We start from the raw sequence: 144,179 nt of genomic DNA, 5'->3' as shown, positions 1-144,179 counted from the left end.
TACAGTACCAGTCAAAAGTTTGGACACACCTACTCAAAGGGTTTTTCTTTATTTTGACTAGTTTATACATTGTAGAATAATAGTGAAGACATCAAAACTATGAAATAACACATACAAAATCATGCTTTTCCCTCTGCGGTCCAACTCATCCCAAACCATCTCAATTGGGTTGAGGTCGGGTGATAGTGGAGGCCAGGTCATCTGTTGCATAACTCCATCACTCTCCTTCTTGGTCAAATAGCCCTTACACAGCCTGGAGGTGTGTTTTGGGTCATTGTCCTGTTGAAAAACAAATGATAGTCCCACTACGCGCAAACCAGACCGCAGCAGAATGCTCTGGTAGCCATGCTGGTTATGTGTGCCTTGAATTCTAAATAAATCACTGATAGTGTCACCAGCAAAGCACCCCCACACCATCACACGTCCTCTTCCATGCTTCATGGTGGGAACCACACATGCGGAGATCATCCGTTCGCCTACTCTGCTTCACACAAAGACATGGCGGTTTGAACCAAAAATCTCAAATTTGGACTCAGACCAAAGGACAGATTTTCACCGGTTTAATGTCCATTGCTCGTGTTTCTTGGCCCAAGCAAGTATATTTTTGGTGTCCTTTAGTAGTGGTTGCTTTGCAGCAATTTGACCATGAAGGCCTGATTCACACAGTCTCCTCTGAACAGTTGATGTTGAGATGTGTCTGTTACATGAACTCTGAAGCATTTATTTGGGCTGCAATCTGAGGTGCAGTCAACTCTAATGAACTTATCCTCTATAGCAGAAGTAACTCTGGGTCTTCCTTTCCTGTGGTGGTCCTCATGAGAGCCAGTTTCATCATAGGGCTTGATGGCTTTTGCGACTGCACTTGAATAAACTGTCAAAGTTCTTGAAATGTTCCGCATTGACTGACCTACATGTCTTAAAGTAATGAACTGTAATTTTTCTTTATTTATTTGAGCTGTTCTTGCCATAATATGGACTTGGTCTTTCACCAAATATCTTCTGTATACCACTCCTACCTTGTCACAACACAACTGATTGGCTCAAACACAATAAGGAAAGAAATACCACAAATTCACTTTTAACAAGGCACACCTGTTAATTAAAATGCTTTCCAGGTGACTACCTCATGAAGCTGGTTGAGAGAATGCCAAGCGTGTGCAAAGCTGGCATCAAGGCAAAGGGTGGTGTAATGGGTGCGTGCTGGAGGCAGGGAAGTCAGGCACAGGAGAACGAACTTGGTATAAACGGAGTTGTTTAATAAGTGCTCACAAAACCAAAATCGACAAAATAATAAAAGTGGGTACAAAACCCGTCGCGCACCAGAACATAACTTGCACATCACATACAAACAATCACCGACAAGGACATGAGGGGAAACAGAAGGTTAAATACACAACATGTAATTGATGGGATTGGAACCAGGTGTGATGTAAGACAAGACAAAACCAATGGAAAATGAAAAATGGATCAGCGATGGCTAGAAGACCGGTGACGTCGACCGCCGAACACCGCCCGAACAAGGAGAGGGACCGGCTTCGGCGGAAGTTGTGACAGATGGCTACTTTGAAGAATCTCAAATATAAAATATATTTTGATTTGTTTAACACTTTTTTGGTTACTACTTGTTATTTCATCATTTTGATGTCTTCACTGTTATTCTACAATGTAGAAAATAGTAAAAATAAAGAAAAACCCTGACTAGGTTTGTCCAAACCTTTGACTGGTACTGTATAGTGAGCTCCAAAAGGGTATTTTCACCCATTTCGGGTGAACCTTTTAGAAATTACAACACTTTTTGCACATAGTCCCCCCCATTTTAGAGGACCAAAGGTATTGGGACAAATTCACTGTGTATTAAAGTAGTCAAAGGTTTAGTATTTGGACCCATATTCCTAGCACGCAATGATTACATCAAGCTTGTGAATCTACAAACTTGTTGGATGCATTTGGTGTTTGCTTTGGTTGTGTTTCAGATTATTTTGTGTCCAATAGAAATGAATGGTAAATAAGGTTTTGTGAACTTTTGGAGTCACTTTCATTGTAAATAAGAATATAATATGTTTCTAAACACTTATACATTCATGTGGATGCTACCATGATTACAGATAGTCCTGAATGAATCGTGTATAATGATGAGTGAGACAGTTACAGACGCACAAATATCATAAACCCCCCCCAAAATGCTATCCTCCCCTGTTATTGTAATGGTGGGAGGTTAGCATGTCTTGGGTGTATGATATTTGTGCGTCTGTAACTTTCTCACTCATCATTATTCACTATTTATTCAGGAACTATCCATAGTCATGGTAGCATCCACATTAATGTAGAAGTGTTTAGAAACATATTCTATTCTTAATTATAATAAAAGTGACTCCAAAATGACACAATACATTATTTACCATTCATTTCTATGCTGAATACACACATGCCCTTGCCATTTAGTTCTCCCCCCAGGGGTCAAGGTGCATTACAATGGACAAATCCCACTGCCTGGCTCTATTTGTTATTGCCTAATTGGGAGTGCGACCCCAGTGTTGATTGTGACAGCAACCACGTTCATTACGAACCCCATTAACATGGTCATTAACGCTGGGGAGGGAGGAGAAAGGTGGGGGGAGATGACGCCGAGAATGTTTGGAGACAGTTATCTGGCTGGAAATTGGGAATAACTCAACAGGTGTGTGTGTGTGTGTGTGTGTGTGTGTGTGTGTTTGTGTGTGTGTGTGTGTGTGTGTGTGTGTGTGTGCACCTGAGTGTCGACATACTATAGCTGGTGAGGGTGGCTATATCAGATTTGTGTGCGTGGAGAGACGTGATAGAGGAGGGGAGTGGGAGTCGTAGTAAGGCTAGTAATTCCATTGTTGAGGCACCCTTGTTTGTGTGCAAAACAGCCCACTGATAAGATCAGGCCCAGACCTTTCCAAATATTGACCGATATGACCAACTCATTAGAGATAGAGAGATATAGAGATTGTGAGAGAGGAAGAGAAGGGATAGAGAGAGGCTACGTCAATGTGTTTTGATAAATGCTTGACTGCCAGAAGCAGAGACAGAAAACACTTTCAGATATGAGCTACATAGAGAAAGGCTGCAACATAAAAATAAATATGACCTCAACTGAAAATGTGTCTATAGGCTATAAGTCTTGCCGCCCAAATGCTTGGAAAGTAGAGCTGTTGCAAACTTCAAAATGTTAACATTTTGACATTTCTATTTTGAGGTTTGTAAGTGCAGACAACATACATTTGTGGGAGGCAGCATTATGTTTAGAGCAAAGACTGATGCAGCAGCTACAGTAACTAACTGTAAATAGGTGAATTGTTTCGCTAAATTTATTTACAATTGTTTATCAACCACTACATACGCACGAACACACACATACACACACTTTCACACTCAACATATGCTGCTGCTACTCTGTCCTTTATTCTTACTCTTATTATTATCTATCCTGATGTCTAGTCACTTTACCCTGCCGTCATGTACATATCTACCTAAAATACCTCATACCCCTGCACATTGATCTGTTACTGGTACTCCCTGTATATAGCTTCATTCTCGTATTTTGTATTCCTTTTGTGTTACTATTATTAATTGTTTTACTCTGCATCGTAGGGAAGGGCTCCTAAGCAAGCATTTCACAGTAAAGCCCACACCCGTTGTGTTCGGTGCATGAGACAAATAAAAATGGATTTGATTCCTACACGTCTCCAAAATGACAAGGTGTCTCGAATTGTGTTCACATTTGACTGATTGTACGCAGTCCACATTTCAGGAGTAGCCCACTGGGCACAGATGTTAATTCAACATGTATTCCACGTTGGTTCAGCGTAATTTCATTGCAATGGTGTGGAAACAACATTGATTCAACCAGTGTGTTCTCAGTGGGAGGTTACTTTTCACTTGCCAACTGAATCATTTACAGATTTCTGTCAACAATAAATAAAGTCGTACAATATTATAAAAGTATTACAATAAACCTACAACAGTATTGTAATAAAAGTGTTTAATGTTTGGAGGGTAATGACAAACCTGGTAACCACCAAGGATGAGAAATCAACTCCCTGGTACCAGAGTAAAAGCCTTTTCCCACCGACTGGGTTGTTTTAAAAAAAAATCAGAGTTCTGATTTCGAAGTGCAAAACCATTCACACCAAGTCCGATGTGTTTTTCCCCAACTTTTTAAAAATGATTCGCGTAATGTCACAAATGCCTGCTTCTGTTGTAATTCTCTTGCTTTCGAGAAGGCAGTGGCACTGGCAATGAGTTGTTTAAAGTGGCTAGAGAGTAGGCTACGCCATAAAGAGAATGAAAACATATAGCTTAAGCTACTGAAAATATTCTAAGATGATTCAATTATGAAAGGAACAACCTTTTCTTCAGTTACATCCCATTTAATGAGAGAGGAAACACAAAACTGGCATCTGTCATCATTCCTAACCCTCACACATATGCTGATCATCATGATACTTTTTGTTATGCTCATTTCAGTTTTACCAGTCCTTCTTTCTATCTGATTAAAGAGATGGAGTCCCCCCCACCACCACCACACACACACATTAAAGGACCTGTCAATCGAAGCCACCAGAACATCTCAGACACATAAGCAAATCACATTTCTCCTTTCCCAAAATCGTATTTAAAGCCTACACAGTAACGGAAAACTGTAATTTTTAAGGTCATTTTTGGTATTATCAACACCAAAAAGCTCTGAAACGTGTTACTGCGGAATGCTGTAAATGATGGTGCATTGTGTGAAAATTGCTCTATTTCGAATGTTACTGTAATTCCACCTCATAGTACCGTATCTTTGGAGCTCCAGAAACCTTTTGACCACTAGTGGGTGCATGTTATTGTTGTTTCTGGCTCATTAACATATTTGAGGAATATCTTGTAAGAGGCTATTGCACCAATGAGTGTGAATGATGTACTAATTTAACTCCTATGTGGTTATAGTGCCCCATGAAATGTAAAGTGTATAGGGGACATATTGGTGTGGCAGCAAGTCTTAAACCTTAACTTGTTGAGCATTTTGCCTTGTCTTGGTCTGTTTTGTCCTGTAGTTGCTGCCAGTTTGGAAGCCTTTGTTAAAGCCTCTAGAAGTGCAAGTGATATAAAACACCAAATATTCATTTAAATTCTGTAATGTGTAAACACTTTACTTAGCATCCAACCTGCTTGCACCAATCCCTCATTCATTCATTAATTCCTATTACGGTAGCATGAACTTTTTTACAGTATAATACAGTCAATTTTACGGTATTGTACTGTGTCATTACACGGTACTTGCTTTGGTACTATTTATATTACAGTAGGTGTACTGTAGTATGAACTACAGCATTTCACCCGCCAGCGAGCTGCCTGGAAGATACTGTCAAATTCAAGACAACCCCTTTAGAGTGTAGGCCTACCTTCAAATCCTGGCTGTAGGCTATCAAAAAGCTGCATTAGGCCTAGGATGAAGCTAAAACAACGTAGGCCTAGCCTATCAAATGAACTGACAAGGAAAGTTTGAAGGGAGAGACAACTGTGCAATGGTAGTCTATGATGAAGATGCAACTGACAACCATTAGAAACAGAGAAACAACATGCAACCTGTCCAAAGCCTAAAGATCAGCCATTGAATCAATGGGTGGTTATGCTGACACCAAGGTTACTTTTGTTTTGTGATTTTCTATTTGTTTTTATTTCTATTCATTTTTTTTTATTTTTTTTTATTCAGTTTCGTTTCAGTTAGTTTTCATACTTGATTTTGCTTGTTTTTATTCATACCGAACAAATATATAAACGCAACATGCAACAATTTTAACAATTTTACTGAGTTACTGTTCATATAAAGACATCAGTCAATTGAAATAAATTAATTAGGCCCTGATCTATGGATTTCACATGACTGAGAATACAGATATGCATATGTTGGTCAGATACCTTTAAAACAAAAGTAGGGGTGTGGATCCAAAAACCAGTCAGTATCTGGTGTGACCACTATTTGCCACATGCAGCATCTCCTTCGAATCAAATTGATCAGGCTGTTGTTTGTGGCCTGTGGAATATTGTCCCACTCCTCTTCAATGGCTGTGTGAAGTTGCTGCATATTGGTGTACATGTCGATCCAGAGCATCCCAAACCTGCTCAATGGGTGACACGTCTGCTGAGTATGCAGGCCATGGAAGAACTGGGACATTTTCAGCTTCCAGGAATAGCGACATGGGGCCGTGCATTATCATGCTGAAACATGACACATGCAATTACATTTGTACACAAAATTTGAGAGAAATAAGCTTTTTGTGTGTATGGAACATTTTCGGGATCTTTTATTTCAGCTCATGAAACATGGGACCAGTACTTTACATGTTGCATTTATATTTTTGTTCAGTGTATTTTTGTTCAGTATAATTGACTCCCTAAATGAGGTGGGAGTTAGAGATCCACATAAAGTCTCCTCCCGGGCCTCTGGGGCCAGGCAGTAAGCTCTGGTGCACCAACGGCTGGGGATTTAGTGATGTTATCCATTTAGTGCTAAATAGCCAAACACAGGCATGCTGAGTGTCCCTCATTAACTGCCACCTCCAAAACCAGAACAGATGAGGCGAGATCGACTGCACTGTCTCTAGAAGATGGAATGATGGGGAAAGACAAGAGGGTAGGGAAAGAAAGAGCGGGACAGGGAGAGTAAGGGGAGTCATGGTGAAAGGAAAGATCTCTGCTCTATGCTGTAAAGGGTATAATAAATATTGAGTATAGTAATCATGTTATAGTCAAATTTTTACCAAACTCTGTATTCCAGTCTATCCAAATACGTAATTAAAGTTGTGACAGATATGTGAGTAACACATAGATTGATACTGTCACCCACAGAGCAGATAATATAGTCAGCAACATCTGCATCTGTTAGCTTAGGTAACCAGAGTTGGGCCCTAGCATAAAACTGAAAAAAAAACAAAAAAGACGTGACTCAAAAAAAGTCCAGATGTTAAAGAAACAGACAGCAACTCACTCCAGGTAGCCATGCTGCAAAGCACATTGTAAATTAGACCTACTTTGGTCTGAAGATTCCTGCATCAAAAGTCAAGAAAGGGAATCTGTAAGATGGGAAAAAAGGTTGTAAACAGACAAAGAAAATACTTTTATAAATTCAAAATACACATATATTAAATGTCAGACTTTTTCCAAACAGAGGGCTTAAGGTTGGACACACAACATCTTTATCTGCCCAGAATTGCTAAGAGATAGTGAATCAAATATGTCACACTTCATTGTCATGGCTCTCCCGAGCTACAAAAAAAATGTTTTTATCAGATCTGGGTGAAATATTTTTTATGTCGAATACCTATAAGTCTTTTAAGGTGTGCCTGGTTGAGCTATTGAAACAAAACAAGTATTAGAAAATATTTTTGATGATTTTGACATTTGTGGTTATTATACATGACAGTTTTGCCTCTGTCGTGCAAGGCAACCACAACTGCCCATCAACTTTAAGGCAATTAGTAGTACCCAAAATTGGGTCCTTTTGTAACACAACATCTCTACTCTTTGGTCTTCATCAGGAGACCTCTTTTTGTCTTTGTTTGTCAGTTGCTTAATTTCGGGGGATAATTTGAATTAACAATATTGTTTTGAAGTTTGATCATATACAATAACCAAATTAGTATGATTAGTGTCCTCACTCTGGAAATGTGTACAAAGTTAGGAGGAAGACACAAGAGGAACAAAATCTATTAAATGGCCGCTGGAGAAAGCGAGCCGTCCCGCCAGAGTTCGTATTCCCCCTCCCTGATGATAATTACGTTTAATGAGATATGGGGGTCGTCTGCAGTGTGCACTGAAGCAAATTATTCCCAGCATGGGGCCCTTGGGGGGGGGGGGCTTGTTTTTGTCCAGCACAGAGGGCCACTAGCTAGGGTCAACTGCGTTGGCCCTGTGGGGCTGCCACTCAACGACCCAGACCATGAATCTGTGACATGTCGTTTCTGTCTGCTTTTGTCTTCACACTCCCCACCTTGTTTGTCTGAGTGAGATAAGCCTTGAAGGTGCCTGTCTTGCTGCATTGTGTGGCCCCTGTTGTCAATGTTGTCAATCCATCAAGCCCATTACCCCACCCCTGGACCAACACCCCTCCTCTCCCCCTTTCTGCCTTCGCAGCTGATAATTCTGCCATCATTTTCTGGTCGTAGGGGGTGTCTCAGTCAATTTAGTTAAGCCATTAACCACTAATTGTCTCCTCCCACATTGTGGCTTGAACAAACAGCATAGCAGGGGGGAGAGAGAGGGTTCTCCAGGGCCTTTATAAGCCATGGGGCACAAGAGGAGCTTGATATCAAACACACCTGCCTAGACTGTACACACAGGACATCTATACTGGCTGAGACCCTCCGTTTTGGAAACTCTCTTCACTCTCTGTCGCAATACTTCTTCAACTCCATTCGGACAAGCTCCTTTTTTCTCTCTTCCTCTATCATTCTCTCTTTTTCTACCTAATTGCATGTTTTGTGGAGATGATGTCAACCAGGATTCTGTGGCTCCTGTCTCTCTGGCTGTGTATGCCCTTGGCCCAGGGCCGTATCTGGGCCTGGATGCTCAACATGCCCCACAGTCCCCCCAAGAAAGGACCCATGGCTCTCATGGACAGCACCCCTCCAGTCAACACCAAAGGATCCACGGTAAGACACAGATCGTCATTTTTGTGTGTTTGAAAGCATCTTGTTTGCTTAAACCGGTTTTGTCCCATTGAAGGAGTTCTGAAATGTTTCTGAATTTGCTAATTGCTGAAGTGGTAATCTCTTACTATTTTACCTGAGCTTGAATTGACACACGTGTATCTGCTTTTGTGGCATTTTCACATGGTCAATCTGGTCGAAGAGTGCAATTTGTTAAAAGTCAACGATACATTTTCTCTATCTGTTGTGCAGCTAAAAAACACACACATATCAAGATTCAGGAAGTAGCTCAGTCAAGCATAAAGGCTGGATGTATTCAGTAGTAGCTGAACCATTGTCAATACTCCAGAGTTGTAAATGGCACATTAGCATGTTAGTGACGATGCTACTCTATTCCAGTAGCTTTCTCTGTTTGTATTGTGCTGTAAGTGGTAGAAAAAATGAGGACCTTAGAGCACCAGTCTTCGACTGATAATAGCTCTCAATCACAGCAGCAGTAAATGGGCAGCAACACTGTGAATGGTTTATTTACTTAGACGGTTCTCAGTGTATCATCGTTGATCTTCCATGGTTTCCTTTCTTGGTTTTCAACTAGCTCAAATCCAGTTGAGCAAACCTAAATGTAGACTCAATGAAGTTGCGTGCATGAAGTAAACACGATATCAGGTCAATTTCCGTAACATCTAAGAGCGTTGAAGCCTGAGGCTAAACTTCTCCGCTGTTTTGCTCCCGTTACTAACACGTTTTATCAGCGTGAAGCGCACATGCATCGGGCTCATCTCAATAGCTGCGGTGCTGCTCACGGCAACGACGTCTCGCTCAGTCTTTATTAACACAACTTATTTTCACTTCATTTCCCATAAAACATGACAACTACCATTATTTGAATATTTGTTTCAAGAGAGTATATGTTATACCAGATGTGAACGCAATGCTTTTCTTATGGGTGTGTGTCATCATTATCACAGTTTCTAAGCTCTTGCTCTGTTTTTCAGGGTGTGTGTGACCATGACCGCGCCTGTGGTCGAAGCTTCTCCTGCGACCGTCACTTTGGCCTGTGTTTTCCTCTCCGTGGGGAGGGCCAGTACTGCAGGAGGGATGCCCAGTGTGTCCGAGGACTCAGCTGCATGTTTGGGAAGTGCCACCGTCGTATTTCTGAGGGACAAGAGGGTAGGCTAAGTGACAAGGGCATGGGACTCACTTGAACATTTGTGGTGGACACAGTACAGTTTATTGAAGTAAATGTACCTCATTTTTTGCTATATTGAGTGCAGGCACTAAGGGAGGGACCTGTTTACATTTAAAATAATAATAATAATAATACACGAGAGAAATGTTTCACGATGACCACAGGGTGACAGGATGTTTACTGACTAATTGATAAAGTAGTGATTTGTATAATTCATTAACTAATTAATTAATTTAATTATTATTCACTTTCATGAAATGATTCACTTTTGTCTCTGTCTTGTCTAGGTGCTAGGTGTAAAGTAGACAGGGACTGTGGCGAGTCTATGTGCTGTGCCCGTCGTCACGGTGAGCAGTTGTGTAAGCGGCGTCTGTTGCGAGATGAGAGCTGCTTCGTTCCCGAAGGCGGCCTAACGTTCAGCATCAACCAGATCTGTCCATGTGATGAAGGCCTGCTGTGTCGTGGCACTGTCGAGCCCAAATGGAGAGAGTGAGTATACAATCAAAGACTTAAGAATGACAGCAGAGCACAGGAGGCTGCTGGTACCTTAAATGGGGAGAACGGGCTTGTGGTAATGACTGGAGCGGAATGAGTGGAATGATATCAAATACATCAAACACATGGTTTCCAAGTGTTTGATGCCATTCCATTTGCTCCGTTCCAGACATTGTTATGAACTGTTCTCCCCTCAGTAGCCTCCTGTGCGGCAGAGGTCTATCTAAATCATGACAACATTTACATCATTTAGCGGACGCTCTTATCCAGAGCGACTTACAGTAGTGAATGCATACATTTCATACAATTCATACAATTTCATACATTTTTTTTTTTTTTCTGTGCTGGCCCCCCGTGGGAATCGAACCCACAACCCTGGTGTTGCAAACACCATGCTCTACCAACTGAGCTACAGGGAAGGCCATCAATAGTCATACAGTACTAATAAAACCCATGATCTATATCATTTATGGCATGATGTTAGACAGATTCTGACCACATTTTTCCTTGTTTCCCCAGGAAGGAGTTTGTCTACCACCCTGACACTACAAGTTGGACTTGTCAAGCCCCAAAGCCTTGATGAACACTTTGATCAATTAACCAGTTATTTATTATGTCAGTCTCGTGTGTATACCGATATGACTGTATATACTATAATGTAAATATCAACAAATAGGCTGTCTTCTTTTTTTCTTACATTTGTTGTCGTTTTGTATATTTTAACAAATGCACTGTTTAGCGAGGCCAATTACCATCATAGTTTTCTTGTCAAAGTAAATCGTTATTAAAATCGAGTTCATGTCGTCTGGTCATGTCAGACAATGTCATCTGATGAAATAAACGCTAAAATAAAAGCTGTTATTTTGTATGGGTGATTTGTTTTCTTTTTCTCTGTTTGTCACACTACACAGCTAACACTATCCCTATTAGTACACCATCAGAGTACACATATCCATTAAAGTTGACAAGACATAACCTTTCACAACCTGCTACAATGCCATTATGTAGAGTACATAAGCAGCCTATGATGATCCTTTGCTGTTTTTAATACTTACATCATAAGGGGCTCGTTTGGGAGGTTTATATTTCTATTATGTCCTTTGTAAAGTTTACTGCGTACAGCTTTGAGATATTAGTATGTTGTTAGTGGTACAGTTAAATGGATGACTGAGGATCATCAACACTGGTCTGACAACAGATAGGAACAGAAAGAGAGACTTTGCCGCTTTCTAGTGGAGAGCAAATGTAAGTAAAGTAATGGTCTAGGGCAGGGTTCTCCAGCCTTTTCTACTTAAAAAAAAAACATGTCCCGACCTACTATGTTTTTTTCTATCTTTCAAATAGGCATACTCTTTTCTTCTCATCTCCCCTGCAACTCTTCCCCAGGTCATTGGTGTGTTTATATATCAGTCTGCTAATACAGGACTAGTAAAGGCCCAGTGCACACTTTGTTTCGATTTTCTTTTTTTTAAAATTGTTTTATTCTGATTTTTCAGAGGATGCTGCAGCACCCTCAGCACCCCTACTTCCTGCGGCATACTGATTGATACAAATAATCATTATGTAATTCTGCCAGGTAGTCTTTCTGTCACTTAACAGGGTTGTGATAATGTCAATGTTAATTTGATTGGATAGTAGCTGGGAGCATACAGTGTCGGATACTTGTGAGATTTGTTAACAATAAAATATTGTATGTCACAGGCAGATAAATCACTGGAGGATGAGTCAGGCGCAGGAGACTGAGTTCCGTTTTAGCAAAACGTATTTAATGCTACCAAGGGGCAAAATCCACATATAAGGCAGGGTGCACAAAAGTCAAATGACGAGTGACAGCTCCACTTTGAAAGTCAGACGGGGCGCAGCCCGGCAACCCTAATGCCTGAACGAATACGTAGCAAAAGCAACTACGTTAAATCAATACAACCCCTACCACACGTAACATAGAACAATCCCGCACGAATCCTAACTAAACACAGACAAACTAAATACCCCCCAACTAATGACAAACAAGACACAGGTGCAACCAAAAAACAGACATGACTAACAGACACTGAAACATAGATCGGTGGCAGCTAGTAGGCCGGGGACAACGACCGCAGAGCACCGCCCGACCGGGGAGGGGCGCCACCTTCTGTGGACGTTGTGACAGTTTATTTATATTTATTACAATAAAATATTATTATTACAATAAATATATCATCGTTACAAATAAAAAAATATTGTTCTTAAGAGAAATATATCATTATTACGATAAAGAACACTTTATTAGGCTATAGCCTAACATTTCAATAGGCTATTGATCGGACAATCGGACTCATCCAAGTGGATGATATTAAGATTAGCCGGTAAATTCATAGGTCCGGGGCTAGCGCTAAAAGCCCAATGCCAATAGGGCCTATAACTAACTATTAAGTAGCCAAACAATATATATCATAACTGAACAAGACCTGCATGGTCATGATACAATCATGCAAATTCAGACATGTGAATTTGAGAGATTTTGCATGCCTCTTCATCACGGTACCGTTAGTCAAACATGTATAAAGGCAGGCCATAAATCCAGCAAAACAAAAATCAGTAAAGTCAGGGTGTGTTCATTAGCCACCTGAAAGGGGGAAATGCACCCAATCTTGGATTAGTGCAACAGTCAGTCAGGGAGAAAGGTGCGCTCAATGTCGGTCCCGGGTTTGTGATCTATTTGGTTTGCCAAATTGGTTTGAGCTTGTTAATTGTAGAAGTTGTAGACTAACGTACTGCTTGCTGTTCATTGACAGCCTCTGAACAGAAAGTGTGTTGTGACCATGCAACCTCCGGAGACACAACGTAGCATAACTGTCATCTGGATGTAGTGTTTTTCAATGGTTTATGTCTACCTGGAACCAAGAGGGTAATTCAAAGTGTTCTCCTATGGAGACAGCCGAAGAACCCTTTAAGGTTCTAGATAGGTTAGATGTATTAATCATACTTCTCTATGATCTCCCTATTAAATATATTCTTATTTTATTCAATGCACGCACTTTAGCCATGGCATTTGAATGTAGACTATACAGTGGCTTGTGAAAGTATTCACCCCCCTTGGCATTTTTCCTATTTTGTTGCCTTACAACCTGGAATTAAAATAGATTTTTTTGGGGGGGTTGTATCATTTGATTTATACAACATGCCAACCACTTTGAAGATGCAACATATTTTTTATTGTGAAATAAACAAGAAATAAGACAAAAAAAAAATATGAAAACTTGAGCGTGCATAACTACACCCCCAAAAAGTCAATACTTTGTAGAGTCACCTTTTGCAGCAATTACAGCTGCAAGTCTCTTGGGATATGTCTCTATAAGCTTGGCACATCTAGCCACTTGGATTTTAGTCCATTCTTCAAGGCAAAACTGCTCCTGCTCCTTCAAGTTGGATGGGTTCCACTGGTCTACCGCAATCTTTAAGTCATACCACAGATTCTCAATTGGATTGAGGTCTGGGCTTTGACTAGGCCATTCCAAGACATTTAAATGTTTCACTGTGGGGATGGTGTTCTTTGATGAGAGGTGTTGGGTTTGTGCCAGGCATAGAGTTTTCCTTGATGGCCAAAACATTTTAGTCTCCACGAACCAGAGTACCTTCTTCCATATGTTTGGGGAGACTCCCACATGCCTTTTGGCGAACACCAAACGTGTCTGCTTATTTTTTTCTTTAAGCAATGGCTTATTTCTGGCCACTATTCCGTAAAGCCAAGCTCTGTGGAGTGTACAGCTTAAAGTGGTCCTATGGACAGATACTCCAATGTCTACTGTGGAGCTTTGCAGCTCCTTCAGGGTTATCTTTGGTCTATTTGTTGACTCTCTGATTAATGCCCTCCTTGCCTGGTCTGTGAGTTTTGGTGGGTGGCCCTCTCTTGGCAGGTTTGTTGTGGTGCCATATTCTTTACATTTTTTAATAATGGATTTAAAGGTGCTCCGTGGAATGTTCAAAGATTTAGATTTTTTTTTTATAACCCAAACCTGATCTGTACTTCTCCACAACTTTGTCCCTGACCTGTTTGGAGAGCTCCTTGGTCTTCATGGTGCCACTTGCTTGGTGGTGCCCCTTGCTTAGCGGTGTTGCAGACTCTGGGGCCTTTCAGAACAGGTGTATATATACTGAGATCATGTGACACTTGGATTGCACGCAGGTGGACTTTATTTAACTAATTATGTGACTTCTGAAGGTAATTGGTTGCACCAGATCTTATTTAGGGGCTTCATAGCAAGGGGTGAATACATATGCACGCACCACTTTTCAATTTAAATATACTGCTCAAAAAAATAAAGGGAACACTTAAACAACACATCCTAGATTTGAATGAAAGAAATAATGTTATTAAATATTTTTTCTTTACATAGTTGAATGTGCTGACAACAAAATCACACAAAAAGAATCAATGGAAATCCAATTGATCAACCCATGGAGGTCTGGATTTGGAGTCACACTCAAAATTAAAGTGGAAAACCACACAACAGGCTGATCCAACTTTGATGTAATGTCCTTAAAACAAGTCAAAATGAGGCTCAGTAGTGTGTGTGGCCTCCACGTGCCTGTATGACCTCCCTACAACGCCTGGGCATGCTCCTGATGAGGTGGCGGATGGTCTCCTGAGGGATCTCCTCCCAGACCTGGACTAAAGCATCCGCCAACTCCTGGACAGTCTGTGGTGCAACGTGGCGTTGGTGGATGGAGCGAGACATGATGTCCTAGATGTGCTCAATTGGATTCAAGTCTGGGGAACGGGCGGGCCAGTCCATAGCATCAATGCCTTCCTCTTGCAGGAACTGCTGACACACTCCAGCCACATGAGGTCTAGCATTGTCTTGCATTAGGAGGAACCCAGGGCCAACCGCACCAGCATATGGTCTCACAAGGGGTCTGAGGATCTCATCTCGGTACCTAATGGCAGTCAGGCTACCTCTGGCGAGCACATGGAGGGCTGTGCGGCCCCCCAAAGAAATGCCACCCCACACCATGACTGACCCACCGCCAAACCGGTCATGCTGGAGGATGTTGCAGGCAGCAGAACGTTCTCCACGGCGTCTCCAGACTCTGTCACGTCTGTCACATGTGCTCAGTGTGAACCTGCTTTCATCTGTGAAGAGCACAGGGCACCAGTGGCGAATTTGCCAATCTTGGTGTTCTCTGGCAAATGCCAAATGTCCTGCACAGTGTTGGGCTGTAAGCACAACCCCCACCTGTGGACGTCGGGCCCTCATACCACCCTCATGGAGTCTGTTTCTGACCGTTTGAGCAGACACATGCACATTTGTGGCCTGCTGGAGGTCATTTTGCAGGGCTCTGGCAGTGCTTCTCCTGCTCCTCCGGTAGCGGTCCTGCTGCTGGGTTGTTGCCCTCCTACGGCCTCCTCCACGTCTCCTGATGTACTGGCCTGTCTCCTGGTAGCGCCTCCATGCTCTGGACACTACGCTGACAGACACAGCAAACCTTCTTGCCACAGCTCGCATTGATGTGCCATCCTGGATGAGCTGCACTACCTGAGCCACTTGTGTGGGTTGTAGACTCCGTCTCATGCTACCACTAGAGTGAAAGCATTCAGCATTCAAAAGTGACCAAAACATCAGCCAGGAAGCATAGGAACTGAGAAGTGGTCTGTGGTCCCCACCTGCAGAACCACTCCTTTATTGGGGGTGTCTTGCTAATTGCCTATAATTTCCACCTGTTGTCTATTCCATTTGCACAACAGCATGTGAAATGTATTGTCAATCAGTGTTGCTTCCTAAGTGGACAGTTTGATTTCACAGAAGTGTGATTGACTTGGAGTTACATTGTGTTGTTTAAGTGTTCCCTTTATTTTTTTGAGCAGTGTATATATTTTTTTAAACAAGTTATTTCTTTCGTTTCACTTCACCAATTTGGACTATTTTGTGTATGTCCATTACATGAAATCCAATCTGTTTAAATTATAGGTTGTAATGCAACAAAATAGGAAAAACGCCAAAGGGGATGAATACTTTTGCAAGGCACTGTAGCAGCAATTATTGTGTCCACCGATGATTGCAACTGATGGAGCACAAATGCTGTATTTTTCAATGGGGTTCAAGTCCGGGGTGTGGCTGGGCCACTCAAGGACATTCAGAGACTTATACCGAAGCCACTCCCGCGTTGTCTTGGCTGTGTGCGTAGGGTCATTGTCCTGTTGGAAGGTGAACCTTCGCCCCAGTCTGAGGTCCTGAGTGCTCTGGAGCACATTTTCATCAAGGATCTCTCTGTACTTTGCTACGTTCATATTTCCCTCAATCTTGACTAGTCTCCCAGTCCCTGCTGCTGAAAAACATCCCCACAGCATGATGCTGCCACCACCATGCTTCACCGTAGGGATGGTGCCAGGTTTCCTCCAGACGTGATGCTTGAAATTCAGGCCAAAGAGTTCAATATTAGTTTCATTAGACCAGGGCATCTTGTTTCTCATGGTCTGAGTCATTTAGGTGCCTCTTTGCAAACCACAAGAGGGCTGTCATGTGCCTTTTACTGAGGAGTGGCTTCCATCTGGCCAATCTTCCAGAAAGGCCTGATTGGTGGAGTGCTGCAGAGATGGTTGTCCTTCTGTAAAGTTCTCTCATGTCCAGAGAGGAACTCTGGAGCTCTGTCAAACATTGTTGAATCTTATTCCTTAAAGTTAGGCTACCATATATTTTAGGACTAGCCATTTTTATAGTGTCATTTTCACAAAGTGGGAAAGCAGATACTGGCAAGGAACAACCTTCACGCCACAACCCATCCAAACATCAATGGTCCAAAGTCAAGCAAGAATAGTGTACAGAAAAGGTTTTTCAGAAGAAAAGCCCTGACTATGAGGTATTTTCCCTCATGTCCCTTCTCCTGTTCCCAAATTAACACAGTCATTTCAGTTATCAGAGCTCACGTTTGCAGCCCATATTGTAGTGTTTATTGGAATCATTATCAATCTTGCTTTATCTGACAGCATTGTAAGGCAAACCATAAGGATGTTGGGGTTAATTTTGGAGTTAGGAGTGTAGCTAGAGTGCATATCAGAATAGGTCTCGTGACTCAGACGTATCATCAGATAGAAATCATGATTATAATTATTCAACCAGTAAACAACAGTATTTCCCTATCTTTCTGTCTCTGCAGATAGACAAAACAAACTTGGGGAGATGGAGGACAGTGCTTTGTCAGTTTATCTGCCGAACTATGGGGACAGGATTGCCACAAGGCGTTTTTGGATTGAGTCCACAGTGTGAGATGCCAAAAAACTGTCCTTTTTGAAAAACTGAGAAAGATAGTGAACTGGGATTTAAAGGGGCTAAAGAAGCCATAGCACCAGAGGACACTGTAGAGCCGCATTCCAAAAGTTCAAGGGCGTACTTGAGGAGCAACAAGCTTACTGAAGAAAAACCAAGAACAATTGAATTTGGGTGGATACACGAGGGTAATCAAGTTAGGAAACTGTGTTTTGGGGGGACCAGAGTTATCAATGTTCCAAAAACTTTCAGTAAAAAGGAACTTTTGTGTCAAGCAAAATAACAGTTTTCCCACAGTGGGAATATAAGAAATGTGGGGTGTTGAGATGTTACCTTATCACCAAGGAGCTGAAACAGGAAGTTGTTCATAATGCAAAACGAGTTACAGTTGCTGTCACTTTAACCAACACTGAAGGGATTGATGTTAGCTGTCTCTCAGACCTATCAGACATATCAGAGATACAGTTTGTACCACACCTGTGAGAACTACTTCCGTATCAGCTGGATGACACACTGGTATTTACACATAGCCACCTGATCGCTTTTACACTTGATCCTTCTCCAGACAACAGATGTCACGCCACATGCCCTGCAGAAGACAGAAGTCACGCCACAACCCCTCCAGACTTAAGAAGTCATGCCACAACCCCTCCGGACGTCATAGGTCATGCCACAACCCTTCCAGAAAACAGAGGTCATGTCACAAGCCCCCCAGATGTCAGAAGTCATTCGACAACCCCTCCGGACGTCACAGGTCAGGCCACATCCCCGCCAGACGTCAGAGTTCATGCCACAACCCCTCCAGATGTGAATGGTCACGCCACAACTACTCCAGGAGACAGAGGTCAAGCCACAACCCCTCCAGAAGACAAAGGTCACTTCACAACCCCTCCAGATGTCAAAGGTCACACCACAACCCCTCCAGACATTGGTGTTCACGCCACAACCCATCCAGACGTCAAGGGTCAAGCCACAACCCCTCCAGACAGAGATCATGTCACAATAAAAATACATAGAGTAAATCTACTTATAGAGATCAATTCGCTATTAAAAAAATCCCAAAATTGTCGATCTCCTTGTAAAGTTCACCTTGATTGATGAGAAAGGAGATCATGCACAAGGTGTTTCAAGGGATGTTAACTCTTGGGATGTTAAGGGATGTTAACTCTTTTGGAGAGTCTGAATTTTTGGGTCTGAATGTTTCGACATTGCGGCTGATGGCGAGGATATGAGTGTCCCGTCCCTCATCCTGAGATGGCAAGAAGACGAATGGCAATCTATCGGCAGAGTACTGGCAAAGGGATTCAAAGGTAATGGCTATTTCGCTAACCGACTTGCCTTTACTGAGGCACTCATTTTTGGAGAGCATTTAGTGTCGACTGAGCACTTGTTTGATTCCTTCCTACAATATTTAAGTCATTCTGAGAGAGATCTTGTTGTTAAAGCCCTTAAAGAGGATCTAAAGAGCGAAGATCAAGACGAGTTGATCGATCTCCTGGACAGCATGGGGGTGTGTACAGTACCTAACCCTAGAGCTGTGCTTTTACAGGTAGCACATAAAGAACTCATTCAGAAGCCAAAGTATGCTCTTGATAATATGTTGGATGCTGCAAGAGAAGTGCTGTCACAAACTCTCCAGAGGAAAGAGGCTATTGAGAATATTTATGTAGAGCAAAATCCGACAGCTAGAACAGTTTTGAAGTTACTGCAGGCATCCCCACAAAACCAAGCAGAGATTCAACATTTCTGGTATTTCCAGCAATATATCAGAGGGTTGGATGAGGTTGGACTCAGGAAGAAAAGGAGATTCATGACGGGTGCTGATGAAATATGTGTCAAAGACCGGTATTCTTTATTTTCTTTTTTCTCTGACCAACTTTCTCGCTATCTCTCTCAGAACGATCTTCTTGACCCTAACCAGTCAGGCTTCAAGACAGGTCACTCAACCAAGACTGCTCTTCTTTGTGTCACGTACTCTCACTACTAGTGTTCCCCAGGGCTCAGTTCTATCCCCACTTCTCTCTATACACCAAGTCACTCGGCTCTATCATATCCTCACATTGTCTCTCCTTTCATTGCTATGCGGATGACACTCAACTACTTTCTCTTTCTCCAAGCATTTCTGCGTCACCGGCAGATATATCAGCTTGGATGTCGGCCCACCACCTCAGGCACAACCTCAACAAGACAGAGCTGCTCTAAGTCCCCAGGAAGGCCTGTCCACTCCAAGACCTCTCCATCACAGTTGACAACTCCACTGTGTCCCCCTTCCAGAGTTCAAAGAACCTTGGTGTGATCCTGGACAACACCCTGTCATTCTCTATACAACATCCTGTCGTTCTCCCCACACACTCCACTGGCTTCAAGTTGAAGCTCGCATCCACTGCAAGACCATGGTACTTGCCTACGGAGCAGCAAGAGGAACTGCCCCTGCCTACCTTCAGGCTCTGCTCAAACCCTACACCCCAACCCGAGTACTCGGTTCTGCCGCCTCTGGTCACTTGGTCCTCCCACCCCTTATGGGCTGGCAGCTCCCGCTCAGCCCAGTCCAAGCTCTTCTCTTTCCTGGTATCCCAGTGGTGGAACCAGCTTTCCCTGCCCATCTTCCGAAAAACATCTGAAACCCTACCTCTTCAAAGAGTATCTTAAATACCCCCCCCCCCAAAAGAAAAACACTTGCACTTGACTCTTTTCGCTCTGACATTGCTTATAGCTTTTCTGATAGCTACTTTAATGAGGACAATTACTATGACTGTGATATGTGGTTGTCCCAACTAGTTATCTTAAGATGAATGAACTAACTGTAAGTCGCTCTGGATAAGAGCATATGCTAAATAATTATAATATAAAAATGTTAAATAAGTAGACCTGAAAACAAGTATACATGAACTTTGAAACATGCTCTCTTTGTTGGACTAATAGCTATGGCTAATGACTTCTACCTTAGCACATGGCACGTGGTAATTTCCTGCAATTCACACCTCCCGTGTAGAGGGCATTAACAAGCATAACACTCTGAGCTGGAGTTTGTAGAGTAGCGTTGCTGCTTGAGCCAGGCATTGGAGAGCTACTACAGCGCTTTGCAGAGTGCGACCATTTCAGCGACGCAAGCAGTGACACTGAGACAGCTGGGACACTTTTTTCGTCTATGAACCCAGCATGAACTGGCAGAAGTTCACCCATTGGTTGATGCAATCCAATGCCTGAGCAGTGGAGCACGGCCCTAATGTTCCAAGCAGATCCTTAGTGCAGAGCTAACATAGCAGCTTGTTTGGTGAGAGCACATTGCAGTTTGTGCTTAGTTGAATAATGAAACAAAATGTCCACATGCCTGCTAGACTGTGCCACTTCCTGCGTCCCTTTTTGTTTTCTGTGTGTTTTGTACAGTATGTTTGTGATTTTAACTAGAATGGTTTTTAAAGTAAAAGCCGAATGGCAATAGAGTAACTGACAAACGTGAAAGCAAAGCAAAGGCTGCAGAACGAACTAACCATTGCTGTTCGGAACTTGATTGTAATGTTTCATGAAGACAACCATGTCCTAAAATTAAATGTTTGAAAATTGCCTCTACTTCATGCTGCCTGCTCAATCCAGATCCAACATTTCCCATGTGTGTTCCCCACACAGCCCTGTGTTACAGGACCTGAATTACCTTTGACTCTGGAATGGACCCATTTATCTTTGACCATGCAAATGATGTTAATTTTATGTGAACATAGATTTAATGGAACATACTGTATACATGAGGATGTCAAAGTACAGACCTTTCAGCATTCCTGTCAAGTCACCGACTCGGACAGACTGATAGTGATCAGTACCTCTCATGGAACCAAACACGAGAAAAGCAGGGACTGCCACACAATAATGACATCGTCATTATTTGAGGAATCTTTAAAAGGTATCGGGAACAGAACACCATCTTAGCGGCACAACACTGCAAACAGGCATGTATGGGTATCCCTGAACTGCGATGGAGGCTCTGATAAGACAAGACACACTACCAATGAGTGTTCCAAAGTGGAGATGAGATGGGCGACTTTGTTTCACAGACATTTCACATCATTCAGAGATATAGGGTTTCACAGAGCCCAGTGGGATACAATGAGATAGAGGCAGCTTTTGTCCCTGGTCTGGTGTCCCTTTCTTGTATGTATGAGAACAGAGGGACTGGGGGAAAGTGTCCTAATTGACCCCTCTCTCCATTCATATTTAGTCAGCTATTATGATGGCCCATACCATGCAGCCCATACCATGCTCCTTACAGGGTTTGAAATTCCAATTCAATTATTGAACTCACTCATGAAGTGGACAATATGACGTTGAATACATTTTTTATTACCACAATCTTCAAGTTATGACATTTTTATTGAAATCAGACTGTTAGAATTGGAATTGCATTGGATTTGTAAAAACATTTGAAATTGAATGGTATTGGAATTCAATATTTATGCATTTCCCAGTTAATGAAATTAATGCATTTAGTATAAAACATGATTTGTTTTAAATAATTTCAACTTTAATTTCTATATTTCCAGCTAGGCTGTCTGAACAGTGACACGATCAGCCTGAAAGGCGGAGGTAATTGAATTTGTGAAATTCCTGTGGATAATATTGAATTGGGATTTGGATTATTGGAATTTACCTAACATGACTGACCTGCAATTTGAATTGAATTCAATGGAATTTAGAGTGAGAGGGAATTTAATTAAAATGGAATTCGTAGAATTAACCCCAACCCTGGTCATAACATTAAGTTGGTCAAATGTTTTTAGACCTCAAAAGCAGTCTAATGTCTAATTGGAAAAGGTCCTGTATGGCTCAGTTGATAGAGGACAGTGCTTGCAACACCAGCGTCGTGGGTTCAATTCCTGGGTCACTCATTTGTACAATGTATGCTTTGGATAAAAGGGTCTGTTAAATGGCATATATAATGTGCGATCGAGACATAGCTGGATCCACACAACCGATGGCTTGTGTTGTGTTGTGGACTTGAAATGAGATGACTACGTGATAGATAATGTCCCTTTTACACATGGTAATGAAACGCTATATCAATTAAAATCCTATTCTGAACAACTATCGTCTGTTATGACAGAATAGGCTATTTCCACTAATCAAGTGTAAAATGATAGGAGCGGATCAAGACACTCCTGTAATTCATATACCAGTTTGGGAAACATTACAGTGCTATTGAAGAGGCATAGCTGGCTGCATAGCGTTAGCATTAGCATCAGAATAGAGCATTGGGGAATTCTTGGAGGGGGATTCATGGAAGATACAAATCAGAGGAAGGGTCAGGGGACAGGTAGAGTTACAGCTCTTTAGCCATGCTAACAATGAGAAGCCCCCAGGTTCCATCATGTTATGTAAGGTTGGCATCCCACGCTTCCAGTCGCAAAAACATGCTAGGTGATCTACAAAGAGCTAAGAAGAGTGACAGTGTGGGTGCGTGTGTGCGTGCGTGCGTGAGTGAACCTCTCCCTTTCAGAGCATCTAACTTGCATAGAATCTTTAAGCTGAGAACATGCTTAGAATCAACACAATACTGAATCAAATATGTCTCTGGACGCAACACAGTCATGCTCAATCCTTGATTATCGAATATAATTTAGAAGTATCAGAATAGAGTAAGACATAAAAGGAATGTTAAAGACTAACGCAATGTTCAGTGTGCTGCAGTGATCCCCTGAGAAGTTAGTAATTTGAAAGTCAATGTCGTTTCCTTCACAGAGAGCTTTTGTGAGTAGCTCTACAATAGGGTTACCAATTTGGCACTGCAAAGTAGGGGACTTGAGATAGAGGAGAGGTGAGCGGGGTGGGGGGGGTTCCTCTTACCGGTAAAGGTATAAAATTCACCCTCTTGGCTGTCTAGTTGTCAGTGGTGGCTAAAGTTCCCAATCAGTCTATACAGACCACGAAGACCCTCTGACGGAAAACTAGCCAGACTAGAACTAGCCGCCTACCCTTCATGAATCTTCTATGGTAAGGTTAAAGAGATGGTTCACTTAGGTTTAACCTTATTTAGGCCTTACCTAACGTGTTGTCATTTCATTCCATTTTTAAGTCTCTTAACTTGTTTTTTTTTAAAACATCCGACATCTCCCTGCGAGCATTTTTAGACCATGTAGAAATCCTAATGGGAACGGACGTTATCAGCTCATGCCAATTAATACTAGAACTATGTATTGGTCATGTCTGTCTGTGACTGTGCAGCGGTTGTGAAGGAGTGGCTGGTTATTAAACCATGATTAAACAAAACAATGGCTTGGGATCTGACTCCCCTGGCTGCTATCGTGATCTCCGCTCAGAGACCAACGATGCTTCATCCCTCCACTCCAGTCCCTAACTTAATTTCACCCTAAAATCTTCTTATTTTTCTTTCCTTTTTGTTTGTACAGTGTAATTCAGCTTTTAGCTGTGCATGTGTACCAGCTCAAATAAACCTTATTATATATGGGGAGATTATACGATTTTAAGTTCTTATTGACTTATCATAGCAATGTGTAACAATTTAATTCTGATATTTATTTTCAGCCTTTGACAATGGCTGCTGTAAGCGCTCTACTACTTCTACTGCCTGTAGCGTGGACTTGTGCCCCCCAGAAAGCAGGTGAGTATTTTTTCCCTTAAAGAGAGTGGAATCGCTATCCATATGACACTATTGAACAGGTTCTATCAGCATCCTGTAAGATCGGCTTTTCTCTGTGCTTGTTGTTCATCAGACTATGTGATGGTGTCGTGTTTCCCCAATGCCATCATTGCTAACGTCCCGGAGTGTCCCTACGGCTGGGAGATCGGCCAGCTGTCCCTAGGAGGGCTGTGTTACAGCGGTGTCAACAGCCCAGGGTACTTTCGCTTCACCATCCCTGACCTGACGCCCAAAAACAACTCGTACTGTGGCACTCACGCCGAGGTGAGACACTGAACGTACTTTTAATGGAGGGGGTAAGCTTGCCTGAGACATGAAGAGTTGCAGGTCTGAGCAAGGTATTCCAGCTAAATGCAAAGCGATGGGCCTAAAGAATCAACAACCCATCCTCATTCTTTGGCATGTCTGCTATTTTTTCCCAGTATATTGGTGGTAAAGACCCCAAGTATGTCTTCTACAACTCCATTGTGTCCAATGACACTTCACTAACAGTCAGAAACCAGCCGGTCAACTACACGTTCAGCTGCACGTACCGGGCCGCCTACTTGGTCAACAACGCCGTCTTCAGCCAAAGGTAAGCACCGATCCTGGCATTTAGGTCACCGCTGGTACCTTCTGGAAAGCGTTTGCATTCTAACCCAATGACTTGCAGCGTTTTTACTAAACCCTTTGCTTCTTCCAGAGTGGCTACAGTTTTTGTCAACAACGGGAGTTTAGGCACTTTTAGTTCACAGTTGTCTATGAACGTGTTCACGGTGAGTACCTCAAGGTTAGGTTCTCATCAACTTCCCGGACACAGATTAGGCCCAGTCTTGGACATTAAATGGGGATTCTCCATAAAGCATGCTTTTTAGTCTAGGACTAGGCTTAGACTGGCCCCGCAAAACAGGTTCTTAGCTGCTTGAGTGTAAAACGTAATGCTAACATTAGTTTTGTAATATTATGTAGATAATAATTTGTCCATTACTTGTAAGGATCACTCAAGTCGTAAAAGTCAACTTAATGTGAAAATAAATATAACTGACTAACCTATGTTCATGTCTTTAGAATTCCAAGTTCCTATATGCCAAAGATGCCCCCTATGTGATTGACACATCAGAGATTGGCTCTGAAGTGTTCATTGGGATTGAAGCCAAAGGACTCAGCAACAGGTACTCAAAATATACAGTATATACAGTTGAAGTCAGAAGTTTACAAAAACTTAGGTTGGAGTCATTAAAAGTTATTTTTCATCCACTCCACAAATTTCTTGTCAACAAATTATAGGTTTTGGCAAGTCGGTTAGGACATCTACTTTGCGCATGACACGGGTCATTTTTCTAAAAATTGTTAACAGACAGATTATTTCACTTGTAATTCACTGTATCACAATTCCAGTGGGTCAGAAGTTTACATACACTAAGTTGACTGTGCCTTTAAACAGCTTGGAAAATTCAAGAAAATTATGTCATGGCTTTAGAAGCTTCTGATATGCTAATTTACATAATTTGAGTCAATTGGAGGTGTACCTGTGGATGTATTTCAAGGCCTACCTTGAAACTCAGTGCCTCTTTGCTTGACATCATGGGAAAATCAAAAGAAATCAGCCAATACCTCAGAAAAACTATTGTAGACCTCCACATGTCTGGTTCATCCTTGGGAGAAATTTCCAAATGCCTGAAGGTACCATGTTCATCTGTACAAACAATAGTACGCAAGTATAAACACCATGGGACCACGCAGCTGTCATACCGCTCAGGAAGGAGACACGTTCTGTCTCCTAGAGATGAACGTACTTTGGTGGGAAAAGTGCAAATCAATCACAGAACAACAACAAAGGACCTTGTGAAGATGCTGGAGGAAACAGGTACAAAAGTATCTATATCCACAGTAAAACGAGTCCTATATTGACATAACCTGAAAAGCCGCTCAGCAAGGAAGAAGCCACTGCTCCAAAACAGCCATAAAAAAGCCAGACTATGGTTTGCAACTGCACATGGGGACAAAGATCATACTTTTTAGAGATATGTCCTCTGGTCTGATGAAACAAAAATAGAACTGTTTGGCCATTATGACCATCGTTATGTTTGGAGGAAAAAGGGGGAGGCTTGCAAGCCCAAGAACACCATCCCAACCGTGAAGCATGGGGGTGGCAGCATCATGTTGTGGGGGTGCTTTGCTGCAGGAGGGACTGGTGCACTTCACAAAATTGATGGCATCATGCGGGAGGAAAATTATGTGGATGTGTTGAAGCAACATCTCAAGACATCAGTCAGGAAGTTAAAGCTTGGTCGCAAATGGGTCTTCCAAATGGACAATGACCCCAAGCAAACTTCCAAAGTTGTGGCAAAATGGCTTAAGAACAACAAAGTCAAGCTATTGGAGTGGCCATCACAAAGTCCTGACCACAATCCTATAGAAAATTGGTGGGCAGAAATGAAAAAGCGTGTGAGCGCAAGAAGGCCTACAAACCTGACTCAGGTAGGCCTTGAAATCCATCCGCAGGTACACCTCCAATTGACTCAAATTATGTCAATTAGCCTATCAGAAGCTTCTAAAGCAATGACATCATTTTGTGGAATTTTCCAAGCTGTTTAAAGGCACAGTCAACTTAGTGTATGTAAACTTCTGACCCACTGGAATTGTGATACAGTGAATTACAAGTGAAATAATCTGTCCGTAAACAATTGTTAGGAAAATTACTTGTGTCATGCACAAAGTAGATTTCTTAACCGACTTGCCAAAACTATAGTTTGTTAACAAGAAATTTGTGGAGTGGTTATAAAACAAGTTTTAATGACTCCAACCTAAGTGTATGTAAACTTCTGACTTCATCTGTATGTGTTGGAGACAGTGCCTTCAGAAAGTATTTATACCCCTTGACTGATTCCACATTTTGTTGTGTTACAGCCAGAATTCAAAATTGATTAAATTGAATCATTTTCTCTCACCCATTTACACACAATACCCCATAATGACTAAATTAAAATATGTTTTTAGAAATGTTGGCAAATTTATTGAAAACGAAATACAGAAATATAGTATCTAATTTACATAGGTATTCACACCCCTGAGTCAATACATGCTAGAATCAACTTTGGCAGTGATTACAGCCAAGAGTCTTTATGGGTAAGTCTCTAAGAGCTTTGCACACCTGGATTGTACAATATTTGCACATTATTATTCAAAAAATTATCCACGCTTTGTCAAATTGGCTGTTGATCATTGTTAGACAGCCATTTTCAAGTCCTGCCATAGATTTTCAAGTCGATTGAAGTCAAAACTGTAACCAGGCCACTCAGGAACATTCAACGTTGTCTTGGTAAGCAACTCCAGTGTATATTTGGCCTTGTGTTTTAGGTTATTGTCCTGCTGAAAGGTGAATTCTTCTCCAAGTACCTGGTGGAAAGCAGACTGAACCAGGTTTTCCTCTAGGATTTTGCCTGCGCTTAGCTCCATTCCGTTTCTTTTCTTATCCTGAAAAATTCCCCAGTCCGTAACAATTACAAGCATACCCATAACATGATGCAGCCACCACTATGCTTGAAAATATGGAGTGAGGTACTCAGTAATGTGTTGTATTGTGTCACACCCTGATCTGTTTCACCTGTCCTTGTGCTTGTCTCTACCCCTCCAGGTGTCACCCATCTTCCCCATTATCCCCTGGGTATTTATACTTGTGTTTTCTGTTTGTCCGTGCCAGTTCATCTTGTTTTGTTAAGTCAACCAGCGTGTTACTCTGTGCTCCTGCTTTTTTCCTTTTCTCTGTTTTTTGCTAGTCCTCCCGGTTTTGACCCAAGCCTGCCTTGACTCTGAACCTGCCTGCCTGACCATACTGCCTGCCCTGACCTTGAGCCTGCCTGCCACTCTGTACCTCCTGGACTCTGACCTTGTTTTGATATTTTGCCTGTCCATGACCATTCTCTTGCCTGCCCCTTGGATACTAATACATATCAGAGATTCAAACCATCTGCCTCCCATGTCTGCATCTGTGTCTCGCCCTGTGCCCTTATAGTATTAACTGGCCATGACAGACCCAGCAGACTTGGACCAGCTCCGCCACGCTGTCTCCCTGCAGGTAGCCACCATTGGGAGGCATGAGGAGCTACTGCTGGAACTTTTGGAAGGGCTTCGTTCCCTGACAGAACCCCACGACCAAGGGTTCAAGGCTATTATGGAGTAAATCAGTGAGTTAGCTCATAAGAAGTCTGACACCTCTGAGACCTCCCAAACACCCAGTAACCTGTCTACAAGCAGTGGTGGGTTTGTACAGCCTAACCCGGCGCCCCGAGAACCCTGCTTACCTCCTCTGGAGAGATATTCTGGGGATCCTGGAACCTGCCAGGGTTTTCTTTCTCAGTGCTCCCTTATTTTTGAGCTACAGACATCTTCGTTCCCTTCGGACCGGTCGAAGATAGCGTATATTATTATGCTAATGATGGGAAGGGCCCTCTCCTGGGCTACGGAAGTTTGGGAGCAACAGTCTGCCATTTGTCATCTCTGGAAGATTTCATGGCAGAGGTGAGGAAGGTGTTTGATTCGCCAGTATCTGGGAGAGAGACGGCCTGAAAACTACTTGAATTGCATCAAGACTCCCATAGTGTGGCAGACTACGCAGTAGATTTTCACACATTGGCCGCCAAGAGTGCCTGGAATCCGGAGTCCCAGTTCGATACCTTCCTTCACGGACTTTGAGGAAATAAAAGATGAGCTAGCAGCTCGGGAGTTACCGCTGGGCCTCGATTCCCTTATCGCCCTTACTCTTAGGATTTATGGGCGGGTGAGTCAGATACACCGGAATCTATGCAACTGGGCAGAGCTAGATTGTCGCCTAGGGAACCTTCACATAGGCTAAGTTCCAACAGTTGTCTGTACTGTGGGGCTACAGGACATTATATAGCCACCTGCCTGGTTAAGAGACCTATTTCTTTAGTATGTACAAGTAGGTGAGCCAGACTGGGAATCCTCTAATTTCCATCAACAACACTCCCTTTTTTGTGATACTGCTCTGGGGAGAGCAGTCTAAGTCTCTCCGGGTGCTCATTGACTCTGGGGCGGATAAGATTTTTATGGACGCTACCCTAGTTTCTGAATTAGGTATCCCCACTCAACTCCTCTCTGTTCCCATGGACGCTAGAGCAATGGACGGCCGCTCCGTTGGTAGTTACCCACAGCACTTTTCCTGTTAATCTGCAGGTTTCAGGAAATCACAGTGAGGCTATACAGCTTCTCCTCATTGAAACTCCCCATGATCCTCTTGTGTTGGAATTTTATTGGCTCCAAAAACACAAACCCGTTATTTAATGAACCACAAGTTCAATCCTGGGTTGGAGTCCATTCTGCCATTCCCATTGCCTCAAAGCAGTGCAGCCTTCCCCGAGACGCCCTCCTCAGGGCTTAACTTCTTATGGGCAACATCCGGTGTTGGCCAACATCCTGGCCAACATCCGGTGAAATTGCAGAGCACCAAATTCAAAATACAGAAATAGTCAAATTAAACATTCATAAAAATAGAAGTGTTATACCGCGGCTTAAAGATTAACTTCCTGTTAATCCAGCCGCTGTGTCAGATTTCAAAAAGGCTTTACGGTGAAAGCATGCCATACGATTATCTGAGGACAGTGCCTCGCTTACAAAAGCATACAAACATTTTACAACCAAGTAAAGGAATTACAAAAGTCAGAAATAGCGATAAAATTAATCACTTACCTTTGATGATCTTCATATGTTTGCAGTCACAAGAGTCCATGTTACACAATAAATGATTGTTTTGTTCGATAAAGTCCCTCTTTATGTCCCAAAAACTCTGTTTTGTTGGCGCGTTTTGTTCAATAATCCACTGGCTCAAAGGTGGTCACGACATGCAGACGAATACATCCTAATAGTACCGGTAAAGTTTGTCGAAACATGTCAAACAATGTTTATAATTAATCCTCAGGTTGTCTATTGTCTAAATAATTGATAATATTTCAACCAGACAATAGAGTCTTCAATAGAAAGGAACAACAACAAACGGCGCGCAAAACAGCTCTGGTTCATTTAGAGTCCACTGAAAGAATGGTCTCATTCTTCCTCACTTTTCAGAATACAAGCCTGAAACAATGTCTAAAGACTGTTGACATCTAGTGGAAGCCATATGAACTGCAATTTGGGTCCTATCCAAATACATACTGTATAGGCATTCAATAGAAAAGTACCCACATCAAAAATATGCCACTTCCTGGATGGATTTTCCTCAGGTTTTGCCTGCCATATCAGTTCTGTTATACTCACAGACATTATTTTAACAGTTTTGGAAACTTTAGAGTGTTTTCTATCCAATACTACCATGCATATCCTATCTTCTGGGCCTGAGTAACAGGCAGTTTACTTTGGGAACCTCATTCATCCAAACTTCAAAATACTGCCTGCTACCCAAGAGAGGTTAAGTCAAGCCACGGATTTCTCTGCCGTCCCCGCAGAGTACCATGACCTCCTGGAGGTCTTCAGCAAGGCACGGGCTACTTCTCTTCCCCTGCATCATCCCTACGATTGTGCCATTGACCTTCTCCCAGGCACCACACCACCTCGTGGTTGGGTATATTCCCTCTCTGGCCCGGAGACCAAGGCCATGGAGGAGTATATTGAGGACTCTCTGGCTGCTGGAGGCATCCGTCCTTCTGCATCCCCTCCCTGCACAGGGTTTTTCTTTCTGGAAAAGAAGGAAAAGACCCTGCATCCGTGCATTGACTACCGGGGCCTTAATGACATAACGATCAAGAATCGTTACCCCCTACCACTCCTTCTTCGGCTTTCGAACCTCTCCGGGGGCTACCATCTTCTCCTAGCTGGACCTTCAGAATGCCTACCACCTGGTTCGGAAACACAAAGGGGATGAGTGGAAGACAGCCTTCAATGTGGACATTATGAATACCTGGTCATGCCGTTTGGACTCACCAACACCCCCGCGGTCTTCCAGGCCCTGGTAAACAATGTGCCCTGGACATGTTAAATCATTTTGTGTTTGTCAACCTCAACAGCATCTTGTTTTTTTAAGTTCTGCCCAAGAACACATGTTCGACAAGTCCTTCAGTGCCTCCTGGAGAACCAGTTATTTGTGAATGCAGAGATGTGCAATTTCCACCGTTTTACCCCTCTCCTTTCTGGGATATGTCATCGCAGAAGGAAATGTCCAGATGGACCCGAAGGTGAAAGCAGTAGTGGATTGGTCTCAACCTTCGTCCAGGGTGCAGCTACAACGTTTCCTGGGGTTTGCCAATTTCTACCGGCGTTTCATTCGAGGCTACAGCACCCTGGCGGGCCCACTCTCGGCACTCACCTCTCCAAAGGTAACGTTCACATGGTCCCCAGTGGTTGACAAAGCCTTTGTGGACCTGAAGTATCGGTTCACTACAGCCCCATCCTCGTCCATCCGGACCTGTCCTGTCAGTTTGTGGTTGAGGTTGATGCTTCTGATGTTGGAGTGGGGGCTATCCTATCCCAGCGATCCGTCCAGGACCAAAAGCTCCATCCCTGTGCCTTCCTGTCCCATCGTCTCAACTCTGCAGAAAGAAAGTATAATGTGGGTAACCGAGAACTCCTGGCGATCAAGATTCAACTGGAGGAGTGGAGACGCTGGCTGGAGGGAGCAGAACATCCGTTTTTGGTTCGGACCGACCACAAGAATTTGGAATATCTCCACACAGCCAAGCGCCTTAACTCCAGACAGGCCGGGTGGGCTCTGTTATTCACCAGGTTCAACTTCACCATTTCCTATCGCCCAGGGTCCAAGAATGTTAAACCTGACACCCTCTCTCACCGGTACAGTCCCGCTGCCACATCCTCAGACTCAGAGACCATCCTCCCTTCCTCATGTGCTTGCGGTTGCTGTGGGCAGGGGTATTGAGACCCTGGTCTGCAAGGCACAACGTTCCCAGCCTGCCCCTGGAGGGGGCCCGGCTAACCGGTTGTTCGTCCCCAATTCAGTCCAGTCCTGGAATGGGCTCATTCCTCCAGGCTTACCTGTCATCCAGGTACCCGTCGAACCCTGGCCTTCCTCCGACAACGTTTCTGGTGGCTCACAATGGTTCCTGACGCCTCTGCCTTCGTCGCCGCATGCACCGCTTGTGCTCAGAATAAGACTCAGCGGCAAGCCCCTTCCGGCCTACTTCAGCCACTACCTGTCCCTCATCGTCCCTGGTCCCATATCTCCCCACTTTGTTACTGGGCTCCCTCTATCTGATGGCAACACCATCATTCTGATGGTAGTGGATCGGTTTTCCAAGGCCGCCTATTTCATCCCTCTCCCCAAACTACTCTCTGCCAAAGAGATGGCCCAGCTCATGGTGCAGCACGTCTTCAGGATCCACGGACTCCCGGTGTACATGGTCTCCAACCCGGGGTCCTCAGTTCTCGTCTCAGTTCCGGAAGGCGTTCTGCACCCTTATTGGGTCGTCGGCCAGCCTGTCCTCCGGATTCCATCCCAAATCCAACGGCCAGTCGGAGCGAGTAAACCAAGACCTGGAAACAACCTTAAGATGCCTCATCTTGACCAACCCCACTACCTGGAGCCGACAACTGGTCTGGGTGGAGTATACCCGGAACACTCTTCCCTGTTCGGCCACGGGACTTTCCCCTTTCGAGTGCTCCATGGGGTATCAGCCTCTGCTCTTCCCAGAACAAGAGCAGGTAGTCAACATACCCTCGGCCCAGATGTTCATCCGCCGCTGTCGGCATACCTGGAGAAGAGCCCGGGTGGCGCTTCTCAAGACCAACTCCATGTATCGTCGACAAGCGGACCGCCGCCGGACTCCAGCTCCTCGCTATCGTATTGGACAGAGGGTATGTCTATCCACATGGGACCTGCCGCTTCGGGTGGAGTCCCGCAAACTTTCCCCCCATTTCATTGGCCCTTTCCCCATCTCTGGAGTCCATCGTTCCACTGCTGTTTGTCTTTTGTTACCCTGTACCCTCCATATTTACCCTACGTTCCATGTGTCTAGGATTAAGCCCGTGTCTCACAGCCCTTTGTCTTCTGTTTCCAGGTCCATCCCTACGCCCGTTGTCATCGATGGCCATCCGACGTACACGGTGAGATGCCTCCTGAGTGTTTGACCGTGGGGCAGGGGTTTCCAGTACCTGGTTGACTGGGAGGGTTATGGCCTGGAGGAGAGGTGCTGGGTACCCGCTAGAGACATCCTGGACCCAGCCCTCATCACCAACTTCCACCGCCGGCACCCGGTCAACCAGGTATGTGCCCAGGTAGGACACCAAGTGGCGCCCCTAGACGGGGAGGGGGTACTGTCACACCCTGATCTGTTTCATCTATCCTTGTGCTTGTCTCTACCCCTCCAGGTGTCACCCATCTTCCCCATTATCCCCTGGGTATTTATACTTGTGTTTTCTGTCTGTGCCAGGTCGTCTTGTTTTGTCAAGTCAACCAGCGTGTTACTCCGTGCTCCTGCTTTTTCCTTTTGTCTGTTTTATGCTAGTCCTCCTGGTTTTGACCCAAGCCTGCCTTGACTCTGAACCTGCCTGCCTGACCATACTGCCTGCCCTGACCTAGAGCCTGCCTGCCACTCTGTACCTCCTGGACTCTGACCTTGTTTTGATCTTTTGCCTGTCCACGACCATTATCTGGCCTGCCCCTTGGATACTAATAAATATCAGAGACTCGAACCATCTGCCTCCCGTATCTGCATCTGGGTCTCGCCCTGTGCCCTTATCGTATTGGATTTTCCACAAACAACACTTTGTATTCAGGAAAAAATAAGTTAATTTCTTTGACACATTTTTTGCAGTATTACTTTAGTGGCTTGTTGCAAACAGGATGCTTGTTTATGAATATTTTTATTCTGTACAGGCCTCCTTTACACTCCATCAATTAGGTTAGTATTGTGGAGTAACTACAATGTAGTTGTTTTATCCTATCACACTCATTAAACTTTGTAACTGTTTTAAAGTCACCACTGGTGTCAAGGATTCCCCCGGTACTGCTGCTCATTCCGTGCACCAGCTCCGGAGGTCTACGTCACCGGCCTCTAGGCGTCACTGAACTGTTTCATTATGCACACCTGGTTCCCATTCCCCCTGATTAGTAGTTGTATATGTGCCCTCTGGTCACCATTGTTTTGTCGGTTATTGTTACCACATCCGTTGGCCCTCGGCTTCCAAGCTGCGTGTATTGTGTACCCGTTATTCCAGGTCTCGTCCTGTGTATTTGAGGTTTATCCTCGCTGTTTTGTTTGGGTTACATACCTTTTTTGCATACGTGTTTGTTTTGGGCTTCGTCCCCGTGGCTTTCATGGCATGTTGTATTTTCAGGTGGAGTATTAACTTCTTATGGGCGGTAGCGTCCCACCTGGCCAACATCCGGTAAAATTGCAGAGTGCGAAATTCCAACTACAGAATTATAAATATTTAACTTTCATAAAATCAGAAGTGTAATACATCAAAATAAAGCTTAACTTCTTGTTAATCCAGCCGCTGTGTCAGATTTCAAAAAGGCTTTATGGCGAAAGCACACCATGTGAATATCTAAGGACAGCGCCCCGCTTACAAAAGCATGAAAAACATATTTCAACCAGGCAGGTGCACCACGAAAGTCAGAAATAGTGATATAATAAATGCCTTACCTTTGATGATCTTCTTCTGTTGGCACTCCAAAAGGTCCCAGATACATCACAAATGGTCCTTTTGTTCAATAATGTCCTTTTTTGTATCCATAAAAACTCAGTTTAGCTGGCGTGCTTCAGTCAATAATCCACCCAGTTTCCCTCCATCAAAATGCATACAAAATTAATCCCAAATGTTACTAATAAACTTTTCCAAACAAGTCAAACAATGTTTATAATCAAACCTTAGGTACCCTAATACGTAAATAAACGCAAAAATTTAAGACGGAGAATCGTTATTGTCTTTACCGGAGAAAAATACCAAAGAACGCCTTATAATAAAAGTGACAGCCATTGAAAACAGTGGTAGGCTGAATTTTTTGGGGGGGGATGGTTTGTCCTCGGGGTTTCGCCTGCCATATCAGTTCTATTATACTCACAGACATAATTTTAACAGTTTTAGAAACTTTAGAGTGTTTTCTATCCACATCTACCAATTATATGCATATCCTAGCATCTGGGCCTGAGTAACAGGCAGTTTACTTTGGGCACGCTTTCATCCGGATGTGAAAATACGGCCCCCTACCCAAGAGGTTAAAACCCCCCGTTATGTATTCCTGCGCCTGTCTCCATTCCTTTATACAACGTGACAATTGGCCTCATGGTAATATCTCTGAGTGGTTTCCTTCATCTCCGCTTTTCACATTTAATTGATTTGTAAAAAGTTCTAAACATAATTCCACGTTGACATTATGGGGTATTGTGTGTAGGCCAATGATGTAATCCATTTTAAATTCAGTCTGTAACACAACAAAATGTGGAATAAGTCAAGGGGTGTGAATCATTTCTGAAGGCACTGTATTTGTATCATGCAACATCCATTCACCCTTAAAGAGATCACTTCTCTGGATAGAAATGAAGAAAAAGAAGGGGATGATAACACAAAACAGGGGGACGTGCCACCGGATCCCCCTCTCTTGAATAGAATTGTCCAACATTCTTTGCTCCCCCAGATTCAAAGTGGTGATAAGCAACTGCTGGGCGACACCCACTCCTTACTCAATAGACAAGAAGAGGTGGAATCTCATCATCAACAGGTATTTCAGTGGTAACCAACCTAATTCGCACTGCTTGCTGATCAAAACCCAACTTTGTGGAATAAACAAATTCATACTGAATTGCATTGAACGTTCGTACAGGTGATACAGCTGTTCCTATATTTTCCAAACATTTGATCAAACATTCAATCAATTGAGGTCTCTCATTCACAGCTGCTCGTATGACAAAACTGTGACCGTTTTCGAGAACGCCAAAGACAGCCGCTCCATGTTCAAGTTCAACTCATTCCGCTTCCAGCGCCAGGAGAAGGTGTCCACTGTTTGGCTTCACTGCGAGGTTGGGGTTTGTGATGGGGAAAAACTCTCATGTCAGCCAGTAAGTATGACATTTTACCATCCTACATATGTAACATGGGACATTTGTGATAAATAAGCAAAACTAACGGAGTCGTTACATTTGCGTAGTCTCCAGGAAGTTGATACTGGATAAGGGTCTGTCTATAAACTAGGGTACCAGTGAGCATTTCTTGTTGTGGACAACTGTTTAGAGCTGTTAAAGTCATTAATAATAATTAGCTAAACAAATTCATTTGAATACATTAAGATATAAAGGGAGAACATAGATACATTCAATTTAATTCATGAGTTGAATCAAAACCATGCTTGGCGTCTTCACAGATTTGGCAAATATCATGTGACATAAAACATGAACTTTCTCTCCTTATATTTATGATACTATTAGTCGTTGTCATATACTAATCATTTAAGAATTAAATTACACATTGAACTTGATTCCGTAAAATTCCTGGATAATGCTGTTGGAGTCAGTTTTCATGGGCACACATATCCAAAATAATTATGCGATTGCAAAATTGAATGCTTCTAACAGAACGAGTAACTTCAACATGACTAATAAAACAAAAATCTATACTGTCATTAAGGGGGTTCTTCAATAATCACGCTATCACGTTCTGACCTTAGTATGAGGTCATTTTTCCATAGTAGATTGGTCAGGGCGTGACGGGGGGTGTTTTTGTCTATGTATTTTGGGTTTTCTGTTTTCTATGTGGGTTCTCTAGATTGTCGTTCTATGTTGTATTTTCTATGTTGTGGCCGGGTATGGTTTCCAATCAGAGGCTTGTTTTTTGTTGTCTCTGATTGGAAGCCATACTTAGGCAGCCTGTTTTTCCATGGGGTTTTGTGGGTGGTTGTTTTCCGTTTCGTTGTTTGTACCTGACGGGACTGTTGTTGGTCGTTTTGTTATTTTGCAAAGTGTTTTCATTAAAAGTAAATATGAGCACTTCACACACTGCATTTTGGTCTCCTTTAGACGACCCTTATTACACACGCATAATAGTTTGATGTCTAGCTGTTTAGTTGTGGGGACATTGTGCAATACCAGCTGATTCAGGAAAGGCTTTTATGAATGACAGTCAAGTGATAAAGAGCTTGTGTGATACTGCACGTTTTTTGAACAGCCAAAGTGAGGGAATTAATGTGGATCTCGAGGATTGACAGAACATTGGTGTCTGTTAGGCGGTCAAGATAATTAGTCTATGTCAAGAGCCAAAATTAGTCAAGATTCCTGAGGTAAGATAATGGCTTATTTTTCAATTTTCTGTATATGTTACGCACGCCTCTTGGAGGGAACGCAACACCCTGCTACACTCAACTCCCCGTGGAGTGAAAGAGGTATGACTGCAGGTGCGGTAAGGATGACAGAGGCAGAATATATTACCTTCACACAGTAATTTGGGGAAAAGGGTCTGGATGGAACCAAAGCAAAGAAAGTAAAAGTTAAAGCGCTCCCTCTCCTACCTTACGTACCCACCCACAACTTACCTAACTAGCACCAACTGGTGCACTAACCAAAATACAGGGGATGGTCCGCCCAGGTCTTACCTAGTGTAACGAGTGTCGTATGTAATGGACCAAGGTGCAGCGGGAAAATGTATACACATCTTATTTATTATAAAAGGAAAAAAAAGAAACACGTATACAATAACGAACAAATGACACTAACCAGTCCCGTCAGGTGCTACATACACTAAACAGGAAATAACTACCCACAATTCCCATTACCAAAACACCCCTATACATAGGACCTTCAATCAGAGGCAACGAGGAACAGCTGCCTCCAATTGAAAGCCAAATCAATAAACAGAACTAGAAAGACTAGAACATAGAAATATACTAACATAGAACATAAACCAAAACCCCGGAACACTTTAATCAAACACCCCTCTACAAAACACATAGCCCTACAAACCCCGGAACATTTTAATCAAACACCCCTCTACAAAACACATAGCCTTACAAACCCCGAAACACTCTAAACAAATACCCCCTGCCATGTCCTGACCAAACTAATATAGCAAATAACCCCTTTACTGGTCAGGTCTTACCTAGTGTGCATAGACATAGTACATACTACGGGTATATGTATGCCCACAGGCCTCTTGCCTAAGCACTCCCAAGGTGCCTTCCCCTCCCCCCCCGGAACAAATTAAACAGAACAATACAAACTTAAAGTGAACAATTTCACTAATCAAAAACACAGTCCTACGGCATACACAAACATCAGCAGGACCAGCTACAAAATACTTTTTAAAAATTCATAAAGCCCTACAACACAGGACATACCAAGAAGCTCTCTCCTCCTAACAAAGGAACACTAGCTTTTAAAGCTGCAGAAGGAGTCGGTAATTCAAAATAGCTGTATCTCCTGAGGAAAGGGCGGGGTCAGAGCTCCGATCATCAATGGGGCCGACCAATCAGCTGCTTAGGACTTTAGGAAGCAATTTCCTGAAATGCACACATAAACACATACAAACCCACAACAACACAGAAACTGGGGAACGTAACAATATAAAACCAAATAACAACTTGATATAGGGTGGGTGGGCTAAAATTTGAACTGTCTGTCATTGGTCAGGTGCACAGCCAATGCTTCCTGGTCCTTTCAAAGTAGGAGGTAGTCTAGCGGTTAACCTCTTCCAGACAGTTGTACAGAGCAGATGTTGAGGGGCTAGGGGTTGTTTCTGGAAGCCATGGGTATTTTGGTAGCTCAGTCTCTCAGTCAGTCTGACACTGTCTAAAAATATGAATAGCTGTCAACTACTTGCATCCTCTGTCCTTGAGAATCTGAATTGCATGATTCATCGCATCCTCGTCTCCTTCTCAAAATCCATTGGATGAGAAGGTCAGAGGTCCCTCCCCTCAACTTCTTATCTAAAGGGTATTGAGAAGGAGGTGAGGAAAGATTATGTGAGGAAATGCAATTGAGATTCTTCCCTTGTTCCCTCCATTCCTCACCTCCCTCTCAAAGTACATTGTGGGAGAGAACTAAGGGTTCCTCCCCTCGGGCTCCAATGCACTTTCAAGGAGAGGCAAGGAGTATTGGAAAAAGACAGAGGAAGCAAGAATTTGATGGCTAGTTTTCAGATACAGATTCACTCACACCACACACACAGACAGGCTTGAACAGCTAACCTTGTGGGGACACACAATTCAGTCCCATTCAAAATCCTATTTTCTCTAACCGCTAAACCTAACCCTAACCAGTACACTTACCCTAACCCAAAAACCTAACACTAACCCTAAAACTAACCCTACCCTTAATGTAATTATAATTCTAACCTTAACCCTAAACCCCCTATAAATAGCATTTGACCTCATGGGGACTAACAATGTCCCCAGTTGGTCAAATGTTTGTTAGTGTACTATTCTTGTGGGGACTTCTGGTCCCTACAAAAATACTTAAAACATCCCCCCCCACACACACACACACACACACACACACACACACACACACACACACAATATTGAAGAGTTTACTGATTTTAATGATTTCATTATTGGTTATTGTCAATGATTTTGCTGACAGAACCCATTGTATTATATTGTTATATTAACTAAAACATAAATGCTGTTGATCATTTTCATTCTAAAGCAATGTTTAGCATGGCTATAAATGATAGAGAAGTTGACTAAAGAACAAACAGACCTGGCTAATAGGCAAAGAAAAATGTGGTGTCCATGTTTCATGTGACATTTTGAATATTTTGTGGTTGCGAGGTGGAGTTATGGCATCATTTGCTTAGCTAGACTCTTATTCCTGTAACAACACATGTGAAGCTGCAAGAAAATCATGTTTAAATGTATTTCCAACCATTTTGAAATGTTGACGCTGACGTTGGCACCTTTATTTATACAATGACCCATAAATGCAAACTCTGTCATTGCACCTAAAAACTGTTGAAGTGCAATGCCTTCCACTCACTGTCCAATTAAAATGCATACTTTTTACTTATCTGCAAATTGCAGTTTAGTGCATTCACAACACACCTAACCCATTACATGTATCAGGAGTTGGTTGTATACAGCTCTGATCAGTAAAGAGGTCATTAAACACTATCTTCTAATCTTTTTAAGGGCCCGTGCACTGCCAGAAGCCTCCCTTCTGAAGCAGAGCCCAGTGGCGGTATCCTCACCACTGAGTTCCACCTTAAAGGTATGTCTTGTTCATCTTGATGTAACATTTCCTGACCTATCACTTGTGGTTCCCCTTTGCCTATGTAACAACTAAGGGGTGGTATAGTAAATACATGCAATATAATGTAACATAGCATTAAAGGCTCCTTTTTGTCTTTGTTTCACGTCTTTATTTTTTAATAATTGAAAATCAGTTAATAAATGAGTCATTTTTTTCCAATGTTTTTAACACCAGCAAGGTGCCAAGGTCTTGCTTGTGCTGTATGGTGTAACGTTTGACTTCCATCATAATTTGCTGTCTGCCTTTCTATTATGTCTCACTGTTTCCCACAGCTAATGAATCTTCCAATAATGAACACATCACAGGTAATTATCTAAGAGCCGATCACATGGCATAATTACATTAAAAATCTATACTGCCTATTTTCAATCAGTTGACATGTTACCACTGAGTTAATGTTGTCTTTTTAATGCTGCTGCTGACATCCGAAATAGGACATTTGCTGAAGTGACGCATTTATGCTGAAACACTAAATTTATGCTTGAAAAAAGGCTCCGTACCTATTTGTATTATCCCAACAAATAGTACTATTGTAGTGTATTGTAAGTGCATTTATGATGTCCTCCAATTTGTGTTTCTCTTATCTCTTTCCTGTTTCTCCCAGGCACGTCTCTATGTATCCTGTGTATAGTCCTGGTAAACACACTGTTGGGTTGTGTGAATCTACCCAAAATGTAGAATATATAAATGCATTAGAACTGTATGTGTGGACAAACTACTACACTTTTGGAGAGGATATGAAACTACATAGACATGCTGGACACATATACTGACAAGAATATACACTACCGGTCTAAAGTTTGGACACACCTATTCATTCAAGGGTTTTTCGTAATTTTTACTATTTTCTACATTGTAGAATAATAGTAAAGACATCAAAACTATGAAATAAGACATATGGAATCATGTAGTAACCAAAAAGGTGTTAAACAAATCTAAATATATTTTATATATGAGATTCTTCAAAAGCCATCCTTTGCCTTGATGACAGCTTTGCACACTTTTGGCATTCTATCGACCAGCTTCACCTGGAATTCTTTTCCAACAGTCTTGAAGGAGTTCCCACATATGCAGAGCACTTGTTGGCAGCTTTTCCTTCAGTCTCCCAAACCATCTCAATTTGGTTGAGGTTGGGGGATTGTGGAGGCCAGGTGATCTGATGCAGCACTCCATCACTCTCCTTCTTAGTAAAATAGCCCTTACACAGCCTTGAGGTGTGATTGTCCTGTTGAAAAACAAATGATAGTCCCACTAAGCCCAAACTAGATGGGATGGCGTATCACTGCAGAATTCTGTGGTAGCCATGCTGGTTAAGTGTGCCTTGAATTCTAAATAAATCACAGACAGTGTTACCAGCAAATCACCCTCACACCATAACACCTCCTCCTCCTTGCTTTACGGTGGGAAATACACATGCGGAGATCATCCGTTCACCTACACCGCGTCTCACAAAGACACGGCGATTGGAACCAAAAATCGCCAATTTGGACTATAGACCAAACAACAAATTTCCACCGGTCTAATGTCCATTGCTCGTGTTTCTTGGCCCAGGCAAGTCTCTTCTCATTGGTGTCCTTTATTAGTGGTTTCTTTGCAGAAATTCGACTATGAAGGCCTGATTCATTGAACAGTTGATTTTGAGATGTGTCTGTGACTTGTACTGTGTGAAGCATTTATTTGGGATGCAATTTCTGAGGCTGGTAACTCTAATGAACTTACCCTCTGCAGCAGAGGTAACTCTGGGTCTTACATTCCTGTGCCAATCCTCATGAGAGCCAGTTTCATCATAGCGCTTGATGGTTTTTGCGACTGCACTTGAAGAAACGTTCAAAGTTCTTCAAATATTCCGTATTGACTGACCTTCATGTCTTAAAGTAATTATGGACTGTCATTTCTCTTTGCTTTTTTGAGCTGTTCTTGCCATAATGTGGACTTGGTCTTTTACCAAATAGGGCAATCTTCTGTATACCCCCCTACCTTGTCAAAACACAACTGATTGGCTCAAACGCATTAAGGAAAGAAATTCCACAAATGAACTTTTAAGAAGGCACACCTGTTAATTGAAATGCATTCCAGGTGACTACCTCATGAATCTGGTTGAGAGAATGCCAAGAGTGTGCAAAGCTGTCATCAAGTTAAAGGGTGGCTTTTTGAAGAATCTCAAATATGAAATAGATTTTGATTTGTTTAACACTATTTTGGTTACTACTTGATTCCATATGTGTTATTTCATGGTGTTGATGTCTTCACTATCATTCTACAATGTAGAAAATAGTAAAAATAAAGAAAAACCCTTGAATGAGTAAGTGTTCTAAAACTTTTGACCTGTAGTGTATTTACGTGCTATCACACGTGGAAACAAAGAAACATACATGCACACATGCTCATCAGGTCTCAGGGAGTGTACGTACACATTCCTCTTTATTCATACTGTATTAAGCTTTACAAACTGTGCAGTACATTCACAGTGGCATTACAGTAACATCCACCCATGTTCTCATCGCTTCTAGTTATCGGTACATACTTTTACAATTCTAACAATATTCATGTTTAATGTAACCTACAGTACAAATATTCTGTTTCAAAATAATAAAAAAGTACAATAATTGTTTCCCATTAGTCTCTTTTATATATTAAATTAATTCTAACCTTGTGGACAAAAAGTACACATCTCCACATACAGTAATTTACGTTACTGCATTCCATTCAAACCTCGTATAACAAAGGCATGTGACAACAAAGATCAAAAACATGCCTGAAAACATGTAAAAAGCCCTTTCTGCAAATAAATTATTCTGCTAAGAAAGTACCCGTTTTTGTGTGAACAAATCCAGAAACCAGTAATGGGTTGACTAATTCATCTTTGTATTACTGTACTAAACAAGATAATTACTAGAAAAATAGCTGCCATTAACAACCATGTGGGGAAAAAAAAGAAATTCTGTGTGGCCTGAGTTCGCCTGTAGGTCATCCTCTTCCTGCGGTCAGCGTGCGTGCCTTGGTCATATGACTGTGGTCAGAGTTCTCTGTCCTCTTCCCCTCGCTTTGCTCTCTTGGTCTTTGGATGTTGCTGGTTTGACCTAACAAAGAAATGACCAGGGCTCTGTTTAGAAGGATGAAATGTTACAAAGCATTTAGATATCATAGAACTGTATTGTGTAGAACATCTTTATCGGAAATCATGTTAGCTCTATTCATTACATTTCAAACTCACATCATTGAATACACCCCAGGATTATCACCATACACTTATTTAATTTGGTTCACATCAAACATCTACATTTACTCAAGAAAGGTGTGAACATAACATTTCATATAATCATCACGTGTGGTCACTAGGGACTTTTTCAGACCGGAGATAAGTTGCCTTAACATGGACTTAAAGGCCCAGTGCAGTAAAATTATGTTTTTCCTGTGTTTTGTATCATATTGTACAACAGCTGATGAAACTAATACTGTTAAAGTGTGAGGAAATTTGATCAGTGTTATTTCCTGATAGTTGCTGGTTAAAATACAATCTACACAGGACCTTCTAATCAGCAGGTTTGCAGGATGGGAGTTTTGGCTTTCCATGGTGACATCAACATGCGGTAAATAACAAAGAGAGTTCCAAACCTCAGCTACACCGCCTTCAGAAAGGATTCACACCCCTTGACTTTTTCCACATTTTGTTTTGTTACAAGGTCAGATAAAATGTATTTAATTGTCATTTTTTTGGTCAATGATCTACACAAAATACTCTGATGTCAAAGTGAGTGAAAAATGTGTAACCCAAATCATGAAAAATAAAACACTAATCTCTTGATTACATAAGTATTCAAAACCCTGAGTGAATACATGTTAGAATCACCTTTGGCATCAATTACAGCTGTGTGTCTTTCTGGGTAAGCCTGTAAGAGCTATGAAAACCTGAATTGTACAACATTTGCATATTATTCTTTAAAAAATTCTTCAAGCTCTGTCAAGTTGGTTGTTGATCATTGCTAGACAGCCATTTTCAAGTCTTGAAATAGATGTTCAAGTCAATTTAAGTCAAAACTGTAAGTAAGCCAGGAAAATTCAATGTCATCTTGGTAAGCAACTCCAGTGTATATTTGGCCGTATGTTTTAGGTTTGTAACCTGCTTAAAGGTGAATTAATTAACCAGGATTCCCTAATAGGATTTTGCCTGTGCTTAGCTCTATTCCTTTTATTTTTAACCTAAAAAAACTCCCTGGTCCTTGCCGATGAGAAGTATACCCATAACATGATGCAGCCACCACCATGCTTGAAAACATGAAGAGTGTCACGGGTGTCGTAGGGATTGGACCAAAACGCAGTGGGAACGTGTAAACTCATCTTCTTATTTTATTAAAGAAGGAAAACAAAAGAAACACGTATACAAAAACAACAAACGACACTAAACAGTCCCGTCAGGTGCACGAACACAAAACAGGAAATAACTACCCACAAATCCCATACAAAAAACACCCCTCTTAAATAGGACCTTCAATTAGAAGCAACGAGGAGCAGCTGCTTCCAATTGAAGGTCAACCCATTAAACATCACATAGAAATAGACATACTAGAACTAACATAGAAATAGACTAACAAGAACATAGCCCAACAAACCCCGAAACACTCTAAACAAACACCCCCTGCCACGCCCTGACCAAACTACAATAACAAACAACCTCTTTTTCTGGTCAGGACGTGACAAAGAGTGATACTCAGTGATGTGTTGTTTTGGATTTGCCCCAAACATAACGCTTTGTATTCAGGACAAAAGTTAATTTCTTTGACACATTTTTGGCAGTTTTACTTAGTGCCTTATTACTTAGTGCCTTATTGCAAACAGGATGCATGTTTTACAATATTTTTATTCTGTACAGGCTTCCTTCTTTTCACTCTGTCATTTAGGTTAATATTGTAGATTAACTAAAATGTTGATTCATCCTTAGTTTTCTCCTACCATAGCCATTAAACTCTGAAACTGTTCACCATTGGTCTCATGGTGAAATTCCTGAATGGTTTCCTTCCTCTCTGGCAACTGAGTTAGAAAGGACGCCTGTATCTTTGTAGTGACTGGGTGCATTTGATACACCAGCCAAAGTGTAATTAATAACTTCACCATGCTCAAAGGGACATTCAATGTCTGCTTTTTTCATATATTTTTTTTTACCATTAACATGATTTTTGAATGACTACCTCATCTCTGTACCCCACACATATAGTTATCTGTAAGGCCCATCAGTTGAGCAACGAATCTCAAACACAGATTCAACCACAAAGACGAGGGAGGTTTTCCAGTGCCTTGCAAAGGGCACCTATTGGTAAAACACTATTTTTGGACACAGAGAGAGTCCATGCAACTTATTATGTGACTTGTTAAGAACAATTTTACTCCTGAACTTTCACTGAGTGTACAAAACATTACAAACACCTGCACTTTCCATGAAATAGACTGATCAGATGAATCCAGGTGAAAGCTATGATCCCTTATTGATGTCACATTTTATATCCACTTCAATCAGTGTAGATGAAGGGGAGGAGACAGGTTAAAGAGAGATTTTTAAAACTTGAGATGATTGAGAAATGGACTATGTATGTCTGCCATTCAGAGAGTGAATGGGCAAGACAAAATATTTAAGTGCCTTTGAAAGGGGTATGGTAGTAGATGCCAGGCTCACCGATTGTGTCAAGAACTGCAACACTGCTGAGTTTTTCAAGGTCCACCACCCAAAGGACATCCAGCCAACGTGACACAACTGAAGGAAGCATTGGAGTCAACATGGGCCAGCATCCCTGTGGAATGCTTTCGACACGTTATAAAGTCCATGCCCCAATGAATTGAGGCTGTTCTGAGGGAAAAATGGGGGGGGTGGGGGTGCAACTCAATATTAGGAAAGTGTTCCAAATGTTTGGTATACTCAGTGCAATTGCATAATGGAACTGTATTTGATTTGTATGTGAACTGTATGTCCAATTACAAAATACCTTGATCAGTAATCATCTCACTTGTTAGCTGGTGGTGAACTATTTAGCCATTGAGGACAGCAGTGTCGATCAGATGTAAAAATATGTTCTTATACCACTTCTAAGCGCATGCCACCAAACTGTTTATCATGTCCACCTTATCCACTGCTCCCATTTTGCAATTATAGTCAAGCACACAGTCTGGTTTGATCTTTCTCTCTGCCATCAGGTGGCCCACCTTCACTGTGGCTCTCTCTTCTCCTGTAGCTCCAAGGCATAGTGTTTGGTCTCGTCCACTATGTCTCTCACCAGCTCCTCTGTCAGAAACAGCTTGAAGCACTCCGCCTCAGAGGGAGATGGCAAGAGGCTTTGCACTCCAGACTGGGACTCATTAAAGCCAACAGCAGGGCCAGGAGGGGTGAAATGGCTGGCCGCCTTCCAGCTACCGCAGACCTCCTCTACTTCACCCACTGTTGGCCTGCCTCCGTCACCACCAACATCTTCAGAGGGATTTCGTCGCTGGGCAAGTGGTCCTCAGATTCAGGGTTCTCAATGGCCACAAATTTTGGGGACAGCTCCTCACTGTCACTGTTAGCATCTGATTCCTCACTTTCATACTTAGACTTGTCAGAATTGACAAAAATCTCCAGAATTTCCGCATTTGTGAGTTGTCTCCTTTTGAAAGACATAAACAACAAAACTGAATGGCTCTAAGTGAGTGTCAGGGTTGACGTGATTGGCTGCCGGTGTGATGATACTGATGATTTGCCTCCACAGATGGTTTGTTTACATAGCAGGTTAGGATAATTCATGTGGCAGGTTAGGCTCATTATTGTGGCAGGTTGGGTGAATTAACGTGACAGGTTAGTAGAACTAACGCAGCAGGGTGGTGAATTAACATAGGAGGTTAAGAGAATGAGGTTAAGGTTAGGAAAAGGGTTAGGCTTAGCTACATTTCTACAGTTGTCAACAACTATTGTCCCACTAGATAGAGCTGTTGTAGGCCTAGCTACTCCATTTACCCACAACAAAAGAGCCGTAAACAAACCATCTGTGGCGACAATTCATCAGTATCATAACTCGGATTACTTTCGACTTTTAGAATGTGTTTTACTCAATTATTTAGATCACTGGTGGGCTCACCCGTCATGTGATAAATTGTAAATAGTAATTGCTATTAGCTAATTCATATTATGGTTTATGTCAGCCGAGAGTTCCAAATATGACTGCTTGTGCTAGATCACTCTTTCCTAAGTTAGCACTAGAACTAATGTAGCCTACATTTTCTGATTTGGATGAGAATTGTCTTATGCTGTTGCTACTTCTGTGAATGTCTGAACATCTGCATCCAAAAATAAATTGCTCACATTGAGGACATAAAGTTGTAAAGATTGTGTTTGTGCAAAATGTCTGTGAAAAAAACAGTGAGGTCAGCGCAAACGTCAATCGTAACTAGACGTTCTAATGAAGTGTTCTAATCACACCGATTTGAGCTTATGCTGCAGAGACCATTGTAGAATGATCGCACCCGTATGCTTGTATGCGTCAAAGGGTTAACAACTTAGGTCCATGTTAAGTCTACTTATCTCAAGTCTGAATCGGGTTTCTAAGAGAAACATATGTCATGGATGGGATCTGAACCCCAGTCTCCCGCTCGGGAAACCAATGTCAATGTCTTACCATTAGCACTAGTGCTCCCAAATTTTAAAAGTTAGGAGCATAAAATAACATTTAGGAGCACCAGAAAATACGATATTTTAAATTGATTAAGATTTAGGCTCTATGAATTATAACTACTTCTGAAGCACATTTTGTGCCCTAGAAAGTACTATGTAAATCAAATCAAATTAAATGTTATTTGTCACATGCGCCGAATACAACCTTACAGTGAAATGCTTACTTACAAGCCCTTAACAAACAATGCAGTTTTAAGAAAATAACCCCCCTCCAAAAAAAGTAACAGATAAGTATAACAAATTATTAAAGAGCGGGGGAGGTGCAGTACCTGTCATTGAAATTAAGTCATATGTGGAATATTAGGTTGTAGATTATGTAAATGCACTATTTTCCAATTGCAATGCATTACATTGAAAATTGTACACGGCATCTTTAAGAGTGTCAAGTTTGTGATGACTACACAAGATATCGGTCATTCATTCATTGCTATGATCGTTGATCTCCTGAAGAAGCTATCCCTTTTCCTTTCATTCTGTGCCCCCAAGTTTTTTGATATATTGGTAAAGTTATCAGGTTGCTAGCTAGCTAATTAGGTAACAAATATGACTGAACAAGGTGTAAAACAAACGAGGACTGCAAGTAGTTTTAGAACATGATTTATGAGTGTAAAATGTGCCCCCCTCCAATCAGTGACAGAATTCTTTTTAAAATAATTGTGCCGATAATATGCGTCAGATCTTTAGCAACAAGCGGTTTTCATTGTATTAATGGTGCAAGTATGACGCAAACAAATCTGTGCTTGAGTAACATTAGTACAGCGAAGCCTTATCATTACAACAATTATCAACAAAAACTCAAATATTGGATTTTCACAAAATTTCCCAAATTAAAACTCCAGGTGCAAAATAAATTGGTTGACTTTAGAAACCTGCAGAGGCATGTATTCTGTTGAAAAGCAAGCAGAGGAATGAACTTGTAAGTACCTCAGGTGGTGGTTTGAGACATTAAGCTGGGGGAGAGGTGTGGACTGGTAGAGGAGGGTTGAAGCCTTCTTTACCCAACAGCCAGAAGGTCTTCTGACAGCCCTTTCCCTTATGGCATGGATGGATACACACAGAGTTTGTGTCACTCACACACATTATGTTGAAGTAACACTGTATTTGAAGGGTACCTACATAAGGACATAACACATTTATAATCAATCCATAAGCCAAATAAGCATTCATTATACTTATGCCAACTCATGTCAACAACCACAAGCTAATATTTGCGTCATGTCTTACTATAAAATTTGTTGATATAGATAACAACAAATGAAGGTGTTGTGAATTAGGGTTGTACCATTTGCACCTCCATACTTACTGTAGTTGTATACGCAGAGCATCATGGGTAATATGTGTTGAGATGAGCACATTCAGATAAATTGTTGAACTTATTCCCGTCTCCTTATATCATTATTGAATTGTTACAAAGACCTGGTTATGAAACCCACGAGACATAACAAAAGATTGGCGAAGAGTAAGTTTGAACCTATGGTAACTATTCTGTCTGGAAGAAGTTGGTTTTACAAGTTTAAAACTGTTATTTTCTGTGGTAAAGTCTAGGCTAATGTTAGCACAGTGTATTGCTAGCAGAGGCAAGTGCATAGTCGAGCTACCTAGAAATAGTTAGCATCATCATTGCCAGCAGAAAAGGATTCAAGAAGAACGTCGGAGTGAGAAAACAACGTGATTAAAAAAGGAGGAATAAATATACAGTTAGTAAAGGAAAGGACATTTATTAAACTGTGAAGACGAACTTTGGAAATAAAAACTGCTAAATGAAGGAACTTGATGATATAACATCAGTGAGGGAAGTGAATGAAGATCATGTGAGTGAGGAAAATATTGCCGTGGTTGAGGACAATATTGAAGTGAGTGACAATCAAGAGGCTAATGAGAAAAGAAAAATGGCTGGAATTGTTGGTTACATTGGACAGTTTGATGAAAGTATTGAGCAGTGGAACTCATATGCAGAACGGTTTAAATATTTTGTTCTTGCAAATGACACTAACCATGTTTCCATCCACAAGTCATATCATATGAAAACAAATCATGACAGCTGTGATGTTTCGGTGTAATTTTATAAATGCCGGCAGATCATTTGTTTGTTTGACACGGTGGGATCTTTCTGTGTCTATAAAATTAATAATGCGGGAAATGTCGGTGGAAATGTCTTTCTGCAAATACAATAATAATAATAACAACCATCATGTCGAAGTAAATTTGGAGTCTCGCGATGATATGGTGTGTGGTCCTCCCACTATGACTCAGGAAACCATACAGTTTATTAGGCTACAGATGAAATAAGTTATGATGAGCTTCATTGGTGGTGAAAGTGCAAGGTGGTGAAAGTGCAAGGTGATAAGCTTGATGCTGCTTTCCAATAAATGTCGAGGGTCTTATTCTGGTGACATGATGATCGATGCTTGACTGCCATTTGACAAATTCAAATACCAATAATAATCTCATCATGTAGACTACACAACCCACATGTCACGCATGACTAGGGGGTGATCTAGTATGTGTATTTCTATGTTGGTGCTAATATGGTTCCCAATTAGAGGCAGCTGTTTATCGTTGCCTCTGATTGGGGATCATATTTAGGTAGTTATTTCCCCACCTGTGTTTTGTGGGATATTGATTGATTGTTAGTGTGTTTGGGCACTACGTCCTCACGGTCTTTATAAGTTTTGTTATTTTGTTTTGTTAGTTTCACTTAAATAAATATGTGGAACTATACTCACGCTGCACCTTGGTCCGATCATTTTCAAGAACTTGACAGAATATCCCACCAAACCAGGACCAAGCAGCGTGTTCACCAGGTAAAGGAGTTTTGGACATGGGAAGAAGTGATGGGTGGATGCGAAACCCTTCCTTGGCGGCAGACGGAAGCTTCCGGCGACGTTTCCCAGTATGGAGCTTCTGGTGACGCTTCCCAGTCCTGAGCTTCCGGCGACGGTCCCCGGTCCGGAACCTCCTGCGACGGTCCCCGGTCCGGAACCTCCTGCGACGGTCCCCGGTCCGGAACCTCCTGCGACGGTCCCCGGTCCGGAACCTCCTGCGACGGTCCCCGATCCGGAACCTCCTGCGACGGCCCCCGGTCCGGAACCTCCAGCGACGGCCCCCGGTCCGGAACCTCCAGCGACGGCCCCCGGTCCGGAACTTCCAGCGACGGCCCCCGGTCCGGAACCTCCAGCGACGGTCCCCGGTCCGGAACCTCCAGCGACGGTCCCCGGTCCGGAACCTCCAGCGACGGTCCCCGGTCCGGAACCTCCAGCGACGGTCCCCGGTCCGGAACCTCCAGCGACCATCCCCGGTCCGGAACCTCCAGCAATGGTCAACGGTCCGGAACCTCCAGCGATGGTCAACGGTCTTCCAGGCACGGTGTCCAGTCCAGCTCCAAGGCCGTAGCCTTCTTCTGCGCCGGTGCCCAGTCCAGGTACGGTGTCCAGTCCAGCTCCAGGGCGGGAGCCTTCCTCTGCGCCGGTGCCCAGTCCAGGCACGGCGTCCAACCCAGCTCCAAGGCCGAAGTCCTCCTTTGCGCCGGTGCCCAGTCCAGTTACGGCGTCCAGTCCAGCTCCAGGGCGGGAGCCTTCCTCTGCGCCGGTGCCCAGTCCAGGCATGGCGTCCAACCCAGCTCCAGGGCCGAAGTCCTCCTTTGTGCCGGTGCCCAGTCCAGGCACGGCGTCCAACCCAGCTCCATGGCCGGAGTCTTCCTTTGTGCCGATGTCCAGGCATGGCGTTCAGCCCGGCGCGATGGCCGGATCCAGGGTCTGGGCAGGGGCTACGACCTGCACCGGAGCCGCCACCAACACTAATCACCCCCCTACCCTCCCCATTTGGTTTGAAGTTTTGCGGCCACACCTTTGGGGGGGGGGGGGGCAGGGTACTGTCACACCCTGACCATAGAGAGCCCTTGGCTCTCTATGGTGTAGTAGGTCAGGGCGTGACTAGGGGGTGATCTAGTATGTCTATTTCTATGTTGGTGCTAATATAGTTCCCAATTAGAAGCAGCTGTTTATCGTTGCCTCTGATTGGGGGTCATATTTAGGTAGCTATTTCCCCACCTGTGTTTGGGCACTACATCCTCACGGTCTTTGTAAGTTTTGTTATTTTCACTTAAATAAATATGTGGAACTATACTCACGCTGCGCCTTGGTCTGATCATTTTCAAGAATTTGACACCGCACAGCTTACCCGCACTGAATCTGCGAGCTGTTGGCTAGAGCGCAGGTGCCAAGACCAGAGTAGGCACATTTGCTATTTAGCGCAACATTTTTGTGGCAAAACGTTCGATTTTTATTCGGTACATGAAAACGTCATCACTCACAAATGTTATTCTGCAACAAGTCCATTTGGTGGAATCATACAGTACCACTGGCGGGAAAATGCACATATTTTCTTTATGCATATCCTAGAATATTCACGTAAAAATCTGTCGCCAACTGGATGGGAACCTAGCTACTGATGAGGACAAAATTGTACCTACATTTTTTGGTGTAATGGGGCCAATTTAATACGCAGCCTGCTACAGACAGGCCAGGTAATAAGACATATTGGGATTTTTGTGGAAATACTGAAAGGCCTGTTTCCATAAAACCACTAGTTATTGCTGAATGTGTATTTAATGCAGCAGCAAACATTGTCCCTGATTCTCCCTCTTCCTGATTTCTTCTGTGGAGCCTAAACCTATCAGAGCACTGAGTTTAATTATGTTCTAAATGACACCATTCGAGATAGACTAGTATGTGGGATACACAGTGAAGCTACACAAGAGACTATTGATTGAAAGTAACCTGACCTTGGCAAAGGCTATTGAAGTCGGGGTGTCCAGGGAACTAGCTGCTAAAGAGGCTCAGCAGTTGAGTTCATTGGGAAAAGTGCACAGTTTCAACTATAAATCAGAGACAGGGAAATCAAGGTATATGTTTCCGCTGTGGCAAAGCGGGAGATCAGGCGTCTACATGCTGGTGTAAGGACATGGATTGCCGAGCTTGTGGTAAAAAGGGCAACAAAAAGAACTCAGAGAAAACATGAAAGACTGAATACAAGAAAGAGACATTCCAACAAAAGAAAGAGACAAGTTCACGCTATCGATCTGGAGAACACTCAGGTGAGTGACTCATCAGACAAGGAAGTCCCACTGAATATACTGACCATTGCTGGGGGGGGGGGCCGCATTGCTACTATGTCTCTCCCTTGCTAGAGGGGCAGCCGGTGCGTATGGAGATTGACACAGGGGCAGCTCTATCTCTTGTGTCAGGCACAGTCTACAAAAAGACACTGAAATACGTTCCACTTCAGCCAGCACACATCGTGTTAAAGACTTACACAGATGAATCTGTCGCAGTGATAAGCATCACTGGGGTCACACTTCAGTTAAACGGACATGCTGAAAAGCTGCCACTACATCGTGAAAAGAGACTATCCATCACTACTGGGATGTTCGTGGCTGGAGAAAATCACACTGGACTGGCGTACAATGACACACGGAGACACAAGCCTACCCTCCATCTTATAGAAACATAGATAAGTCTTTAATGGAGAGCTGGGTAACATGAAAGACATTACAGTGAAGCTTAGCATTAAGCCAGACTGTAAACCAAAGATTCTGAAAGCACGACCCATACCGTAAGCTATCAGACCAAAAGTCGATGCCAGTAAGTGTGAGTGAATTGGCGACACCCATAATACCAGTTCTTAAGAAGGATGGTAGAATCAGGATATGTGGAGACTTTAAAGTCACAGTTAACCTTGTGTTGTCCACTGAGCAGTATCCGCTATAACACAACAACCTTTTTGCGGGTTTAGCTGGGGGTCAAAAGTTCAGCAAAATCTACCTCAGCCAAGCTTACTTGCAGATGCATGTGGATGAAAAGTCAAAGGAGCTGCTGACCGTCGTAACACACAAGAGGCTCTTCAGGTACTGTCGTTTACCGTTTGGAATCACAAGTGTGCAGCATTGTTCCAAAGGGCGATGGACCAGCTCTTGAGTGGATTACCAGGAGTACAGTGCTACCTGGATGACATCCACGTGACTGGAAAGGACGAAAATGACCATCTCCAGAACTTGGATGTGACCTCACAGAGATTGAATGACTATGGACTGGGAGTTCGTAAGGACAAATGTCCTTACGAAATGCATTCTTCCAATCATTGGTTGAATACCTAGGAGCTCACAGTCACGTTCTCAGGACGCTGACTCAACTGCACTCACACAAGTGTGTGACATTGTTGTTGGAAGTCAGTTTGACCACTGTTACCCTACGAGTGGCGTGAACCTAGAAGCTTGGACTTTTAGAACAGATTCTCCCTACAGTTCATGTAGGAGGGGAGGAGTTGTTGTGTATTAAGGTTGTACCATTTGCACCTCCATACTTACCATAGTTGTATAAGCAGAGCATCATGGGTAATATGTGTTGAGATGAGCACGTTCAGATAAATGGTTGAACTAATTCCCGTTTCATCATTATTTCATTGTTATAAAGCGTGGTTATGAAACCCACGAGACAAAACAGAACGGTCAAATGTTCACCTTTATCTCAATGTCTCCTCTCTCCTCCAGCTCAAAGGATCCTATCTGAGTGAGGATCTCAGCTGTGCTCTGGGATATGTGGATTTTCAGGGCTGTGGAATATTTACAGATCAAATCAATAGGAGTGAAAAACTATTGTAATGTAGCTAATACAACAAGATCATTACCAATGTATGGGATGGGGAATGCACAATAGTATAAACTGGAGCTACAGCTAAGTGGAGTTGGGATGAAACAACAATATTCACACACACAAACCATGTTTGAGGAAATTCAATTACATTCAATTCAATTTGATACGACTTTATCGATCCCTGTTGGGCAACTATGAATTTGAACATACTCCAGAGCCACCAAAATGAAACTTAATATAATGTGCTTAAGTATCAGTATCATTTGAATTGACATAAATATCTTTCCATTAGGTTTCAGGAGCAGGTGTATGGAACTCACGCAGGCTGTTGCTCTCCATCCTGGAAGCAGTGTTCACTGTGTCACCAAACAGACAGTAGCGAGGCATGGTTGTGCCCACCACTCCAGCAACCACTGGACCTGCACACGTGCACAGGCACGTACACACACACACACACACACACACACACACACACACACACACACATCAGTAACTTGCAGATTTTTGGCACAAATGTCCCATTGACACCAATGTGTGATTCCTGCAACAGTCCAAGTTAAAGGTTAACTGCCCCTTAGAACCAACTTCTCTGGTTTTAAACGGCCTATGTGGCATTGATATGAGTCCGAAACATTAATTATAGTGTCAAGTGGACTACAAAGTGTAAATAGGATGATTTTGGTCATAAAGTAATTCTCGTCCAAAACAGCTTTTTGTAAGTGAGTTTGTCACGACTACCTGGCGGGTTGGGTATGGATTATTTGCATGCCCACTTTTGCCAATGATGCGCGATTGCCCAGAGACAACACGTTGTGGTCCATCCCCAGCTGCCATGTTGACATTTGTTGTCAATTCCCGAATATGAGTGCAACGCACGCACATTTTGCTCGGAAAATTGGAGCAAAATAGCTAGCTATGATACCACAGATGAAAGGGAAATGATACTGTAGCTAGCTAAATACATCAAGCTAACATGTAATGTGATGTAGCATGTCAGAGGAAGATGTGCATAGCTCACGTTAGTTAGCTACCTTGCTAACAACAGCTAACTGTAGCCCATTGGCATTTGATCTGGTCAATGGTCAAAATACTATCTGTCCTGGAAGTCACCTAACCACCATTGTCAAACATGTCAGGGAAATCCTGTCTTATACGGGACACCATACATGAAGGTATGATATTTTCACTTTGTTATCCTCTTGACGCAAGTTAAGGATAGGGGGTGCTACAGCGAATTTTGAAAAAAATACGTGCCCATTTTAAACAGCCTCCTACTCAAACTCAGAAGCTAGGATATGCATATAATTAGTATATTTGGATAGAAAACACTCTAAAGTTCCTAAAACTGTTTGAATGGTGTCTGTGAGTATAACAGAACTCATATGGCAGTCAAAACCCCGAGACAGATCCTAACAGGAAGTGGAAATCTGATTTGTGGAATCACTTTCAAGTCTTTGCCTATGAAACACACCGTGAGTTAGGATTCATTGAGCACTTCCTAAGGCTTCCACTAGATGTCAACAGTCTTTACAAAGTGGTTTGAGGCTTCTCCGGTAGAAACTGACCGAAAGAGAAGCTTGGAAAGTTGGTCATAGCGGGAGGGCCATTACTACTATGACGCGGGCGCCCATGGGTACCCCTTCGTTCCGAAACGTTCAGTAAGACAATGCAATCGTCCGCCTTAAATATTATTGAAGCTCTGGTTGAAAAAGGCCCTAAAGATTTATGTTATACAACGTTTGACATGTTTGAACGAACGTAAATATATATTTTTTGCACATTCGTGACGACAAGTCCCGCACGCTTCAGTACATTTTGAGTAGCCTTCGGAACGCGCTAACAAGAAGGAGCTATTGGGAAAATATTTTCTGAACATCACGTGCCGATGTAAAATGCTGTTTTTATATATAAATATGAACTTTATCGAACAAAAGAATGCATGTATTGTGTAACATGATGTCCTAGGAGTGTCATCTGATGAAGATTGTCAAAGGTTAGTGCTTCATTTAGCTGTTTTTTGGTTATTTGTGATGCATGTGGTTGGTCGGAAAATGGCGGTGTGGCTATTTTGACGATGTACTCTCCTAACATAATGTAATGTTTTGCTTTCGCTGTAAAGCCTTTTTGAAATCGGACAACGTGGTTCGATTCAGGAGAAGTGTATCTATAAAACGGTGTAAAATAGTCCTATGTTTGAGAAACAGAAATTATTAGATTTGGTTATGAATATGGCGCTCTGATTTTTCGCTGGATGTTGATCCCGCTTACGGGATCAGCGAATCAAGAGCGCTGTAAGAGGTTATATTAGCAGAACACACGGTTCTACAGTATAATGTTATTTATGGGTTATTCTACATGGAACTGTTACACTTGAAAGTTACACTTGAAAGTTATGAACACACTCTAGTCAATCTGTATCGCTGAAGCATTACAGATTGTGCGCTACAAAGTGTAGGTAATTTCCGATTGAGGCGACATATGCAGCATTTACCGTGAATGCAGTCTCTGCTAATACGGGAACGTTGCCTTTAAATTTCAATCACGCTGTAACAGTGAATTTCCGCGATACAGATTGAATAGAATTTAGAATATCTTCATAAGTTAGCATCTGCACTCTTTTCATAATACTCTGTAGGCTACTGATCGATGCAAAGCTTCCTTCTGGAGGAAGCTTTGAATTGGCCAGTAGCCTACAGAGTGGTATGAGAAGAGTGCCATCCTCCTGCATCTCACATCTGCCGGTAGTTATTTAATTCTGCCTGCTGGATCCATAGGCTGAGGCGAACTCTGTCTTATCCAGAACGGAGTATCATGACGTCTTTTTTTCACCCAGCTTTTAACCTAAATTAAATGACAGTGTGATATTTTTGGTTGATTTCACATTGAATTCATGTTAGTTGACAACTCATTCAAATGGAAATCAAATCTAGACGTTGAACTGACGTCTGTGCCCAGTGGGGTGCATGTCAGTGTGTGGTTAGACTGCCAAATTCTAGTTCTGGTTAGACAGCTGAAGTTGTACTATACACACAACTTATTTCTATTTGCTAGGTAGGTGTAGGCATACTGTCTTTATAAGCACATCAATATGATATTTACAGTACCGAATGTTTTGTCTTTGTATCATAAACACACTCAGCGATTTTTGTTGTTGTTGATAAATGTATCTACACTCAAGCTGGGTGATGTTTGAGCAATGTCCACATGTAGCCTACACCTGTTGTAGAGATATCAGTAGTTGTGAGATATGTCCCCTGGGAAAGACCTTACAGCAGACATAAGGAGAGATGACAATAGACAAACCTAGCCAGTTATAGCATATTGTGTTGTAGGACAACTGATTTGACTCAAGACCAGGCATACAACTCACAGTTGATACCGTTTCCACAGTAACATGTATTTACATGATATGATGAAACGTTGAAACTAAGTTGCAAGCTACTTTTGTAGCAAGGTGTTATAGAACGAGTGTCTTATAAAACACATTCGACACTGGCTCTTGTTATCTTGCCATAACTGATTTGGCAGTGAAATATCAGCTAGATAGAATAGCCAGCTGCTGCTATCACCAAGCTATGCTAGCTAGCTGTTGTCAGCTTGGCTAAACACAAGGTCAGCGCAGGCTTTAGCCTACACATAGAACGGAATTAGCTGACCATCTTGAGATGATGAGTCAATCAGGAGGGGAGAAGTCCTCAACTTCAAAACTTTGTTCTCTCCATAGGAAAGCTAGCTTAGCTTACCTCGCCATACTCACTACTGGCTTTCTTTTTTTGGCAAAAACACACCCAAGAAACTCCCACATTATACCACACCCCCAAGACAACTCTAGCCTGCCTTCCGTCATGGCTGCTAGCATTTCTTCATCGGCAACTCCATCACTTTTCAACATAATTTTAATTATCTCCAGCACAAACCAGTGTGAAAATATGTGAAAATGTTGCATTTCTATGTTTCGTAGAAAAATCATTGAGTTAAAAACTGTGATTTTTAAACACTATGAGATTCAAGGTGATGTGGGGAGCAAGAAAATACCTTTCCTTTGGCTAGAAACTCATTGCAGGTTTTGAAAATCACAGTTTATTCATTTGAATGTAAGTACAAAAAAAATGTCAGTACAAAAAAATATATATATATTTTTTTAAATGCATGAAATTAAATGTATGTATTCACTACTGTAAGTCTCTCTGGATAAGAGTGTCTGTTAAATGACAAAAATGTAAAATGTAAATTTGACCTTATGATCATTTGACCTTGACCATTTGACCAATTCCTTTGACCTTATCTTTTTAACCACAGATCATAGAAACGCGCTGTTTTCACATATGTAGACACTGTTTTTGTGCCAAATCAGGAAATGCAGTCACCCTTTAAATTATACACACAGATCTCGAGTTAGGATTCATTACTTCATGGCTAACAGCCGCTGTCTGGGTAATCGATTTGACAGGTTGTTCATACATACTGACCTGAGTTGATCCCGATGCGGAGAGACAAGCTCTGATTAGGCAAGTGGCGAATCTTGAAAAGCTTGATGGCACACAGGAAGTGAAGAGCCATAGTAGAAATCTCAGATGCGTGCTTCATGCCGTTACTGATGGGTAGCCCGCTAGCTACCATGTACGCATCCCCTATAGTCTCAACCTGATACACAATACACATAAATGCCCACAATATACACCGTAAACTTTACAATATACACTGTAAACTTTACAAGGCTACCTACTGTACAGTGCCTTCAGAAAGTATTCACATCCCTTGACTTTTTACACATTTTGTTTTGTACAAAGTGGGATTATAATGTATTTAATTGTCCGTTTCTGTCAATGATCTACAAGAAATACTTTGTAATGTCAAAGTGGAAGAAATACATGTTAGAATCACTTTTGGCAGCGATTGGGTGATTCTCATGAAACTAATTTTAAAATGTCTGTAGCAAATTGTGTTATAAAACCATGATGCATCTGCAAAAATCAACTATCATTCTGAGGACTAAGATCTTTAGTTTTTGGGAAAACGTCTTATTTTAAATCCATTAAAAAATTTCACCAGAATTTTGAACATTTTTACCACAAATTCTCATTAACAAAATGCATCCGGATTAAATTCTTGGGTCATTTTATTTTAAAAAATCATTAGAAAAAACAAACATATTTGAATAAAATACAATATGATGCATTATTATTATTTATTTTACCTTTATTTAACTAGGCAAGCCAAATAAGAGCAAATTCTTATTTTACAGTGATGGCCTACCCCAGCCAATTATCTAGAGTATTCCTTAGATGAGCACAAATTAAGTCAATTTATTCACTTATATGCCTTCAGAATGAGGTTCTTATTCTCAAACACCCCCTTTACCTCACTTGGCCTTCTCATTACCGAAACAGCTAAAGAGCTCAAATTGGGACAAAGTCTGATTTAATTGTATGATATTTTTGTATAATTTCATTTGAAATATTCATATTTTCAGTGCTATGTTTAACTCAGACATTTTTATTAGGGGAGCAATGTAAAAAAAAATATTGGAAATATTGATTTGTTTATTAATTTGTTGAACTTAACATTTTGTAAAAAAGTTTGTCAAATGCTTCATATTTGATCCAAAAACATAATTATGAAATTATGAAACCATTTTTTTTGTTAATGACGTTTTTTTTATAAACATTTTTTATGAGAATGACCCGATAACAGTTGACCCGATTACAATTCCACACCTGGATTGTGCAATATTTGCCAAGTATAATTTTCAAAATTCTTCAAGCTCTGTCAAATTGGTTGTTGATCACTGCTAGACAACCATTTTCAAGTCTTGCCATAGATTTTCAAGCAGATTTAAGTCAAAACTGTAACTCGGCCACTCAGACACAATCACTGTCTTCTTGGTAAGCAACTGCAGTGTAGATTTGGTCTTGTGTTTTAGGTTATTGTCCTGCTGAAAGGTGATTTCATCTCCCAGTTTCTGGTTCAAAGCAGACTGAAACATGTTTTCGGACAGGATTTTGCCTGTACTTAGCTCCATTCCATTTATTTTTTATCCTGAAAAACTCCCCAGTCCTTAACGATTACAAGCATACCCATAACATGATGCTGCCACCACTATGCTTGAAAATATGATGAGTGGTAATCTGTAATGTGTTGTATTGGATTTGGCCAAAACATAACACTTTGTATTCAGGACAAAAAAATGAATTGCTTTGCAACATTTTTTGCAGTATTACTTTTGTGCCTTGTTGCACAGAGGATGCATGGATGCATGTTTTTGCACACAGGATGCTTCCTTCTTTTCACTCTGTCAATTAGGTTAGTATTGTGGAGTAACTACAATGTTGTTGGTCCATCCTCAGTTTTCTCCTATCACAGCCAATCAACTCTGTAACTGTTTTGGCCTCATAATCATTGGCCTCATAATCCCTGAGCGGTTACCTTTCTCTCCGGCAACTGAGTTAGGAAAGATGCCTGTATCTTTGCTGTGACTGGCTGTATTGATACACCATCCAAAATTACAAGATTATGTTTAATTCTGTTTATGCATCGACTAAGGTTTCTCAGTACTCTCTCATCTATGTCTGTGGGACTTCGTTAGGCCTCTGGGGCTTGGCGCTAGCAATTGATTTATGATGGCTTGGTGATAGAACCTACAGCCTGCATTCCATTGAATGATTTGTATCTGTGTATCTTATCTGTGTATCTTATCTGTGTATCTTCTCCCAAGCCTAGAGAAGTTAACTTCTCTAGGCTTGGGGGCGCTATTTTCACGTCCGGATGAAAAGTGTGCCCAAAGTAAACTGCCTGCTACTCCGGCCCAGAAGCTAGGATATGCATATAATTGGTAGATGTGGATAGAAAAACCCCCAAAAGTTTCTAAAACTGTTTGAATAATGTCTGTGAGTATAACAGAACTGATTTGGCAAGCAAAACCCCGAGCACAATGCATCCAGGGAAAAACTTTGAGGTCAATCTGTTTTCCATTGGTTTTCAATGGTAAGCCCGTTTTAATAGAAATATGCTTGCGGTTCCAATAGCTTCCACTAGATGTCAACAGTCTTTAGAAATTGGTTGATGTTTTTCTTTAGAGAAATGAAGAAGTACGGCTGTCCAGAGCGAGTGTCCAGCCTAGAGCTCTCTAATGTTTTGATGCGCACGACCTGGAACGCGCTTTCTTTGTTTTCCTCCGGTATTGAACACAGTTTTTCCCGTCTTAAATTTTATCGATTATTTACGTAAAAAAAATACCTAAAGTTGTATTAGGAAAGTTGTTTGAAATGTTTAGATCAAGATTACAGGTAACTTTTAAGATATTTTGTAGTCATGTCGCGCGAGTTGGAACCGGTGTTTTTTTTTATCAAACGCGCCAAATAAATGGACATTTTGGCGATATAACGACGAAATTAATCGAACGAAAGGACCATTTGTGATGTTTATGGGACATATTGGAGTGCCAACAGAAGAAGTTCTTCAAGGTAAGGCATGAATTAAATCGTTATTTCTGACTTTTGTGTTGCGCCTGGCGGGTTGAAGTCTGATTGGTATGCTGGGCGCTGTCCTCAGATTATCGCATGGTTCTCTTTCGCCGTAAAGCCTTTTTGAAATCTGACACGGTGGCTAGATCAACAAGAAGTTCAGCTTTAATTTGGTGTATTGCACTTGTGAATGTATGAAAGTTAAATATTTTGTATAATTTATTTTGAATTTGGCGCTCTGCCATTTCACCGGATGGTGTCAAATCGATCCCGTTAACGGGATTTGAGCCATAAGAAGTTTAAGGAGAAGATAACCCTGTGTAAACGAGCAGTAAATGACCTAGAGACAGAAACCTGGCGCAATGTAAATCTCGCTGTCTGTTGCTTGATAGCATAATGTACCTTTCTATATTTATACACATCTGTTTGTCATGAACATTCAGAAGGATGTACTTTGCTATAAAGAGCTGTAACTCAACGATTACCGATGGGTGGTCGTTGACCAGCTTCCTTATTGCAATTCTTAATCGATAATAAAGATTGATTGTTTGAATAAATAACAAAGTCTCTCTCACTTGGTTAGAATTTCCACCACACCTTACTGGGGGCTCCTGAGTGGTGTAGCGGAATAAGGCACTGCATCTCAGTGCTAGAGGCGTCACTACAGACCCTGGTTCGATACCAGGCTGCATCACAACCAGCCATGATTGGGAGACCCATAGGGTGGCGCACAATTGGCCCAGCGTTGTTTGGGTTTGATGGAGTAGGCCGTCATTGTAAATAAGAATTTGTCCATAACTGACTTGCCTAGTTAAATAAAGGTTAAATTACAGATAATTGTATGTGTGGGGTAAAGAGATGAGGTAGTCATTCAAAAATCATGTTAAACACTATTTTTGCACACAGAGTGAGTCCAGGCAACGTATTATGCAACTTGTTTAGCAAATGTTTACTACTGAACTAATTTAGGCTTCCCATAACAATGGGGTTGAATACTTATTGACTCAAGACATTATTCCACTTTGCCACTATGTGGTATTGTGTGTAGACCAGTGACAGAAATCTAAATTGAATCCATTTTAAATTCAGGCTGTAACACAATTTTGGGGAGAAAAGTCAAGGGGTGTAGGCACATGCAGGAGGCACATGCAGAACCCATAATGTATTCATAAACAGTAGCCTACATCAGCATTTCATAAGTTATTTATTAAAATGCGTATTTACTGCTTATGCATTATGTAGGGATTATGAATTCCTTATGTGGGTAACCTTCAATAAAGTTTTACCATGCCCTAATAACAATGTAAGTTAATGGTGTCACTTGAGGTGAAGTGGTACCCCCAAAAAAGCTGGGGTCTGTCTAACACTTTAAAATGATTGTACAGGTATAATGTACCTTGTAGACATCGTAGAGCTTGATGATCTCATCAAAGAGACTGTAGAGGTCATTGAGGACGGTGACCACCTCCAGGGCGGAGCTAATGGAGCACATGGTGGTGAAGCCCACGATGTCCGAGAAAAAGATTGTCACCATGTCATAACCCTGAGGCTCCACCGACTTCCCAGCCATCAGATGGTCCGCTATGTACCTGTCAGTCAAGCCAGGGAAGTCAATGGAGTGGGTTAAATATATATAAAGGGTATGTTACACCAATGTTCTGTCCACAAAACAGCACTGAATTCTGCAAAAATAATATCTTATAAATCTCAATATTTGTAGCGTAATTATCTTGGAACGTTCATTTTTACATGATCCAGATGCTTGTAGGTACAAGGCCTGTGTTACCTTGGTAACATACTGGAGAGGAGCTTGTCCGACCGGGTCTTCTCTGCTGTAAGCTGTTTGGTTCTCTCTTCAACCACCTCCTCCAGGTGGTTGGCATAGCTCTCCAACTTGTTCACCATGTTGTCAAGGATATTCGCATGACTGAGAAGTACAAAATAGATGAGTCGATAAATGGTATAGACTGATATTACATGAGGTGAGGAAAACAATAATGATAGTGAAAACATCATTAGCTTAGGCAAGGGATGCCTGGGACCAAAAATCTTCTCTTGCATTGCTAACACACCAGTCCATTTTATTCATTAAGGCCCCATTATTAGCCAGATAATTATAATTTTGCGCAAAAAAACAAGTCAGACAGGCCCACTAAGCAAAAAATGGACCAGCCCTTCTGACATTTGCCTCAGTTTAGGAGTGACTAATTGAATGTCAATGTTTATGCTAATTATACCTTTGTTTGCATTAATGAGTTAAGTATGGCCATTGTAATGTGAATTGGCTGAGGCCTGGTGGGAGTGGCTGCGAGGGGAGGAAGACACCATTGACGCTACAGCTGTCATCATTGAGTTACTCAGCCAGTCCTGCCATTCATCACGGCCGGGTTGGTGTAAGTCCTACCCTACTGATTTGCCATGTGAGGAGTACCACCAAGTGCAGTGGTTTCTCCTGGAGTTTTTAGGAGCTGGCGCCACCTGCTTGCACATCGGATTGTGAGTGGGCCACCCCAGGTCCTGGCGTTTGAGACCTGCAGCTGGAGCCGTCTGAGGCTCTGGTTTCCATTGTTGGGTTCTGATTTCTTGACTTATGAAATCATGAAATATACTTATTCCTTTCACTGAGGGAAAGAGGATGATTTATAACATTTACATTATGTCAGGATATGTTATTGTTAGCCATCAGGGATCCTATGGGAGGAGGAAAGACACCGTCTGGTACGAGTCAACATGACAGCCGCGAGTTGGGGAGGAGCGAGCACTTTGGGGCAGAGGTCAGGTCAGATGAAGTGAGGAAGTGCAGGTATCACTAAGGTTCTGTCTAGCAACAGAGATGCATTGGCTGTTGAGATGTGTAGGAGGAGACTCAGCATGGGAGAAAGGGTTAAATATCAGTGCTTGTGTGAATATGTATTTTGTCTGATGCAGCTGTTTTGACCAAATGGGCGAACACATTTGGTTTAAGCTTTCATGGTGTCTGTTGAGTTCTTACGCTGATAATTAGAACTAACACCATCGAGGAGACACCTTCTCTTGAGGGAGTGGTGTCCCCTACTCTTCCAGCTGAGCAGGAGCTTCAACTGCTTCCTTTTGTCTAGGGCTGTGGCAGTCATTAAAGGTAGTCAGATTGTCAAGCAAATAACTGCCGGTCTCACGGTAATTGATCATTAATTAACATAAACACATTTAGTGTCTCCTGGATCCACATTTACATTTTAAAAAGTATAATAAATCCATAGCCTACACCATCACAATCAATCCATTAGGTATTTTAGATAGGTCTGAAAAAACATGATATGAAGAAAATGTAGTCTATTTCAGAAGAACAGAATAACATACTCTTTGTCCTGATGTTAGGCCCTGGTCTGGCTGTGCCATATGTCTGTGGGCTACACTAGTTCATTTAGCAGACAAGATTTGCTTAGAATTCCGTGGCATTATCTTTTTCAATTATTTTGTAGTATGAAGAATACAATTGAACATAGCTGAATAAAATACTGTAGAAAGGATGTTTTCTCCAAAAGATTTCTGAGTGAGTGCGCACATTCTGTGTTGAGCGGTTAACAAAGAAATAGGTCTTAAAATATACGCTTCATATAGAGTTATTTATGCAACTTTAGTTGTGATCAAAACATATAGCCCAACGTTTGTATTTTTAATACAATGTAAGTGTGCATGATGCGACTCTAATAATGATTTGAAAAAAGTACTATGAAAGGCATGAACTCTGCTTTGTTAGTTGCACAGGCTGCACATCGTTTCATCTCTCATTCACAATTTGACACGCACTTGATAATGCCTTGAATATCCCGACAGCATCCCCCTTGTGTGGCCGCAATGCCGCTTAAAAAAATCCATCCCTTTTGCGGCCAGTGGCTGTTGTTGCCCTTTGGGCTGAATAAAATAATTATAATTCCCTTCGCCAGGCGGATTTCTCTGAAGCATCTCTCACTCACATGGCTCTCTCAGATAGCTCAATTCTGTCCACATTTACTTTTCGTCAGGCTAAATATCAATCTACATTTTTACGATGAAAATGATCTTCCACAAAGTTGAAACTCACGCGCTGCATATGTATGCCAATTAGGCTCTACACCCGTTGTAAACTGGATTAATGTGCTTACTTTTAAGAAGTTATTGATAAACCTTATCAAAACATATAGGTCTATGGGCTAGGCTACATGAGGTGAGGCTATGATTTGAAAATGTCGCCAAAAAAGGCATGCTCTGTTTCTTGCCTTATTGCACACAAGCTTGGCATCATTCACAAGCGCTAATATATAATTCACAAGTGATAGTTTTTTGCAAATATTAGCCTATCAGATTTCGACAGAAATATGGCTGAGACGCAAAGAAAATTCAAGGAGGGGGGGTACAAAAATGATCAGATTAATATTGCCATTGAGAAAATTATAAACTAAACGAGACATGACCTTTTTCAAAATTATGTGGGTAAAACAAAGCGCAAATTAAAAGTACGTATCTCAGAGCATCGTAGCACCATTAGGTGCAAAAACTCGACTTACCCAGTTGCGGCCCACTTTTTGGAAGAAAACCACTTGATTTCGTCTCTGCGTTATATTGCCATCGAACATGTCACCCTCCCTAGGAGAGGGGGTGACCTTGATAATTTATTGTTAAAACGAGAGGCTGCCTGGATCTTTAATTTAAAGACCCTTGCTCCCTTCGGTCTCAACACAGATTTTGATCTGAAGCCATTCTTGTGATTATTGTGACTTTGCCATTGTAATTGTTTGTAAGCTTGTGTAGTCTAAAATGAATCTATGATCGTATGCTATCCATTTGTTTTTTGTATGCTGTTCTTTGTATGCCATTTTAATATTTGAGAATTAACCAATGATATTAGGCCACACTTGGCCATGATTACAGACACCTGTGTGTGTCTTTTGACACTATATAAACGAGTCATCTCGCAGTGTTTGTGATTATACCCTGATGAAGACAGCTTGCCTGTCGAAACGTTGGACATTACATTTTTGCATCTGAGCTCCTAGAGTGTGCGGATCTCCTTTGTTTTCAGGCTAATATTGTCGCCCATCAGACTGTTCTTGATTTAATCTTGTCTTTATACATACTAAATAATAGATGTGTGAAATTTGTTTTGATTTAGAAGGGACCAATATCATGCACCTGTCTCGAAACAAGGTAGTGGGAAAAAAAGACATGTCATCTACAGTATGCACTTAAATAGTGAATGGATGATGCTTTTCCCGTGGTTCATGTTCATGCCAGCCAAGTAGGCTATATTCCTGTTGTAAAGATAAGCAATGTGCTTAATATTAGGCAAGTTGAGAAATAATTATAGTAGGCCTAGCCTATAGAAAGCTGATGGGATCCTCCAGTTTTATTAGATTTTCGATTACATTTGCATTTATGTCAGAGTGATTAGAGGGACAATAGAGTGCTGAGTACCAGGCAGTGCAAGGAAGTTAAAACCTGAAATTGAGAATTTTGGAAAAAAATATGTGCCCATTTTTAACTGCCTCCTACACCAACTCAGAAGCTAGAATATGCATATTATTGTTCAGTTTTGGATAGAAAACACTCTGAATTTTCTAAAACAGTTTGAATGGTGTCTGTAAGTATAACAAAACTCATATTGCAGGCAAAAACCTGTGAAAAATAGATTTTAAAAAAATTGAATTTTGTGACTGTACTATTTAGTGTCATTGTTTTATAGATACCATAGTGAGAAAGGATTCAGTTCGCAACTCCTACGGATTCCACTAGATGTCAACGATCTTTATAAAGTTGTTTGAAGCATCTGTGATGAATACAGACCGAATTAGAATGCTTGGAAGTTGACACGTCATCACTTCATTTTTTGCGCCTGCGCATAAATCTGAGAAGAGTGTCTTTGTCATAATCGTTTATTCTAGACACTTGATAGGTTGTGTGAAAATATTACTGATGTTTACTGATGTTTCACGTTAAAAATGGACCAAAAGATTAATGCTAAACAACGTTTGACATGTTTGAACAAACGTAAATAGATTATTTACTAGGTTTTTTTTAGTTTTTCGGCGTGACTTTACACAACCCACCACGTTTTGTGGGAGCCTACTGAACGCTAACTATTTGGTGTTATTTGGACATAAATTATGAACTTTGTCAAAAGAAACCACATTTGTTCTGGACCTGGCAGCGCCTTCTGATGGAGATAATCAAAGGTAAGGGGATATTTACAATGTTATTATCGATATTAGAAGATGCTAACTGTATAGCTTAGCTTATAGCTTAGCTTATTTTTCATAGCATAGTACCACGTTTATTGCAAAATGTGATTTCCCAGTAAAGTTATTTTGAGATCTGGCCATTCGGTAGCAATTACGAGATGATAATATATTATTCTTTGAATGACAATATTATAATTTATCAATGTTTTCGAATAGTAATTCCGTGATTTGTAATGCTGGATTCACTGGGAGCATTCGAGCCGAAAAAAAATCTGAATTTCACCGCGACTGTAAATGCTGTTTTTGGATATAAATATGAACTTGATGGAACTAAAAATGCATGTATTGTATAACATAATGTCCTATGAGTGTCATCTGATGCAGATTGTCAAAGGTAAGTGCATAATTCTAGCTAGTTTTCTGTCTGTTGATGCCCTTCTTTGAATTGGCTAAACTTTACACACAGCTATTGTCAATCTACTCCTAACATAACCTAACTTTATGCATTCTCCGTAAAGCCTCTTTGAAAATCGGACAGCGTGGTTAGATTTAGAAGATATATCTTTCAAATGGAGGAAAATAGTTGATTATTTGAGTATTTGAAATGATTACTCTTGCAGTTTTGAATTCCCCGCCATGGTCACATGACAATGAATCCCAATACCGGGATAAGATCCTGCCCCCTGGCCTCAACAGGTTTTAAGAAGATTGGTAGGCTACTAATGACCATAAGCAACATCAGAGCTTGGAGAAGCCTAGTTACCATGACTAAACGGTCAAGTAGAATTTGACTGCCGTCATGACTCGTGACCGCCAGTGTGACGGTAATACTGTCAACGTAACAGCCCTACTCCTGTGACTGTTCCTGTCCCAAAAGAGGAGTGCCCACTTTCCGATGCACTGTAGGGTCCTACTGAACTGCTGGGTCTTAAAGAAGGCCCTTCTGTCTTAGAGGTGGAGGTATCCATCTCCACTGTGTCACCAGTGCTGACTGGTGATTCCCCAAGTTCCTCTCTCTGTGCCCTGGTGGAGCCTTGTGCTAAAATCCCCACGTCATCACAGGTGAGCTCTGTTTTGCCTATCCTGGTTCCTGCTGTTAGGCAGAGGGGCAAGCCCTTCTCTGACCATGGATTGCCTCTTGGTCCCCATGTACTCTACAAACATTGTGCCCATTTCCGCCCCTGAACAAACAATCTACAACCCCATTGGCAATCAATGCTGGGCCCTGGTTCACAGGCTGTCTGAGCCTTGGTACCCAAGTCCTGTGCTCAGCTACAAAAGAAGCTGAGACTTAAGGGGAGGGGTGTGTGACAAGGTGCCTACAATAGCAGAACCGCCTGTTCTGGCTTACTTCCACCCAGGTCGAATTATGTTCATTACCTGCAACGCTTCAGTAGCCCATGTGTCACGCCTGCTCCCGCTCGCCCTCTCTGGCGCTCGAGGGCCAGGCTGCCCATCATTACGCACACCTGTCACCATCATTATGCGCATCACCGCTCATTGGACTCACCTGGACTCCTCAGTTGGTTCCCTGTGTCAGCATTATTGTCATAATGTTGTTTTGTTCCCCCTGTCCAGACGCTGTTCTTGTTTCATTAAATGTTCACTCCCTGTACTTGCTTCTCGTCTCCAGCGTCTGTCGTTACAGAATGCTGACACCACTATTTGAAGCATCAGGGAGTTTGTGTTTTTTGTTTTTGGTGGTGACGTTGGGTCCGGATGCCGCCGCCAATGGAACCGGGGGTGCCTCAGCTGACTCGTCAGGCTTCCACGCCTTAGCTGGCTTGAGAGGTTTCCTTGCCTCGGTTTGCTCGGCAGGCTCCCATCCTACGTCATGCCTCAGCCGGCTCATCAGGCTCCCACGCCTCAGCCGGCTCATCAGGCTCACATCCCACGTCATGCCTCAGCCGGCTCGTCAGGCTCCCACGCCTCAGCTGTCTCATCAGGCTCCCACGCCTCAGAGGAATTGTCGGGGTTCTATGCCTCGGCCGGCTTGTCAGGCTCACCCAGGTGGGACGCTGGGTGGCGCCCCTAGAGGGAGGGGGGGGGGTACTGTCAACATACCTTCATTGAGAAGTTACAAGCAGCCATCACACCTGAAAAGCGCTCAAGAGACGCTACAAGATCCAGTAGTAAGTGATGTGCTACCCTAGATGGAAGGATGGAAAGGTCCACCAAGAGAATGTGCTCGCCGGAGCACATGAAGAACACCCAGCAACAAGAAAGATGAAGCAGTTCCTTTGCAGCAAAGTATGTTGGCCAAAGATGGATTGTGTGCCATGCGCACTGAGTGAAAAATTGCTCAGACCAGAGAAACCACCACAAGAACCAATACCATCACCTGAAGAACCTTAGGTAAAGATTCAAGTGGTTATCTTCGGAGAACTACAAGCAGCTCTAGCTCACCAGAAGTACCTGATCATTGTGACAGACCTGTACAGTAAAAGGCCTGAAGTCATAGCCACAAGCAATGTGACCACAGCAACTGTGATCAATTGACTTTAAGTTCTGTTCACACAAAAATGCCTCAAGTTCTAGTGACTGATAATGGCCCGTAATTCCAAGCTGACTTCACGTCCTACAAAAAAAAAGATGGAATGGTGCACCAGAAGACCCTGTTATACTATTCATTAGCCACCACAGGTGTAGAGAGGTTTAACAAAGTCTTGAAGTATTGTCTTCGTGCCCAGCTCCAAGAAGGAAAACAGTTCTCTGACGGGAAAAACACCCGTCGAGCTCATGATTGAAAGAACCTGGAGAGTCCCGCTGGATACAGTCCGTCCACCCTTCGTGGCTGACAAACCACCTGATGACGAAAAGCTAATGACAGAAGTACAGAAACATCAGGATGCTCAAAATAAGTACTACAACAAAAGTAACAATGTCACGGAGGATCCCTCACTTCAAGTTGGAGATTGTGTCTGGGTAAAGAGATCACTGACAGGACATAAGCTGAAAACCAATTTGTCTGGCCCTTACAGGATAATCACTCAACCAGGCAGACAAACCTTTCAGCTACAACATGGAACCTTCTGGAACATTGTTTTGTACATACCAGCCCGCCATATAAGAAAAGTCTGGGTTGCCTGGGCTGGTTAGTTCCTGTCTAGGTTGGTCTCTACCTGTCTGGGCTGGCACGTCTCTCCCTGTCTAGGTTTGTATTTGTATTTGTATTTATCATGGATCCCCATTAGCTGCTGCCAAAGAAGCAGCTACTCATCCTGGGGTCCAGTGAAATTAAGGCAGTTTATACAATTTTAAAAACATTACAATACATTCACAGATTTCACAACACACTGTGTGCCTTCAGGCCCTTACTCCACCACTACCACATATATACAGTACTAAATCCATGTGTATGTATATTGCGTGTGTGTGTGTGTGTGTGTGTGTGTGTGTGTGTGTGTGTGTGTGTGTGTGTGTGTGTGTGTGTGTGTGTGTGTGTGTGTGTGTGTGTGTGTGTGTGTGTGTGTGTGTGTGTGCGTGTATGCATGTGTCTGTGCCAATGTTTGTGTTGCTTCACAGTCCCCACTGTTCCATAAGGTCTTTTTTGATCTGTTTTTTAAATAAGATTTTACTGCTTGCGTCAGTTACTTGATGTGGAGTAGAGTTCCATGTAGTCATGGCTCTATGTAGTACTGTGTGCCTCCCATAGTCTGTTCTGGACTTAGGGACTGTGAAGAGATCTCTTGTGGCATGTCTTGTGGGGTATGCATGGGTGTCCGAGCTGGATGCCAGTAGTTTAGACAGACAGCTCGGTGCATTCAACATGTTGGTCTTTTCCTGTCTGGGCAAGTCTGTCCCTGTCTGGGCAAGTCTGTCCCTGTCTGGGCTGTTCTCTCCACGACAGACCTTTCTGGGCTGGTCTCCTTCAGCTGCCTTCTGATGGAGCCAAAAGGAGGTCTGCAGTCAGGGTTCTCACTCCAGCAGGCCTTCAGAAGGTCGACCAGCCCCTTGTTGCACATCTGGGGGCACAAGGTTGGCCTGAGGGGCTCCCCTAAGAGAGGGACCCGCAATTGCTTGATAATCTCTGGAGAAAACCAATAAGACACAAACACTTTCTACACAATGTGATACCAAGTACAACAAGACTACCATGTCCCAGCCCCAGTTTCTAATGGACTTGATACAGAACAATACAGTTTTACCACTTTACATAACTATTTTCCCCACAAAAGACGGATTATAATTTGTGGTGTTTTCGAGGACCTTCTAGAATCAATTAATAACGCACCTTTTGGCTCCAGCTGGATATCGTGGTATGGACCCACCTCTGAGCTGTAGATCAGCTCACGCATAATCATTGCAAAGCTGTAGATGTCCCCCTTGGGTGTGCCATTGAACGGGAGCTGATCTTGCCTCAGAAGTTCTGGAGCCGTCCAGTACATCTCTGGACAAAGTGGCATCAAACTATGGTTAATTCGACTTGTGGTAAGACTTTACTTAAGAGGGGCATACATTGATAGACACATTCATAAGCTCTGTCTCAACATTCGTAATGGATTTCATGACGTTTAATATAACATTGATATCATTTATGTCCATTTAAGGTCCCACAAACAACAATTGATAAAGGCGTCATAGGGCATTCATTAAGTCTTCGTAAGCCCTACATAGATGCTTCACAAATTATTTTAAGCAAAGTAATACTACATAATGGTTAATATAAAAGGTCGCTACGTCTGTTGCTTTGCCAAATGTGCCATAACTCTTTTGCCCTACTTTATATAGCATGATATTTGCTTATGAAGGATTTCTGAAGCATCTGTAAAGGTCTTATGAAGGAAGGCCTCATAAACATCTCCAAACACTGAATAGTCTGAATAGTCTGAATAGTGATTACATCAAACTACTCAGTTCTACTCCCATGATCAATTGAACTATTAACCTTCAAATTTGGGATTTTCCAGAGGGATGACTTTGTGTTTAGTGCCATGTTTGAACTCCCACAGTCCAAAGCCAGAGAGTTTGACCTGAAGTCTGCTGTCCACCAGACACGTGCTGGGTTTCAAGTTGCCATGGGACTTCAAGCTACTCTTGTGGATGTACTCCATCCCCTGCAAGTAAATCAACAGTGTCAAACTAAACCGGGAGAAAGTCTAGCCCTGTTCACATAAAGGACGGACCAGTCTAAAGGGATTTTTACTCACATTAACAATATCGTACGCAAAGGACAGTTTAAACATCCAATCCAGCTCAATGTCAGTGCATTTCAGAACATCCTGCAGTCACAAACAACAAAAAGGATACATTTTGTAGCAATCCTTACAACCCAATGATTGACATCTGAGTCGTGTCCATTAGGGAGGGTTTTTTGGGAAACAGAGATAAATGAGAAAGTACTACCTGAACTTTAGTTTTTTTACTAAACACAACGCACCACATAATATGATCCCTCATATAGAGTGGTACAAGAAAAGCAGCAGTGGTACCACTTTAAATGAACATCAACTTGGACCCTTCTCTTATGTTCGATTCGGCTGTACACAAGTTATGTTCTGGGTCAATTTGATTCGGTACAGTGAACACAAAGGTACGGTAAGTACAGTTCCCCTTATCTAAACGTTGCTGAGAATGTCACCTTTCAGATTTTTTTCCCTGTGGGTTGATAGCCCCGCCCTTTCTAAACTTAGACCCAAATGTTTGATGCATGTAAAAAGTCATAAATCCGTAAGATCGTATAATCATAATTTGTCAAAACTCAGTTTTAGCTCAACTTCAGATCAGTGTTGCTCAGCCTCAAGAGTTAGAAAATGGTCAAGTTCAAGGGTCAAATTGCGTGTCAAATTGACTTCAGATCTGTGTTGCTCAGCCTTTGAGCATCATAGGGAAATAATACTGTGACCAGCATGGTTGCACCATTCCTGTGCAGAAGCTTGTTTCTAGGACATAACGTTCAAGAGATATATAGACCAAGCTCACGGTCGAATTCCGGGTCAAATTGACACAGAACATCATGGATGTCACTTTTCTTGTACCGGGTAGGGTGTTTTATTGTGTGTAAATTACACATTTTACAAGTTTGAGACTTATACCGAGGAGAGTTGATTAAGTATGTTAGTGATTTAAAAACAAAATGGGTCAAATTGACCCGGAACATAAGGGATGGGTTAAAAACTTTATGAAGCCTTTATGAACTGTTTATATGGCATTCACAGATGTTTGACAAATAGCATTCTATATACATTGTTGTAACAGAGTTTATATAGTGCGAATTTGCTTATAAATCAGTTGTAAAGCATCTACGAAGGACTTATAAATAGTATATGGTGGCATTTCAATCCGGACCATCACAGTCCTATGCTGTTACCTTCAGGCTGCCTTTCTTGCAGTACTGCATGACCATACAGACCTTTGGAGGGTCAATGCAAACCCCAAAGAACTGCACCAAGTTTTCATGCTTCATCTCTCTCAACTGTTTTATAAAGGAATACAGAGAATTATTTACAGAAATACTTACAAATGGGATTTCAATAATAATGAATTATTAATAAATATTAAGATTACATTTTTTATTGAATTCAATGTGCAATTTTAAAAACCGGAATAATCATAAGCATACAAACTTCAACTCCCAGTGATTGTTTTGGACTCAATATTGAGTCAATTATATATATATATATATATATATACATACATATATATATACATACAGTACCAGTCAAAAGTTTGGACACACCCACTCATTCAAGGGCTTTTCCTTATTTTTACTATTTTCTACATTGTAGAATAATAGTGAAGACATCAAAACTATGAAATAACACATATGGAATCAAATAGTAATCAAAAAGTGTTTAATCAAAATATAGGTAATTTCATGCAGCACTCCATCATTGTCCTTGGTCAAATAGCCCTTACACAGCTTGGAGGTGTGTTGGGTTATTGTCCAGTTAAAAAACAATCAATAGTCCCACATTTCCAATGGTCTAATGTCCATTGCTCGTATTTCTTGGCCCAGGCAAGTCTCTTCTTCTTATTGGTGTCGTTAAGTAGTGGTTTCTTGGCAGCAATTCGACCATGGAGGCCTGATTCACGCAGTCTCCTCTGAACAGTTGATGTTGAGATGTGTCTGTTACTGAACTCTGTGAAGCATTTATTTGGCCTGCAATTTCTGAGGCTGGTAACTCTAATGAACTTATCCTCTGCAGCAAAGGTAACTTCCTTTCCTGTGGCAGTCCTCATGAGAGCCAGTTTCATCATAGCGCTTGATGGTTTTTGCGACTGCACTTGAAAAAACGTTCAAAGTTCTCTAAACGTCTAAATGTAATGATGGACTGTTGTTTCTCTTTGCTTATTTGAGCTGTTCTGGCCATAATACGGACTTGGTCTTTTACCAAATAGGGCTATTTTCTGTATACCACCCCTACCAGGTCACAACACAAATTATTGGCTCAAACACATTAAGAAGGAAAGAAATTCCACAAATTAACTTTTAACAAGGCACACCTGTTAATTGAAATGCATTCCAGGTGACTACCTCATGAAGCTGGTTGAGAGAATGCCAAGAGTGTGCAAAGCTGTCATCAAGGCAAAGGGTGGCTACTTTGAAGAATCTCAAATATAAAATATATTTTTATTTGTTTAACACTTCTTTGGTTACTACAAGATTCCATATGTGTTATTTCATAGTTTTGATGTCTTCACTATTATTCCACAATGTAGAAAATAGACTCACTGGTCTGCCACAAGTGGTGGAGAATGCGGGCAATTTGATAATGTGGTCAGATCAGGGTTGGTGTTTACGCAGCATCAGCATGGACGAGTTGATAGTGCAGTTCGTCCGGGCCCAACAAGCACAACAGGCGGTTCAGGAATGAACGCTGGAGGAACAGCGGCTACAAAATGTCCACCTCGTTGAGGAAATCAGGAAGCTACAAGTAGGAGCGCCTACTGAATTGCATCCAAACGGAAGATGACAACATCAAAACGTACCTCTGCATGTTTGAACAGACAGCGCTACAGGAAGGATGGCCAAGGCCGAAATGGGCAAGTCTGCAGGCCCCGTTCCTCTCCGGGAACGCCCAAAAGGCATATTGGGACCTTAACGACGAACAGGCGGCTAACTACAACAGACTCAAACAGGAGATACTCAGCCGCAATGGGCACAGCCTGGCCCATCGGGCCCAACTGTTCCACAACTGGAGGTTTGTGGCCAACACATCCCCCCGAGCCTAGATGCGCGTCACCACGGCATGGCTCCTATTCGACGTATCCACCCTCTCCATCCTAGTCAAAGTGGACTTGGATCACTTCTTACGGGCGCTACCCCACGACATGAAGAATTCAGCGAGTCAATGCGGGCCCCAGACCTTGGAGGGCCTCCTGGGAGCAGTGGAGACACATCAGAACACTGAGTCCCAGCGGACAGAAGGACAGCTCCACCGCTGTACACCCCGAACTGACAGTCGGCAGGGCCAAAGGGCCGCAGACCCCTGGAGAGACGACTGGGGGAGAGCCGACCTGCCACCGACGACCCAAGGTAGATGGAGACCAAAAGAGGTGTTTTGAGTGTGGCGCCCAGGGGCACCTTGCCTGGAATTGCACGGCTCAACAGGAGTCAATGCCATCAGCAAGCCCCAGAGGCGAGGTGGGCCATGCAGTGAACTACATTACCTCCTGTTGGGTGCACCACAAACCAATGTCACCCATGGTCCCGGTGAAGGTCGACAGACACGACACAGAAGCTCTATTAGACTCCGGAAGTATGGTTACGCTCGTAACCACGAGCCTGCTGAACCAGGGGACCGAACGTGGTTGGGAGATGTCCATTTCCTGTGTCCACGGTGACACAAAGCGGCATCCAAACGTACGGGCCAATATCGTGATGCCACAAGGGAGCTGCCAGATGATGGTGGGTGCCATACCGGAGTTGCCGGTACCCCTCCTCGTGGGACAAGATTGTCCACTGTTCGCGCCACTGTGAAGGCAAGAGCTGAGGAAAAAGCGAGCCGGGCGAAGACTAGAGCGAGGACAACGCGTCGCCTGCGCGGCCCGGAAGCAAGCGGTTGACAAACCTGTATCTACGGGTCCGGAGTTGGAGTCAGAGGGGGCGCAGGAACCCGACCCCACTGGTGAAGCACTGGAGGAGAAGCTCATCCTCCCTCTCAATTTCGAGGGACCCGTCGAGAAACCCGCTGGGGGCCAACTGAGCGGACAATTGGGACTGCCCAGTGGGAGGATCCGAACTTGAAAGCCGCTGCATCCCAAGTGATAGCAGTGGATAGAGAGCAACTTCCAGGGGTGAGTGACAGGCGATAACCTCATTTCCAAATTAAGAATAACCTTTTGTATCAGATGTCACAACAACAGGGGGAATTTTGAGAGGTACTGTTGCTGCCCTGACGGTACCGGAACCGTTCTTCAGCTGGCCCACATCCACCTGTTGGGGGCACAACTGGGAATGGAGAAGACCCGGGAACGGATCGCTGCCCGGTTCCACTGTATGAGGAGGGCCGTGGAAGACAATTGTCGCAGCTGCCCGGAGGGTCAAATCACTGCCCCAATAGCACACTTCCAAAACCCGCTGGTCGCCCCTACCGATTATTGGTGTGCCCTTTGAACACAGCACCATGGACATAGTGGGACCCCTGGTAAAAACAGCATGAGGACACCGGTACATCCTGGTATTAGTAGATTATGCCAACCGGTATCCTGAGGCCATTCCCATACGGGTGGCGGTATCCAAGGGAATCGCCCTGGAGCTGTTCCACCTCTTTAGCCGGGTGGGCATCCCGAACGAGATCCTGACAGACCAAGGTACTGAGTTTATGTCCCGTCTAATGAAAGATTTGTGTGCTCTCCTACAGGTTAAGCAGATCCGGAACTCCGTCTTTCACCCGCAGATGGATGGGCTTGTCAAGCGGTTCAATAAAATGCTCAAACAAATGATGTGGAAGGTCATTGAGCAGGACGGGAAGAACTGGGACCAGCTACGACCCCAGCTTATGTTCTCAATCTGAGAAGTACCCCAGTCCTCCACCGTTTTTTCCCCTTTCAAACTCATCTACGGGAGGAGGACATGCGGCCTACTGGACCTCACCAAGGAGATGTGGGAAGCCCAACCGACCCCCTTACGCAGCATGGTAGAACACGTGGAAACGATGAAGGAGCAGATGACAGCCCTATGGCTAGTGGTAAGGGAACATATGGAGAAGGCCCAACACGCCCAAATCCAGGTCTACAATCAGGGAACCCAGGACCAAGAATTCCAGGTGGGAGACAAGGTGTTGGTCTTAACTTCTCTAGGGTAGGGGGCAGTATTTTGACGTCCGGATGAAAGGCATGCCCGTAGTAAACTGCCTGCTACTCAGGCTCAGAAGGTAGGATATGCATATTATTAGTAGATTTGGATAGAAAACACTCTGAAGTTTCTAAAACTGTTTGAATGATGTGAGTATAACAGAACTCATATGGCAGGCAAACCCTGAGAAAAATCCAACCAGGAAGTGTGGAAATCTGAGGTTTGTAGTTTTTCAAGTGATTGCCTATACAGTATACAGTGACTTAGGGTTCATTTTGCACTTCCTAAGGCTTCCACTAGATGTCAACAGTCTTTAGAACGTTGTTTCATGCTTCTACTGTGACTGGGGAGAGAATAAGAGCTCCTGGAAGTAGACGACTGAGAAAATGACATGAGCTCAGTGGCGCCCGCTCACGTGAGGGTTAGCTGTGTTCCTTTTCTTTGAAGACATTGGAATTGTCCGGTTGGAATATTACTGAAGATTTATGATAAAAACATCCTAAAGATTGATGCTATACATCGTTTGACATGTTTCTACGAAGGTAAATATAACTTTTTTTGACTTTTCGTCGTGACATTTTGCGCGTGCGTCCTGCATTTGGAGTAGTGGACTAAACGTGCGAACAAAAAGGAGGTATTTGGACATAAATGATGGACTTTATCGAACAAAACAAACATTTATTCTGGAACTGGGTTTCCTGGGAGTGCATTCCGAAGAAGATCATCAAAGGTAAGTGAATATTTATAATGTAATTTTTGTCATTTCTGTTGACTCCAAAATGGCGGGTATCTGTATGGCTTGTTTTGATATCTGAGCGCTGTACTCTTTTTGAAATCTGACACAGCGGTTGCATTAAGGAGAAGTGTATCTATAATTCTGTGAATAACTGTTGAATATTTGATCAACGTTTATGATGAGTGAACCCCCTGGTCTGCCACAAAATATACAGTATATTTATATATTTTTTTACATAGGCCTACCATTCAAAAGCTCAGTTCTTACCTTTCTTAATGTAGTAACCATGTGTTTGTTGGATTTATACTTTACAAATGGTTAGAAGTTAAAAAGGCATTGTACTAAATGTTTGAAAATGCCACAAAAGGGCTTCAGTCTAGTGAAACCCAACTTTACCATGTTGAACTCTGCAATGATGGATGGCTTCCTGATATCGCTGACAGATTGATTTTCCATGTATTTGATGGCCACTTGATTTCCCTGAACACAATAGAGGTAGGTAGTAACACAGTGTCAGTAACACATATGCAGGCACACAGTGGCAGTTAAAACATCTATTATATTGTAATCTATTTGATTGTATCAGTTGCAGGTAGAGGCCTTTATGGATAACACTTTAATTGAAAGGGTTATACATTGTGCATTCATAACACCTGACATGATAAACAGTTCAAAACACATGAGTTTTGCTTCAACATTCATAACGGCTTTCATGCTAACATCTATGTAATTTATGACATGGCTTTGGAACAGTATGTTAATTTAACCGGCAGAGTCATCCTGCTGTAGAGTAGATAGATTGTATTCTGTCAGTGTATACCTGAAAAAGACCTATAGTGGAGTAGATGTGCTCTTTCCCTGCGTTGTCTCTCAGTCCGTAGCTAGTGGAGGAGAGAGTGGTCTGATAGGAGCCTCCACTTCCAATCTTACTGGCTGTCGTGCTCAGAGATAGGGCCGGCACTCCCTAGACGTTAACCATATTTGTGTTAGTTACATACATACTTTGAATACATTCAGTTAGACAACTGACTAGGTATCCCCTTTCCCTTTGGTTTCCATTTACACAATGTTTCAGATGAGAGGAATCGCAGACATATCCATTTTTGAATTGGCTCATACTTTAGGCTCTTTGATAATAGTGATCTCATTGTAGTTGATGATACACCAGCAGGAGCCGGCCAGCCTGGTCTGCAGCCGAAACTTCTGCAGCATAAGGAGGCCAATGAAGACCAGGGCTGACACACCAATTAGAGGGGACACCACCAGCAAGATCACCAGGGATATATCTGTTTAAAAAAGCCCAGGTTTAGCTTTAAAGTGACCATTTAAGGGACAATTCAACATAAAAGTTTCCAGATATTTTCAGACATCAATTGTAGACTAATATTGAGATACTACCACGTCCCAGGTCATCTGGTGTGTAGACACACTTATGTTTCTATCTTAAATACATGTAAAACATAAGCACCATATCATTTCCTGATTTTATTCTGCGCTGATCTTTTCCATTAATTTTAGGTTGAGGCATATAGCTGGATCAAAGACATGGGACGTGGATTCATTTTGAAATTAGAATATTTTTGAGATTTAAAAACATTTGATCATCTTTGATTATGGAGTGTAATGTCCCTTTAACAGCAAGACCACAATGTACAGCTATGGATATATAGATTGATATGAGTATATCTATAGTTTAATACTGTTATAGGGGAATGGAAAGACTTTAGGAGGTAACGCTAAGTAGATGTATTCAATCCACTCATTTTAAACGTGCATTTTACATAGAAACATCTCTATTTTTTTTACATTTTGAGCTTGAACAATGGTTTATTAGAGGTATGGGTAGCACCATCTTGAATTTACATAATAACGACTGATGCCAATGTGTCATTGGTAGGCTTGACCAAATTGTGATTTTTAGCACCGTGACTGAAAGTGAATGCTGCCACCAGGAAGCGCCTCACCTCCACTGGACCTGAAAGGTTTCTCACAACTTTGACAGCTCTGCTGTTGAGATCAGGACGACAACATTAAGGTAAGAAACTGTGTACAATTAGTTTCTATGTTGGTAATTAGAATATTTAAATTTTAGAGGATAACAAATAAATAAATTGAGACGTGTATGGTCTGTTTACATTTATTTTAGAGGCTATTTATACAGATTTTTTTATAAAACCTGTATAAACTGTATTTATAATTATATGATAATATTTTAGCTTGATAATAATTATATTACACAATTTCTGATATGGCTTACTGCCATTCATTCCAATTAGACTGATTTGGATTTCCCCCTGACCAATACGGCTGCCATTTGCACCCCATTTTGGAACTTTGAAGGTTCATGACATTACATTTTATAATTCGATCTATATGATCTCTCCTACAATTTTTGCACAGATATTCTTAATTTTAGGCAAAAAAAAAGTGTCATCCTGTTACATGTCACTGGCCACTCTATATTCTGCTGTCTTTTGGATTTTTGTTAATTTTCCCAGTTTTTGCTTTTGGAATGCCACGGTTGCCATGGGTAACAGTGCTGTTACAATGCATAAGATGTATGCATTTTTAGGCCAATTTAGAAACCATAGAATGACTACATTACCCACAATGCTCATTGACTGAACATTCCAAATTACGATGGCAATTTTGTATCACAATAGTAATTATATTTATATGGTGAAGGGCCTTCTATGGTGTAGGGCAGACCAGTAACTGATTTTACTGTGCATCACAATAGTCATCCTATTTTTATAGTAAAGGGCCAGTCATTTTTGGAAACAAAACTTCTTATTGTCACACAAGATGCCACTGGTGGATTCAAAATGAGTAGCTTAATAATTATTTACATGTCCCAAGTTGCATTTGCAAACTAATTATTTTTCTGTATACATCATGTGAAAAGTGAGCAATTGACAGTGAGCAATGAGCAAAATAACCATAGACAGCAAATGGACAATGTATAAATAGTATTTCTATGGTTGCAGTCCTCAAAGAGTGAATTGCATTGAATTTTAATAATCAGATCCAATGATTTACCGCCTGTAGGGTGGGATGCCACTAGTGTAGATTATTGTTGGATGGTGATATTGGGAATTACCATTGGAGAGCCATTGACAAAGCTTGTTGTCAAAGCCACAGTCAGGATTATCAGTCGGAGGCTTTCCCTTTGGCCAGATCACAGATACAAACTTTGGGGTCGGTCTGCAAAGGAACAACGTGACATGTATTCTACAAACCTACTATCCAATATTCATGGCGGTCACAATTAATTACATGATACAGATAATGGCCAGTTATTTACAAAGAAATTACAAGGTAAAATGGCAATTTAATTGAAATTAACTTATACATTGTGTCACCTGATAGATTTGGTGTGGCTGTCAAAATGAAGGATGGGCACAAATGTGGTGCTGTCATCGGTATGCTGCAGATCATAAATGGAGTAGTCCAAGTTCCTCTCACCCTCCTCATCAAAGTGGACCAGTCCAGAGGCTCCTGTAATACACAGGTCACCACATACAGTGATTATGCTTACATTGCGCTCATTTATAAATCCTCCATAGCAGTGCAACACCAATTATTAATACTCTATAAATGGGTTAGCTGACAACGTCACAAAAAACAATGCACATGCTTCAATGGGGCAGAAGGCAGTGTGTTGTTATGATTCTGGATGGCCAGCTAGCAATAATGACAAGCAGCTGCCATGTGGGGAATTGTAGGTGGCTCGTTTCAGATAGTTTTATCTTGTTCTTGATACCATGTCTTGTTTTGAGTTTTTTTGACTGACGTCATGTCTATGCTAATATGGCAAAACATTTCGCTAGCTAGCTTACCAACAACTGTAATGATGTATTTGAGAGACAACAAGTGCTCATTGTGCAAATGTATGTTTTCAATAAACATTAGAGCTGAAATATCATTACTTGCTGTCAACAATCTAAGCCAACCCTGTCCAGTTTGGTGCAACAGCTTCTTATTGACAATGGCAGCTGCTTCTCAACAGAAAAATCTGGAAACAGGTAAATTCATTTAAATGAATGGATGAAATAATACAATTTAGCATATGCTCTTCTCCAGAGTGACTTACAGGAGCAATTAGGCTTAAGTGCATTGCTCCAGGGCACATTGAAAGATGTATTCCCTTGTCAGTTTAGGGGTTCAAACCAGCAACCTTTTGGTTACTGGCCCAACACGCTTAACTGCTAGGCTACCTGGCCACCATTATTATGCTGTCCTATAGACTTGAGTGTAGACAGCTACTCAGGGCTTGGGTTTCTGAATGTCACTGCATTGTAACGGGACCAAATAAATTAAAGGTTTAATTTATTTGACAGGGAGAATGAACATTCCAGAGTCCAGACATAAACGTGCTGGAGTTTTTTTTGTCTAGTCATGAATGAATAGAAGCTGAATTGAAGCTACCATAGAAGTGGATGTTGTTCTTGTTCTTCAGTCTCTGGAGCAGTTCACCGCCGTCATGGGGGTCTTTGCCATCTTTAAGGACTTCCTTCAGTCCCATGGCATAAAGCAGAACTGCATCGTGCAAGTAGGCAGAGTAAGGGCTAACCTGGAACACAACATCACCCACAGCAGAATCTCATGCTTTTACTAGATTGTAATGAAAAGGGTAAGACTTGCTTGAAGCATTCATAACCCATTCATAAGCAATACATAAACAATGTGTTGTGTATTGAGTTACTTTCTGCCAAGCTACAAGGGGTTAATGGGGGCATGATTTTGGGCGTCAAAGTTGAGACTGTTCTAAAGTGATCTTACCACACATGTGAATGTAATGATGATCTGAAGTTTTTAGTAAAAACCCCTGTCTTAAGCTGTCCTTATTTACTAGTTGAGAGATGTGATACAATGCTTATTGTCAACATCTCCATAACGAAATATCAACTTAAGTTGAAAAACTGCTAATGAATATGGTTAAAATGCTAATGTATGTGATATGTATGAGGTATGAATGTGTTATGAAGTCCTTATGTAGGTACTCATCAAGTAAAGTGTTACCTTAAAGATATTGGGTGCATTTGAGTGGTAACACTAATGCAACCGACTGTAGACGAAAGTCGAGGAGTGAAGTCAGACACTAATGTGGTTTTCCAACAGCAAGGCTCAGATCAACATGGCAGTGTTTTCATTGTTTATCAAAGTTTTTCCTTATAATGTTGAAATTAAATGTTTTCAACCCCATATCACACACTCACAAACTGAAATACAGTATCTCACAAAAGTGAGTACACCACTCACATTTTTGTAAATATTTGAGTATATCTTTTCATGTGACAACATGGTTGCCGCCACACACGCTTGACACCATCTGAACCAAATAAGTTTATCTTGGTCTCATCAGACCACAGGACATGGTTCCAGTAATCCATGTCCTAAGTCTGCTTGTCTTCAGGAAACTGTTTGCGGGCTTTCTTGTGCATCATCTTTAGAAGAGGCTTCCTTCTGGGACGACAGCCATGCAGACCAATTTGATGCAGTGTGCGGCGTATGGTCTGAGCAATGACAGGCGGACCCCCCCACCCCTTCAACCTCTGCAGCAATGCTGGCAGCACTCATACGTCTATTTCCCAAAGACAACCTCTGGATATGACGCTGAGCACGTGCACTCAACTTCTTTGGTCGACCATGGCGAGGCCTGTTCTGAGTGGAACCTGTCCTGTTAAACCGCTGTATGGTCTTGGCCACCGTGCTGCAGCTCAGTTTCAGGGTCTTGGCAATCTTCTTATAGCCCAGGCCATCTTCCTGTAGAGTAACAATTCTTTTTTTCAGATCCTCAGAGAGTTGTTTGCCATGAGGTGCCATGTTGAACTTCCAGTGCCCAGTCAGTATGAGGGAGTGTGAGAGCGATGACACCAAATTTAACACACCTGCTCCCCATTCACACCTGAAACCGGTGTCACATGACACCGGGGAGGGAAAATGGCTAATTGGGCCCAATTTGGACATTTTCACTTAGGGGTGTACTCACTTTTGTTGCCAGCGGTTTAGTCATTAATGGCTGTGTGTTGTGTTATTTTGAGGGGACAGCAAATTTACAATGTTATACAAGCTGTACACTCACTACTTTACATTGTAGCAAAGTGTCATTTCTTCAGTGTTGTCACATGAAAAGATATACTCAAATATTTACAAAAATGTGAGGGGTGTACTCACTTTTGTGAGATAATGTATATGTGTGTGTACATTGTACAATCAATTAGTGAGAGAGAGATGAAAATATCACTTTCATTTGTATATCCACTGTAGTCTGCTATAAATCATGGCAAAGTTGGTTCCTGTTCCAGTCATGTCTTCTGTCATGTTCCTGTGAGTCAAACAAAAACTCTCTAATGATTGGTTTACAATAGAGCCTCCCACAATGCAGGTGATGGCTGCAGGATGAAGTTGGTGAAGAGCAACTGCAGAAACTTGCAGTCGTATGTAGTCAAAACTTCATGACCTTTGATCACATGATTTTTGTAAAGTTCATGCAGTTGACATTTTTTGGGCCAATTTTTATCCCCATAGACAGCAGCGTCAGTTCAGCTCAGCTAAACCTAGGGTATGGCAAAGTGGGGTGTGTGGGGGTTGGAAGTTGAAGCTCATTTACTGCATTTTTACACAATATGAAAACTCTAAAATGCTATTTGCAGAACAGAAGAAAAAAAAATTGACCCCAGCCATAATTATCACCAAAAATAAAAGGTTTAAATATATGTGGAACGGCATATACAATGAACCTGTTGAGGCCAGGGGGCAGTATTGAGAATTTTGGAAAAAAATATGTGCGCATTTTTAACTGCCTCCTACACCAACTCAGAAGCTAGAATATGCATATTATTGTTTAGGTTTGGATAGAAAACACTCTGAATTTTCTAAAACAGTTTGAATGGTGTCTGTAAGTATAACAAAACTCATATTGCAGGCAAAAACCTGTGAAAAATAGATTAAAAAAAATGAGAATTTTGTGACTGTACTATTTAGTGTCATTGTTTTAAAGATACCACAGTGAGAAAGGATTCAGTTCGCAACTCCTACTGCTTCCACTAGATGTCAACGATCTTTAGAAAGTTGTTGGAAGCATCTGTCATGAATACAGACCGAATTAGAAAGCTTACAAGTTGACACGTCATCACTTCATTTTTTGCGCCTGCGCATGAATCTGAGAAGAGTGTCTTTGTCATAATCGTTTATTCTAGACACTTGATAGGTTGTGTGAAAATATTACTGATGTTTACTGATGTTTCACGTTAAAAATGGACCAAAAGATTAATGCTAAACAACGTTTGACATGTTTAAACAAACGTAAATAGATTATTTACTAGGTTTTCTTTAGCTTTTCGGCGTGACTTTACACTGCCCACCTCATTTTGTGGGAGCCTACTGAACGCTAACTATTTGGACATAAATTATGAACTTTGTCAAAAGAAACCACATTTGTTCTGGACCTGGGATCTCTGGCAGCGCCTTCTGATGGAGATAATCAAAGGTAAGGGGATATTTAGAATGTTATTATCGATATTAGATGATGCTAATGCTAACGGTATAGCTTAGCTTAGCTTAGCATATAGCTTATTGTTGTTAGCATAGTACCCAGTTTATGCAAAATGTGATTTCCCAGTAAAGTTATTTTGAGATCTGGCCATTCGGTAGCAATTACGAGATGATAATATATTATTCTTTGAATGACAATATTATAATTTACCAATGTTTTCGAATAGTAATTCCGTGATTTGTAATGCTGGATTCACTGGGAGCATTCGAGCCGAAAAAAATTCTGAATTTCACCGCGACTGTAAATGCTGTTTTTGGATATAAATATGAACTTGATGGAACTACAAATGCATGTATTGTATAACATAATGTCCTATGAGTGTCATCTGATGCAGATTGTCAAAGGTAAGTGCATAATTCTAGCTAGTTTTCTGTCTGTTGATGCCCTTCTTTGAATTGGCTAAACATTACACGCAGCTATTGTCAATGTACTCTCCTCACATAACCTAACTTTATGCATTCTCCGTAATGCCTCTGAAAATCGGACAGCGTGGTTAGATTTAGGAGATATATCTTTCAAATGGAGGAAAATAGTTGATTATTTGATTATTTGAAATGATTACTCTTGCAGTTTTGAATTCCCCGCCATGGTCACATGACAATGAATCCCAATACCGGGATTAGATCCTGCCCCCTGGCCTCAACAGGTTTTAACAACTACTCAACCTCATCATAAATTGACAAATTTACTTTTGAACCGTGCATGCAGTGCAATGTGAAATAGATGCCTAATACATGCAAGTCACAACAAGGGCGACTTCAAATGCTGACATCCATAAGCGGTGCGTCAGTTTAAAGCTATTTTTCACCATGAAATTTCACCTTTATAATACTCTAAACAGCCATTACATTTGATTCGGGATTGGAATGATTTTAGTCTACTTTTTTGTAGCCTACTTTAACATTCTTGGTCGTGAGCTAGGGTATTACGACTGCCATATCCAACTGACACCAATGCTCCATAATGCAAAACACTTTGAAAGGCGATTTGACAAAAGTGATCCGCTCGAATGCACCCATTATGATGGATTATGCAAAAAACCTGGTAACATTGAGGACCTCTTTTCTCTCACCTCTTTTTCTGATGTAAGTTTGCTGTGAAAAGGGTGCGTCTTCAGCCTCTCATAGACTTGCTCAAAGAAGTCGTAGTAGTCGTAACCCTCGTTGGACTTCTGACCAATGACAAAGGCCATGTCGAAGGCCCTCATGGTCGCCAGGTCTTTCTTGTTGTTCATGGCATATTTCCACAGGTTGTCCTGTTCAAACCAAAAGTGGTGGACAAAGATGGGTTTTTATGGCTGCATTCCAGTGTAAAAAGTTGTTCCCCTCTCCTCTGCTCTTGTTTATCATACCTCTCAAATTTGAGTAAAGTAAAGCCAGTACTGAGCTGGTTATCGGTATGAGACGTACACCTAACGACACATACAGTTGAAGTCGGAAGTTTACATGCACCTTAGCCAAATACATTTAAACTCCGTTTTTCACAATTCCTGACATTTAATCCTAATAAAAAGTCCCTGTCTAAGGTCAGTTAGGATCACCACTTTATTTTAAGAATGTGAAATGTCCGAATAATAGTAGAGAGAATTATTTATTTCAGCTTTTATTGCTTTCATCACATTCCCAGTGGGTCAGAAGTTTACATACACTCAATTAGTATTTGGTAGTATTGCCTTTATATTGTTTAACTTGGGTCAAACGTTTCGGGTAGCCTTCCACAAGCTTCCCACAATAAGTTGGGTGAATTTTGGCCCATTCCTCCTGACAGAGCCGGTGTAACTGAGTCAGATTTGTAGGCCTCCTTGCTCACACACGCTTTTTCAGTTCTGCCCACAAATTTTCTATAGGATTATGGTCAGGGCATTGTGAAGGCCACTCCAATACCTTAACTTTGTTTTCCTTAAGCCATTTTGCCACATCTTTGGAAATATGCTTGGGGTCATTGTCCATTTGGAAGACCCATTTGCGAACAAGCTTTAACTTCCTGACTGATGTCTTGAGATGTTGCTTCAATATATTCACATAATTTTTCTGCTTCATGATGCCATCTATTCAACAGTCCCTCCTGCAGCAAAGCACCCCAACAACATGATGCTGCCACCCCCATGCTTCGCGGTTTGGATAGTCTTCTTCGGCTTGCAAGCCTCTACCTTTTTCCTCCAAACATAACGATAGTCATTAAGGTCAAACAGTTCTATTTTTGTTTCATCAGACCAGAGGACATTTCTCCAAAAAGTACAATCTTTGTCCCCATGTGCAGTTAGTCTGGCTTTTTATTGGGGTTTTGGATCAGTGGCTTCTTCCTTGCTGAGCGGCCTTTCAGGTTATGTCAATATAGGACTCGTTTTACTGTGGATATTGATACTTTTGTACTTGATTCCTCCAGCATCTTCACAAGGTCTTTCGCTGTTGTTATGGGATTGATTTGCACTTTTCGCACCAAAGTACGTTCATCTCTAGGAGACAGAATGTGTCTCCTTCCTGAGAGGTATGACGGCTGCGTGGTCACATGGTGTTTATACTTGCGTACTATTGTTTGTACAGATGAATGTGATACCTTCAGGCGTTTGGAAATTGCTCCCAAGGATGAACCAGACTTGTGGAGGTCAACCATTTTTTCTGAGGTCTTGGCTGATTTCTTTTGATTTTCCCATGATGTCAAGCAAAGAGTCACTGAGTTTGAAGGTAGGTCTTGAAATACATCCACAGGTACACCTCCAATTGACTCAAATGACATCAATTAGCCTATCAGAAGCTTCTAAAGCCATGACATCATTTTTCTGGAATTTTCCATGCTGTTTAAATGCACAGTCAACTTAGTGTTTGTAAACTTCTGACCCACTGGAATTGTGATACAGTGAATTATAAGTGAAATAATCTTTCTGTCAACAATTGTTGGAAAAATTACTTGTGTCATGCACAAAGTAGATGTCCTAACCGACTTGTCAAAACTATAGTTTGTTAACAAGAAATGTGTGGAGTGGTTGAAAAACAAGTTTTAATGACTCCAACCTATGTGTATGTAAATTTCCGACTTCAACTGTATATATATTTTTTTTATTTCTCAAATTTTTTTGCACAAATTTGTTTATATCCCTGTTAGTGAGCATTTCCAAGATAATCGATCCACCTGACAGGTGTGGCATATCAACACGCTGATTAAACGGCATGATCATTACACAGGTTCACCTTGTGTTGGGGACAATAAAAGGCCACTCTAAAATGAGCAGTTTTGTCACACAACACAATGCCACAGATTTCTCAAGTTTTGAGGGAGCAGGCAATTGGCATGCTGACTGGTGCTGAGGAGTATTTCTGTCTGTAAAAAAGCCCTTTTGTGGGGAAAAACTCATTCTGGATTGGCCTGGATTGGCATATGCCCTCCCATATGCCCTCCCACCTGGCTGCTCCCCTGCCCAGTCATGTGAAATCCATAGATTAGGGCCTAATGAATTTATTTAAATTGAATGATTTCCTTCTATGAACTGTAACGCAGTAAAATCTTTGAAATCATTGCATGTTGCTTTTATATTTTTGTTCAGTATATAGTGCTGTCATCGATCATAACCCCGATATTTAACCCTGTTTAATATTTAAAACACTGATTGCATTTAGAATGCACTTCCCCTATTATATGAAAAAGGGGAGAAGTGCTAGGTTTTTCTAGCTGGTTACAAGGATGAACTTGTGTTTTGACGGGCCTCCCGACTGACGCAGCAGTCTCAGGCACTGCAGTGCTTGTCCGGGTAAGGGGACGGTTTGGCCGGCCGGGATATCCTTGTCCCACGCGCTCAAGCGACACCTGTGGCGGGCCAGGCGCATGCACACTGTCACGGTCGCCAGTTCTATAGTGTTTCCTCCGACACATTGGTGCGGCTGTGTCAAGAAGAAGTGTGGCTTGGCAGGGTCGTGTTTTGGAGGACGCATGGCTCTCAACCTTACCATATCCCAAGTCTGTATGGGAGTTGCAGCGATGGGACAAGACTGTAACTACCAATTTGATATCACGAAATTGGGGGAGAAAAAGGGCTAAATGACGTGTTTTGACATGGCAGGAATCAATAATTCAGTGGGAGATAAAGATGCTGTTCTATTCCACCGGAGCAGACCGGCAAAATATGTGCACTCGTAACCCTTAATCCGTTATTTGTTAAAATAATGATCAGAAATGATTCCAATCGTTTTTCCACCATTCATTTTCCCCAAAACAGATTTTAGAAACACTTCAAATAAGGCCTGTGTTTTGTGTAGACTCACCCTGGTGTGACATTTTGATAACTGTGTAAATCTCTTTCGGACAAGTTGACTTTTATCAATATATTCGCTTGTATTTATCCCCCAAAACGAAATGCTAATTAGCTGCTAATGTGGCTATCATACAGAACTACAAATGCCTGTCTCAAGCTTCACATCACTCACCAGGGCCATGATGATCTGGACGAGAGGTAAGAATCTCAGGATTAGCTATCTAATGTTAGCTAAATTGAGTAATTAATCAAAAGGCTACATTTGTTTAAATTTACAATTCTGTGAACTGTCTTTGCATTTACACAATACATGTTATCTAGCTAGCTAGCTCATGGTTAGCTAGTTATCAACCTTAGCCTGGCTAGATGGGTACATTAGCCATATACTTGTCTAGCCATTTAAATGCATGGGAAACTAATAAAAACGAGTTTAACTTTCTTTGACTTTTATAAACCAACAGTCTAGCTTGCTAGTTAACTAGCTAGCTAACTTAGATGGTGATGCTAAGTGTTCTTGATAATGTTTGTTTGTGTCTGTAGGTGAGGGGTGGGTAGCCTACTTCAAGCACTACTTCACTTGTAACTGTCCTGGCTACATTGCCTTGCAAAAGTATTCATCCCCCTTAGTGTTTTTCCAAATTTCGTTGCATTACATCCTGTAATTACAAAATGTAAAAGTGGTGCGTGCATATGTATTAACCATCTTTGCAATGAAGCCCCTAAATAAGATCTGGTGCAACCAATTACCTTCAGAAGTCACATAATTAGTTAAATAAAGTCCACCTGCGTGCAATCCAAGTGTCACATGATCTCAGTATATATACACCTGTTCTGAAAGGCCCCATAGTCTGCAACACCACTAAGCAATGGGCACCGCCAAGCAAGCGGCACCATGAAGACCAAGGAGCTCTCCAAACAGGTCAGGGACAAAGTTGTGGAGAAGTACAGATCAAAGTTGGGTTATAAAAAAATATCCAAAACCTCCGAACATCCCACGGAGCACCATTAAATCCATTATTAAAAAATGTACAAAATATGGCACCACAACAAACCTGCCAAGAGAAGGCCGCCCAACAAAACTCACAGACCAGGCAAGGGGGGCATTAATCAGAGAGGCAACAAAGAGACCAAAGATAACCCTGAAGGAGCTGCAACGCTCCACAGCGGAGATTGGAGTATCTGTCCATAGGACCACTTTAAGTCGTACACTCCACAGAGCTTGGCTTTATGGAAGAGTGGCCAGAAATATGCCATTGGTTACAGAAAAAAATAAGCAAACACATTTGGTGTTCGCCAAAAGGCATGTGGGAGACTCACCAAACATATGGAAGAATGTACTCTGGTCAGATGAGACAAAAATTTAGCTTTTTGGCCATCAAGGAAAACTCTATGTCTGGCACAAACCCAACTTTAACTATCCCTAACTGTGGCATCAAGCTACTCACTCACGCACTATGACACTCCAACACACACACACACACAATAACATGCACACACATTTATACTGACTCTACACACACGCACACATACTCACATAAAATCATAATTTACGCTGCTGCTACTCTGTTTATCATATATCCTGATGCCTAGTCACCTTACCCTTATACATATCTAGTTCTATCACTCCATATACATTGTAAATATGGTGTTGGAACTGACCCTGTACATAGCTTCTTACTTTCTCGTGTTCTTCTTATTTTTATTTATTGTGTGTTTTTGTTCTACCTTACGTTATTTTTAATGCTACATTGATTTTGATTACTGCATTGTTGGGTTTGGAGCTTGCAAGAAAGGTATTGCACTATATTTGAAATTTGAATTAAGAAAGGCTTACTCACCAAATTGCCACTGACCTCAAAATGCTGCAGAAGGAAGAAAACATACTCTCCAGCCATTAGGTCTTGCCTCTCCGCCTCCATTAAAAGGTTAATTGCATCCTCGGCGTTGGTCATCACCACAATCACTAGGAGAAGATGGGAAATTATGGTTTTGGTAACTTAGGTTTCAGTAAGCATTTTTGGCCAGTTTCCTTGACAGATAAAACCTAGTCCTGGACTCAATAGTGCTTTTAATGAAATCCATTCAGAATGCTTTTTAGTTCAGGACTAATATTAATCTGTTTCTGGGAAACCGGCCCATAACGTACAGCTGGTTGGTGGTAGGAGCTTAGTCTCGCGAAATGAATAGACCTGAGTAAAATTATGTCAGGTCAATACTTTCAATTGCTTTAGCTGTGCTTGATTATGTTCAGTGCATAGAGCGAATTAAAAACAAAAAACAACGTTTTGTGTGAAGTAGGCATTGGTCTGAAGCCGAAAAAGAAAGGAAACTCACGCAATGCCTATTCCACCTATGCTCTACCAAGGTTATCCAGCAGACAGCTTTGGACTACTAAAATTTCTATGTTGGTATTGTCTTTCAAACTATGTGTAGGCAGGTTGCTTGGGATTCAAACCTTCTTGATATTAACAGCTGATTTTCCAGAGGGAAGCGAAAAACCAGAAACCAATTTAAACCAACATGGAGTAAAGACAAATGAGCAAGCTCCTGGAAAATACACAAATAATCAACATGTACACATTAACTATTTACAGTGCATTCAGAAAGTATTCATACCCCTTGAATTATTTAACAGTTTGTTGTGTTATAGCATGAATTCCCCCATTTATACACAATACGCCATAATGACAAAATTAAAACATGTTTTTAGACATTTTTACAAATGTATTGAAAATGAAATAAAGATATATATAATTTACATAAGTATTCACACCCCTGAATCAATACTTTGTAGAAACATCGTTGGCAGTGATTACAGCTGTGAGTCTTCTGGGTAAGTCTCTAAGAACTGTCCACAGCTGGATTGTGCAACATTTGCCCATTATTCTTTAAAAACATTATTCCAGCTCTGCCAAATTGGGTTCTGATCATTGCTAGACAACCATTTTCAAGTCTTGCCATAGATTTTCAAGTAGATTTAAGTCAAAACTGTCACTCGACCACTCAGGAACATTCACTGTCTTCTTTCTAACCAACTCCAGTGTAGATTTGGCCATGTGTTTTAGGTTATTGTCCTGCTGAAAGGTGAATTAATCTCACAGTGTCTGTTGCAAAGCAGACTGAACCAGGTTTTCCTCTAGGATTTTCCATTTTGTTTCTTTTTATCCTGAAAAACTCCAGAGACCTTAACGATTAAAAGCATACCCATAACATGATGCAGCCACCACTATGCTCGAAAATATGGAGAGTGATACTCAGTAATGTGTTGTATTGGATTTGCCCCAAACATAACACTTTGTATTCAGGACAAAAGGTTAATTGCTTTGCAATATTTTTTGCAGGATTACTTTAGTGCCTTGTTTTGGAAAAGTTTTGTTCTGTATAGGCTTCCTTCTTTTCACTCTGTCAATTAGGTTAGTGTTGTGGAGTAACTACAATGTTGTTGATCCATCCTTAGTTTTCTCCTACCACAGCCATTAATTAAACTGTAACTGTTTTAAAGTCACCATTTTAAGTATTGATAGTGTACTGTGTCCATTTGAACTGGCACAAATCGTTTTTCAGCTCTACATGGGAAAGCTTGCATTTCTCCGTGACAGACTAATGCCCACAATCCGCCACTCTGCCATAAAGCACTCTGTCCCTGGGCAGTACCATTGGGATGTTGTTCATTTCAAGGATGAGGGCAACGACTTCTTCCTTTAGAGTCTGAGAACTGGTCTCTACGGAAGTTCTAGCAAGACAGACGCAGTACTACACACCACCACGCTCACTGCCACTCCAGAAAACCAAAGGTTATTTTAAGAGCACACTAATACATTTAAGTAAGTAAGTGTGTGTGTGTGTGTGTGTGTGTGTGTGTGTGTGTGTGTGTGTGTGTGTGTGTGTGTGTGTGTGTGTGTGTGTGTGTGTGTGTGGCTGTCAAAACTATAAACTGAATCATGGTCAAAATGTATTCTCCAGGAGGCGAACCCACAATCTTCAGGTGGTAACTCTAACCATTACACCTCAAACCCTGTCCTCAAAATATATAAAGTTTTTATTAGAATGAATCACTTTTGCATGTGAAATAACAGAATCCTTGTATTATTATATATTTTGTTTTGTATCTCTTTTGTAATATACATTTTTTATTATTATACAAAATAATCAACAACTTCCATCCCTACATCTAGCATATCTAACAAAACAAAACACAGGTATAAACAAGAAAATACTAAATACATACAAAATATATGTATAATATATATATATATATATATATATATATATATATATATTATAATTGTTTTAAATATGACAATTCTAATGCAATTGTATTCACTCAGAAACATTTGATTCACTATGGATAGATGGATAGATGGATAGATGATTAAATTCAAAATATTTGTAATTTTGGTATAGAATTCTGGAATTTTTGTTTGTGTATAAAGTATTTGGCAAGAAAGATACAATAATTCACAATCATTTCAATGGTCTTGTTATTGCAATAGTAACATATTATATCTGTTATGTCAAAAACATGGGTACTGTTCAAACAGGTAAATAAGTATTCTGCAATGTTTTTCCAAAAATCTGTCACAGATTTACATTCATAGAACAAGTGAGTCAGATTTTCACCTTTTTTTGCAGAAAACACAGATATCATCAATATCAACTAATTTGGACAACATGAATTACATGGATATATCTTATGTGGAATCTTAAAGTGCTCTCCCTTAAATTTGTTTGGTATTTAATATTTGTAAGGCATCAACCAAGCTTTTTTCCAGGCAATATCAGGAATAAGCATGTTCCAGAAAAATGTTCCTCTAGGCATAGGTTGGTTTCCTTGACTGGAAAATGTGTCCTTATGTATTTGTTACAACAAGATTTCTCAAATAAGCCCACACCTTCCAAACTGAGTTCTGGATAACCGTCACCAAAGCTAAGATGAGTTTTCATTAGTCTAGTTAGACCACTGGGAATGGCTTTGATCACAGAAATAAACTCTTTGAAAGGTATTGGAAACTCATTCAGTGTTATAAATTGTTCACATGAAACAATATTACCCTGTTGTCGAAAAACATCAAGAACAAAGTCAATATTCATCTCATGCCAGCTAAGGTAGAACAATGACCTATTCCTTACAATTATGTCAGAATTAATCCACAAAAGAGCTTTATGTTGTCACGTCCTGACCATCGTTTACGTGTAGTTTCATTGTAGTCACGGTTCGTTTATTCTTTATTTGTTTTGTATTTTTCTAAAGCTTCACTTTCTAATAAATTATGTTGAACACTACTCACGCTGCGCCTTGGTCCGACCATTATTATTATAGCGAACATGACAGAATATCCCATCATACCAGGACCAAGCAACGTGACCAGGTGAAGGAGTCCTGGACTTGGGAGGAAAGCCAGGAGTGAAGGACATCCTGTAAGTGGGACGAAATCATGGCAGGAGACAGAAGCTTGCCATGGAAGCAAGCGGAGGCAGCGAAGGAACACCAACGACGTCTCCGGGGTTCGCAACCATGACGGAAGCCCGAGAGACAGCCCCAAAAAGTTTTTTTGGGGGGGCACACGGGGTGGTTGGCGGAGCCAGGTTTCAGACCAGAGCCAACTCCCCGCACTCGCTTTAAGGAGCGTGTGACCATTCAGGCACCATGTTATGCGGTGATACGCACTGTGTCTCCAGCGCGCATTCACAGCCCGGTGCGCTTGGTGCCAGCTACTCGCACTTGCCGTGCGAAAGTGAGTATCCAGCCAGGACGGGTTGTGCCGGCTCAGCGGTCCTGGTCTCCAGTACATCTCCTCGGTCCAGGATATCCTGCACCAGCTCTACGCACTGTGTCGCCAGTGCGCCTTCACAGCCCAGTGCGTCCTGTGCCTGCTCCCCGCACTCGCCCTGAGGTGCATGTCACCAGTCTGGGGCCACCTGTCCCGGCTCCATGCACCAGGCCTCCGGTGCGCCTTCACAGTCCAGAGCTTCCGGCGACGGTTCCCAGTCCGGAGCTTCCGGCGACGGTTCCCAGTCCGGAGCTTCCGGCAACGGTTCCCAGTCCGGAGATTCCGGCGACGGTCACCGCGATGGTCAACAGTTCGGAACCTCCAATGATGGCCCACGGCCCGGAACCTCCAGAGACGGCCCACGGTCCGGAACCTCCAGAGACGGTCAACGGTTCGGGACCTCCAGCTCCAAGGCCAGAGTCTTCTTCTGCGTTGGTGCCCAGTCCAGGCACAGCGTTCAGTCCCGCTCCATGGCCGGAGACTTCCCCTGCGCCGATGCTCAGTTTAAGCACAGCGTCCAGTCCAGCTCCAAGGCCAGAGTCTTTTTCTGCGTTGGTGCCCAGTCCAGGCACAGTGTTCAGCCTGGGTCCATGGCTGGATCCGCAGGATGAGCGGGTTCTTCGGCCCACACCAGAGCCGCTTCCGATGCGGGCGGAATCGCAGGATGAGAGGGTTCTTCGTCCCGCACCAGAGCCGCCACTGACACTAGACACCCCCCCCAACCCTCTCTTTTTTGTTTCAGGTTTTGCGGTTGGAGTCCGCACCTTTGGGGGGGGGGGGGGTACTGTCACGTCCTGACCATAGAAAGCTCTTATTTTCTATGATAGAGTAGGTCAGGGCTCAACGGGGGGTTTCTAGTTATTATTTTCTATGTGGGGTTCTAGTTCAGTTTTTCTATGTTTGGGTGATTTGTATGATTCCCAATTAGAGGCAGCTGGTAATCATTGTCTCTAATTGGGGATCATACTTAAGTAGCTTGTTCTTTCACTTGTGGGTTATGGGATATTGTTTATGTGTAGTTTCATTGCAGTCACGGTTTGTTTATTCTTTATTTGTTTTGTATTTTTCTAAAGTTTCACTTTCTAATAAATTATGTGGAACGCTACACACGCTGCGCCTTGGTCCGACCATTATTATTATAACGAACGTGACGTATGTGGAGAAATTGTGCAGAAAACATATTTTCCAGGACATTAATTACATCTAGACATTCCTCTAGCGGAACGCCTCACCAATATCCAATGGTATAGCGTGGCACGAATTACAAATACCTCAAAAATGCTAAAACTTCAATTTTTCAAACATATGACTATTTTACACCATTTTAAAGACAAGACTCTCCTTTATCTAACCACATTGTCCGATTTCAAAAAGGCTTTACAACGAAAGCAAAACATTAGATTATGTCAGGAGAGTACCCAGCCAGAAATAATCACACACCCATTTTTCAAGCTAGCATATAAGTCACAAAAACCAAAACCACAGCTAAATGCAGCACTAACCTTTGATGATCTTCATCAGATGACACTCCTAGGACATTATGTTATACAATACATGCATGTTTTGTTCAATCAAGTTCATATTTATATCAAAAACCAGCTTTTTACATTAGCATGTTTTGTTCAGAACTAGCATACCCACCGAAAACTTCCGGTGAATTTACTAAATTACTCACGATAAACGTTCACAAAAAACATAACAATTATTTTAAGAATTATAGATACAGAACTCCTTTATGCAATCGCGGCATCCGATTTTAAAATAGCTTTTCGGTGAAAGCATTTTGCAATATTCTGAGTAGATAGCCCGGCCATCATGGCTAGCTATTTTGACACCCACCAAGTTTGGCACTCACCAAAGTCAGATTTACTATAAGAAAAATTGGATTACCTTTGCTGTTCTTCGTCAGAATGCACTCCCAGGACTTCTACTTCAACACCCAATGTTGTTTTGGTTCCAAATAATCCATAGTTATATCCAAATAGCTGCGTTTTGTTCTTGCGTTCAAGACACTATCCGAAGGGTGACGCGCCGGCGCATATCGTGACAAAAAAAATCAAAATATTCCTTTACCGTACTTCGAAGCATGTCAAACGCTGTTTAAAATCCATTTTTATGCGATTTTTCTTGTAAAACAGCGATAATATTCCAACCGGGAGACGTTGTATCCGTTCAAACACTGAAAGTAGAAAATGGAGTCGTCACATGCACGGGCGCACCAGTGTCATTGTTCTCAGAACGACCACTCTCCAAAACCCCTACTGTTTTTCGCCCAGGGACTGCAGAGTTATCATTCCACGTTCTGGCGCCTTCTGAGAGCCTATGGGAGCCTTAGAAAATGTCACGTTACAGCAGAGATCCTGTATTTTCGATAAAGAGGCTACAGAAGGCCAAGAAATGGTCAGACAGGGCACTTCCCATATAGAATCTTCTCAGGTTTTGGCCTGCCATATGAGTTCTGTTATACTCACAGACACCATTCAAACAGTTTTAGAAACTTTAGGGTGTTTTCTATCCAAATCAACTAATTATATGCATATTCTAGTTTCTGGGCAGGAGTAATAATCTGATTAAATCGGGTACGTTTTTTATCCGGCCGTGAAAATACTGCCCCCTATCCTAAACAGGTTAAAGCTTGTTGGTGAAACCTAGCCAGTATAAGGGGTTATTGGTTATTGTAGTTTGGTCAGGACGTGGCAGGGGGTATTTGTTTTATATGGTTCGGGGTGTGTGTGTATGTAGAAGGGTGTTGGATTTATGTGTTCCGGGGTTTTTGGTTTATGTTCTTGTTTTGTATTCTAGGGTTTCTATGTTGTGTATTTCTTTGTTGGCCTGGTGTGGCTCTCAATCAGGAACAGCTGTACATCGTTGTTTCTGATTGAGAGTCATACTTAGGGAGCTTGTTTTCCACCTGTCCCTTTGTGGGTAGTTGTTTTTTGCATTGCTGTTTTGGATAGCCTGTGAAACTGTCGTACTGTCGTTTCTTTGTTTCTTTTTTTTCCCGTGTTCACATATAAATAAAATAATGATGAGCACGCAACCCGCTGCGCCTTGGTCTAATCCCTTCGACTACCGTGACACCCTTGGTCAGACAACATATGAATTTCTCTCCTAATATTAAGAAAACCTAGAATATATTTATTAATTGGCTACAAAGGGACATTTCTATACAAGGCAGAGGAACTGTCTCACTTTGTGTACCCATCATTATCTGTATTTGTAAATCCCTCTACCTGTAAAGAGATCAACATAACCTTTCTTGACTTCATCTGGAAAAATAAGTCAAACTAAAAAAGTCAGTCCTTTGAAATGAAAGATGAGAAGGAGGTCTAGAAGTGTTGGATTTTGATGACATTAATAATACTTTCAATATCAATTGGCCGAAAAGATGTTTGGTAAATACAGAATCAATTTGGTATTTCATTCCAAACAATGTGTTTAATAAGTTAGGAGGTCTTCAATTTTCACAGAATTGTAATTATATTTCTGATAGAGAACCCCTTATACTGGTCAGGACGTGACAAAGGGTTTTTTGATAGATGTATTCCTAATTATTTAACACAGTCCTTTACAGGAATATTTTCTATTTCTTTATCATCAGAGTCAAACAAACAGATTTCACATTTTGAAACGTTCAGTTTTAATCCAGATGCAATAGATAATGCAGTGATAGCATTAAGGGCATGGGCGACCTGGTCTTTGTCTTTAAAAAAAAAGAGTATCGTCAGCCAGTTGGGAAATTTGTATTTTTATGGTAAACTAAACAAATGTTGGAGCTTATGTGACGGCCCTTCATAAATCCTGAGTCTCATTTATAATGGTATCTATTGCTTTCTTTAATATTTTGGCATAAACCAGAGCAATCCATTTGTAATCAATATTTAATAAAGTAATTGGACTCCAGTTGTCAATGAGAGAAGGGTCTTTCTCAGGCTTCGGATTCAGTGAAATAAGGCCCTGTTTCATAGCGGAGACAATTTCACAATTTTCAATGCAATCTTGAAACTTTCTAAAAATAGGGTCTTCTACTGACTCCCAAAACTGCCTATAGAATTCAACTGACAGGCCATCAGGGCCAGGTGATTTCCCTTTTATCATTGAATTCAGATCCTCTCTAATTTCTTCAATTGACACAGGTGAATCGTAAATTGAGTGGAAATATCCTTCTCAATTACAGGAAGATAATTCTGAATGTGACAAATGTAGCTTTCACAACCATCTTCCTGAAATTCTGAGTTATAAAGGTTTTCATAAAAGGAATTGACAAAGGTTGATATTGTAATGGGATCTTTGCATAATACATTAATAATTTTGAGTGCAGTTATAGATTTTCTTTTGTAGTTTCTCTTTTCAAGTGCAAAAAATAACTGGTGTGTCACACTTTGCCAGATGAGTCTGAAGCTATTCTAATTCTTGTTGTATAGGTTTAAAGACCCTTCTTCTTGAGATACATTATCTTTCTTTAGAAAACTGTCAAGCTTGCTCATCAAATATTTTTGTCTAAGGTTCTTCAGGTGCTTCAGCTCTGTGGCACGTTTAATGACTACAACTCTGACTTTATATTTGAAGAATTCCGATCTACTTCCATGACCCAAGTCTTTTCTTGCAAAAATATCTTTGGTTAACAATTTGATGTTTCTAATGAAAATAGGATCTTTAAGAAGTGCGTTGTTAAATTTCCAATATCCTTTAATACCATACATTTTTTTAGTATCTTGCAAATTCAGGGAAATCAAATGATGATCAGAAAAGGGAGCCAACTGATGATCTACATCTATAACAAATTGTAACAAAAAGGTAGAAATTAGAAATACATAGTTTTGTTGGTCGGGGTATACAGTTGAAGTCAGAGGTTTACATACACTTAGGTTGGAGATTAAAACTCATTTTTCAACCACTCCACAACTTTGTTGTTAACAAACTATAGTTTTGGCAAGTCGGTTAGGACATCTACTTTGTGCATGGCACAAGTAATTTTTCCAACAATTGTTTACAGACAGATTATTTCACTTATAATTCACTGGATCACAATTCCAGTGGGTCAGAAGTTTACATACACTAAGTTGACTGTGCATTTAAACAGCTTGGAAAATTCCAGACAATGATGTCATGGCTTTAGAAGCTTCTGATAGGCTATTTGACATCATTTGAGTCAATTGGAGGTGTACCTGTGGATGTATTTCAAGGCCTACCTTCAATGTCAGGGCCTCGTTGCTGGACATCATGGGAAAATCAAAAGAAATCAGCCAATACCTCAGAAAAGAAATGGTTGACCTTCACAAGTCTGGTCCATCCTTGGGAGCAATTTCCAAATGCCTGAAGGTGCCATGTTCATCTGTACAAACAATGGTATGAAAGTATAAACACCATGGGACCACGCAGCCATCATACCGCTCAGGAAGGAGACACATTCTGTCTCCTAGAGATGAACGTACTTTGGTGCGAAAAGTGCAAATCAATCCCAGAACAACAGCATAGGACCTTGTGAAGATGCTGGAGGAAACAGGTACAAAAGTATCTATTTCCACAGTAAAACAAGTCCTATATCGACATAACCTGAAAGGCCGCTCAGCAAGGAAGAATCCACTGCTCCAAAACCCCCATAAAAAAAGCCAGACCACGATTTGCAACTGCACATGGAGACAAAGATCATACTTTTTGGAGAAATGTCCTCTGGTCTGATGAAACAAAAATAACTGTTTGGCCATAATGACCATCATTATGTTTGGTGGAAAAAGGGGGAGGCTTGCAAGCCAAAGAACACCATCCCAACCGTGAAGCACAAGGTTGGCAGCATCATGTTGTGGGGGTGCTTTGCTGCAGGAGGGACTGGTGCACTTCACAAAATAGATGGCATCATGAGGGAGGAAAATGATGTGCATATATTGAAGCAACATCTCAAGACATCAGTCAGGAAGTTAAAGCTTGGTTGCAAATGGGTCTTCCAAATGGACAATGACCCCAAGCATACTTTCAAAGTTGTGGCAAAATGGCTTAAGGACAACAAAGTCTAGGTATTGGAGTGGCCATCACAAAGCCCTAACCTCAGTCCCATAGAAAATGTGTGGACAGAACTGAAAAAGCGTGTGCGAGCAAGGAGGCCTACAAACCTGACTCCGTCACACCAGCTCTGTCAGGAGGAATGGGCCAAAATTCACCCAACTTATTGTGGGAAGCTTGTGGAAGGCTACCCGAAATGTTTGACCCAATGTAAACAATTTAAAGGCAATGCTACCAAATACTAATTGAGTGTATGTAAACGTTTGAGCCACTGGGAATGTGATGAAAGCAATAAAAGTTGAAATAAATCATTCTCTCTACTATTATTCTAACATTTCACATTCTTAAAATAAAGTGGTGATCCTAACTGACCTAAGACAGGGAATTTTTACTAGGATTAAATGTCAGGAATTGTGAAAATCTGTGTTGAAATGTATTTGGCTAAGATGCATGTAAACTTCTAACTTCAACTGTAACCCTTTGCATCCAGATTGAAATAACACCAGGCATCATCAACAGAGAGATCCTTGCATAATGTTATGATGATTTTGAGAGCTTTGACTCATAGGAGAAAAACGATCAGCAGAGTCATCAGGTGTTTCGTTAAAATTCCCTGATAGAATCAGAAAAACCTTTGAGTATTTGTTGCGTCAATCCTGTAATTTTCTGGGGAATTTGGCAAAAAGGGTCTTATTTGGAGAACGTGACTTATGTCCATACACATTACAGATGATGAAAATAGAATTGTCAAGTTTAACAATTTCTGTGACCCATCTCCCATCCTGTGAAGATGTGGATTCTAGAATGTCGCCTTTAAACTTGTGGATAAGCATCAAAAGACCAGAAGGATGATTTGATCCATGACTGAAATAGGCCATGTCTCCCCATTGTGACTTCCAAAATTTCAAGTCATTTTCACATGAAATGGTTTCCTGAAGAAGGACAAAATCTGGGTTATTGTGTTTACAATATAAAAATAAGGCTTCCTTTTTGTAAGATCTCTCAAACCCCAAGCATTCAGGCTAACGATATTGAGTGAGTTGAAAACAAACTCCTGCATTCAAAAAGAAAGAGACACAAACTAAACAACAGATGTAGTTATGTGAACAATAAAGCAAAACAGTAAACCTTGAGAGCGTTACTTCGACGGAAATCTACGCTCAGTTGAGGTAGCGGTGGTTAACAGTATAACAAATCTATTTTTTTCTTTTTTTGGTTGGCAAGTGTTCCTAAATTGTAGTTCGGACAGTAAATTTACTCGTGGCACCATAGTAAATGAACTCTTGGCAGTACTCACAGTTCAAGTGTGATTTCATGTCATCAGAGTTAACCATTAATCTTTCTTCTTTTGATGAGCGCGTGTGGGCCCTTGAACCCAGCCTTCTTTCCCTCTTGTCGTGCCTTTTGTATAAGCTGCCACAGTTTCTCCCTGGCAGTCTGATCCTGCGGTATCAGAGCCTCTGGTGGCCAGAATACGTCACAAGCTTACAGTTGGATTTTTGCATGGAATTGACACTGAATTTCACTTTCAGCGTTTTCAAGTCTCTCACAGATAAGATAAGACGTTACAGTGAGCTCCTGTATATAGCGTAACAGTACGTTTCTGGATGTTATTTTTCAGTGTTTCTGTCCACTGCTCTTTCTCAGTATTTTTCTCATTTGACATTCACTAGCTGAGCTACACATTGTACTTCACTCTGTTTCACTTCAATTGTCCCAATGAACATGTCCTCATTTCCTGCTGTTATCCCCTGTCTATGCTGTGAATCCTCAGATTTTCTGCCCGTGTGTGTGCGTGAGGAGCACTTTTTGGCATAATTATTTTTTCTGTAACATACTTTGCATATCTGACCATATGCCGGACACTTTTTTGGTTCATGTTTGTACCCACAACGTGAGCATTCTCCCTGTGATCTTTCTTTTACTAGCTGTGCACTGTCTTTGTCTACTCATGAAGCATTATCAAATGGCCCTGGCTCACTTCACTAGCACGGCAAATGTCTATTGGTCTAGCTAGCAGGAGATCTGGTTCTCTGAGTAATCTGCCTCGAACTTGGTCATTTGTGATTCCGCACACAATTCTGTCCTGTATCAGTGACTCGGTATGCTGTTGAAACTTAGTCTTTTGCTTTATTTTTTTTAGATCAGTCACATAAGCATCAATTGACTCTGTTTGTCCTTGCACTCTCGTAAAAAAGATATGCCTCAGGTGTGTCAAATTTTTTCTTGGCTCACAGTTCGTTCGAAAAAGATCTTTTAATACATCTAAGTCATCTACATCATTGTCAAAATTGAATACCTTGATTGCATCTTCTCCGGCTACGTGCAAGAATGTGGCACATTTCACGATGATATATAGGTTGAATTTCTGCATCCACACTCCAATTTCCCTCTAGGTTCAGAGTAGTTGGTGGTCTCATTTGTTCCATGTTTTGTAATGTTGAGCTTTCCTTTGTATTACTTTTTAACATGACACCACGTAATATATTAGCACACTGAGGCAAGGTAACAGCGCCACCCTCAGGCACTCCAGATAAGTACATGTACTGTGCATTCGGAGAGTATTCAGACCCCTTGACTTTTTCCATATTTTGTTATGTTACAGCCTTATTCTAAAATGGATTAAATAAAATGTTTTCCTGGTCAATTTACACACAATACTCTTTAATGACTAAGCGAAAACAGGTTTTTAGAAATGTTTGTAAATTTATTTAAAAACAAAACCAGAAATACCTTATTACATAAGTATTCAGACCGTTTGCTATGAGACTCGAAATTGAGCTCAGGTGCATCCTGTTTCCATTGATCATCCTGAGATGTTTTTTTATTGGAGTCCACCTGTGGTAATTGAAATTATTTGGACATGATTTGGAAATGAACACTCCTGTCTATATAAGGTCCCACAGTTGTCAGTGCATGTCAGAGCAAAAACCAAGCCATGTGGTCGAAGGAATTGTTCGAGTTCCGAGACAGGATTGTAGACAGCAAAAAATGTTAACATCATTGAAGGTCCCCAATAACACAGTGGCCTCCATCATTCTTAAGTGGAAGAAGTTTGGAACTACCAAGACGCTTCCTAGAGCTGGCCGCCCGGCCAAACTGAGCAATCAGGGTATTAGGGCCTTGGTCAGGGATGGCTTCAGAGTTCCTCTGTGGAGATGGGAGAAACTTTCAGAAGGACAACCATCTCTGCAGCACTTCACCAATCAGGCCTTTACGGTAGAGTGGCCAGACGGAAGCCACTCTTCAGTAAAATGCACATGACAGCCGCTTGGAGTTTGCCAAGAGGCACCTACAGGACTCTGACCATGAGAAAGAAGATTCTCTGGTCTGATGAAACCAAGATTGAACTCTTTTGCCTGAATGCCAAGCGTCTGGAGGAAACCTGGCACCATCCCTAAAGTGAAGCATGGTGGAAGCAACATCATCCTGTGGGGATGTTTTTCAGAGGTAGCGACTGGGAGACTAGTCAGGATCGAGGGAAAGATGAACGGAGCAAAGTACAGAGGGATCCTCAATGAAAACCTGCTCCAGAGCACTCAGGACTTCAGAATGGGGTGAAGATTCACCTTCCAACAGGACAACGACCCTACACACACAGCCAAGACAACTCAGGAGGGGCTTCAGGTCTCTGAATGTCCTTGAGTGGCCCAGCCAGAGCCCAGACTTGAACCCGATCTAACATCTCTGGAGAGACCTGAAAATAGCTGTGCAGCGACACTCCCCATCCAACCTGACAGAGCTTGAGACTCCCCAAATACAGATGTGCCAAGCTTATAGTGTCATACCCAAGAAGACTCCAGGCTGTAATCGCTGCCAAAGGTACTGAGTAAAGGGTCTGAAAACTTATGTAAATGTGATATTTCATTTTTTAATTTTGTATTTTTTTGCAAAAATGTCTAAAAACCTGTTTTTGTAATGGCATTATGGGGTATTGTGTGTAGATTGATGAGGATTTTATTTTTAAATGAACAGAGTGGACTAAGTTTTGTAGACTTTACCCTTTGCAAAAGTTTTTTTTTAATCGTGCTTGGCTCTGCCCACCTCCTTGCTTGTGTGCCACTATGACTAATTTGTTGCCATTGGAAATGACAGGCTGGTTTAGCTATACAAGTCTTTGCTAATGTTAGCTAACGTTAACTAGCTACCTAGCTAATCAACATATCTGTTTGCATTTATTGATTTACCTCAGCTTGAATACAACTATATAGCTAGCTATCTACAGTAGCCTAGGTTTGTTCGCATACACTTCTTATGACTGGCAGCCTGGTGAAAGCAGCTGTGTTGTTGCCGAGCAACCGACCCGGTGTTAGAACTCTGAGCTTCAGCTAAAAAAGATGTTAGCATTGTGAGAAATACTACAAAAAGGTAGCACATCGTTGGTTCTTAATGGACAGAAATGAGCAAGTAAGACCAATAAATTATACATTTAATCAAATCTGTTGCCCCTACAAACGTATTCAGTCCGAAAGGTCTGCAAGTCTAATGGTCACTTTATGGACGCTGTAGTCTCGTTCTCATCCAATGCCTGAACATTGAATTAATTCTGGGCAAAAAGTTGTCTGAAAACCCTAACATGCTGACCACACCACTCGCGCGTATGTTGATTCTGTCCTCCCACACCAGACGCGATCAGGACACGCAGGTTAAAATATCAAAATTAACTCTGAACCAATTATATTAATTTGGGGACAGGCCGAAAAGCATTTATGGCAATTTAGCTAGCTAGCTTGCTGTTGCTAGCTCATTTATCCTGGGATATAAATATTGGTTTGTTATTTTACCCGAAATGTACAAGGTCCTCTACTTCGACAATTAATCCACAGATAAAATGGTAAACCAAATTAGTTTCTCATCATCTCTCCTCCTTCCTTCAGGCTTCTTTTTCTTCTTTGGACTTTATATGGCGGTTGGCAACCAACTTTACGGTGCATTACCACAACCGACTGGAGAGTGGACCTCAGTTCATCTTTCAATCACCCATGTGGGTATATGCTCCTAAAAACCAATGAGAAGATTTGAAAGGCAGGACTTGCTGCGCGTTGAGCATCACAAATAGAACCAAGATCTATTTAAGCACCAGGCTACTCAGACGCTCGCTGACACATGCAAGCAGTGTGGGTGCAATAATTGAATAACATGTATGTGTACATTTATTTTGCAATGCTCGCGCACGCGATGCGAGCACTGTGGTCAGCATGTAATGCTAACGGCCCTGTTAAAAATCCAGTATATGGTTCTTGGTAATGGACGGATGGCTCATGACGAGAGATGAAAGTGTATTGTGTACCTCCAATCAAGTTGATTTGCTAATTTTTATTGAGATTGGTGTCATATTGGCTCAGATATGATGGTAGGGAGATCTGAATTTAACATTGAGCTTCAATCAATGCCTATGTAATAGAATAGGGAGATAATGCAAGTCTTCAGGTCTATAGCAAGGTTACTCATCATGCAAGCATAGTTCATCAGGCCATCTGCAATACAAACCCACTTACCACATTAAAAGACAATACAGCACTACAACACTATATAACTGATAAGTAATAGAGGAGGAACATTTGTTTGCTTACCTCTTGCCACTGTCGAGATGTACTTGACATTCCTGTGGACAAGTTCCATGTTGCTGGTGTCAAACTTAACACTTGCTGTTACGGTGAGTTGAGCGCTGAGCTGATCCTCGACAGACTTCCATAAAGCATCGACTTTGTCCCAAGTGTTTGAATCTAACCCCCCTCCAATCAGAGCCACATGGTCCCACCCAAAATATTGCAGTGTCCTAACTAAGACCTCTCCACTTCTTTTAAGGGGGGGCACAACTTTGATGTAAGTATCGTAAATGGCAGTATTGTCCATCTTGGAGGATTGTCCGACAAAGCCAAACATTGGGATGTTCCAAGTAGATGCAATAAGACCGATGACCTGTAAAACAAAGAGTAAAATTATTATTATATTCATAAACATTGTTCATGTTTGACAGTGCAAAATATATACATTTTAAAGGATACTACAGTGCCTCCAAAAGTGAGTACATAGTCATTAGGGACTGTTTGATAATTACTGGGGGGGGGGGGGGAGGGCAGAATGCCCATGCCAGAATGATAAAACACGATTGTGCCGTTTTTCATATTACGAAGGAAAACATAAAAGCCCATAGATTTAGGATGTCTTTGGTAAATATTTAGTCTACTGCAAAACTAAACAATCTCCAGGAATCATGTTTGACTGTGAACTGTCTTATATTATGCATATACTGTATGGAATGGTTAGGTTCTATCTATGAGCATAGCCACGGGAAGGGTTGTAGCAGCACCCCCTAAAAAATCTGAATGGAAAAATAAATAACAATAAAAATTGTTGTTCACATAAGTAGTGCACCGAGCCTTTAATAGTCCTGTATTAGTGGATCGATATATCCGGTCTGCAGTTCTGTGCACAATAAGCTTTTTCTAAACAGTTTCTATACATTTCTATAACTTTCATATATCAACCAAAATAAGTTCTATACATTTTCCGTACCATAACGAAATGGCTCTAACAGGTACATCATACAAATTAGTCATTTCCATTGTTAAAAGTAAACCAAGCACATAGGAGCTACATGTAAAACTCAGGACACTTAGCCTGAATTAAACCCCCCCAACCCATCCCCTCCCGATGCAATATCTTAGCACGACTGAAGAAAATGTTGATAACATTATGATTGAGTCATATATTTCATCCATTATAATATGGGTATCCTTACATGCTAAATAATTAAAGAAAACAGAGAGTATGCACCAAATTCATTTTATTTCACAGGATAATAATGGTGCATGAAGAAAACATGGAATGTGGTAGACTAAAGGTGTCTGTTTTGCAGGTAGCCTAGTAGTTAGAGCGTTGGGCCAGGAACCGAAAGGTTGCTGGATCGAATCCCCGAGCTGACAAGGTAAAAATCGGTTGTTCTGCTCCTGAGCAAGGTATTTAACCCACTGTTCCCTGGGCGCCTGAAGACGTGGATGTCGATTAAGGTCGCCCCCCACACCTCTCTGATTCAGAGGGCTTGGGTTAAATGCAGAAGATACATTTCAGTTGAAGGCATTTGGTTTCATCCTTCTCTGTCCCCCTGGTGCAGTGCAACATTTCTTATTCAGCCTCAGCAGCATGAATTCCTGAAAATAGTCAAATCACATTTAGATGTGTATGGGACAGTTTTCAGATTTGATCTGACATTTTGAAATTCATTTTTGTTTCAGCATGTCAATGCCCCTGTGCACAATGCGAGGTCCGTGCAGAAATGGTTTGTCGCCGACTGCGAGCCATGTCTAATTGCCCAACATCAGTGCCCAACCTCACTAATGCTCTTGTGGCTGAATGGAAGCAAATCCCCGCAGCAATATTCCAACATCTAGTGGAAAGCCTATCCAGAAGAGTGGAGGCTGTTACAGCAGCAAAGGTGAGGCCAAATCCATATTAAGTTACATGATTCAAAAAGCAGGTGTCCACATACCTTTGGTCATGTAGTGTATCTATAGCTTAAACAGGTTAAACAGGGATTTTGATGGGAATTAATTAATTATGCTAATTAGATTTCCACGGGGGCGCGAACATCGACTCTAGGGTTAAAGCATCTTTTAACACTGTCTTAACACCTAACAAACACTTTGTACTTTTTTAAAACACTTTTAACATAGGCCAGGCCCTGCCCTCTAACCATTTACCATTAGGCAACATCTTTTCAATGTATTTTTTTGTCCTGTCCAGACCGGCAACATTTTCGGGTCGATTTTTGTTCTCCTCTGTGAAGGAAGAAAACACATGGAAAAAGTGGTAAGCAAGTTAGGTCCAAAAAACAGATTCCGGGATGCCTATATTTGGTTCAGATTTGGTCCGGTCTTGATTTCAACGTCCACAGACGTCCGGTCCGGACCAGCCTATTTGGGCCAAACAAAGACGTGTATAATTGTTTCAGATTTGGTCTAGTCAGTACAGGGCTTGATTTGTCCAAACATAGACGTCTATGTTTGGTTAAGATTTGACCCGGGCCCGGCCAGCCTTCATTTCAATGTCCACAGACATCCGGTGCTGACTGGCCTATATTTGTCTCACCCTAGGGGTCTAGAACCATTTGAGTGCAGCGTTGTGTGTGAGTGGCGGGCCAGCTGGTTTGGGTCACTGAGATCTTTTGTTGTCTGTCGTCATCCACAGCACCGTTCTGGAAGATATGCCACCTTATTTATCTTCTCTGCCTCCTGCAGTATATGAGAGAGAGAGAGAGAGAGACCATGATGCCAGTCGGCAGGCATTGTCATGGGCACCTGCAGTGGCTTCAGCTGCTGATGGATGGTGGGTGTCAGGGCTGACACAGAGGGAATTTTTGCATACATGTAGGTGCTGTTAAGCTAAACCATCTCTGCCACTACTTCTTGAAATATTTGAGGAACACCTTGTTTCCATAAACCTTTCCATATTTCACTGTATTCCCCTCCTCGTGTGTAAACCTACCCGTGAGTGGCATGCTGTTGGACAGGACGACATGAAGGGGGACTTGGCTACTTCCTATTTCTCTACCGTGAGGCAGCTTGATGTTCAAGTATAGCTACATTAGATATAGCTACATCATTGTCTACCTAGTTACTGTAGTGACTAACTGTAGTGACTAACTGCAGTGCAAATCATTGACTTTGTAGACATTGAATAAGATGAACAATAGCTAGCCATTAGCCACCATTTGCAGAAAGGGGTAAAAAAAATGTGCAAGCAAAGAAGACAAGCTATTTTTTTTCCTGCAATTGTTGCTGGTATTGTCCTGGCTAGCTAACAACAACAACAGCTAGGGCAGAAATTGGAAAGCTCTCACCTTCCTATCACAAGTTGAAGCAGCTTTATATAATGGTGTCCATCCATCTTGATTTCTCAGACAATAGCTAGCTCTAGCTAATGTTAGCCAGCTAAATTTTACTCTCCAAAGAGATTATGTGCTAGCTAGCTAGCGAGCTTAAGTAAATAACTGGCCAATTACATAGCAAATGTTCCCTATTCCAGACTGTAGATAGATACTAACTACAGTGCCTTCAGAAACTATTCATACCCCCTGACTTATTCCACATTTTGTTGTGTTACAGCCTGAATACAAAATTGATTAAATATATTTTTTTCCTCACCCATCTATGCACAATACCCCATAATGACAAAGTGAAAACTTGTTTTTAGACAGAAATATCTCATTTACATAAGTATACACCTCTGAGTTAACACTTTGTAGAAGCACCTTTGGCAGCGATTACAGCTGAGTATTTCTGGGTAAGTCTCTAAGAGCTTTCCACACCTGGAGTGCGCAACTTTTGACCATTTATTCTTTTCAAAATTCTTCAAGCTCTGTTAAATGTGTTGTTTATCATTGCTAAACTATCATTTTCAGGTCTTGACATATATTTTCAAGTAGATTTTAAGTCAAAACTGAAACTCGGCCACTCAGGAAAATCACTGTCTTCTTGGTAAGCAACTCCAGTGTAGATTTGGCCTTAAGTTTTAGGTTATTGTCCTGCTGCAAGGTGAATTTATATCCCAGTGGTCTGTGGGAAATCAGATTGAACCATGGTTTCCTCTAGGATTTTGCCTGTGCTTAGCTCCATTCATTTTTTTTTTTATTCTGAAAAACTCCTTAATTATTCCATTAAAGCATACCCATAACATGATACAGCCACCACTATGCTTGAAAATATGGAGAGTGGTACTCAGTAATGTGTTGTATTGGATTTGCCCCAAACATAACACTTTGTATTCAGGACAAAAACATATTTGCTTTGCCATATTTTTGGCAGTATTACTTTAGTGCCTTGTTGTGAACAGGATGCATGTTTTTGAATATTTGTATTCTGTACCAGCTTCCATCTTTCCACTCTGTCACTTAGGTTAGTATTGTTGAGTATCACAGCCATGAAACTCTGTAACAGTTTTAAAGTCACCATTGGCCTCATAGTGAAATCCCTGAGAAGTATCCTTCCGCTCTAGCAACTCAGTTATGAAAGACGCCTGTATCTTTGTAGAGACTGGGTGTATTAATACACCATCCAACGTGTAATTAATAACTTCACCATGCTCAAAGGGATATTCAATGTCTGCTTTTATTATTTTTACCAATCTACCACTAGGTGCCCTTCTTTGCGAGGCATTGGAAAATGTCCCTGGTCTTTGTGGTTGAATCTGTTTTAAATGTACTGCTCGACTGAGGGAACTTACAGATAATTGTATGTGGGGGACACAGAGATGAAGTAGTCATTAAAAAATCATGTTAAACACTATTTCACACAGAGTGAATCGATGCAACTTATTATGTGACTTGATAACCACATTTTTACTCACGAACTTTTGTCATGGTTCCTCCTGGCACCAGAGGGCAGCAGAGACCTCAGGTGTGTCTTATTTCATGATTGTGTCCCTGTTAAAAGAGTTGTGTTTTCTCTGGTCCTTTGCAGAAGCTTGAATTGTTAGCTGTGTGCATTCGTTTCCTGAATGAGGTTTCTAAACTTAGTGTTTGCTGTTTTTTCAAGTATACTGTGATCCTGCGGCTGCCGTATCTCAGTAAAGTATTATGTTTATTCTTAACCTGTTTGGTATAGGGGGCAGTATTGAGAATTTTGGAAAAAATATGTTCCCATTTTTAACGGCCTCCTACACCAACTCAGAAGCTAGAATATGCATATTATTGTTCAGGTTTGGATAGAAAACACTCTGAATTTTCTAAAACTGTTTGAATGGTGTCTGTGAGTATAACAGAACTCCTATGGCAGGCAAAAACCTGACAAGGTTTCAAGCAGGAAGTACCCTGTCTGACAAGGAGTCGTGCGTCTTACCTCTTTTTATTGAAAAGTAAGGATCTTAGCTGTAACGTGACAATTCCCAGGGCTCCAATAGGCTCTCAGAGCCCGCGAAATAACTGAAGGTTTACGAGGGAACCTCAGGTTGAAATATATTATCGCCTTTTGTAAGTGGATGCTCGGAGGACCTTTCAATGATGCGCGTGCATGAGTCGCTTCTGAGGAGAAATTTTATTCGGCTGTTTAGGCTCAATGCATACTCCCGGTCGGAATATTAACACTTCTCTATGACATAAATGGCATAAAAATTGGTTTTAAACAGCGGTTGACATGCTTCGAAGTACGGTAATGGAATATTTAGACATTTTTGACACGCCAATGCGCCATGCGCGACACCGCGAAAAAGCATTCTAGAACTCACGAACAAAACGTCGCTGTTGGAACATAACGATGGATTATTTGGGACCAAACCAACATTTGTTATTGAAGTAGAAGTCCTGGCAGTGTATTCTGATGAAGAACAAGCAAGGTAAGAACATCTTTCTTATAGGAAATGTGATTTTGGTGGAGGCTGACCTGGGTGGGTGTCTAAATAGCTAGCCCTGTAATGCCGGGCTATGTACTTAGATTATTGCAAAATGTGCTTCATCCGAAAAGCTATTTTAAAATCGGACATATCGAGTGCATAGAGGGGTAATGTATCTATAATTCTTAAAATAATTGTTATGCTTTTTGTGAACGTTTATCGTGAGTAATTTAGCAAACTGTTAGTAAATTCACCGGAAGTTTGCGGTGGTTATGCTTTTTCTGAACGTCACATGCTAATGTAAAAAGCTGGTTTTTGATATAAATATGAACTTGATTGAACAGACATGCATGTATTGTATAACACAATGTCCTAGGTGTGTCATCTGATGAAGATTATAAAAGGTTAGTGCTGCATTTAGCTGTGGTTTGGGTTTATGTGACATGATATGCTAGCTTGAAAAATGGCTGTGTGATTATTTCTGGCTGGGTACTCTGCTGACATAATCTAATGTTTTGCTTTTGTTGTAAAGCCTTTTTGAAATCGGACAGTGGGGTTAGATTAACGAGATTCTTGTCTTTAAATAGCTGTGAAATAGTCATATGTTTGAGAAATTGAAGTTATAGCATTTCTAACGATTCAAAAATCGCGCCACTGGATTTCAGTGGCTGTTACGTAGGTGGGACGAGTTCGTCCCACATGTACTAGAGAGGTTAACCACTGATTCCTCGTCTGGTCTCTTCTCTGCACCTGGGTCCAACCTTACCATGTCACAGCAAGCTTCTGCCACAACATGGACCCAGAAGAGATCACCCAGGTCCAGAATGTGGTAGCCCACTGTTAGGACGGCAGCAAGAACAGTACTCCCAAATCTCCGGGACCCTTCGGGAACTTGCAGAGTCCCTCCAACCACGGCATGCCCCCAACCCAGGAGGAGCCAATGCCCAGGTCTCATCATCCAGTGCTACAGACATTATTGTGGTTCCTGCAGGGAACCTGCACCGGGAACCCAAGATCCCAGCCCCCAAGTGGTATGACGGCCACCCAGGAGGATGCATGTGGTTCATCACTCAGTGTTCTCTGGTGTTCGAGCTATAGTCCTCCTCGGTCCACACCGATCGGGCCATGATCGCCTACATCCTCTCTCTACTCTCGGGTAAGGCCCTGGTGTGGGCAACGGCGGTGTGGGAACAGCAGCCACCATCTTGCAGATCCTTAGTAGCCTTCACTGCCGAGCTGCAATGCGTCTTCGACCACCCAGTCGGTGGACGAGAAGTGGCCAGCCAACTGTTCAACCTCCGCCAAGGGGCCAGACCAGTGGCTGACTTCACCATTGAGTTCTGCACCCTTGCCGCCGAAAGTGGGTGGAATACGGAAGAACTGGTTACCGCTTTCCACCAGGGTCTGTCTAACTCCATCAAAGATGAACTGGCCACTCGGGAACTGTTGAGAGGACCCCGAGTCCCTGAAAACGCTGGAAATCAGGTTGACAACCTCATCTGGGAATGGGTGAGACAGCGCCTTTTTGACACCACTCTAGCATTCCAGTTTCCTGAGCACCGCAAGCCCACCGAGCCCAGCATGGAGGATCCCATGCAGCTGGTTTGCATACGTCTGAGCCCACTGGAGCGTGACAGGCAAATGCGCGAAGGTAACTTCCTCTACGGCGGAGGTCTCGGCCATCTCCGTTCTACATGCCCAAAGCTGAAGGGAAACGACAGGGCTCGCCAGGAAAGGGGGAGACCCTGACGAGCTGTGCAGTTACCTCCCGGCTACCCAATCACCGTCTGTTACTACCCGCAACCCTCCACTGGGACAACCATCAGAACCAGATTTAAACCTTTGTGGACTCCGGTGCTGCGGATAATTTCATTGATCAAGACTTTGCCAGAGAGTTACAGATCCCCTGCGTGAAATGTCCCATCCCTTTGCAGATTCAAGCCCTCGATTGCCGCCCCATTGGCTCCGGTCATGTGTAATATCAGACCAAGCCCATTCTACTGCAGGTTGGGGTGAACCACTGAGAGACTCCTAGTTTTCTGTTGATCACTACTTCCGGGAACCCCCTTATCCTAGGGTACCCCTGGCTAGTGCTACATAACCCACTAGTTTCCTGGTCCATGGGACATCTACTAGACTGGGGTAAGACTAAATGTCTAAGAACACCACCAAGAGCCTCGCCGTGTCCTCCTGCATCCCTTGAAGACCAAGACTTTTCTGCTCTCCCTCCCGAAATACTTCAACCTCCAGGAGGCCTTCAGTAAGAGGCAGGCCACCACCCTTCCCCCTCATTGTTCTTACGACTGTGCCATAGAACTCTTACCTGGTGCCACACCACCCCGGGGTCGTCTGTACTCCCTCACGACCCCTGAAGCAGCATTCATGGACAATTACATCCGGGAGTCGCTGGAGGCAGGTTTCATTTGCCCCTCTTCATCCCCTGCTGGTGCAGGCTTCTTCTTTGTGGTTAAGAAGGATGGAGGCCTGTGTCCCTGTATCGACTACAGAATGCTGAACCAGATTACGATCAAGAATCGTTACCCCCTACCCATGATGTCCTCTGCATTGGAGTTGGTCCAAGGGGCCCAATTCTTCACCAACTGGACCTCCACAACGCTTACAATCTGGTGAGAATCAGGGAGGGGGATAAGTGGAAGACTGCCTTTAATAAACCTAGTGGCCACTATGAATATTTAGTCATGCCCTTCAGATTATCGAACTCACCGGCAGTCTTTCAAGCATTGGTCAATGACACTCTGAGGGATATGTTGAATCGGTTCATCTTTGTTTACCTTTGACGACATCTTGATCTTTTCCAAGATCCTTCCGGAACACATACTGCACATCCACCAAGTCCTGAGATGCCTCCTGCAGAGACAACTATATGTCAAGATATAGAAGTGTAAGTTCCACGTATCCCAGGTTTCCTTCTTGGGTGACATTATCTCTAACGAAAGCATCCAAATGGACCCCATAAAGATTGAGGGGGTTGCCGACTGGCCCCGTCCCACCTCACTCAAGTAGGTCCAGTGGATCCTTGGGTTTGCCAATTTTTACAGGCGTTTTATACGCAACTTTGGTGCAGTGGCAGCACCTCTCACGGTCCTAACCCACAAGTCCCAGACCCATTTTTGCTGGACCCCCGAGGCTGACAGGGCATTCATGGAGCTAAAGGGACGTTTCACCTCTGGACCCATCCTCGTTCATCCTGATCTGACTCATCCCTTTGTGGTGGAGTTGGACGCCTCAGACACCTGGCGCAGGGGCGGCCCTTTCACAGTGGAACGAGGAGGACAAGAAACTGCACCCATGCGCCTTTTTCTCCAAGCGATTCTCACCAGCAGAACGCAACTACGATGTAGGCAACCAGGAGTTCTTGCCAGTTAAGTGGGCTCTTGAGGGGTCGAGACACTGGTTGGAGGGGGCACCTCATCCTTTTGTGTTCTGGACGGACCATAAGAACTTGGTCTCCATTCAAGAAGCCAAGAGGTTGAACGCTCGCCAGGCTAGGTGGGCTCTGTGTGTTAACAGGTTCGATTTCAGGTTTGATTTCACACTAGCCTATCACACTAGCCTAGCGGTTAGTGTTGGACTAGTAACCAAAAGATTGTAAGTTCAAATCCCCGAGCTGACAAGGTACAAATCTGTCGTTCTTCCCTGAACAGGCAGTTAACCCACTGTTCCTAGGCCGTCATTGAAAATAAAAATTTGTTCTTAATGCTCATTTCCTGCAATTCTACACTTTTTGCCATGGGCCACAGAGAAAATGTTGCAGTTTAAAGAAAATGTCCTGCAATTCTACACATTTTGCAATGTTTTATTTGTGTTCATGTGATACCAAGGGTCGAAGCCGGACTGAGTTTGCATTTTTTGTTGGTTTCTTGAATCAAATTAAATCAAACTTTATTTGTCACATGCGCTGAATACAACAAGTGTAGATCTTACCTTGAAATGCTTACTTACAAGTCCTTAACCAACAGTGAAGTTCAAGAAGAGTTAAGAAAATATTTATCAAACAAACTAAAGTAAAAAAATAATAAAAAGTAACACAATAAAATAACAATAACGAGGCTATACAAAGGGGGTACCGTACCGAGTCAATGTGCGGGGGTACAGGTTAGTCGAGGTAATTTGTACATGTAGGTAGGGGTGAAGTGTCTATGCATAGATAATAAACAGTGAGTAGCAGCAGTGTACAAAACAAATGGGGGGGGGGGGGGGTCAATGTAAATAGTCCGGTGGCCATTTGATTAATTGTTCTGCGGTAGCAGAGAAACAGTCTATGACTTGGGGGACTGGAGTCTGGCAATTTTTTGGGCTTTCCTCTGACACCGCCTATTATATAGGTCCTGGATTACAGGAAGCTTGGCCCTAGTGATGTACTGGGCCATACGCACTACCCTCTGTAGCGCCTTACGGTTAGATGCCGAGCAGTTGACATACCAGGCGGTGACGCAACCGGTCAGGATGCTCTCAATGGTGCAGCTGTAGAACTTTGAGGATCTGGGGACCCATGCCAAATCTTTTCAGTCCCCTGAGGGAGAAAAAGGTGTTGTCGTGCCCTCTTCACGACTGTCTTGGTGTGTTTGGACCATTATAGTTCGTTGGTGATCTTGAAACTTGAAACGCTTGACCAACTACAGCCCCATCAATGAGAATGGGGGCGTGCTCGGTCCCCTTTTCCTGTAGTCCACAATCATCTCCTTCGTCAGCCGTCCCCTATAGATGTGAGTTTCTTGGCAATTTCTCGCATGGAATAGCCTTCATTTCTCAGAACAAGAATAGACTGATGAGTTTCTAGCCATTTTTTGCCTGTAATCGAACCCACAAATGCTGATGCGCCAGATACTCAACTAGTCAAAAGAAGGCCAGTTTTATTGCTTCTTTAATCAGGACAACAGTTTTCAGCTGTGCTAACATAATTGCAAAAGGGTTTTCTAATGATCAATTATCCTTTTAAAATAATAAATTTGGATTAGCTAACACAGCGTGCCATTGGAGCACAGGAGTGATGGTTGCTGATAATGGACTTCTGTACGACTGATATGTAGATATTCCATAACAAATCTGCTGTTTCCAGGTGCAATAGTCATTTACAAGATTAACAATGTCTACACTGTATTTCTGATCAATTTGATGTTATTTTAATGGACCCAAAAAATGTGCTTATCTTTCAAAAACAAGGAAATTTCTATGTGACCCTAAACTTTTGAACGGTAGTGTATCTCCGTACAACATACAATACATTTTTGGACTCACCTTGTTGTGCTGTGCTCACTTGAACAGGAAGGTGGCGTGGCAGTCTTTCTTGGGGGCAAATTTTGTCATCAAACTTTGTTATCAAAGTCTGACATTCTCCGGATTTATGGTGCTTTCAAGACAACTGGGAACTTTTTAAAAAAGTACAGTATAATCACGGCGTCAGTGATCTTCAGGTCGGAGCTCTAGAAAGAGGCCCAAGTTCCCGACTTGGAGTTCCAAGTTGGATGACCGTTCAAAATGTATTTTCCCAGTTGGATCTTGGTTTCCAGTTGTCTTGAACTCACTGAAGTCTGAGAATTCCCAGTTCCGAGTTTCCAGTTGTTTTTAACACAGCAGAAGTCATGCTGGATTGACAGCATGGCCAATGTATTCAACCTTTTCTGGCCCATGGTGTGTTGCAAGTGAATGTTTATCCTTTTCAGCTTGGAAAAGAGACCCTTAAACCCAGATTTGGTCTACACACCCTCTCCACTGAATAGTAGACTACCGTAAATTCCGGACTATAAGCCGCAACTTTTTTCCCAAGCTTTGAACCTCGCGGCTTAAACAATGACGCGGCTAATATATGGATTTTTCCCGCTTTCAATTTTTTTTCTCCAAAAAAACACATTCTGTGACGTGCTCAGTTTTTTAGCGGCATGAAGCTTTCATTAGATCAATGAAATTGCCGAACAGGTTACGGTCAAACAACTTTTTTGTTTACTGTTTAGATTAAATCGAGCGCTCTCAAACTTCCCATCATTCTGATTACGGTAGTCATTTTGTCACCCTCATCATGGCAAAGACACGGAGAAATGCATATGATGCAGCTTTCAAGTTGAAGGCAATTGATCTGGCTGTTGGAAAAGGAAATAGAGCTGCTGCACGGGAGCTTGGTCTTAATGAGTCGATGATAAGATGTTGGAAACAGCAGCGTGAGGAACTGACTCAGTGCAAAAAGACAACTAAAGGTTACTGCAAATTTTTACATTTTTTGTTACAAGCCGTGTTTCGTTAAAGCCTGTGTAAAGTTCATTTGTTTCAATGTACCGGTAGGCACCTGCGGCTTATAGACATGTGCGGCTTATTTATGTTCAAAATAAATTCAGTGGGTGCGGCTTATATTTAGGTGCGCTTAATAGTTCGGAAATTACGGTAGTGATTGCTTTACAAAGCTTTCAGTTAGCCACTGATTGCTAAATTTGCGATTTTCAACTTGCCCTTTGAGCACCGATATATTTTAAGTTTAATTTCTCTTCATATGACAAGATTTGAAAAGGATTTGCCAGTAGATTGTCGACTTGATTTATGATGATGACTGCATGTCTAGCTTGCTAGCTAAGATTTTGAAAGTATGATGTTGATATGATCAGTCCAATCAAAGCTACAGTAGACATAACATGATTTGACATCATTTTATCCATGGCCAAAGACATTGAGCCTTCTTGGATGGGCACTTCGAATGTAAATCTATGGCAGCACCCAAGGGGCTTTAATTTTCTAGCTCTCCCCGTAGATTTGTGGTGGTAATGTAGGGTCCTCATGAGTGACAGAACATTGAGTCAATCACGACGCAACTAGAGAACATTATCAACCCCTAAGCTCCGTATTTTCCGCTGGCTGCCCCACCACCACAGAAAGCACATAGCTAGGCTGAAACACCTGCATTTTAGAGCTGTCATACTCAAGAAAGCAAAAAAGAGACAATGCTTGTATGCGGCATTATTAACAAAATTTTATATATTTTTTTACATTGTTTGCAAACTGATATGTGACACGTACCTATATACAGTACAGTACCAGTTAAAAGTTTGGCCACACCTACTCATTCAAGGGTTCGTATTTATTTTGACTATTTTCGACATTGTAGAATAATAGTGAAGACATCAAAACTATGAAATAACACATATGGAATCATGAAGTATCCAAAAAAGTGTTAAACAAATCAAAATACATTTTAGATCTGTCAAAGTAGCCACCCTTTGCCTTGATGACAGTTTTGCACACTCTTGGCATTCTCTCATTCAGCTTCACCTGCAATGCTTTTCCAACAGTCTTGAAGGAGTTCCCACATATGCTGAGCACTTGTTGGCTGCGTTTCCTTCACTCTGCAGTCCAACTCATCCCAAACCATCTCAATTGGGTTTAGGTCGGGTGATTGTGGAGGCCAGGTCATCTGATGCAGCACTCCATCACTCTCCTTCTTGGTCAAATAACCCTTACACAGCCTGGAGGTATGTTTTGGGTCATTGATATGTTGACAAATAAATGATAGTCCCACTAAGCACAAACCAGATGGGATGGCGTATCGCTGCAAAATGCTGTGGTAGCCATACTGACAGTCACTGACAGTGTCACAGCAAAGCACCCCCACACATGTGGAGATCATCGGTTCACCTACTCTGCGTCTCACAAAAACACGGTGGTTGGAACCAGAAATCTCCAATTAGGACTCATCAGACCAAAGGACAGATTCCCACCGGTCTACTGTTGTCTCTATTTGCTTATTTGAGCTGTTCTTGCCATAATATGGACTTGGTCTTTTACCAAGTAAACATCTTCTGTTTACTATCCCTACCTTGTCACAACACAACTGATTGGCTCAAATGCATTATGAAGGAAGGAAATTCCACCAATAAAATTTTAACAAGGCACACCTGTTAATTGAAATGCATTCCAGGTGACTACCTCATGAAGCATGAAGCTGGTTGAGAGAATGCCAAGAGTGTGCAAAGCTGTCATCAAGGCAAAGGGAGGCTACTTTGAAGAATCTCAAATATAAAATATATTTTGATTTGTTTAACACTTTTTTGGTTACTACATGATTCTACATGTGTTATTTTGGTCTGGTCCGGACCAAATCTGAACCAATCATAGTTGTCTATGTTTGGTTCAGATTTTGTCCAGTCTGGACCAGCCTTGATTTGGCCCAAACATAGACGTCTACTTTCAAACTTTCATTCAGAACCAAAAATGTGCCTGATTTCAACGTCTGGAAAATACGTACGTCTTCAGCCTCCTTGCCTCTCCACAATTTTGCAATGTGCAAACAGTGTGGTTTCTCCACAGACTCTACCGAGGCATTTATGAAGCATGTGAAGAAACACATATATACTTGTCTGTGGGGTGTCTGACAGCCTCTGCACTTTTAAAAACTTTGCCTCTTTAAAACCCATGTGTGTCGATACCACAAGCTAGCAATAACAGCACAAAAAAAGAGAAAGAATGGAGGATGTGAATCTGACATGTCAACTTGATGAGTGTACTTTCATATCTCCCAACTCTTTCAATGTTTTGCGAGCACTGAAATGGCATATCAGGGATGTGACAGAAAATACAATGTCTATTAAACAGTTAACCGAAGTCATCTGTCACATCACATTTGTGCAGAAAACATAAATACTTGGTGGATCACCCTGACTATGGGGATAGGGGTAGACCCACAGGTAGCAGAAATCCGCATCACACTGAGACCATGCCTAAGCACAGTTGTGAGGGTGCAGGTGTAGAGATAAAAGACACATTTGTTGCCGTTGACAATGAGGAATATTTGAATAATCATTTCTATCTTAGAATACAAGCTAAAATGACGTTATCGGCCACCACCATTCAAACAATAATACTGGAGTTCCAATAAATTATGACGGTATGACATGCACTATAAGAAGTTCATGAACAACTGACAAAACGGAACACTCCAGACAATGATATCAGACAAATCATGAATGACTTATCAAAAGAGAATCAATGTTTTTATTTTTTTAATTGCAGCACTTTTTGTACGTGGTCTCCCCATTTTAGGGGACCAAAAGTATTGGGACAAAATGTGTAGTAAAGTAGTCAAAAGTGTAGTATTTGGTCCTATATTCCTAGCACCCAATGATTACATCAAGCTTGTGACTCTACAAGCTTGTTGGATGCATTTGCTGATAATTTTGTGCCCAATAGAAATTAATGGTAAATAATGTATTGTGTCATTTTGGAGTCACGTTTATTGTAAATAAAAAATAGAATATGTTTCTAAACATTTCTACATTCATGTGGATGCTAACATAATTACAGATAGTCCCGAATGATGAGTGAATAATGATGAGTGAGAAAGTTAGACGCACAAATATCATGGTGAAATGGAGACTGTTGAAAAGGCCATACAGAGGGTGCTGCCAAAACTGGAGGAGTCACTGCAGACTTTATTAAATTAACTAACTAAAGTTGAAGTGAAAGAGCCACAAGGCCTGTATTTGGTTAAGAGGAGGACATCAAAGACATTATCTCACCAATTCACTGTAGTTAAATGATCCATGCCTTCAAGGGAAAAGGCTTGTGATAGAAGTAAAATAAATAAGTCAGAGTAGCAAATACTGCCGTTGTACACAAATATTTGTGTGCACTACTATATGTGTGAATAGGCTGAACTCTGAACCTGATAGTCTGGGACTAAATACTATGGAACTCTGTGCCCAGACCAGAGGGGTACAAACAGCCTGTGAAGTTGCTGTTTGTGCTCCCTCATATTTTATGACCTGTTACTACTTCCCTTATTTTCTAGATAATGGTGCTCAAGAAAGCCAGCAGCCAACTCCGTGTGTAATCCCCTGCTGTGTCACGCCCTGACCATAGAGAGCCTTTTTATTCTCTATTTTGGTTAGGTCGGGGTGTGACTAGGGTGGGTAATCTAGGATATTTATTTCTATGTTGGCCTGGTATGGTTCCCAATCAGAGGCATCTGTTTATCGTTGTCTCTGATTGGGGATCATATTTAGGCAGCCATTTCCCCACTGTGTTTTGTGGGATCTTGTTTATGTGTAGTTGCCTGTGAGCACTTCATTTGCGTCACGTTTCGTTCTTTCTTTATTGTTTTCGTGCGTTTCATTCAATAAACATGTGGAACCCATATCACGCTGCGCTTTGGTACAAATGTTATTACGACGATCGTGACAGAAGATCCCACTAAACCAGGACCAAGCAGCGTGCCCAGGAGGAGAAGGTATCCTGGGCTTGGGAGGAGATCAAGGAGGAGAAGATATCCTGGACATGGGAGGAAATCATGGAGGGACACAAAAGCCTTCCTTGGAAGCAGACGCAAGGAGATAAGGGAGGTCAGCGATTACGCCGGGGATCGCAGCCACAACGAAAGCCCAAAAAACAGCCCCCAAATTTTTCTGGGGTGGGGGGCACACGGGGTGGTCGGCGGAGCCAAGGAGTGAACCAAAGCCAGTCTGGGAGAAGATGGAGAAATTGGAGGAGTGTGAACGGAGGGAGTCAGAGACCGTCAGTGAGTTGGAAAAATTGGAGGAGAGAGAAAGGAGAGAGTTGTTGTGTTGGTGAATGATGCACAAAATTCGCCCTTGGGAGCGTATAATCAGTTTGATGCCACCTGAGTCAGCTCTCCGTACTCGTCCTGAGGAGCGTGCTATCAGTCTGGTAAAATCTGTGCCGGCTCCACGCACCAGGTCTCCAGTATGCCTCCCCAGCCCTGTACGTCCTGTGCCAGCTCTCCGCACTCTCCATGAGGAGCATGTCATCTGTCCGGTACCATATGTGCCAGCTCTACGCACCAGGTCTCCAGTGCTACTCCACAACCCAGTACGTTCTGTGCCAGCTCCCCGCACTTGCCGAGCGAAATGTGTCATCGTTCCGGTACAATTTGTGCTGGCTCTACGCACCAGGTCTCCAGTGCGCCTCCACAGCCCAGTATGTCCTGTGCCAGCTCCTCGCACTCGCCCTAAAGAGCGTGTCACCAGTCCGGTGCAACCTGTGCCGGTCCCACGCATCAGGCCTCCAGTGCGCCTCTTCAGTCCGGTATGTCCCGTGCCTGCTCCACGCACTCGTCCTGAAGTGCGTGTCACCAGTCTGGTGCCCCCTGCACCGGCTCCACGCACTAGGCCTCCAGTGCGCATTCACAGTCCAGAGCTTCTGGCGACAGTTCACAGTCCAGAGCTTCCGGCGACACTTCACAGTCCAGAGCTTTCGGCGACGGTCCCCGGTCCAGAGCTTACGGCGACGGTCCCCAGTCCAGAGCCTCCTGCGACGGTCCACAGTCCGGAGCCTCCTGCAACGGTCCACGGTCCGGAGCCTCCTGCGACGTCCAAGGTCCATAACCTCCTGCGACGGTCCACGGTCCAGAACCTCCAGCGACGGTCCATGGTCCGGAACCTCCAGCGACGGTCCACGGTCCGGAACCTCCAGCGACGGTCCACGGTCCGGAACCTCCAGCGACGGTCCACGGTCCGGAACCTCCAGCGACGGTCCACGGTCCGGAGCTTCCAGGCAAGGTGTCCAGTCCAGATCCAGGGCAGGAGCTTTCCTTCACGCTGGTGTCCAGTCCCGCTCCATGGCCTGAGCCCTCCTTTGCGCCAGTGTCCAGACCAGGCACGGCGTCCAGTCCAGCTCCAAGGCCGGAGCCTTCCTCTGTGCCGGTGCCCAGTCCAGGCACAGCATCCAACCCAGCTCCATGGCCGGAGCCGCATTCTGCGCCGGTGCCCAGTCCAGGCACGGCGTTCAGCCCGGCGCCATGGCCGGATCCGGGGTCTGGGCGGGGGTTACGACCTGCACTGGAGCCGCCACCGACGCTAGATGCCCACCCGGACCCTCCCCTACAGAGTCAGGTTTGCAGCCGGAGTCCGCACCTTTGGGGGGGTACTGTCACGCCCTGACCATAGAGAGCCTTTTATTCTATATTTTGGTTAGGTCAGGGTGTGACTAGGGTGGGTAATCTAGGTTGTTTATTTCTATGTTGGCCTGGTATGGTTCCCAATCAGAGGCAGCTGTTGTCTCTGATTGGGGACCATATTTAGGCAGCCATTTCCCCACTGTGTTTTGTGGGATCTTGTTTATGTGTAGTTGCCTGTGAGCACCTCATTTGCTTCACGTTTCGTTCTTTATTGTGCCTAAACGGACAGCTACAGTATGGCTACATTAACTGGCAGCCTGAAGATCTGCCAGATGAAGAGACGTCTGACACCATGGAAGAGGATGGAGATGGTCAATATTTTTTAGGAGAGGCGCCCCAAAGGTGCGGACCAAAGAGTGAAGGAGCTCCTGCAGATCACGTATGCACAGCAGAGTGAACTGCGATGGCGCAGTGGTCTGAGCAGCAAGTATGCACAGCAGCACACCGCAATAAATGGAAGCCCTTCACCGAGCTTAGAAGAACTCAAAAAGCTATGGCCTTTTCTGTTCACTAAGAAGTTTTTGGTTCAACACTTCAAGATCCACACAGAGATAGAGATTAATTCACAAATCGAATTACATCTAGTTTTGATTTACATTTGGTTGAGTTTTCAACTAATGTGAATTCAATGTGAAATCAACAAAACATTACACAATGTCATTGGATTTAGGTTAAATGTTGGGTGAAAAGAAATACGAAATGCACTTACGTTGAGGACTTACTGCAAATCCAAATCAGTTTTCCATGTTGATTCAACGTCATCACATTGATTTTTGGGGGGTTGAAATGACGTGGAAACAACGTTGATTCAAACAGTTTTTGCCCAGTGGGTAGGTACTATCTTGGCAATGACGGCATACTCCCAAGAGAATGAAGGACAACTATTTATTCTGTTTGATGTAAGTCATTTTCTTTATTCATGTAGTGATAACATTGAGATACAGAAAGATTCAATATTTTAAGTCTTGTTGATATGAAATTTGTATGATCACAGAAAGGTACATTTAACAAGCTACTGTTTTATGTTTGTGTTTTGTAGGTCACCAGCATAGGCAGAAGCAGTACACAAAGGATAATCATGCGGGGTAAGTTTGTCATTTAATTCATTTATATTATATATATTTATTCAGTTTGGCATATCAAGTTCCTATTAGAGTGGTGATATTAACATGTGTAATTAAAAGATAACTGTAGAATGACAATAAATGCATGTTTTTCAGGCGATTCCATTTTGACTGCCAAAAAATGGTTGTTGAAGGGACAATTTCCATTAAACCAACAGCCCTCCCTTCAGACTGTACTGCATCGCTGTCAATCTTTGCATCCTACTTTGTGTTCAACATAGTCTCCATCACCTTGGAATTCATACAAAGGTAAGTGTATGCATTATGGATATTTACAGATTTGTACTACGGCGTGCAGGTGATGCGTTCCTACGTCATAGTTTCATGTTCATGTCCCTGGCCTTTTGAATGGGCTTGACGATTACATCATCAAATTCAAGAAAACGCAATCACATAAGATCTTTTAAAAAATCATATTCATGTTTGTGGGTCATTTATTTCTGCCAGATGCCCTTCATTAAGTTTTTGCGCTGAAGACCATTGCTCTACATTTTTGCCCAACAAGGCTACTTGCCTTGTCTCTCATTTGCATAGCGTGTAAGATGTTCCTTTACATGACCAGTTCACCAGCGACAAATTGAAAAAAAAATATTCAGCAAATCCTGATGTGATTCACTTCTTTGCAAATTCCTTGTCAGGATCAACCCTGACAAGTTATAGAGGAGAGGTAGAAACTGCAAGCAAGTGCAGCGGAAGAGTTATGCCATCAACCAGAAGTACTCCGATTGATGCAAAAGATTGTGGGATTTGTCTGGACAAATGAATAAATGCAGGTAAGGCTTCATCTCTTTTTCTCTCTTCCCCTGCCTTTCCCCCACTCCCACTGCTTTCCTCTCTCTGTGCACCCCCTCTCCCATGATTGTGCCCCCCTCGCTCTCCCCTATCTTTCTTCCTTCCACTCTGTCTCAATTTTTCTCCCTCTCTCGCTCTTTCTCTCTAATTTGATTGATGGCTAATTGTATACTATACTTTTATTTTCAGGTTTCAGTGACCAGACCTACTTTTTTCCAGTGGTGTAAAGTACTTACAGTGCCTTCGGAAAGTATTCAGACCCCTTGACTTTTTCCACATTTTGTTAGGTTACAGCCTATTCTAAAATTTTATGAATTCTTTTTTTTCCTCATCAATCTACACACATTATCCCATAATGACAACGTAAAAACTGGTTTTTATAAATTTTAGCAAATTTACTACAAATAAAAAACAGAAATATCACATTTACATAGGTATTTAAACCCTTTACTCAGTACTTTGTTGAAGCACCGTTGGCAGCGATTACAGCCTTGAGTTTTCTTGGCTATGACGCTACAAGCTTGGCACACCGGTATTTGGGGAGTTTCTCCCATTCTTCTCTGCAGATCCTCTCAAGCTCAATCAGGTTGGATGGGGATCGTCGCATCACAGCTATTTTCAGGTTTCTCCAGAGATGTTCGATCGGGTTCAAGTCCGGGCTCTGGCTGGGCCACTCAAAGACATTCAGAGACTTGTCCCGAAGCCACTCCTGCGTGGTCTTGGCTGTGTGCTTAGGGTCATTGTCCTGTTGGAAGGTGAACCTTCGCCCCAGTCTGAGGTCCTGAGCACTTTGGAGCAGGTTTTTATCAAGGAACTCTCTGTACTTTGATCCCTTTATCTTTGCCTCGATCCTGGAGGTCACTGTGTTCTTGGAGACCTTCAATGCTGCAGAACATTTTTGTTACCCTTCCCCAGATCTGTGCCTACGACACAATCCTGTCTTGGAGCTCCAGGGACAATACCGTCAACCCCATGGCTTGGTTTTTGCTCTGACATGCACTGTCAACTGTGGGACCTTATATAGACAGGTGTGTGCCTTTCCAAATCATGTCCAATCAATTTATTTTACCACAGGTGGACTCCAATGAAGTTGTAAAAACATCTCAAGTGTAAGGAGTGCGTTCTGGCGGCAGAGAAGTCAGACGCAGGAGAACAAAACTGTGTTTCCAAACGGCGTGGTTTAATAACAAAAAAACTCACCGGAAAACAGAACAATCAAATAATGGGTACATAACCCAACGCACACCAGGACAGACATGCACTTCCAATAAACAATCACCGACAAGGACATGAGGGGGAACAGAGGGTTAAATACACAACATGTAATTGATGGGATTGGAACCAGGTGTGATGGAAGACAAGACAAAACCAAAGGAAAATGAAAAGGGGGTCAGCGATGGCTAGAAGGTCGGTGACTTCGACCGCCGAACGCCGCCCGAACAAGGAGAGGGACCAACTTCGGCGGAAGTCGTGACATCAAGGATGATCAATGGAAACAGGATGTACCTGAGCTCAATTTCGAGTCTCATAGCAAAGGGTCTGAATACTTATGTAAAAAAGGAATCATGTTTTTTGTTTTTTTATTAAAATTGCTTTGTCATTATAGTAACTTTTACTTCACTACATATCTAATGAAAATAATTTCCTTTTTACTCCATACATTTTCCCTGACAAACAAAAGTACTCATTACATTTTTAATGCTTAGCAGGACAGGAAAAGGGTCCAATTCACACACTTATCAAGAGAACATCCCTGGTCATCCCTACTGCCTCTGATCTGACGGACTCACTAAATACACAAGCTTTGTTTGTAAATTATATCTATGTGTTGGATGGCGCCATCTGGTTTGCTTAATATAAGGAACATGAAATTATTTGTACTTTTGCATTTACTTTTGATACTTAAGTACATTTAAAAACAAATACTTTTAGACTTTTACTCAAGTAGCATTTTACTGTGTGACTTACTTTTACTTGAGTCATTTTCTATTAAGGTATCTTTACTTTTACTCAAGTATGACAATTGGGTCCTTTTCCAACTCTGCTTTTTAATACAAAGGGGGCTCATTCAGTTCTGTTGTTGGTGAGCATAATCCTCAACTTTGTTCCTATAATCTTCTTCTAGTCTCTCTCCCTGTGTCTCTCACTCACTCACACGCACTTCTCTCATACACATCTCCTGTCTCTCTCGCTTTCTTCCTTTTTCTCCCTCTCTCTAATTTGATTGATGGCTAATTGTATACTTTACTTTTTTAAGGTTTCAGTTACCAGACCCCCTTTTTTCTTCAAAGGAGGCTCTTTCAGTTCTAAGATTTCTATTCTGAATGTCAATGTCATTCTCTCTCCCTCTGTCTCTCTCTCTCTCTCTCACACACACACACATGCACACACACACATCTCTCTTTCTCTCTTTCTTCCTTTCATTTCCTCTCTGTCTAATTTGATTGAGGCTAATAGTATAATTTACTTTTATTTTCACATTTTCTAAAGTGAGGACTCTTTCTGTTCTGTTGTTGGTGAGTACAAACCTCAACCTTGTTCATATAATCTGTTCTAAGATTACATTATGAATGTCAATGTCCTTCTTGCTCTGTCTCTCTCACTCACACATAAAGTTGCAAAGCTACCGGTAATTTACCAAAGTTACCGAAATCGTCAGTACTTTTGGTAATTACCAGAAAATCTATGGCAATCTATCGTAACTTTAGTAATTTATACTTGAATATGTTTTAAATGTATTCATATGTAGCATTCATTTATTTAATCCGTGTCATATTGTCTATGAGTTTCTAGTAGATAGACTATATGGTTCAAGAGAAAAAACTTCTACTCAACAATGGCATTATTTTCAATTAACTCTGCAACTCTTCTATTGACTGTGTTCACAACTGCCACCAGTTTGACGCCAAAAACATTTGACAACAAATACATATTGTCACACCCTGATCTTTGTGCTGTCTCCACCCCCCTCCAGATGTCGCCCATCTTCCCCATTATCCCCCAGTATATTTATTCCTGTGTTCTCTGTTTTTCTGTTGCCAGTTCGTTTTGTTTATCACAGACACCTGTGATAATCTAAAGTACCCAAAGGTCCACTAGATGTCTTGTTATAGATTACATAAAATCCTTGAAAGACACCAAATTTCTGGTAGTTTGCTGGTAAACTTGAAATGTTTCTAGTAATATACCATTTCTCTGCAACCGTACGCGCACACACACTCACACCTCTCGCTCATACACACTCTTGTTTCTCTCTCTTTCTGTATTTTGATTGATGGCTATCATTCACTTTTATTTTCAGGTATCTGTGTCCAGACCCCTGTTCAGGGCTCCAGACTAACTTTTTCCCTGGGTACACTTTACATTTTCAGTAAAAAAAAAAAGACTAATCGTTTTTCACAGTGCTACTGAGATGGTATGCTTCAAGAAATAAGTTTCATCCAACATGCCCAAGCATGATCAAGATATTTTGATGTGCTACCTAGACCAGTGATTGTCATGAATTTGGGTTGATAATGAAGCTATGTGCTATATTTTACTCTCAAAATATTTATTTTGTTCAGTAGAGATTCATTTGCATACATATTTTGTGTAGAAATATCACATAGGCTAAAATGTGTCTTTCCCGCGATTGCATTTTGAAATGTTGTGCATTTTTTTTATCCCTCTCCCTCTCCTTCTCTCCCTCTCGGAGGGCTCAGTGAGAAACAGGCACAGGGCAGGGCAGACACTTTCATGCAGGAATCAGGATATTAATGCACTTTAGGCTACTGTTTGACCAGACTAAATGATCGCACTCTGGAGCCCTTCTTTGTACAGAGAATAATAAATGCATCTTTTGAAAAAGGATTGTGACTCTTGTCTTCTGTGATTGACTCAAGGTATCTTTTCCTCAAAGTAATTGATCTGTTACTGTAAATAGACTACAGTCGCAGCAGTGGTAACGTACAATAGATGACAGTAACTGTGTTAGTACCGTACAAGAGATAACAGTAACTGTTTGTACCATATAATATATTACAGTAACTGTTTTAGTATGTACAATAGAGAACAGTAACAGTGTTAGTACCATACAATAGATTACTGTGGGAGTATTTGGTAGTAAAAAGACTAAGGTATTATTAGTTGTACTGTAAATTAATAACAGTAACAGTATTGGATACTGTAAAATACTGTACGGTAATATACTGCATATTTTTGTACGATAACATACAGGTATCTGGCTGCCTATAAGTTGCTGTAAAAACAACAGTTGAACAGTTTATGTGTAAGGAATGACGACAGGTGCCAGTTTTGCATTTCCTCTCTTCCTAAATGGGATGCAACTAAAGCAAACGCTCCTGTTATGATTTCCATTTTGTAATTTCTTCAGTAACATAGATTATTTCTCTGTCATTACAGCATCCTCTCTAGCCACTTTGAACAACAAATTACATTGACACTGCCTTCTAAAAGGCAGGAGAATGAGCACAGTAGCAACGTTTAGTTTGTTGATGTATGACTATTTCTGAAAGGTGGGGAAAAAACGCATCAGACTTGGTGTGAAAATACATTTACTATAGTGGTAATCATTATCTTAAATTAATTCCATGATCCCCCCCCCCCCTCAAAAGTAGCCTACATTTCAAGTTTAAACCACCTCTCACACCATCGATTGTGTAGATTCGTTGAAACGCCTCAACCTTAAATAAATGCGGGAAGAAAGCACCAAATCCGATCTAAGAGATGTGGTGCTTATCCTTTCCATTCATTTAGGGTAGCTGGATATACACAACACACACAATGACCTAGGATGTGGACTTATCTCAATATAAAACCATAATTGAGGTCTGAACATTTTAGACAAACTTTGATTTAAATGTCCCTTTAAACAGTGTTTTTGTTGTTGTTTTATTTCGCCAGCATAATGATCTATCTTATCATATATCTGCATGTAAAAGTATTCACTTGTTATATCTATGGTCCGCTACATAGAAATATTATATAATAGTAAATTGTAAATTCATCTGAAATAACAAAGTGTTACCAACTTGCGCACGTAAGCTCTAACTATGCATTCAAAATCATAAAATACTAAAATATTATTTTTAAAAAATGTACATTGAAATTAAATAACATTTATTAAACTGAATTGAATTGATTTGAATTGTACCTCCGCCTCCTCGGGACAAGCCGGACCAAAGAGCGCCGACACGTTTTCTTTCCACACCTGCTGAATGAAGGCTCTTATGGAAACCTTGGCATCGCACTCCGAGTCCACGTAAACAAAATCCAGGCTGTAGTTCCCCAGAAATGATGGGTTGCTATTGACCTTTTCCACAGCAATCTGTATTGCGGAGCCTAACCGGCGGGCACTGAAGGGATAGGACACGTTCCAGGGAGCCTGGAAGCCAATAAGTAGCCGGTAAGAGTTGGTCCCATTCATGCCATTGCAGAGAACTGGGGTAGCAGCTATGAGCAGCAGCAGCAGAGGAAAATACAGGGAGCTATGGCTCAGGCTGCAGAGAGGTAAAGGCAACAGGGTGTGCATTCTCCCTGTCATCCTCCTAGTCCTTCTAGGACAAGCAGAGTATGCTCTCTTGTGTATGGTGAGAGGTTTAAATACCCCTGACGCTCCCCTGACATTGCTCCTCTACCTTCACAGGGGGAATTATGATCAAACCATCTCAGAGTACCTGTGAAGAGGGAGTGGTTAGCACTCAATGTACACGTTTTGACCTGTTGTTTATATCCTAGTGAGCAGCCAAAAAAATGTAATTTTTATTTCATATAAATGAAACATCTCAGTGTGCAAAATGCTTCTAGCCTAGCCATAATTGTTTTCTCCCCCATTTCCTTTCCTTCCTGACCTTTCAATGAATGATGGAAAACTGACGTTGCACAGTAGGTTACATTTTTCATATTTTTCTCCCATTGTTGGTTACACACAAAACAACAATGCAGTCATGTCAGGTTGTACTACAATAAGTATCCCTATAATACCTGTGTGACGCTTGTCAAAATGAGTAGACAAAGGCGCAGCGTGGTACGTGTTCATATTTCTATTTTTATTGGCTCCGCGCCATTGATCATCACTGGAGGCTTTGTGCCATGGATCATGACTGGAGGCTCCCGGCCATGGATTATCACTGGAGGCTTTGTGCCATGGATCATCCCTACGGGCTCCGGGCCATGGATCATCCCTACAGGCTTCTTGCCATGGATTATCACTGGAGGCTCCGGGCCATGGATTATCACTGGCGGCTTCATGCCATGGATCATCACTACAGGCTCCGGGCCATGGATCATCACTGGAGGCTTCGTGCCATGGATCATCACTGGAGGCTTCTTACGTGGAGCTGGAACCGGTCTCACCGGACTGGGGAGACGCACTGGAGACCGGGTGCGCAGAGCTGGCACAGGGTATACTGGGCCGTGGAGGCGCACTGGAGGTCTGGAGCTTAGGGCTGACACAGCCTGTCCTGGCTGGATGATTACTTTAGCCCGGCAAGGGTGGAGCGCTGGCACAGGACAAACTGGGCTGTGCAGGCGCACTGGCGACACAGTACGTAGAACTGGCGCAGGATATACTGGGCCGTGGAGGCGCACTGGAGGTCTGGAGCGTATGGCTGGCACAACCCATCCTGGCTGGATTCCCCCCGTAGCCCGGCAAGCGCGGGGAGTTGGAACAGGCCGCACTGGTTTGTGCTGGCGAACTGGGGGTACCGCGCATAGAGCTGGGCCGAAAAGACGCACTGGAGACCAGGAACGCTGAGCCGGCACAATCCTTCCTGGCTGAATGCCAGCTTTAGCACGGCAACTGCGGGGAGCTTGAACAGAGCACACCGGGCTGTGGCTGCGCACTGCATAACACGGTGCCTGACCAGTCCTACTCTCCCCACGGTAAGCACGGGGAGTTGGCTCAGGTCTCCACCCTGACAAAACATTTTTGGGGCTGCCTCTTGTGCTTGCCTCGTTGCCGTGCTAGTTCCTCTTCTCGTCGCCGCCCTGCTCTCGCCAGCCTGGATCTCCTCCCACGTCCAGAATCCCTTTCCGTCCAGGATGTCTTCCCAGGTCCATTTCTCCCGACCACGCTGCTTGGTCCGTTGGTGGTGGAATCTTCTGTGACGCTCGTCAAAATGAGTAGACCAAGGTGCAGCGTGGTATGTGTTCATATTTCAATTTTTATTAAACTCAGAACACAAAATCAAAACAACAAACAAAGAAAAAAAGAACGTAACGTTCTGCAGGCTTACTGAGCTGTACAAAAACAAGATCCCACAACTGAAGGTGGAAAAAATGGCTGCCTAAGTATGATTCCTAATCAGAGACAACGATAGACAGCTGCCTCTGATTAGTAACCATACTCGGCTCAACACAAAGAAATAGAAAACATAGAATGGAACATAGAAATATAACACATAGAATGCCCACCCCATGTCACACCCTGACCTAACCAAACAGAGAAAACGGCTCTCTCAGGTCAGGGCGTGACAACCTGGTAGTTACATAGGCATGTATCGTGTAAACCTGTATAGGGTGAAATTGCAGTAAGTCCACATTGCTACATACATAGTAACTGTTACAACTGTATGCAGCATGCAACATTCCAATGACTTAATAATGTAGTTATAGACATTAATAAGCCGTTTAGAGCCTATGTTGTGCATTATAACGCATTATGGAAAGCAGATAAGGGTTTAGAAATGCTTTTATTATGCATTATGGGGAGGGTATTCATAGGAATTGTTGTTACCAAACTTTTTAAATAACAAACTGCTTTCCCATTCACATTGATTGCCTATACTCACACTCCACTCTGAGACGCTTTATGAGTACAGGCCCTGGTAATATACACTGAACAAAAATATAAACGCAACATGCAACAATTTCAAAGATTTTACTGAGTTACAAAAAGTTCTCCTACTGTATGTGGACAGCCAAAGAACCCTTTTAGGTTCTAAATAGCACATTTTTTTCTACGAGTGTAAGCCGTAATCTATGGATTTCACATGACTGGGAATACAGATATGCATCTGTTGGTCACAGATACTGTAACCTTATAAAAAAGGTAGGGGCGTGGAATAGAAAACCAGTCAGTATCTGGTGTGACCTCCATTTGCCTCATGCAGCGCAACACATCTCCTTTGCATAGAGTTGATCAGGCTGTTAATTGTGGCCGGTGGAATGTTGTCCCACTCCTCTTCTGTGCATGGCTGTGCGAAGTTGCTGGATATTGGCAGGAACTGAAACACGCTGTCGTAGACGTTGATCAATAGCATCCCAAACACACTCAATGGGTGACATGTCTGGTGAGTGTGCAGGCCATGGAATAACTCTGACATTTTCAGCTTCCAGGAATCGTGTACAGATCCTTGCAACATGGGGCCATGCAATATCATGCTGAAAATGAGGTGATGGCAGCGGATGAAGGGCACAACAATGGGCCTCAGGATCTTGTCACAGTATCTTTGTGAATTCAAATTGCCATCGATAAAATGCAATTGTGCTTGTTGTCCGTAGCTTATGCCTGCCTATACCATCGCCATCATGGGGCACTCTTGTTCACAACGTTGACATCAGCAAACCGCTCGCCCACACAACGTCTGCCATCTACAGTTGAAACCGGGATTCATCCGTGAAGAGCACACTTCTCCAGCGTGCCAGTGGCCATCGAAGGTGAGAATTGGCGCACTGAAGTTGATTACGACACTGAACTGCAGTCAGGTCAAGACCTTGCTGAGGACGATGAGCACACAAATGAGCTTCTCTGACTTTGGTTGGTCTAAGAAGAAGCTGGATGTGGACGTCCTGGGCTCGCGTGGTTACACATGGTCTGCAGTTGTGAGGCCGGTTGGATGTACGGCCAAATTCTCTAAAACGACTTTGGAGGCAGCTTATGGTAGATAAATTAACATACAATTATCTGGCAGCAGCTCTGGTGGACATTACTCCAGTCAGCATACCAATTGCACGCTCCCTCAAAACCTGAAACAGTTTTAGTAGATACACATACATAGATACACATACATACACACCTATACTGTACATACAGTACCTGTCAAAAGTTTGGACACACCTATTCATTCAAGGGTTTGTCTTTATTTTTAATTTTTTCATGTGCCATAATAACAAACTTTTATGCCATCTGTAAATATGAATAAAGTTGTTAATTTATGAGCCTAGTTGGTTTAGCCAAAGAAAATGTCAGGAACCTTCCTGCTAGCCATGATTGACTGAGAGATAATGAGTGGGCTGGACATGCCGAGAGATGAGTTTCAGATTGATCTGCAGTGTAGCATCTTGTGTCTATAAAATGAGCTGCTCGTTATTCATACATAATCCTTTCTACTGCAGTTTTTTTTAAAAGACATAACGCTAGCCATGGAGAACTGCAAATATGTTGCTACTACTCTCAATAACATTGCTGCCCTGAATTTATCAGGCGCTATCGACAAATTTCAGTGGGAAAAAGTTTCTGGTGGACGATCGTGCCATTCTGACTCTCTCTGACTCTGAAAAATGAATCAGACGATGAGGAAATCCCTGATTGAGGTAAAAACATTTTCATTGAAGAAGACATTGTAGAGTCTTCTGAGGACAGTGATGGGGAAGAAACAGCGATCAACGTGTATGAACTGTGTGTAACGTTAGTGATGTTTTCTCAGAATGCCATTTCGCATTGCTAGTTATAGCCTAATGTTAGCTAACTAACTAGCTAACATTGAACCTATTTCGTTAACTTTAACTAGCTATGACAATCAGTTTGTATTGCTAGTACTCTATGTTTAATCCGTCCGGTGTGAAGAAATGTCTTCTCCCGGGAGGAGGCTGCCAACAGTACCTGCCAATATCCTTTTGTCAGGTCAAGGGTGCTGATGTACCGGGCCTTTCCCAATCAGTCGATGAGCTCGTCCACCCTCGGCATTGGGTAGGCATCAAACAAGCTGATGTCGTTCACACCCCGGAAATCATTACAGAAGCGTAGGCTACCGTCCGGTTTGGGCCCCAACACGATAGGGCTGCACCATGTGCCGTGGGACTCTTTGACGACCCCCATCCTCAGCATAGCCTCCACTTCCTGCTTCACAGCCTTCCTTCGGGCCTCAGGAATCTGATATGGCCACTTTTGTACCATTTCCTGGGCCGGATGCGGAAGTGGTGTTCAATGAGGGTCGTGCGGCCTAGCTTCTCAGAGAACACCGCCATGTTCCGATCGACAAGCTCCCTGAGCGTTTGCTTCTGGGCTGGGTTCGAGGTCCTCATTGCTCGGGACCACCACTGGTACCGTTGGTGTCCTGGGTCCCGACCATAACACGGCCAAGGCTGTCCTCTTGTGCCACTTCTTCAACAGGTTCACGTGGTAAATCTGTTGGGATTTCTGTCTCCCCGGCTGCAGTACAAAGAAATTGACGGATCCCAGCTTCTCTATCACCTCGTACACCCGTGCCATGTTGCCAGGAACTTACTTTCGGCCATGGGGATTAAGACTAACACCTTGTCTCCCACCTGGAATTCTCTGGGCTGGGTTCCGCGATTGTAGGCCTGGGCTTGGGCGCGTTGGGCCTTCTCCATATTTTCCGTACCACTGGCCATATGGCTGTCATCCACTCCCTCATCGCCTCCACGTGTTCTACCACGCTGCTTAAGGGGGTCGGTTGGACTTCCCACACCTCCTTGGCGAGGTCCAGTAGGCCGTGTGGCCTCCTCCCATAGAGGAGTTCGAAAGGGGAAAAACCTGTGGAGACCTGGGGTACTTCTTGGATCAAGAACATTAGGTGGGGTAGTAGCTGGTCCCAGTTCTTCCTGTCCTGCTCAATGACCTTCCGCAGCATTTGTTTGAGCATTTTATTGAACCGCTCAACGTGCCCATCTGTCTGGGGGTGAAAGATGGAGGTCCAGATCTGTTTGATTTGCAGGAGAGCACACAAATCTTCTATTAGATGGGACATAAACTCAGTACCTTGGTCTTTCAGGATCTTGATCGGGATTCCCACCCAGCTAATGAGGTGGAACAGCACCCGGGCGATTCCATTGGATACCGCCGCCTGTAGCGGAATGGCCTCGGGATAGCGGGTGGCATAATCTACTATTACCAGGATGTACCGGTGTCCTCATACTGTTTTTACCAGGGGGCCCACTATGTCCATGGTGATGCGTTCAAAGGGGACTCCGATCATCACAAGGGGGGACCCGCGGGTTTTGGAGGTGTACTTGGGGCAGTGATTTGACACTTCGGGCAGCTTCGACAATTGTCTTACACAGCCCTCCTCATCCCGGGCCAGTGAAACCGGGCGGCGATCCATTACCAGGTCTTCTTCATTCCCAGGTGAGCCCCCAACAGGTGGGTGTGGGCCAGCTGAAGAACGATTCCCAAGTACCATTGGGGCAGCAACAGTACCTGTCGAAGTTACCCATGTTGGTGCGACACCTGATACAAAAGGTTATTCTTGATTTGGAAATGGGGGTATCGCAAGTCACTCACCCCCGGAAGTAGCAGTCCATCCATCGCTATCACTCGGGCTGCGGTGGCTTTCAAGATCGGATCCTCCCACTAGGCAGTCCCGAATTGTCCCCTCAGTTGGCCCCCAGCGGGTGTCTCGACTGGTCCCTCGAAATCAAGGAGGGGGAGGATGGGCTCCTCCTCCAGTTGTTCACCAGTGAGTTTGGTTTCCGGCGCCCTCTCTGACACTGACTCCGGACCCGTAGATACAGGTTTGTCAACCGCTTGCTTCCAGGCCATGCAGACGACGGGTCGTCCAACAAGAGATAACGTAGTTCACTGCATAGCCCACCTCGCCTCCGGGGCTTGCTCATGGCATCGACTCCTCTTGAGCCAGGCAATTCCAGGCAAGGTGCCCCCGGGCGCCACACTCAAAACACATCCTTTGGTCTCCATTTACCTGGGGTCATCGGTGGCGGGTCGGCTCTCCCCCAGCTGTCTCTCCACGGGTCTGCGGCCCTTTGGCCCTGCCGACAGTCGGTTTGGGGTATACAGCGGTGGGGCTGTCCTTCTGTCCCCTCGGACGGGTCCACAACTTCGCCCAGCTCCCACTCAGCAGGGCCTCAGTGTTCTGATATGTCTCCACTAATCCCGGAGGCCCTCCAAGGTCTGTGGCGCACATAGACTCACTGTCCTCTTCATGTCGTGGGGTAGCGCCCTTAAGAAGAGATCCAGGACCACTTTGTCTAGGATAGAGAGGATGGATACGTCAGTTAGGAGCCATGCCCTGGTGATGCTCATCTGGGCTCGGGGGGGGTTCATCGGCCACAAACCTCTGGTTGTGGAACAGTTGGGCCCGATGGGCCAGGCTGTACCCATAGCGGCTGAGTATCTCCTTTTTGAGTCCGTCGTAGTTAGCCGCCTGTTCGCCGTTAAGGTCCCAATACGCCTTTTGGGCATTCCCAGAGAGGAACAGGGCCAGCAGACTTGCCCACTTCGGCTTTGGTCATTCTTCCCATAGTGCTGTCTGTTCAAACATGCAGAGGTATGTTTCGATGTCGTCGTCTTCCGTTAGCTTGAATAAAAACCGGTTTGGATGCGATTCAGTAGGCGCTCCTCGTTGTAGCCTCCTGATTTCCTCAATGAGGCTGACATTTTGTAGCCGCTGTTCCTCCAGCATTCTTTCCTGAACCGCCTGTTGTGCTTGTTGGGCCCGGACGAACTGAGCTATCAACTCGTCCATGCTGATGCTGCATAAACATCAACCCTGATCTGACCACGTTATCAGAATGCTCGCATTCTCCATCACTTGTGGCAGACCGGGGGTATGGTCAAGACGTTTACACAGATCAGACACTGACAGAGTTGGATTAGCTCGGTTTCAAGGGTATTTATTTAAATAACAAACGAAAAGAAAAGAATAGGTCTCCGCAGGAGACCTTTTCTGGGAGACCATCTTCTGGGCTCCGGGTTTTGCTGTATCCTGTGGGGAACAAAACTGAACTCCCTCCGTTATCCCTGGGACTGAACACGACGATATGGGAGTAACCTCTCTTCCCCCAGTCCCCTCCCCCGTGTGCCGTCGCCTCATGATGTAGACTCCGTCTCTCACCAGGCCACGGCGAGTATCCACCTGGTGGCTGACCTGCTGTACTCCACAATATAAAGTATGCTAATGTACTGGTGTGAAGGCATGTGGGCAGTGGTGTAAAGTACTTTAGTAAAAAATACTTTAAAATACTACTTAAGTATTTTTGGGGGGTATCTGTACATTACTTTACTTGGCAACTTTTACTTTTACTACTTTTTACATTTTCCCTGACACCAAAAAGTACTTGTTACATTTTGACAGGAAAAATGTCCAATTCACACACTTATCAAGAGAACAACCCTAGTCATCCCAACTGCAGTTGATCTGGCAGACTCACTAAACACAAATGCTTTGTTTGTAAATTATGCCTGAGTGTTGGAGTGTGCCCCTGGCCATTAAAGCGTCTGGTTTTGTCACGATCGTTATATAAATAATCGGACCAAGGCCCAGCGTGAGTAGAGTTCCACATATTTATTACAGTGAAACTTCAAAACAACAAAGAATTAACGAACGTGCAGTACGTAGCGCACATAGGCACTCATACAAACAATATCCCACAACGCAGGTGGGAAAAGGGTCACACTAAGTATGATCCCCAATTAGAGGTAACGATTATCAGCTGCCTCTAATTGGGAACCCTACACATACACCAACAGAGAAATAAACTAGAAATCCCCCTAGTCACGCTCTGACCTATTACACCATAGAGAACCCCGAGGGCTCTCTATGGTCAGGGGGTGACAGGTTTAACATAAGGATTTTGAAATTAACTATACATTTACTCAAGTATGACAATGTAGTACTTTTTCCACCACTGGATGTGGCTGGGGGTTATAGCATTTCTTTCACATGACCCATCAATTTAGACAAGTGTGTCTATACCAACCACGAGGCAAGTGCAAGAGGCAGCCCCCCAATTTTTTGGGGGGGGGCACACGGGGAGATTGGCAGAGTCAGGGTGGAGAGCTGAGCCAACTCCCTGTGCTTACCGTGGGGAGCGAGTGACTAAGCAAGCACCGTGTTATGCGGTGATGTGCACTGTGTCGCAAGTGCGCATTCACAGCCCGGTGCGAGCTGTGCCCGCGCCCCGCATTTGCCGAGCTAGGTTGAGCATTCAGCCAGGAAGGGTGGTGCCAGCTCAGCGCTCCTGGTGTCCAGTTTGTGTTCTCGGTCCAGGATATCCTGTGCCGGCTCTGCGCACTGTGTGGCCAGTGCGTATTCACAGCCCAGTGTGTCCTGTGCCAGCGCCCCGCATAAGCATCCAGCCAGGACGGGTTGTGCCAGCTCTACGCTCGAGACCTCCAGTGCACCTCCACGGCCCAGTATATCCTGTTCCTGCTCCCCGCACTTGCCCTGAGGTGCGTGTTACCAGTCTGGCGCCACCTGTGCCAGCCCCACGCATCAGGCCTCCAGTGTGCCTGCCCAGTCCGGGGTGTCCTGTTCCTGCTTCCCGCACTCGCCCTGAGGTGCGTGTCACCAGTCTGGCGCCACCTGTGCCAGCCCCACGCATCTGGCCTCCAGTGCGCATTCCCAGTCCAGAGCTTCCGGCAACAGTTCCCAGTCCAGAGTTTCCGGCGACAGTTCCCAGTCCAGAGCTTCCGGTGACAGTTCCCAGTCCAGAGCTTCCGGCGACAGTTCCCAGTCCAGAGCTTCCGGCGACAGTTCCCAGTCCAGAGTATCCGGCGACAGTTCCCAGTCCAGAGTTTCCGGCGACAGTTCCCAGTCCAGAGCTTCCTGTGACAGTTCCCAGTCCAGGGCTTCCGGCGACAGTTCCCAGTCCAGAGCTTCCGGCAATCTTTTACAGTCCGGAACCTCCTGAGATGGCCAACAGCCCGGAACCTCCTGAGACGGCCTACAGCCCGGAACCTCCTGAGACAGGCCACAGTCCGGAACCTCCTGAGACGGGCCGCAGTCCGGAACCTCCTGAGACGGGCCGCAGTCCGGAACCTCCTGAGACGGGTCGCAGTCCGGAACCTCCTGAGACGGGCCGCAGTCCGGAACCTCCAGCGGCGGTCTGCAGTCCAGAGTCTCCAGCGGCGGTCTGCAGTCCAGAGTCTCCAGCGGCGGTCTGCAGTCCAGAGTCTCCAGCGGCGGTCTGCAGTCCAGAGTCTCCAGTGGCGGTCTGCAGTCCAGAGTCTCCAGTGGCGGTCTGCAGTCCAGAACCTCCAGCAGCGGTCTGCAATCCAGAACCTCTGGTGATGATCCATGGTCCGGGTCCTTCGGCGACGATCCAGGGTCCGGTGACACAAAAGCGGAGGAATCAGCGGGCGGAGCGGAGGTTACGCCTCGAACCGGAGTCGCCTCCTCTGCTGGAGGATCCGCGGGATGAGAAGGTTCTGCGTACTGTACCAGAGCCACCATAGACATTTGTCACCCTCCCTAACCCTCCCTTTTTTTTGTTTTTTGTTGTTGTTTAGATGCGTTCGGAGTCCGCACCTTTGGGGGAGGGGGGGGGGGTGGTACTGTCACGTCCTGACCATAAAAAGCTGTTATTTTCTATGGTAGAGTAGGTCAAAGCGTTTCTAGTTTAGATGTTCTATGTCATTCTAGTTTTGTATTTCTATGTTGGATTTTGTTTGGGATGATCTCCAATTAGAGGCAGCTGGTCATCGTTGTCTCTAATTGGAGATCATACTTAAGTAGGTGTTTTTCCCACCTGGGTTTGTGGGAGATTGATTTTGAGTAAGTGTATGTTGTAACTCTTCGTCACGGTTTGTTTTGTTTATTTCAGTTTATTTGTATGTATTGCATAGTTTCACCGTTCAATAAAATATGTGGAACGATAATCCCGCTGCACTTTGGTCCGCTTCATCCTACAACAACCGTGACATTTTATCCAATGTAAAAACCACAATTTCACATTTTGCACGATTTGATCCAGTTGGTCACATATTATCTCCAATGTATCGTCCATGTAAAAAACCTGTCTGATTAGATAGAATAATGTCCGGCAATACCTTTTTAATTCTATGCGCTATACATTTTGCTAGAATTTTTGCATCACAACACTGAATTGTAAGGGGCCTCCAATTTTTTAAA

The 144,179-nt window shown here is 42.5% G+C and overlaps 3 protein-coding genes across 5 annotated transcripts; 2 read left to right on the top strand and 1 right to left on the bottom strand.

Annotated features, from left to right (window-relative positions):
• Positions 1–8,316: 8,316 nt before the first annotated feature.
• On the top strand, positions 8,317–11,192 carry LOC115148584 (dickkopf-related protein 3-like). Its single transcript, XM_029690609.1, has 4 exons — positions 8,317–8,660; positions 9,653–9,827; positions 10,134–10,335; positions 10,861–11,192. Exons 1-4 carry the CDS (start codon positions 8,496–8,498, stop codon positions 10,919–10,921), a joined length of 603 nt encoding a protein of 200 aa, XP_029546469.1. The 5' UTR covers positions 8,317–8,495; the 3' UTR covers positions 10,922–11,192.
• A 12,278-nt stretch (positions 11,193–23,470) lies between these two features.
• Positions 23,471–41,272, top strand: tectb (tectorin beta). Of its 3 annotated transcripts, XM_029712534.1 has the most exons (11): positions 23,471–23,567; positions 24,120–24,195; positions 24,308–24,498; positions 24,657–24,808; positions 24,917–24,989; positions 25,282–25,385; positions 35,819–35,902; positions 36,077–36,239; positions 40,298–40,376; positions 40,691–40,723; positions 41,023–41,272. In XM_029712534.1, the coding sequence occupies exons 1-11, from the start codon at positions 23,565–23,567 to the stop codon at positions 41,094–41,096; spliced, it is 1,032 nt and encodes a 343-aa protein (XP_029568394.1). In that variant the 5' UTR covers positions 23,471–23,564; the 3' UTR covers positions 41,097–41,272. The 3 variants fall into 3 exon arrangements, 2 of the variants coding, with proteins under 2 accessions (XP_029568394.1, XP_029568395.1); XM_029712535.1 differs by lacking the exon at positions 23,471–23,567 and having other exon boundaries at positions 24,010–24,195; XR_003869418.1 differs by lacking the exons at positions 23,471–23,567; positions 24,120–24,195; positions 24,308–24,498; ... (5 more) ...; positions 40,691–40,723; positions 41,023–41,272 and adding an exon at positions 30,641–33,282 and having other exon boundaries at positions 35,819–35,894.
• Positions 41,273–42,702: 1,430 nt separating this feature from the next.
• Positions 42,703–133,669, bottom strand: gucy2g (guanylate cyclase 2g). Its single transcript, XM_029715323.1, has 22 exons — positions 133,280–133,669; positions 108,543–108,891; positions 93,052–93,161; positions 88,025–88,207; positions 83,823–83,967; positions 82,757–82,892; positions 82,495–82,598; positions 80,514–80,680; positions 80,215–80,358; positions 79,786–79,874; positions 74,729–74,828; positions 73,569–73,640; positions 73,307–73,475; positions 72,653–72,808; positions 72,271–72,448; positions 64,008–64,148; positions 63,618–63,810; positions 59,228–59,402; positions 55,079–55,177; positions 54,626–54,717; positions 49,033–49,140; positions 42,703–43,498 (listed from the first exon to the last, which is right to left on the bottom strand). The coding sequence occupies exons 1-21, from the start codon at positions 133,667–133,669 to the stop codon at positions 49,054–49,056; spliced, it is 3,279 nt and encodes a 1,092-aa protein (XP_029571183.1). The 3' UTR covers positions 42,703–43,498; positions 49,033–49,053.
• Between the last annotated feature and the right edge of the window lie 10,510 nt (positions 133,670–144,179).

This window comes from Salmo trutta, chromosome 2 (assembly GCF_901001165.1).
Source record: "Salmo trutta chromosome 2, fSalTru1.1, whole genome shotgun sequence".
Classification (NCBI taxonomy): Eukaryota; Metazoa; Chordata; class Actinopteri; order Salmoniformes; family Salmonidae; genus Salmo; species Salmo trutta.
This window is presented reverse-complemented; position numbering and strand designations above follow the sequence as displayed.

What these genes read in the sequence shown, in the direction of transcription:
- LOC115148584 (XM_029690609.1), top strand. Translation starts at nt 8,496, where the DNA reads ATGATGTCAACCAGGATTCTGTGGCTCCTGTCTCTCTGGCTGTGTATG. An exon ending in TCAACACCAAAGGATCCACG is followed by an intron (nt 8,661 to 9,652) that starts GTAAGACACAGA and finishes TCTGTTTTTCAG; the next exon opens with GGTGTGTGTGACCATGACCG. An exon ending in GTCGAGCCCAAATGGAGAGA is followed by an intron (nt 10,336 to 10,860) that starts GTGAGTATACAA and finishes TTGTTTCCCCAG; the next exon opens with GAAGGAGTTTGTCTACCACC.
- tectb (XM_029712534.1), top strand. An exon ending in TTGTGCCCCCCAGAAAGCAG is followed by an intron (nt 24,196 to 24,307) that starts GTGAGTATTTTT and finishes GTTGTTCATCAG; the next exon opens with ACTATGTGATGGTGTCGTGT. An exon ending in CACTGAGTTCCACCTTAAAG is followed by an intron (nt 40,377 to 40,690) that starts GTATGTCTTGTT and finishes TGTTTCCCACAG; the next exon opens with CTAATGAATCTTCCAATAAT.
- gucy2g (XM_029715323.1), bottom strand. Translation starts at nt 133,669, where the DNA reads ATGACAGGGAGAATGCACACCCTGTTGCCTTTACCTCTCTGCAGCCTG. An exon ending in TTGTCAATGGCTCTCCAATG is followed by an intron (nt 80,681 to 82,494) that starts GTAATTCCCAAT and finishes TTTTTTAAACAG; the next exon opens with ATATATCCCTGGTGATCTTG. An exon ending in TTGCGTACGATATTGTTAAT is followed by an intron (nt 73,476 to 73,568) that starts GTGAGTAAAAAT and finishes ATTTACTTGCAG; the next exon opens with GGGATGGAGTACATCCACAA.